At 37.3% G+C, this 108,124-nt stretch overlaps 12 protein-coding genes and 1 pseudogene across 24 annotated transcripts; 6 read left to right on the forward strand and 7 right to left on the reverse strand.

Moving 5' to 3' along the window:
• Positions 1–1,803: 1,803 nt before the first annotated feature.
• LOC140004172 (uncharacterized) lies at positions 1,804–6,523 on the reverse strand. Of its 2 annotated transcripts, none has more exons than XM_072061560.1 (7): positions 6,385–6,523; positions 5,845–6,068; positions 5,253–5,317; positions 3,418–5,035; positions 3,175–3,335; positions 2,835–3,021; positions 1,804–2,756 (listed from the first exon to the last, which is right to left on the reverse strand). In XM_072061560.1, exons 2-7 carry the CDS (start codon positions 5,990–5,992, stop codon positions 2,167–2,169), a joined length of 2,769 nt encoding a protein of 922 aa, XP_071917661.1. In that variant the 5' UTR covers positions 5,993–6,068; positions 6,385–6,523; the 3' UTR covers positions 1,804–2,166. The 2 variants fall into 2 exon arrangements, with proteins under 2 accessions (XP_071917661.1, XP_071917660.1); XM_072061559.1 differs by having other exon boundaries at positions 5,839–6,068.
• Positions 6,524–11,984: 5,461 nt separating this feature from the next.
• Positions 11,985–17,612, forward strand: LOC140012973 (UDP-N-acetylmuramoyl-L-alanyl-D-glutamate--2,6-diaminopimelate ligase MurE homolog, chloroplastic-like). 3 transcript variants are annotated; one of them, XM_072061769.1, is made up of 6 exons: positions 11,994–14,124; positions 15,193–15,309; positions 15,564–15,739; positions 16,184–16,329; positions 16,623–16,868; positions 17,329–17,612. In XM_072061769.1, exons 1-5 carry the CDS (start codon positions 12,204–12,206, stop codon positions 16,639–16,641), a joined length of 2,379 nt encoding a protein of 792 aa, XP_071917870.1. In that variant the 5' UTR covers positions 11,994–12,203; the 3' UTR covers positions 16,642–16,868; positions 17,329–17,612. The 3 variants fall into 3 exon arrangements, with proteins under 3 accessions (XP_071917871.1, XP_071917872.1, XP_071917870.1); XM_072061770.1 differs by lacking the exon at positions 15,564–15,739 and having other exon boundaries at positions 11,985–14,124; XM_072061771.1 differs by lacking the exons at positions 15,564–15,739; positions 16,184–16,329; positions 16,623–16,868; positions 17,329–17,612 and having other exon boundaries at positions 11,985–14,124; positions 15,000–15,244.
• Positions 17,613–19,600: 1,988 nt separating this feature from the next.
• LOC113702832 (uncharacterized) lies at positions 19,601–21,752 on the forward strand. The gene is made up of 3 exons (XM_027223986.2): positions 19,601–19,731; positions 19,973–20,112; positions 20,293–21,752. The coding sequence occupies exon 3, from the start codon at positions 20,324–20,326 to the stop codon at positions 21,620–21,622; it is 1,299 nt and encodes a 432-aa protein (XP_027079787.1). The 5' UTR covers positions 19,601–19,731; positions 19,973–20,112; positions 20,293–20,323; the 3' UTR covers positions 21,623–21,752.
• A 2,016-nt stretch (positions 21,753–23,768) lies between these two features.
• LOC113703488 (signal peptide peptidase-like 2) lies at positions 23,769–31,895 on the forward strand. Of its 5 annotated transcripts, none has more exons than XM_027224866.2 (14): positions 23,769–24,139; positions 24,981–25,139; positions 25,223–25,334; positions 25,634–25,753; positions 26,385–26,536; positions 26,639–26,821; positions 27,321–27,355; positions 28,208–28,364; positions 29,010–29,063; positions 30,370–30,462; positions 30,561–30,703; positions 31,124–31,194; positions 31,343–31,426; positions 31,556–31,895. In XM_027224866.2, the coding sequence occupies exons 1-14, from the start codon at positions 23,954–23,956 to the stop codon at positions 31,663–31,665; spliced, it is 1,659 nt and encodes a 552-aa protein (XP_027080667.2). In that variant the 5' UTR covers positions 23,769–23,953; the 3' UTR covers positions 31,666–31,895. The 5 variants fall into 5 exon arrangements, with proteins under 5 accessions (XP_027080667.2, XP_027080668.2, XP_071917546.1 ...); XM_027224867.2 differs by having other exon boundaries at positions 23,811–24,139; positions 28,208–28,346; XM_072061445.1 differs by lacking the exon at positions 30,370–30,462 and having other exon boundaries at positions 23,811–24,139.
• Positions 31,896–37,075: 5,180 nt separating this feature from the next.
• On the forward strand, positions 37,076–40,152 carry LOC140012581 (aquaporin PIP1-3-like). Its single transcript, XM_072060821.1, has 4 exons — positions 37,076–37,528; positions 38,247–38,542; positions 39,543–39,683; positions 39,812–40,152. The coding sequence occupies exons 1-4, from the start codon at positions 37,195–37,197 to the stop codon at positions 39,905–39,907; spliced, it is 867 nt and encodes a 288-aa protein (XP_071916922.1). The 5' UTR covers positions 37,076–37,194; the 3' UTR covers positions 39,908–40,152.
• A 1,577-nt stretch (positions 40,153–41,729) lies between these two features.
• Positions 41,730–47,138, forward strand: LOC113703516 (short-chain dehydrogenase TIC 32, chloroplastic). 4 transcript variants are annotated; one of them, XM_027224910.2, is made up of 9 exons: positions 41,731–41,994; positions 42,089–42,221; positions 43,164–43,395; positions 43,576–43,655; positions 44,388–44,541; positions 45,042–45,120; positions 45,817–45,901; positions 46,604–46,650; positions 46,763–47,138. In XM_027224910.2, the coding sequence occupies exons 2-9, from the start codon at positions 42,116–42,118 to the stop codon at positions 46,928–46,930; spliced, it is 951 nt and encodes a 316-aa protein (XP_027080711.1). In that variant the 5' UTR covers positions 41,731–41,994; positions 42,089–42,115; the 3' UTR covers positions 46,931–47,138. The 4 variants fall into 4 exon arrangements, with proteins under 4 accessions (XP_027080712.1, XP_027080713.1, XP_027080711.1 ...); XM_027224911.2 differs by having other exon boundaries at positions 41,730–42,221; positions 45,048–45,120; XM_027224909.2 differs by having other exon boundaries at positions 41,732–42,221.
• A 1,745-nt stretch (positions 47,139–48,883) lies between these two features.
• Positions 48,884–51,508, reverse strand: LOC113705013 (short-chain dehydrogenase TIC 32, chloroplastic-like; annotated as a pseudogene).
• Positions 51,509–51,543: 35 nt separating this feature from the next.
• LOC113704301 (short-chain dehydrogenase TIC 32, chloroplastic-like) lies at positions 51,544–54,217 on the reverse strand. Its single transcript, XM_072061181.1, has 9 exons — positions 54,211–54,217; positions 53,491–53,532; positions 52,953–53,184; positions 52,713–52,792; positions 52,448–52,590; positions 52,255–52,356; positions 52,073–52,157; positions 51,812–51,858; positions 51,544–51,717 (listed from the first exon to the last, which is right to left on the reverse strand). The coding sequence occupies exons 1-9, from the start codon at positions 54,215–54,217 to the stop codon at positions 51,544–51,546; spliced, it is 912 nt and encodes a 303-aa protein (XP_071917282.1).
• A 1,157-nt stretch (positions 54,218–55,374) lies between these two features.
• On the reverse strand, positions 55,375–57,992 carry LOC113703864 (cytochrome P450 86A22). The gene is made up of 2 exons (XM_027225346.2): positions 57,728–57,992; positions 55,375–57,407 (listed from the first exon to the last, which is right to left on the reverse strand). Exon 2 carries the CDS (start codon positions 57,343–57,345, stop codon positions 55,684–55,686), a length of 1,662 nt encoding a protein of 553 aa, XP_027081147.1. The 5' UTR covers positions 57,346–57,407; positions 57,728–57,992; the 3' UTR covers positions 55,375–55,683.
• A 7,714-nt stretch (positions 57,993–65,706) lies between these two features.
• Positions 65,707–67,740, reverse strand: LOC113704370 (BTB/POZ domain-containing protein At5g41330-like). Its single transcript, XM_027226236.2, has one exon. It carries the CDS (start codon positions 67,244–67,246, stop codon positions 65,834–65,836), a length of 1,413 nt encoding a protein of 470 aa, XP_027082037.2. The 5' UTR covers positions 67,247–67,740; the 3' UTR covers positions 65,707–65,833.
• A 1,627-nt stretch (positions 67,741–69,367) lies between these two features.
• Positions 69,368–75,087, reverse strand: LOC113704408 (uncharacterized). Of its 3 annotated transcripts, none has more exons than XR_011819775.1 (3): positions 74,584–74,928; positions 69,802–71,266; positions 69,368–69,585 (listed from the first exon to the last, which is right to left on the reverse strand). XR_011819775.1 is itself a non-coding variant. In XM_027226315.2 (3 exons), the coding sequence occupies exons 2-3, from the start codon at positions 74,710–74,712 to the stop codon at positions 69,995–69,997; spliced, it is 1,401 nt and encodes a 466-aa protein (XP_027082116.2). In that variant the 5' UTR covers positions 74,713–74,714; positions 74,945–75,087; the 3' UTR covers positions 69,598–69,994. The 3 variants fall into 3 exon arrangements, 2 of the variants coding, with proteins under 2 accessions (XP_027082116.2, XP_027082115.2); XM_027226315.2 differs by lacking the exon at positions 69,368–69,585 and adding an exon at positions 74,945–75,087 and having other exon boundaries at positions 69,598–71,266; positions 74,584–74,714; XM_027226314.2 differs by lacking the exon at positions 69,368–69,585 and adding an exon at positions 74,935–75,056 and having other exon boundaries at positions 69,598–71,266; positions 74,584–74,714.
• Positions 75,088–79,866: 4,779 nt separating this feature from the next.
• On the reverse strand, positions 79,867–89,057 carry LOC113705080 (puromycin-sensitive aminopeptidase). Its single transcript, XM_072062257.1, has 34 exons — positions 88,917–89,057; positions 88,459–88,577; positions 87,955–88,032; positions 87,802–87,846; positions 87,556–87,696; positions 87,408–87,483; positions 87,123–87,199; positions 86,769–86,882; positions 86,566–86,640; positions 86,377–86,484; positions 85,974–86,186; positions 85,821–85,882; positions 85,704–85,731; positions 85,507–85,593; positions 85,395–85,420; positions 85,144–85,207; positions 84,975–85,055; positions 84,758–84,805; positions 84,624–84,642; positions 84,466–84,470; positions 84,353–84,364; positions 84,181–84,237; positions 83,973–84,082; positions 83,790–83,870; positions 83,492–83,675; positions 82,725–82,873; positions 82,479–82,617; positions 82,241–82,387; positions 82,068–82,149; positions 81,786–81,961; positions 80,689–80,799; positions 80,497–80,613; positions 80,329–80,400; positions 79,867–80,126 (listed from the first exon to the last, which is right to left on the reverse strand). Exons 2-34 carry the CDS (start codon positions 88,534–88,536, stop codon positions 80,046–80,048), a joined length of 2,943 nt encoding a protein of 980 aa, XP_071918358.1. The 5' UTR covers positions 88,537–88,577; positions 88,917–89,057; the 3' UTR covers positions 79,867–80,045.
• Positions 89,058–95,186: 6,129 nt separating this feature from the next.
• LOC113703274 (uncharacterized) lies at positions 95,187–99,664 on the forward strand. Its single transcript, XM_027224581.2, has 4 exons — positions 95,187–95,549; positions 95,683–95,844; positions 96,426–96,657; positions 96,739–99,664. Exons 3-4 carry the CDS (start codon positions 96,486–96,488, stop codon positions 99,492–99,494), a joined length of 2,928 nt encoding a protein of 975 aa, XP_027080382.1. The 5' UTR covers positions 95,187–95,549; positions 95,683–95,844; positions 96,426–96,485; the 3' UTR covers positions 99,495–99,664.
• Positions 99,665–108,124: the final 8,460 nt, after the last annotated feature.

A 108,124-nucleotide genomic window follows, 5' to 3' on the forward strand; every position in this document is an offset into this window, starting at 1 on the left:
ATTTTATATAATCGATGATCAGTGCATGAATCATTTCTGAAGTGTACTCTTGGTTAGAATTTCCCTAAGTATTTCTGTCAATTAATTATTTTTCGCATTTGATTTATTTAGTTCATTAGCATTTAATTCTAAAATCCCCCATTTATCTTGACTCAAAAGGAAACAAATTTTTCTCCAATCCCTGAGAAGACGACCCTGCTTGTCACTGTCTACTAGTTAGTGAATTTAGTCAGATAATTAATTCTGGTATATCGATTAAGCAAACTCTTCGAGAATAGGGTGAATCAAGTAATCTATTGCACACTTAGAGTCCCTGTTTCAGTACTTAGAATTGATTATTGATTACTTTTGGTAGTAGTTAGGTTTCATTATTATTATTACACAAGTTCGGCACCTGTCAGTGTTTTTGAAAAATTTTACTGTAGCAGAGTTTTTAAAGTATATTTTGAGATATTTTTAGAAAATATATTTGAAATATTTAAGAGTAGTAGAGTTTTTAAAATATATTTTGGGATTTTTTTAAATATTAAAAAAATTTTAGACTACTTTTTAGGTTACATTTTAAAGTACTTTTTAAAAATTTTTACAGTATTTGAAAAACTAATTTTTGAAAAACTCCTATATCCAAACAGAGCAATTATGAGAAGAAAATAAAACTTGCCTCTGATTACACTGGCTAAAGCATGAGCTTTAGCTATTGTCTTCCTACAAACCCTGACTATTCGAACAAAAGACAAACAACTACATATAAACATAAAACATAAGATGTCTTCCACAATAGCCCGCACCACTTGGGCCGGATCCTCAATATATTGCAATAACCAAAGGGAGTGAGTTTTAATATCAACAGAATTGCAGGGAATAATAGTTAGAAAGGTATCTGAGAGCATGTAAGCAGGCCAGCGCCTCAGTTTGCAAAGGTGTCAATGCTTGAACTTTTCTAGAGTTTGAGGTCTTTGCATGTTTTCAGGATGTTGAGCGAAGGAACCATCTATAAAGGCTTTCACTTGGATAGGTTGATAAATTGCATCCCCTTCATGGAATGATAGCTCCCAAGTAATGACTTGCTTCTCTGATGATGCGGTTCTAGAGAACATTGATAGTTGTTTTCCTCTTGCCACGGTAGCTTCACTTGATACATTGCATCAATTGCATTCAGTAATTTTTCCAAGTTAAAATCTCTGCCCTCCCACATGAATTTATTTCGTGCTAGCCATATATTCCACAAAATATATAGATAGACAACATAATGTCATTGTCGTCAGGAGCATCTTTGATCCATCCTTGCAGCCAGCCCATACAGCTAAGGAAACTGGTGTACCAGCTTCAAAGTCAAAACATAGCCGGGAAGCTCTCCAAATTCTAACTGATAATTGACACTCCAGAAACAAGTGTGTAGCAGATTCATTTTGCTTACCACATCGAAGAAGACAGATAGGGGAAGGACAGCAATTCCTTAAATGAAATTACTGAATTTAAGTGCTGAATTGGATTATCAAACAACTTGGTGAAATTAAGCCAAGCACTACTGTAAATCCTTTTTTTTTTTCTTTAATTTTTTACTTTGTGCTAAGCAAGAGCACGTATATCTTATGAAATGTAATTAGAAGAATGGAGGGAAAAGGAAATTGCAGGTGCTCCATTTTAAATTTTAGGCTTCTAGCATTTATTCTCCTTGCATGGTTGTAGTAACATTTGAAAAGTGAATCTAATAATAGCTCACTCAAAAAAAAAAAAAAAAAGGAAGATGTTTATACTGACAAAGACTTGGAATCAATGAATTAACAAACCACAGAGATACTGTTAGCCCTACTTTTATATGCGCCTTTTATTTTATGTAAAGCAAAATAAGTGTAGTATGCACTTCATACAATCAGCAAAATGGAAGAAGAACTATGCTCCTCTTTTATACAGAATTAGCAACATTGAAATAAAGAAAAGGTTTACCGGGCTTGAGTATCTATTAGTACCTTCCACCCCTTTTAGGTTTAATCAGTTATGATATTCGTCACCTGCACATTGCATTCTGCCAGCCTAACTATGAGTGCGAGCTACCTTCTGAGCACTGGTAGCTGACTGAGCCTAAAACAAGAAACTTTAACCTGTTCAAACTACTATAGGAGCCAAAGAAGATGCAGCAGTAAAGAAGAAAAAGCAACATGGACTTCAAATTTGCAGTTCAAGAATTGTATCCATCATTGATTCTTGTAGAACATCTTCTGCAATCTGGATCGCAATATCTTCTGCATCAGGACGAAGTTCAAACCATAACCCAAACTTCGCCATATCCATTCCTACAAGCTGATCCAGTGTTGGTTGTCCCAGCTTTGGAGATATGTAGCAATTGACTTCTTTCACTACTTCTTCAATCACGTTTGCTTCAAGCGGAGCAGGCCTGATATTTGGTTTGAGAAGTGATAACCAAGGGGAGCATCCAAAGTAGCAGGAATATATACCTAAGAGGACTTCGTGAATGCAGTCAAGTAGGAGATTGAGTTCACAGTTTGCCTCGACTCGAAATAATCCCACACTATCGGCTGAGTATAGATTGTTTAGAACATGTGGAAGACAAGGACTAAATGCTGATAGCTCTTCAAAATCGAAATTTGAAGCTTGCATAACAGCCCTTACACAGGCTGACATATATTCCTCTTCATCCGTGCTTGCAGGAATATCGACCTTAGGGTCGTCTTCAAGGGATTCGACTTGCAAATGATCATCAAAATCAATACGACGTGGTTGCAATGGTGATTCATCTGCAGATGGTCATGATAATATTTAGCTGATAGTTTCTCGCTAAAAAAAATGCAAAATTTGGTTTGACTGAGACCTACCTTGCTTAGCTGTAGTGCTTGTAGGACTATTGGCATCTTCAGGGGAAAATGGGTCTAGGACAGAAACTGGACTCGGATGACCTTCTCTGTATTTACAAGCGTCCACAATTTCGAGTGCAGATATGTCTAAAGGACTGGAAGCAGGTCTTAATAAAGATCTGTGGTGATGATCCTCTGAAGAATCAGCCTGAAAAGGGGAAAAAAATGATCGTGTATGTCAAACAAAATCTGCGGTAATAAGCAGCAGAAACGAGAAAAAGAAGAAGAGAGAAAATATCTAACTATTTAAGGAGATTAGAAATCAAACGGCTTACACAAATAAGAAGAAATGGAAACTCACCAAACTTGAGGACTTGTAGCCATTGTCGTATAACAATTTGGTTGATTCAGTGCTTGGTCCACAGCAGGTACGATCAACCTTGTCTCGTTCACATGGCACTTCCAAAATGTTCATATTCCCAGGTAGCAGGCTTTCATTTTCCTCAGTATCGTTCATGTAACCTGCAAAACCATTTCAACTGTTTAAAACAGCACTACACTAAACGGAAAGCATGTGGGAGGCTGGAAGCATCAGTTTAATTACCAGTAGGTTTAAGGTCATCTCCAGTAGCACAGATGTTTTCCCGACCTTCAATGTCATCACTAATCTTTTCTGGGATATTAGGCCTAATTTCAAAAGTTTTCATCTGATCATCTGATCCAGAATCAGCAGATAGTTGAACTTCTTCATTATGCTTCTGAGGGCTTGGCCAGCTCACTCCCTTTCCTTTCTCAATGTCACTGTAAGGAAAAAATCTCATCAGCATTGAAGCAGAAGCACTTGTGTCCCTCTTGGGACTACGAGTGAACAAGCGGTCATGATCAGGCAAAGAGAGAATCATCTGCAACGTTCTGGGGGTCTGTTTTCTGGGTAGGGTCTCAGCCAAATTCAAATTTCTGAACCTTTCAGAAAGGTGTCGTTTTGCTTCTATGAATATATCTGACTGTTGGTTGGAGCAGCTTGTGGTTGAGGAGTTGCACTCAGAGACATTCTTGAAATCAATTTCAGGTCCCTTGTGTGATATCAAACCCTTTGGTTTTGGTTGCTTGCCCATCCTCTTGGCATCATTGACAGATCTAGATTCTCCTTTTGAAATAATGGGACTGATCCCATTTTCAACATATTTCAAGGAATTTTTGTTTCTATAAAGTTGATTTAGACCATCTCCCAATGATATTGAACGCTGCTCTCTCTCGCTTTCTCCTCCTACTCGTTTCAATTTTCTCTTAATCTCTTTGAGGGAAAAGTATGTGGATTTGCTATTTTCCCGTTTATTTTTCAAACTGTGATGAGACTGCAGAGATGAGCAATGACAAGACACATTCTCAGGCATCTTCCTGCAATTTGATCCTGGCTTCAGAACTACAATCGCATTTGAAGCAGAACTGGTACTTCTCTTCGATGAAAATCCATATCGTTGCTTAAGTTTTTGCCACGGAAGTTTGTTCGCATTCCTCTTTTGTATACTCATGGTAGAAAGGGAATCTTCATAATCGCTTGTTCCACTACTCTGACATTCTGAAGACTGGGAACTAGGAGATGAGTTGATTCCTTTTTTCTCCCTTGGTGGAAACTGCAATTTCTGGATATGCTTCACCAACAGAGAATTAGGATCTTGGAGAAGTTTCAGGAATAAATCCCTGTTTACGTGCAAAATTTCTGAAGCATCTGAGAATGGTTCAGATTTACTGCTGACGCCATCTTTACTCGTATATCTCCGCTTTATATAAATCTGATCGATGAATGCCTTTGCGCTCATCTGAAGAAGCTGCACATTGATCTCATCAAGCTGCTTGAACCTTGAAGGAATAAGACTTCTGTGGATATCTCCGTTAAATCTTCCATCTTGATGAATCTGACTGAAGATTTCTTCTAACATTGCTGCAAATTTGTGATTGTCCAAAGATAGTTCATCTGAACATGAACACGGATGATGCCCCTCGTGGTCTTTCTCTTTCCTGTGATTTGCCAGCATCTGGGAAGCTTTCTTTAAGGTTTTGCTTGCCTTGTGATTATCTGCTAAATCTGATTTTCTCTGGTGCTGTTTCATAGCTTTTAGTAGTTTCTGTATTTGCTTTTCGGTTGGAAATTCTTCTTGCACGATATCCTTTACCTTGGTCTTATAGGCATCAACAGCATGGTTTCCCAAGCCTGCTCCATCCTGAAGCGAATTGAACGTTTTCAAAAATTATGAGTTTCAGCCTACAGACAAATTGACATATGTTGAACAATGAGAAGATCTCAAGTGCAAAACTTTTCTGCATAATCTTCTCATAAACGCTTCAACTGCTCCAAAGAATCCAAACCATTTTCCCCAAGAGAACAGAAACACCAAAATAAAATTTTGTGTATTCTGACATAAAATTATATGTACTTACTTCAATGCCTTGGCACTTTTCACAGAAGTCAGCTAGGGTATCAACCTTCCTCGAATGCCGTGCATCTGCAGCAAGCAAAGACAGATAACTTTCAATGATTGGAAACATATGTCTGCTCTAATCCCGTAAATATAGTGCCAGGCCTCGGTGCTCAATTTGAGTCAAACTTCAGTATCCAATTCTCGAAACCAGGTATCCTCCAATCCAATTTACAGCCTTATGGAGAGTCTGTGCGGGGTGGGGAGGAGGGGCTTCACTTGACTAGGTTCTTTCACACTGGCATATGTTTCAAAGCTAGAATAAAGCATTTTAACTGGGAAAATTCATTAACTGATCCCATTGTTAAAGAAAAGCATCAGTTCACATATTGTAACTGCAATACTTGAAATGAGGATGCTTGAAAGTGAAAGAACTCTCTATATGACAAACATGTTGCTAAAGAGCTTCTTTTAGGCCGTGAAGATAACACCAAAGTCTGCAATATTTTGCATTCCAATTGAAATGTCATGAACCCCAGGTTGAATAGTTTACATGGTAACTACATTTCCCTCATAAAATTAGTGAACAACAACAGAAGAATTGTTACCAATACCATGTTTGTGCCTTGTCTTCCCGTTTGACAGCCGCTTCTGATGGGTCCGTCCGGTCCGAAAATCAAACATATCAACCAAACCCCATATGCAGCTCCATTGGTACTTCCCTTTTGGCAGAGGCAGTCTTGGTGATCCAATTTCCATCATTAATCACTAGCAGCTTCAACAAAGAATCCTACTTTGTTCAAAACCATCCACGTATCCAGAGAGTCGAGGCAGCAACCTGGAAATTGCAATAAAAAATCATTAAGGAAAAATGTACTAATCACTACTGCTTTTCCCACAAACATGCAGCATTTTAAACCAATTGCTGCTACTCCATAACACTCTGATCCACTATGAGGTAGCTATTGTAAGTAAATATGCTAAGCTTAATATCCAATCAAGATGATTTGGCTTGTAAGATTTTCATCAAATTTCTTTTTCTTGAAGAATTTAACAATAAGTAAGAAGCTAACTTGTAAGATATAGTAAAAATAAGCCTTAAGCATTCAGTATTTGACTGTTGCTTGTGGGAAAAAAGTTCTCGAAATAGATACCAGAAACTTAGCAGGAAAGCCTGGAGAAAAATGGGGTGTCTGCAGGAACTGCTGTCTTCTTCTTCCTCGGCAGGTATTGAGGTCCAGACGAATGTAAACGTAAGAAAAGTAAGAAAAAGAGAGCGGCGGGGAAGAAGGCCACGGAAGAAGGGGAGAAGTGTTTCATGGATTCATATATTAATAATTAGTCATATATTGACAAACAATAATAATATTATTGTTTGTCATGACATTGACCGCTGAGGCCTGACACAAATCCAATATTTGATTTTCTTAGGTCTCCATTCTCAACCACCAGCCCCTGACAGGCATTGAAAACTAGGAAGATTTGGTCACTGGTTTTCTCATAATCATTTATGCTCCTTCTCCATCAACAATTAATAGGACAACTGAAAAGAAAAGGAGCATTCATGCAACATGTTTTTTAGTAATTTTTATACGTCTAGTTCCACCCATCTTGACCCAAAATACGATTTTATAATTTCTAGATGAAGAGGGAAGGGGAAAAAAAAGAAAAGAAATAGAAGTGGCATTTGCTGTGACTTGAATACAACACACGAAGTCATGAACCATGCTGACCGGAAAAACACTACAACAAAATAATTGTGTATTAGTGTACGCAAACAATGACATCATGCACATTAAAGTACCTAACGCGGTTTTTAGAAAGACCAAAATTAGTAAGCGTGAAGAATAAAAAAGGCGATTTGAAAAAAAAAAGTAATTGAAAAATATATTTATAGGATTTTTTTTTTTTTTTTTTTGCAAAAATAATAGCTATCCAGACGTACTCTTAAATACTTCCTGTGTCCATTTCAAAATTAGATGCTTTTAGAAGTGATTAGTAGTAGAATTTATGATATTGAAATTGTGATTAATAAATCTAAACTAGAAAGACAGAAAATGACAAGAAGGTATTATTGTATTTATTACCAGTAGGACCTCAACCAAATCTAGAAATGGTATCTTAGATGGTACTTGGCTCCTCTTTGCTTGCAGACAAACCAGTCATCATTGCCAGTAAAGTACCAACTGGTCCGTGACTTGCATCATTTCATACTTCTCTTCCTGTAAAACTGACACATTCCTTCAAGTTACTGCCAAATTGCTGAATGACATGTTACTGTCTTTTTAACTTTTGTGCCTCTCTGAAAACAGTAGAAATATTTGGCACGATTTTTTTCTTTCTTTTTTTTTTTTTTTACCCTCCTGATTTCAAGTCTTCACCAACCATCACTGTACACAAGTGCCGTGTTTCTTACTGTAAATAGCATAATTATCAAACGAAACCTAATTGTCAGAACTTGTCGTCCGTTAATTAACTCATTCTACAACTACTACTATCAATTACTTAATATATTACCACTACAATTGGTCAACTTTTCATCAGCCCATTGATTCTAATTTCTATCACTCGTTGCCCGTTCTTCCTAACGCTACGAGTGAACGCAGTGGGCTCATCATCTGTTAGGGACAAATGCAGTTTTTAGAATTATTTCTTTGCGATTAGGCACTTGCCGGCCAATAAGAAGTCCAAATCATTTTGTTAGTTTCAACTCCAGTAATGACTTTTCGTTGAATTAATTAAATCGAATTTCAGATTGAACTCCAAAAATCGACAACGTTTGAAACCAACTCAGGGACCTAACTCCTGGTGGCCACGAGCCATTAGCCCAGTGGTTGATTCAACACTAGTAGCTCAAGGCATTGATGCACAATAGATCCAAAGCAAGTAATAACGTGCAAGTTTTAGCCAATCCTTGCTATCCAACAGAACACTCACCATCTGCCTAAACCTTGTGGTCCGGAAAACATAATAATTGCATTCTTTCTAGTACCAAAACAAGGATAAAAAGTCATAGGATTCCCCTCAACTCAACACCACCTATTGCTGCTTCACTTGCATACGTTGCCGCCCAGCCATGCACGGCTGCCGGGGCCGCCGGCCGCTGTGGACTACGAAACCAAATCCAACAAATTTTCACCAGGGACCACAGCTCACCAACCCGTGTACATTTATTACTGTTGGATTCTCTTGTCGAGCGTTTGAAACCGCTTATGTTTTATCCGACTCATCTAACCTTTTTTTTTTTTTTTTGGGCTCTCGTCTTTCCTTTTGTCTTTGTTTTGACTGAGTATTTCACTATTTTTGCCTGTGGATTATGTTTTTCGTCTGCAAATGGGATACTGATAACGGACACTTGGGGGGTGACAAATGTTGTACCATCATATGATTCATTAGATGAAAATTAAACATCAGAACATGTATGAATGTAGTAATGTTTTAGTACGCAAATGAATAATTTAATATATCCAAGACGACACCAAAAATAGGCGGTCAAATTCAAATGGAAAAATAATTAATCATTATTAGGAGAAAAAGATGGGTTGAGTAGTAGGGACGAGAACGTGTAAGTGAGAGATTCAGGGTCTGACACCTTCTACTTACACTTGAACAAAATCTAAAAAAAAAAAAAAAAATCATTACTAGTAATTGTAGAGGCTCCTTCTCCCTCAAATAAAAGGATAATGGAGTAAATTTTTAGATGTAACTGGATAAACTTTTTTTTTTTTTTTTTTAGAAAAAGAAAGATTGAATGCTAGTACGACGAAATGATGATGATTCTACGTCGAAATTTCTAATTTTTCAGAGAAAACTAAATATGAATTATTTGATTTTTTTTTTTTTTTAATGCTTTGCTTGATTTGGATTTGACGTATAACTTACAGGACTAGCTAGTTGGCCATTACAATTAATTTAGTTACCTGCTACACTTGTCGGCAACCACTGCCATTATATTGTAACTCCAAATCAGAAGAAAACAAAAAAAACACCCACCTTCCCAAAGGGAAAAAAAATGAAAATTAATTGCGCAAATTTTACGTAATATATCGATTTTATTCCATGCATCTTAATTCCAAACTCATGTCAGAAGTCGTATTTAATTATTGTTAGCAAGCAACCATTGCAGAGTCTGTTCAAATGTTGACAAAGAAAATGAGCAAAACTTATGAGACTACCTAATTACTTTCTGTCTGCCATTACATTCAACCACTAGGAATCAGGAGTATAAGTTTGTTTTGGAAGCTGGAAACCGCGTTGTATTGGGTTTATGATGGATACAAGCTAGCATTAGCAAAGCATGAGGTTTTTTTTTTTCTTTCTTTTATCCTTCCTGTTTTCTTCCTCACTACAGCTGTTTGAGCATGCAGGAAAATGGTGTAGATTTACCTGTTTAACATGTAGTTTATCACCGCTGTTCTGGTGCTCGTAATATGTAGCTTAAGAAAGCCCTTCTTATTTCCGAAAACTTTCTTTCTTTAGCAATCAACTTGAGACCACGAAGTTTTGGATTGACAAAAGAAAAAGCCTAGATTTCCATAGCAAGATGGTACTGACTTTTGGATACCAATATTATTCTAAATAATATTTCGCTTGCATCATAAACACATTTCCCAACTCATCTTTTTATATTCCCAACCAACTTTTTATCTCACATAAATCACATCACAAAAAGTGCTACAGTAATTATTCCAAATAATATTTTAAATAACACTCTATCCAAACCAAGTGAGTGTTCGAAAAGAAAATCACTTGCATCCTTGCTTGTCAAATTATTGGAAGCAGAACGCAATTTAATTTTATCTTGTTTGGTTACTTGTAATTAAGTATAAAGTAAAAAAAAAACTATATATATATATATATATATATATAGATAATGTAATAAATATCGAGACCTCTCATTTACGCTTAAAAAAAGTATAAGGTAATAAATATCGGATCATGTCATTCTTATGGGGTAATATTTTGGGCCTAATGGGCTGTAAGCATTCTCAAGCCAATGGTGAGATTGACACATTGGGCTCATCTGATCTAAGAAAATGATGGGTTCAATCAACCAGCAAAGCATCTCTCACCAGGGCGTTTTGGACTTTGGATACAGAGAAAGCAATGGAAGAAGAAAGGATTTGGTAGGAAAGACTTGGAAATCATTTGTTTGGGAGATTTCAAGTGAAAGGAAAGAGAGGAAATCAAGGAAATGGAAAGATTCTGTCTCATTTGTAATTTTGTGGTGAATCGGAATCCTATAGCTTTCTTCGCGTCCATGTTGATCTTAGTCTACTTTTTACATGTTTTTGCAGCTTGGTTTATGCAAAGTTGAGAACCTGGAGTCAACAATTTGACAATTTCAACCAATTTAGGCCACAAATTTAAAATTCTAAGCAACACTTCAAATGTAAATTCACTTATTATAGTATATACACTATCGCCTGTCGAATGCATGGTAATTAATCTAAATTTGAATTTAAAATCTAAATTTTGTATATGTCATGCAACCAATTGTAATAGTATATATTACGAGTTAGTCTTTTGAATAAAGAAGTATGGTTAATTTGAAAAAAATGTAGCAATATAGAAGTACAATATAAGTAAGTATATGTATTTATATAGTAACTTAGATATGATTTAGATATCTTAATGAATATCCACTTGAGAAACAATGAATGAGTTGAGCGGTTTGAACTCTATGACTCTTCTCCAGCGAACGATCGGAGGTCTAATTCCTAAGACAGTAGATAGGTGCAACTTAGGAGCAGTAGGCGTCCCCCCTTGTAATAAAATAGAGTTTTTCCTTGCTACGATCCTCCTTGTAATAGAATAGGATTTCAAAAAAAAAAAAAAAAGAGTATCCACTTGACACCATTAGAAAAATTGATAGACTTTTTTTGGTTGGTTAATTAATGTTTTTCCTTTATCAAGTGAAGTTTTGGGTTTGGCATTATGCATGCTCTAATCCGTGTCAATATAATTAGTAATGACCCGCGCTTGATTGAAACCATGCAGTAACAGCCAAACATGCAACCGATAGAATTTGCCCTCCTAATTTCTTTGATGTTACTGCGAAACAAAAGAAGGCCAAAATTAAGAAACTAATGAAGCAAAAAGCAAGAGTACATGGAGGTTTATGCACGAATATGCATATGTGCTGCCCACACACTCCATGTAAATACCAGCTGAATTGAGAAATCAATCATTGATTGCTGATATAAAAGCTTGGTTGAACCCAAAGTTGGCGGAGCGACCTTGCTATCAAAATAGCATTCCGTGGTTCCGTCCGAAAGGCTATAGATGCCCATGTCCATGGCTCCTGCTCGCCTGTACAAATAGCATTCGAAGTTATCGTCGCTGAAGTGCATGCAATTAGGCTTGTATATCCTCATCTGCGGAAGGGTCAACAAAGATGGAGGAATTATGACCCAAGAACAAAGCTTTATCCCGCAGGTTTGTGACTTGTGCGCATGCACCGTCTTTCGAGTTGGCCTCAGAAGCCTCAAATTTGGTGGTGATATTGGAAACAAACTCATAGCTGTTATCTTCCCATTTCTCCTTGTTCTTCTACCATCCAATTCCATACCTGATAAATAACCAAGAGCCTCCCCAGCAACTCCACCTAACATAAAGCGATCAGAATTAGTAGTTAGATGGTACGGAAAGAGGGAGTGTGAATTAGAAATTCAAGTTCGAGATCTTTTATTTATATTTTTTTTTGATAAAAAAAGAAAGGTAGTTATAAATAATTAACATCACAGAGCAGATCATATTTGCTGTTTTCCCTGAATTGGCAAAACGAAACAATTAAGAAGAGTATTTTCTGACTTGCCAACGTATTTTCCTTGAATTTGCCTTTATAGCCCAATCATTTCTTCTCCCTGTAGCAATAGCAAATAGTATAAAGTATAAACCTCAGGGTTCTGCTTCCTCTCTTCTACAAAGTACACAGTACACACTCAAAAAACAACCGGATAGAATCATAGAAATGCCCCTTACCTTCCATTCCCTCCCATCCTTCCTTCCTCCCTTTCATATTTCTTCTTCCCCAATCCCCGAACACAACTCACTCCCCTTCCCCCTCTGCCTGAAACAATCCTTCCCCACCACTACCACCACCAGCAGAAGCTCCGCCGTTTCCGCCATTGGCCCAGATGGAAAGTTCTATCCAAACCCATCAGATGATGACCCGCCAGTAGCCCCAGAAGACTCAATGCACGGAGTCAGCAAGTTCCAGCAGATTCAACGTCAAGCTGCCCGAGCGAGAAAGCTCCAAGAAGAAGAATTCAAGAAAAACCAGTCCATTTTCGTTGACGCCCTTGCTGAAATTGAGGACCCACCTGAAAGCTCCATTTCTGCCAATGATGAAACTTCGGGGGATGATTTGTTCGGAGAGATTGATAAAGCTCTTGCCTTGAAAAGAAAAGAGTTTGTTAAACAGGGCCTTTTAAAGCCTAATCCCAAAAAGAACGAATCCCAGGTTGTTAGTGGTGCCCAGACTGAGGCTGACATTGATGAGCTGGAGCCTGAAGAAGAAGTTGATTTAGAGGAAATTAAGGAGCTTTCAGGCCTAACTGAGATTTCAGAGGCTGATGATGCTGGTGGAAGTGAAGAGGAAAAGGAGGAGGAGAGGTCAGAAAGGTCTGATTTTGAGGCGAGTAATGAACTGAATAATGCTGAGTTTTCTGATTTATCCTCGTTTGATATTGATTTTGATGAATTTGGTAAGAGTAAGGCTAGAATTTTTGAACCTAAGTTTAGAATGAGTTTAGCTGAGCTTTTAGATGAGAGTAAAGTTGTGCCTGTTTCGGTGTATGGGAATTTAGAGTTGGAGATTAGTGGGATTCAGCATGATTCACGGTTGGTGGAGAGTGGTGATTTGTTTGTGTGTTGCGTTGGGAGGAACACCGATGGACATTTGTACTTATCCGAGGCTGATAAGAGAGGAGCTGTTGCAGTTGTGGCAAGTAAAGAGATTGACATTGAGGAGACGTTGGGCTGTAAGGCTTTGGTTATAGTGGAGGATACCAGTGCGGTTCTTGCTTCATTGGCTGCTTCATTTTATAGGTATCCGTCTAAGAATATGTCTGTGATTGGGATAACGGGGACTAATGGGAAGACTACTACTGCATATTTGATAAAGGGGATGTATGAGGCTATGGGATTGAGGACAGGGTTGTTGAGTACTGTGGCGTATTATGTTCATGGGGATAACAAATTGGACTCTTCAAGTACGACCCCTGATGCCGTTTTAATACAGAAGTTGATGGCAAAAATGGTGCACAATGGGACGGAAGCTATGGTTATGGAGGCTTCATCTCATGGATTGGCGTTAGGGAGGTGTGATGAGGTCGATTTTGATATTGCAGTTTTGACAAATATGACAAGGGATCATTTGGATTTTCATGGGACTGAGGAGGAGTATAGGAATTCCAAGGCTAAGTTGTTTTCAAGGATGGTGGATCCTGAACGCCATCGGAAAATTGTAAATATTGATGATCCTAATGCAACGTTCTTCATTGCACAAGGAAGTCCTGATGTGCCTATTGTAACTTTTGCAATGGATAATAAGAATGCTGATGTCCATCCCTTAAAATTTGAGTTGTCTCTGTTTGAGACCCAGATATTGGTTAATACGCCTCAAGGAATATTGGAGATTTCGTCTGGATTGCTTGGAAGGCATAACATTTATAACATTCTTGCGGCTGTTGCTGTTGGGATCGCAGTTGGTGCACCTTTGGAAGACATAGTGAGAGGGGTTGAAGAGGTTGACACCGTCCCAGGTAGATGTGAGTTGATAGATGAGGAACAGGCATTTGGGGTGATTGTGGACTATGCTCACACTCCTGATGCATTGTCTAGACTCCTTGATTATGTAAGGGAGCTCAACCCTAGGAGGATTATCACAGGTACATGAATATTTGCTTTCTTTTGTAGCTGATACAAATCTAGAAGGAGCACCATTTTCTTCTGCATGCAGTATACTCAAACTTGTAGTCTTTCTAATATAAGTATCATATTTATTTTTAGTTTGGCTCTTCTTGACTTTTATTTTGAGTATCTAACTTTTGCACTTTCAAACTTTTATTGGAATTTTCTCTCAAACCAGATACAGACGTATCTGCTTATGTTTTATCGTGGTTTACTGTAGACTTGGTATATGAAAGAAAGTATCATCTCTGTATGTTATTAAAATGCCCCTTCTGGCTGTTTTTCCATCTTGACTGAGCTCTTTCATTAGAGTTGGTTATATATAGCTTGTTCAACTTGGAGATCAAGATCAGATTAAAACATTTACACTAATGCTGGACTGACTCACAAAATTTGCCAAATATATATGGTGGAAGTCAGGTGTACATTTACACTAATTAGCGTGGCTTTGCCATTAAGGCCACACCAATTAGTTAAATTTTCATATAACTTTTAATCAGTTAAACACTTCCCAATTCTCTTACTGAACTAGTAAACAGCATGTTGAAGGTAATGTGAGAGGGGGGAAAAAGCCTGAGCAAATGAAAATCATTTGATGCTGAGAGACGTTTTAAAGTTGTGCTGCTGTTGTAATCTAGAACTTGAATAAGTTGAGTGTATATAACATTTTAAATGTCCTTGGCTACATACTTATGTGTTCAACTTTCTTCCTTCTAGAAACACATGTTTGACCATTATCTAGACCATCTGTTGTGGTCACTTGCGGCGTTATGTTTCCCTTGCTTCTTGTGATCATGTAGATATACAGATATGTTCCTAATTGCTTATCGGCATTGTAACATGTGGTGTTCAGTTGTTGGTTGTGCTGGTGAAAGCGATAGAGGGAAGAGGCCGATTATGATCCTTCTAGAAACACATGTTTGACCATTATCTAGACTATCTGTTGTGGTCACTTGCGGCGTTATGTTTCCCTTGCTTCTTGTGATAATGTAGATATACAGATATGTTCCTAATTGCTTATCGGCATTGTAACATGTGGTGTTCAGTTGTTGGTTGTGCTGGTGAAAGCGATAGAGGGAAGAGGCCGATTATGACAAAGATAGCAACAGACAAAAGTGACGTGACTATTTTGACATCTGATAATCCAAAGAATGAAGATCCATGTAAGTATTCCAGCAGGAAATGTATTTACACCACTATGGAATCTATCAATCTACAAGCAAAGTTATCTACCATAGCCATTTTTATTAAGATCCTTTTTTTATTTGGGAAGGAAGGGTGTTAGGGGGAGATGGGGGTCTTCTGCAGTTCTTACATACGGTAATATCAAGTACAAGTAACAAATCCTACAGTTTTTTTTTTTTTAAAAGGCGTATGGGTGCATGATAATGATACATGATTATCTTACTTTTACCAGTGGATATATTGGATGACATGTTGGTTGGAGTAGGATGGACTATGCAAGATTATCTGAAACATGGAGAGAATGACTATTATCCTCCTCTTCCTAATGGCCATAGACTTTTCTTGCATGATATAAGGCGGGTAGCTGTACGTTGTGCGGTTGCTATGGGTGAGGAAGGTGATATGGTTGTAAGTTACTAAGCTCCTTGCTTCCTTTGTCTATATACAGTTAACTACAAATATCATTGTGCATGTAGAACTCATGTATGTATGTATCTAAAGCAGAATGTTTGCAGCGATGATAAAACTGGTTTACTGATTTCAATATTGGTTATTAGAATCAGAAAGAGTACACTGTTTCTTTTTTTTTTTTTTTATACACTGTTTCTATTTTAAGATAGATAGACCTTAATGTCCAAAACGGATAATGCTATATGCGATTAGCGCCTTTGAAGTTTTAGTGGATTAATTCTCACTCTGTGTGGGTATGATGTAATCTTGTGTCTTGTGCCAAATGATGAACAAAAGGTTTGTATGGTTAAATTACTCTTCACTGGGTTCTTGTTTTGTTCCTGTCAATATGTTTTCATTTAACTTATGGATTTTTCTTACTTTGCTGTCTGCTTGCTGCAGGTTGTTGCCGGAAAAGGCCATGAAACATACCAGATAGAAGGTGACAAGAACGAATTTTTTGATGACCGAGAGGAGTGCCGTGAGGCATTGCATTATGTTGATGAGCTTCATCAGGCTGGAATTGATACAAGTGAATTCCCATGGAGGTATGCTGATTACAGTTATGCTGGAATGCAGCTTATTTAGCATCTCATAAGCATCAAATCTTATACTCCCCAGACTTGCAATTGTCAATTGCAAATGGAAATATTTATAATACTGAGTGTCTATCTGCAGCGCTTCTTTTATTCTATATTGAAATGTGAGGGCTGTGGAAAACATCTTTTTACTTCTAATCATTCGCTTCTATCTTCTTCTCTTTCATTATTCCTCTGTTCCATTGAAAAATTAGAGATATTGACAAGTATTTTAAATTTGATTTCTTCCTGGAATGCTACAGGCTGCCAGAGAGTCATTGATATGGTAGCAGAAAATGTTTATAGAAAAGCTTTATGAGGATACGCAAGGAGCGCAAGTCATTTTGTGGGAGCTTGGTGCCATCACACTGGAATTGAGAAGCAGGCTGTTTGACTTGCCTTGAGATATATGGATATGAAGAAGAGCAACTGTTGCATGTTGAATGGTGTTCTTCAGCTTCAATTGCAGGAATGGTTAAACATATCAGAACCTGCTTTTATAGAGAAAGGTATGTGATTGTTTATTGAGGACATTATCAGATATTGTTGCTTAATTATCCCATCGCCATCTTCATATGTGGGGTTGCTCATATATGGAGCTGTAAATGAGCATCCCTATTTTTCAGTAAAATGCTTGGACATTATCTGTATTAACATTTAGCCCAGCCCTTTTGGTCTTCGTTATGGAAGTCAGTTCCATTTTAAGTTAGTCCAAAGGGCTGTAACTCTTTTCCGTATAGGATCCCTTGGATTTCTTGATACTCATATTTGACCATAGATCCTTTGTAGCGGGGGAAGAGGGAATTTGATGTTCTTACCAGCTTTTGTGAGATTGAAATGAAGACAGCTTTATTCGACAGCATAGACGAGCCATTCATAGTCTTCTCTTTTTACAGTTCTGCTGTCCCCTGCATTTCACTTCGTCTGTGAACATTAAAGTTGGATTCATTTCATCTTTTCCTTTCGCAGGTTGTTACTGGGTTTAGTTACCTTGCAAGGACAGCCAGTCGATCATACTGACGTCGCAATTTTGTAAGCATTTGCATTAACTGGTATCTCTCCATACATGTTGTAATTTTGTAAGCATGTGCAGTTAGGATTATCGGAAGGGCCGCCCCCCCCCCCAGGGGGGGTTCTGGTTTTTTCTTCTTTCAATTGATGTTTATGTAGTGAAGGAAGGACAGAGACATGGAGATATGCTAAATGAGATTGAGATATCATATTGATAGCCATTTCGAATTCTTGACTCTTAATCAGATTTTAGAGTGCAGAACTTTGAAATGAAGGTGCACTGGTGCGGTAGGTGTTGCCTTGAGCAATCACTGTAGTGTAGTGATTACCCAAAAAAAATCCCCACGGTGACAGTATATGCAAGAAATCAGATGTGCGTAAGCATTTATGTTGTGTAAAAGTTATTCCTCGCTAAACTACTAAAATTCATTCCTCCCCAAATTTTCATCAAACTTGACGAGCATTATTCTTCAGTGTCTAGAGCATTTTCTCGACGCCTTGCAAGTACCTTATATTTGCTCCGATTGACAATTAAAACATTATATGATCTGATTTTCTTTTGCGAAGAACCTTGCTAGTAATAGATAGTTTAATATACGAATATAGGTCGGATCAATACGCAAAGACTACTCTTTTATTTAACAACATTACAACCTTAAAATGAGATTCTTGCTAGTGATAGTTAAAGAACACTACTCATACATTAAAGGAGTATCCCGCGATTGTGATTTGAGTCTTTTAACTTGAGATCAGTGATTGACATTCACCAGGAAGTCACAATGAATCTGGGATGAATAGTAAAATGTAGCAGCAGCGGTTTTCCTTGAGATTGGGGCTATTTCGAGAGAGTTTTTTTTGGGTGCTTGGTTTGGGGGGGGGGGGGGTGTGGTTTGCACTACATTACAATATCCTACACCACTGCAAAACTTCAGCCTTTTTCTGTATTTCTTCTGAATCTCAAACGACGATGGTAAAAGGTATGAACCCATATATGACCACGGGATGAATGCTGATACAACAGTGTCAGCTTAGAAACCCACCAACTTTTACAACTTAACAGTGTGTTTGCAAAGAGAACTGCCAAGGCAACTGTAAAGATTGCATTAACCAAACTTTAATGCATGATTCTATAACCAAAACTGTCTTTTTCCTCGTGAAATGCATTATGCCATCACCACCAAACGCAGAGGTGTTCGGTGCAAATTGATGTCAGCGTAAGGGGGGAAAAACTTTTAAGAAAATGAAGCAAATAGAGTCCCCATCAAAGGAAAGCCAAGAAAGAACGGCCGAACAGCAGACTTATTTGGTGAGCAAATCTTTGCTTTCCTTCTTTCCAGACACTAGAAAAGTTGGTATTGGTGTTTAGCGGATAAAGGGCCAACTGGCATACGATTTGCCAAATATCTAAGGTTATAAGATGGCCTGACGAAAGGTGGAGTTAGACGGCCTTTAATTTGATATGGATTTAAATGCTATCTAAGATGGCTTACTAAAGAAGTTAACAAAATCCAAAAGTTTTGTTGATACTACAAAAACTTGCTGCAAAGCATTAATCACAATATAGAATCGGAAGATCCCATCATTTATTCAGATTCATGCCAATGGACAAATTTTATACTCAGAAGGGCTAATGACACCATAACTCTTTAGGCTTTACAACTGTTTACATCCTCTCCTGCCAACTTTACAATACGGAACTAATTATATCGCACACAGCCCGTATGCATTTAGATAGAAACTTCACCAACAGGCATAAAAATCGCATATTTTTCTTCCTCTTAGTGATAAGAAAGCAATGAAACATATGCAGAAGAAGAGCATCATTCTTTCACATAGAGAGCATCGGTGTTCGGGAGAGGGCTTCGCTGATTGAGTTATATATATATATATATATATATATATTTTTTTTTTTCATCTGGTGAATAAAAGATGGTAAGAGTGTATTCAACCTCCGAAGACACGATATAATTGTACATGCTTTTATAATTCTGCTTTTCATTGATTAGTCTATGCTATTATTCTTTTTATTATGACACATTATTTGGTTTGGCCTTCTTGTTCGATCGTAACATCATGCCTTGGTTGGATTTGAAATTGCAAATTGAACTGTTTCTTTCTTTCTTTTTTGTCTAGCTTAATCTAAGTTTATTAGTATGATTGAGGAATTAGTAAATTGAACGCCTATGGTCGTTCTTTGCAATTTAGGACAGTTAAGAGTACAGAGTTAAGACTTGGTGTTTGTTTATAAATTTGCACTGCCTGCCAAGTGACTTGATTGTGCAATGATCCTTTTGCATGCAAACACTTTGGGTTTACCATCCAAATTCTTCTGATTATATGCTCCGGAAGAAGAATTAACTGGTAAAGTAGTAATACTGAAACGGTACTGACTTTGCTAAGTTGAAGGATTCAATCCTGAATCCCTGTCTATCTAGCAACTATCTGATGCTGGATCTTTCTAGTTTGTCTAAGTTTTTCAACCATTTTATTTCTGCTCTATCCTGTTCTTTTTTTCCTTTTTTGTGTCATTTGTTGCTGTAATATTGATCCTTGTTGCCTATATTTCTTCTTATACTGAAGCAATTATTTTGTTGACCTGTAGATGAGTATCTTCAACGCAGACTACTTGTATTTTGTGTAAGGTAGAAATAGGAGAGAGACCAAGAATTGCTGAATGTGCTCGAATCAGATGCGAAATGTGAGAACTTAGCTCGCCGTGAGGATGGTCTACCATATTTTCAGGTTTAACTTTGGCAATTAATTTGAATCTGAGTTATCTCCTTGTCCAAAACCTCTCTACTTCAGCACCTGGTAGAATCAATTAGGCGGAGGTGTAGTTTATTTACACGTACGCTGGTTCTTCCGGATGTTGAGCCTTTATGTAGTGTCAATTGAGGTCTGATCACTATCCTCTGATTTCAGAACATGAAGGTAATCACAACCGTGCTTTAATATGGATCTGGACCAAAAGTTCCAGCAGCGATGGGAGTATAGGAGGAAAGATGATGAGGTTGATTCCTCAACTGATGACTCTAAATCAAGTTTAGGTGATGAGCCAGTTCAAAAGAAGCATAAACTTTATGTTCCAAGTTTGAGTTTGTCCCAGGATGATGACGCTATTGAAACCCCAAGTTCTCGAGAAAACTATCAGGAAGATGCCACAAAGAGTGTCCCTTTTCGAGCAGCTGAAGTTACTAAAAAGCATTGTGAACCAGGAATGGAGAAAACTGCCGTTGATTTTAAATCCAAAAGAAACTCTGGGAAAAGGAGAAATACGAAGGTCAGGAACCACATCCAAGACCGAGAGCCTGTGCTATTGAATGACCTCAAAATCTTCAGTGAGTCCCTATTAAAGGATCTCAAAGTTGCAAGAGAGAAGATGTTTGTGCAAATGAAGAAACAGATGACAAAGTTGGTGGCTGTGAAGCAGGTTTCAAGACCGAGAAGCAACAGTTGTTTGAAGAAGTCTGATGGAGCAATGCATCAGGCTGGAAAGAAATCAGGCAAAAGAATTCAAAGTTCTGATGGTAGGTTGAGAAAAGGGTCTAAGAAAGACAATCTGGGATTTGAATCAAGCAAATCTTCTATAGCTAATTCAGAGAGAACAAATCTTGAAAAGGCAGCACTTCATTCCAATTGGATGGACAAGAGAGAAACACTAAGTTTACCTAGAAACAATTCAGTACATTTAGTTGAAGAGTCTGATCAAATAGGTTCTTCCTCTTATGTGACATTGCCTAGTGTCTTGCCAAAACCTCAAACTGAGAGCCTGAGTATTGATTCTTCTTTACGTAATCACAATGAGTCTGGATCTCCAGTAAATATTGCTCAAAATGCAGAAAAGGAAAATCCCGTGACTGATGCAAATAATTATGGCTACCTCTTTGGGATCCAGCCAGATGAACAATTTGGAAGTTTAGCTCAGATTACTTCAAAAGGCATGGGTTTGTTGGACTATCAAAACAGTCAAACATCAAGCATGGTTTCTGGTTTACCAGTGCCACTTAATCATTGGAAGAATAATGGTTTCACTATCACAAGCCAAAGTGCTAAAGATCCAGCTCAGCAGAATAATGCAGCAAGGATGGATGGTGGAGCTATTAGAGTTCCTGGGAGAAGCCATGCCCTGTCAGAGTGCTTTGTTGGTAACACCATAAGCTGCAGCATGCATTATGATACTAATAATGCTGATGGAGGACTTGCATCATTTAGATGTGGAGAAGTTAAAAGAGACCATCTTGTGCTGAAATAGTTGTCAAAAGAATAAGTAGGATGTGTATCGATTTCTCTGACCTGTTGATGTGCTATTTCCTTTGATCCTTCGACAAAGGGATGGCATTCATATCCTTAAGCTAATGATATATTCATCTATGTTAAACAGACATCCACTCTGAATTTCTTTTTCTGTTTTTTTTCCCTGAATTTGGTGTTCTTGTCCAGTTAAAGTTCCCCTTCTTTCTAACTCGAAGCAGCATAGCCATTTCCCTGTTCTATGTTATTAGATAAACCTGAGCACCAAGACTTTCGAATTGCATCGCATAATCTAGTACTGGAATAGTTAAAGCACTATTTTTCTTCCATCAAATGACTGCTCATCAATTGCAGTTTTGCGAAATTTGTTTGTCTACTCCTTTACATTTACACATAAAGGGCTTATTTTCTTGGAAATGATCTGAATGCAAACACGTCAGGTTTGAACTCTGTTCCTTCTTAGTGTTACAAAAAAGTCTAGTGTAATGGTGTGCATCCTGGTTAGCCTTGTTCCTAATTAGAGATGTAATCGAGTTGAGTCGAGCACGAGTATCGCTATACTTCAGCTTGACTCAACAGTAGAGATGTATTGATCGAACTCGAGCTTGAGCAGCAGAAATGGAGTTTGGACTCGAATTCGAAAAATAGTTTGAAAACTCGAGATCGACTCGATTATACTTGATTTTCTTGCGAGTATGATCGAGTTCGAGTACTTGACTCAACTAAAAAAGTAATTCTGATAATTTATACAACTTCCAAATCTGAAAGAGTAAAATTGTAATAACTAAACATATAATTTTTAATTAATTACTTTGTGTTCGATAAGGCTCGATGAGCCATCAAACTTGAAAAATCAATACTTGAATTCAATTTGAATAATTATCGAGGTACTCGCACTAGATCAAAATCTAGTGCGAGTCAAGTTTTGACGGAGCTGCTCGCAAGTAGTTCGATGTTGGATTATATCCCTATTCCTGACAATATAACTCATTCTATGATGTCTGCAATCATAGTGCTATGCTGTGTGGTACATATAACCCTGTTAGTTAATGTTTACGGACAACGTTAGTCAGAAGGGTCCTAGTTGAAGGAAAAGTGCTATGCTGTGTGCTGTGTCGATCAATCCCCATGGTTTTCAATCTTCATCACTGCTATCCTAAGCCCTCATTGTCATCTATCATCATTGACTCGATGCTCTTTCTATTCTGGCCCTCATGCAAGTTACTTTGGATTTTATAACCAGATGCACTAAAACGGTTCTCCAAGAATTTCAGTCCGGCAAACACCAGATACTACAATAAGAAAGCGAGGAACTCCATTATTTGCTTTGCAAACGCTACTATATGTTGCCAAATTTATCTTTCAAGAAGCCACATGAATCAGATACCAACTCTGACAGAACGAAGAGCAATAAGGAAATTCCTTCTTTAATCTCAAGATTTAGCTAACAAAAACGAAGTTTGCTTATTTTGGTTCAAACAAAAACAAAGAGTAAATGAAGATCGCCTTATTAAGTTCTATCCGTTTATTTCCAATCGAATCCTAACAGATGTAATGAATGGTACAACAAACGTAGAAATTAAGACAAAATCTTAGAGAATATAGCGGATTTTGTTACTCATCGAATCAATCCATTTATTTCACATCAAAGCAAAATTTGGACCAGTAACTATATATGTTTTACAATTGCTCTGACAATTTTAGAGAATTGCAACCCCTTTTCATGCCCTCTAGCGCTCCAAGAAGGCATCATAATTCGTAATTTTTTTTTTGTAATTAGACTTTGGTGATTTGCCTCAATTGGTGAAAAGGTGTAACATCAATGTGTTGCACCCAAATTGTAAGTCATCGATATCATAGTAATCAGGTCACAAGTACTTTAAGTGTGACCGAGTGTTGGTGAAATAGTACGAATTTCTCTAAATAAATGCCTAAACACCTGAAAAACGGAGAGATTTACACGCTTTTAAGGTGACAACTTACAGCATAAAAAACTGGTCCGCGTACGTTTTCACCAGATTGGTTGACATTTGTGAAGACCTCCACTTCTCACAAGTCCCCGAAACGATGACGCCCACTTTCCACAGCAACTGTTTTAAGTATTTGAATTTTTTATTTCATCCCTTGATTTTTCCCAACTTTATTCGTCACATTCTCAAGTTATACTTATAACCGATCCCAAAAAGATTTTAAAAGAAAGATAAAAACAGACCAAATTTTTTATCGAAAAAGGGATCTGCTTTTGGACCCTCTATCTCTATGCATTAAATGATTGATATAGTTCAGCTCAGACTTCAGAGGCTGTGATGCATCGAACTAAATACATAAAAAAATGAAGAAAAATAGCATCAAAGCTTCTGCATTTCTCATGGGTTTTGACAGAATTTGCAGTTTAATCTGCGTGTATGCAATTGTAGTGGTGGTCTTCAGTAGTCCAGCTGAAGTGACGGCCGGTGACATAGTTCATGAAGACGATTTAGCCCCTAAAAAGCCCGGTTGCGAGAATGATTTCGTTTTGGTACTTCATCTACTCCTCTACTTCTCCTCGACCCTTTTAAGATTTTCTGTGACTTCTAAACAGGATTCTAGTTATTCTTTTTTTCATGTTCTACTACTAAAATTTTCAGTCAGTTGCTTGATTTTATTTAAATGGTCTCGCCACTTCCTTTTCTCATTTTTGTTTTAAATGATGCTGTGACGGAGTTGTGGTGATTATGTGTTAAGGAACTGGATTCCGAAACGAACCTAACCTCTTAGCTTTCCCACCTGTTTTATGTGTTGAATTTTGGGATGGTTGGAGTGGGTTGAGGTCAATTGGACTTTTCTTGTTAAAGATTAGATTTTTAATGCTTCTAATTGTGTTTGGATTTTATTGAGTAGTATATGATGAGGTTTCATGATGAACTTCAGTGCATTTTGGTTTTGGGCGTTTTAATGATCACTAAAAGCAGCTTCTACTCTTCTGAATCAGGTTGCATTTCGCACCCCAGCCTTCACCCAACTCGAAAATTAAGAACTGACGGAAAAGAAAAAGTTAAGAACATGAAAAAATCTCGAGCTTTACTTCGTGATAATTAAGAACATGAAAAAAATCTTGAGCTTTACTTCGTGATAACTATTGAATTCTTTGCCCTAGTATAATGGAGCATGGCAAATGAAATTTCATGGCATAGTACCACTTGAGGTAGCCTACTTTGAATTTGGCATTTGTAGGTTGTAGTGTTACTGTTATTGGAGCTGAAAGCTTCAGTTGGCTGCCTATCATTTGGTAGACAAGAGATGAATTTCTGTCATTTGGTATATATTCAATCCTATCTGTTAACATTACTCGTCATTAATGTTATTGCTGCATCCGATAGGTAAAAATTCAGACTTGGGTTGATGGCATAGAGAACGCTGAGTTTGTTGGTGTTGGTGCTAGGTTTGGCACTACAATTGTTTCGAAGGAGAAAAATGCACAACAAACTCACCTTACTCGTTCAAACCCTAGGGATTGTTGTAGTCCTTCAATTAACAAGGTTTGTGTTGACTACTGTTTTAAATATCCCTATTAGTGTTTAGTATCTCCATGCTAAAAGCAGACTTTTGTTGTTTGTATTAGCTTGCTGGAGATGTCATCATGGTTGATCGTGGCAAGTGTAAATTTACAACTAAGGCTAATATTGCAGAGGCTGCTGGTGCTTCAGCTGTCCTTATTATCAATAATCAAAAAGGTAATGATATTTTACTTAATGTATTTGATGCCCATATTTTGGCATGGGTGGCTGAAAAGGGTGCTGAGCTAAATCTATTTGCTTGTTGCCTTGTGATGTTCCTTGATCATCTGTGGTTCAGTTCTTTTTTTAGTGTCTCCTTGCTGTTTTGTTTGGTATTACCTTTGCTCTGCCATTGATGTCTTCAATGAAAGGACTGTTCTGGTTATCTGATCTATGAATAATCAAGATGCTGTTCATTTTATATTACTGTTTTCTGTAACACTTCCTGTGTCATATGGGACTCATAACCTTTGCAGAACTCTACAAGATGGTCTGTGAGCCTAATGAAACTGATCTGGACATAAAGATTCCAGCCGTGATGCTTCCGCAAGATGCTGGTGCAAGCTTGGAGAAGATGCTGTCAAATAGTTCATCAGGCAAGCTTCCCTCCTCATGAAGATGTGCAACTTAAATAATAGAATATTCTTGTTAGTCTTATGCTGCTTTGAAAGAAATTCTAAGCACCTAACTTCTGCGCTATTAAGATGACAGAACATCGTCTTTTTCTTTTTTTCTTTTTTTTTTGGTGCTATTATTATTATACTTAAGCAATTTAGCATAGCAATTGTCTTCCCATGGCTTGAAATTTTGCTGTACCTTGCATTCTTTTTATTTGCCGTGGATAAACAACTGTGAGCTATAGCATAAAGGCTTTGATTTCTTCAAGAATCAATAGCCAAAAAGCAATCATGTCTACAAGAAACCTTTTAACTGATGATTGATGACTATATGTGCTTTTTGTGCATGTGAAAAGTAAGGGAAGAAAGCTGCAATGCATTTTCTGATTCTTGCAGATGCTTAAGAAATAAACAAACTAAAATTTGGTGCAGAATAAACTAGTATGCTAGTTTAAGACTTCAGACAGTTTGACTAAGTTTAGCATTACTTTTTTGTTGAACTAATGTGTCCATCATTAGTATTTGTGCTATTACTTCCAATTGTTTTTTATCCTATTCCAGATATATTTCTATAAATTCCCTTCTTGATGGCATTTGTATCTTTCTCTAGTTTCTGTGCAGCTGTACTCTCCACGAAGACCAGTAGTTGACATAGCAGAAGTGTTTTTGTGGCTAATGGCAGTTGGTACGATCTTATGTGCCTCTTATTGGTCTGCTTGGAGTGCTAGAGAAGTGGCTGTTGAACAGGACCAGTTGTTAAAGGTTGAATATGAGTTTTTATTTTATTGGGTTTTGCTTGTTCATGCAGCTTTGTTTTTTAGTTCACAGCCTGTGTTCAAAACAAATCTTATCTTCTTCTTCTAGGATGCGTCAGACGAAGTTCCAAGCCCAAAAGGTCTTGGTGTAAGCAATGTGGTGGATATAAGCACTGCATCGGCAGTCTTCTTTGTAGTCATTGCTTCATGCTTCTTGATTTTACTGTACAAGCTAATGTCATCCTGGTTCCTTGATCTCTTGGTGGTTCTTTTTTGCATTGGTGGTGTAGAGGTGTGATTTTCCCTTTGAAATGCAAGCCTTATATGTTTCAATTCATCAATAAATATAGATATTTGTCTCATATAAATAATGTCTCATCAATATATATAGATTTTTCTCTCTTATAAATTATTTCTGATGTGTAGACAATGGTCCATTTTTTTTGTTCACTGACAACCCCCCCTGATTTCTGGAGCCGTTGTTATTTCCCGTTGCACTGGTTTTGTGGGGATTTGCACTCTTTCTTTTGACATTCAGCATGCACTATAAAGTTGGAAACATGTCTCAGTATGTTTGCCCTCGGATATTATAAAGTTGCTACAATAAATAATAACCACTTTTAAATGCTATACTTGCAAATCTGCATCACTGGGAATCTAAACATACGTACTTTTTTATCTAAATTTTGGCTTCTAAGTGTGCCTGTTTATATCCTTCTTTGTTCCCGTTCAATGAAGCTCTTTATAGTAATTTTAATTTCTAGTGTGTTGGCTTGTATTTTAATTTGCAGGGCTTGCAAACTTGCTTGGTTGCTTTGTTATCTAGGTACATTGCTTTCTTAGCTTCTTTTTCTTCTTTTTTTTTCCCCTTTTCTTTTCCTTCTTTTTGCACTTGCTATTCAGCTCTTCATTTACTTGTCATCTCCAACTCAGAGGTGCTATGTTGGTGTAAAGAGCTCATGATTTGTGTTGAATCTTTTTCTGGGGTTAATTGTCTGGCGGAAATTAATCTTAAAATAATATAGAAGAAGCCACTATGAATTTTCTATTTGGAAGAACAAGAGTAGTTGTGGTGGTGTTAGAGAGGGGTTTAGAAAGGAAAAGTTGAAGAGAGCACTCTAGGGTAATTAAATTCCCACACACCCATTTTAGCTTCTTGCACAAAAGGTACCCTGTCTATATGGCCTTATAATTCTTCTCAACAACCTACATTTAAGCTTCAAGGAGAAACAGCAAGGTTTGGACTAAATCCATCCTGAAATTATATTTGCGTCAGAATAGAAACTCTTAAGAGTTCATTATGTACTCTATTAAGGCTACATATGTCACTTGAAGTGTAAGGTAAAAAAGAGATTTATACTGTAGATGGCTACTTCTAATTGTTTTGGAAGTTGTAATGATTTATATATGCTCTTTGGTTTTCTGTTGAAATATTTGCCTAGTTGAATTTCTTATCACGATGATCTGCAGCTGATAGTAGTGTTCTGTAGAACAGTCAATATGATTGGCTGGACTTCTATTTGATTTTTAGTTTGATGGTCCTATACTTAAATGCTGGAAGTTGTACTTAAGTACTTAAGCATAATATTTGGCAAATTTTATTCAGTTCATGATGCAACAAAAGTTTAGGTTAGATTTTTGCAATCAATTGAAGCTTTGGAATTTGTAAATTTTTCAGGTGGTTCAAACGCACGGGAGAGTCATTCATTAAAGTGCCTTTCTTTGGAGCTGTCTCTTACCTTACTTTGGCTGTATCTCCATTCTGCATAGCTTTTGCTGTTATTTGGGCTGTGTACAGAAATGCCTCTTTTGGCTGGGTAGGCCAAGATATTCTTGTAAGCATAGTTGCTTTTGTCATGTTTCCTTGTGTTGTTTAGCTAGTGTACATGGTGCTTACTGAGCATAAATAAATTATTGGGTCAGTAAGTGAACCTTCATTCTGTTCTGAGTGAGTCAGTGACAATGTTAAGAGTGACAGTAGAGCCATATTTAAGAGAGAGAGGTAAATGAAGGGGAGGGTGAGACCAGAAAAAAACTGTCCTTTTCTTCTCTAGAATGAAATTTCCCAAGTGCTTGTGGATGGTACACCTGTGTCGAGTCTAAGATCTTGTCTTTGAGCATTTACCACTGCTCATTGTGTTTACAATTCCTTCCCTCTCCCCCTCCCCCCTCTATGTTAAATATGGTTACTCATGCCATCTTCGTGAATTAGGGTTTGCTGCATCCTGTTCTACCAGTGAGCTCACAAAATATATTTAAATATAATTATTATCATTATGTTCTCAAGTCTTAAAAATCCTGCCTCTATACCCTTTGTTGTGGTTGGTATACTGATTTTGATTTTTGCTCTCATAGATCTATCTTAATGTCACTTAATCTGAACCAGATGCTTTATGTATAAGTTGCACTTGAGGACCTAAGATATTTAGATTTAATGCAGCTTGATCTTTTGACATATGATTCCTGTTCTTTTGTGTCAGGGGATTGCACTGATAATAACAGTTATTCAGATTGTGCGAGTCCCTAATCTCAAGGTAACAACACCAGCAGTTTGGCATACCTTTAAGTTTTTTTTTTTTTTGTTCTGCTCATTCTATGATGCTTCAATGTTGAATAATGAGATTTACTGAACTTTGAACAAGTATGCTTACATACATGTTTCTTATTTCCCAACATGTGTCACTGTTTGGGTGTTCCACAAAAAGTATTGGTAGGTAGAACAAGTTTTGCTGTGGAAGATGATAGGAGGATAAGAAAGAAATGAATCAAAGGGCATTATATTCCCAATGTCTTGTATCTGTTCACTCCGCTATTTGCACATGCTGGGCTCAGAACCAATTCTTGTGGATTTTGATTCTAAAGTATCAGTCAGAGAATTAATCTATACCCTCCTATATTAATTCTGAGAATCTTTTTTCTAGTGTTCAAGCTTTTGAAATTTTAATATATCAAGGCTCGTGTTAGGGCATTTGAAGTCTGTGATTCTTTATAAAATGGAAGATTGGTTAGGAGTGAAATATTATTCCTTCATTAGCTTTTACTTTTTTGTAAGGAAATATTAAGAACTACAAACATATAGTTAACTTTAGCATTCAGAAGACACAGCTCTGAATGGCAGGGAATTTTATGTTGCTTATCCAAAGAGTTTGAAAGTTAAACTCTTTGTGCTTGTCTAACTGGCTTCTTATGCCTATGACAAGGGCATTTAGCTCCTTGTAGCAGGTGGATGTTGGACTTTGCATGTTAGCTGGCCATGTTCATTCTGGCTGAAAATGTATTTAATAGGATATTCGCGTTGTAGGGATGATGTAATGAGAAGTAACTTAAACCACATTCTACCACAGTGGACCAGTTTGAAAACCGGACTTGAAGTTGGCAAAATTATATGGTGCAATAAAGAACATTATGGAGTTAGACAAAAAGATGAAGCTCTCTGAATCACTGTTTACATAAGAGAGCCTGTCTAGTTTCACCTTGCTCTGAAATGTCCAGAGAAGGATTTTTCCAGAAAATAAATGCTCCAGTACAATGTCTGAGTTTGAGCTGAAACCTAGTGTAGGGAGCAGGGATAGAGAAACAATTTTAGTAAAACTTAGCTACTTAAAGTCTGGCTAACCACTGCATTGTGTTGCTCCTGGTGGTCAAATTACTCACTCAGCACCAACTATTTTACTGGTTCAATCTAATTTTCCTCCAATGAGGCTACGAGACATGAAGTGGTTAAGGTTTACTTTTTATCTACTGCTATTTATAAGAAAAAAGGATTTTTTTTTTGAATAAAAGATATGCTTTATAGCACATATTTCTTCCATGTAATTAGGAATCTGTACTATCTTTCAGGTGGGCACAGTTCTTCTTAGTTGTGCCTTCTTGTACGACATATTCTGGGTCTTTGTTTCAAAGACGCTGTTCCATGAAAGCGTGATGATTGTGGTGGGTAATTTTTTTTAATAGACAATGAATATTCTAGAATTCAGTAATTTATTTGGCAAAAAGGTTCGCTTTCAAATGAGTAATTTATGGGTTTTTAGGTTGCTCGAGGTGATAGAAGTGGAGAGGATGGTATTCCAATGCTTCTGAAAATTCCACGCTTGTTTGATCCTTGGGGTGGTTTTAGCATCATAGGCTTTGGTGACATCCTTTTACCTGGGCTGCTGATAGCATTTTCGCTCAGGTTTGATTTGTTTAGCTTTGTATTATCTGCGGATCTGCTATGCATAGAGATCTGTAGTACTTTTGACCAAAAAAAAAATTTTCTAGCTTTATGGTACAGTTGCTCAGTATTCTTTGGAACTTTATTATTGTCTTGTGGCAAGGAAAAGTTGAAAAATTTCATGATCTGGGTAAATTGCTTGGCTCCATAAAATCATGAGGATAGATTTTCAGTCATAAAATATATCTTGGGTTAGTTTAACAACTGAAGCAACGATCATACCATCTAATCACTGGCATATGTAATGTCCTTTTGTTTCCCTTTTCGCTGACTTATAGTGGGTACATGGTATTCAATTGCTGTAACAAATGAAAATTTTCTTTATGAGGCCTGTGTTGTTTGTCACTTGGTTCATTTGGGAAAACTTGGTGTACATTGCAGATATGATTGTCTTGCAAAGAAGAATCTTCGAGCTGGTTATTTTTTATGGGCAATGTTTGCTTATGGACTAGGTAACCACTAGGATGTCAAGATTTTCCTCTAATACAAGTGTTTTTGAGATATCTTGGTACTTCAAATTTTTGGCACACTCATCTTTCTTCTGATGTGTTGCTTACTACTCGTATCAGTAGATGAAACAGTTTATTTAATACATTGTAGGTCTGCTTATTACATATGTGGCGTTGAACCTGATGGATGGCCATGGCCAACCTGCTCTTCTTTACATCGTCCCATTTACTCTTGGTAATCTATCATGGGAATCTTTGTACTTGTATATGCCTTCTGTAATGCAAACTGTGTGTGTGTGTGCGGGCGCGTTCGTGCGCGCGTGTTTAATGATTTTCTGAATACAAAATTTGATGACTGGTGCAGGAACCTTTATAGCACTGGGAAAAATGAGAGGCGATCTAAAGATTCTGTGGACAAAAGGAGAACCCGAAAGGGTCTGCCCGCATGTCGGCCTTGAATCTAACAAGGAATGATTCACACTTTAGAAATACTTAAACGTGTAATTATGTTGTAATGGCTAGTTTTGTGCATTATCAAGCAGCCCTAGTGCCCTGCTGTTTTCGTTGAAACCCTCTCTTTAATTTTTATTTTTTTTCCATCCAAGAATTGCTTGTGCTTGATGCGAAATGTTGTAATCTATCTGTAATTTATTGCTAGTCCGATGGGTCCACAAAGCTGTGGATTGAGGCGCTGGTTGATGAAATCAAGTTTGGGTTTGAGATGGACCCTCATCCATCATTCCATTTCCCTTTCCCTTTCCAAACAGAGAGGGCTATTGTAACTATCATTGCCCATAAAGCCTGTTGCAGCTACTGAAAACTGGTCCTGAATACTTTATATGTTTGGCAAAAGGGTTGGAATTAACAGAAAATTGTGAAGCATGGCAGTGCAGCTGCTTTCTATATGGATAGGAAGGAATTGCAATTTGCACATTTAGAAATATTACCAAATGGGGATGTCGGAAGGACGCTCCAGTGTTCCAGACTGAAAGGGATATCGGGTTTTAACCAGTAAAGTTGAAGTAAATCTTCTAGATTAAAGAGGATTAATGAGCGGTGTAGATAATCCTTGATAGCTTAAACTCGAGATCTATCTCCGTTAAACTCACAATCCTTGATAGTTTAAACTCGAGATCCATCGGTTACACTTTGAGATAAAGTTTGACGTACCAACCGATTGTCAAACTCATCGTCTTTGTTCATAATTATAATTCTCTAATCCTTTTAACTAGGTGTCCAATGCTTAGGAATAGGGATGATCAATAACATGTTGACGATGGTACAATCATTCATCAGAGAGAGTTGAGCTGCTTCCACGTGGACAGCCTATTGAGGTTGGGGCGGTTGACGTGAGGTATTTGAATATTGTAAGTAGAATTTATGAGTATTAAGAACGACAAATTCCACAAAATGTTAGGTGATGTAGCTTTTGGTTGTGCCTAGGATTATTGATTATTCTACACAACTCTAGTAGCTAGCTTGGGGGTAGAGGATAGAAAAGAAAAGAAGAGAAAGGTTAAGTTATGAGAGAAAATAAAGGATGAAAAAAAGAAGAGAAGAGAAGAGATTTTAATGTTATTTGAGAATTTATGAGTTAAGTTTTTTTTTTTTTAATTGTAGCGGATCTCTTCCTCCTCCCAAATCAGTCGGATTCTTTTTCTTTCTAATTCACTAGAACTTTCAAAAGTGAGAAATGTCTACCTTTCTCTTCCCTTCTTTTCTTTTATGCTCTAATCACATCTCCCAAACTAGGCATAAGTGTCACATTTTCTTATTTTTCTCTTTCTTTCTCCGATAGTTCGTGGGCTATAAACTTTTCTTTCACAGGATTTAATTCTTGAGTAAATCTTACGTATCACTATTATTATGGTTAGATATATGATGCATATGAAAATTTTATATTTTAAATTTAATCAGTAGACATCTTAAAAATGAAAATATATACACTATTAGTGTATAAAAAATTATGTAAATATCACTTTTATGTTAAAATAAGAGTATTTATTTGGTGATACATGTTTTATAAATTCATGCAAAGTTGCATTCTACCTCGACCTTTAGCATAATCTCCAAAAGCTAAATTTGATACTAATACTAAATCAAACTTTTTTCTTCCAACCGTCTAAATAGAAAAACATAAAATATTTGAAGAACTACAATCCAAAAATTTGTAGCAAATAATTTACGAGGAATCAATAGTTGACAAATTTATGAAGGTCTTTTTCATCATTTATGAAACACACCGAGGAGGAGAAGTAAAGCAGCAGGCGTGGGCCTGAAAGAAGCACGTGATGCGAGGAGAGGGCTCAATTTTGGACAATGGCTCGACATAGAGGCCAATTGAGAATTGCATCATTATGACTGGTGAGTTGTCCGGCGTGATGGCATGATTGCCTTGGCTGCCCCTGTTTCTTCGGATACTATGGAAAAAAAAAAAAGAAAAGATAAACTACACCACGATATTTGTCCTAATCCCATTATTTCTTCCCAATGTTTTTTCTACTTAAATGGTCCATATACAAATTTTTCCCATTATTCTTTTTTATTATTTAAATTTGTAGCACTAAAAAAGTGGGATTTAAAAATCAAGAAAAATGAAAGAAAATTTGAATTCAGTACCTCTGAATCTTGACACCTCTATGCTTCAAATAGTTACTATCGCAAAAAGAATAAATAGAGAAATTATACAATGAGGACGCTTTTATTAAATTATGGCTCTATGCTGCTTAAACTTTAGATCGATCAGCAATGGTAATGAAAGATATGTAACCGTGAAATTTTTGTTTTCACTTTCATCGAATCCCTCTTTCTCCTTCTAGGGTTTGGAGTCATCTCTTAAACAAAAAAAAAAATTGCATAGGAACAATAATCCTGAAAGCTTTAATTAACTCTCTTTTTTCCTCAAACAAAGACATTTTACTTTTTTGAACCCAAAAAAAGAAAAAGGCATTGTGCTTTCTTTTTCTTCTTCTGGAATTTTTTGAGGGATAGTTATGTGAAGCATATATATATATATATAACAAGTGTGGATTAGTGATGATAGCCACTTTTTCAGGAAATTATACATGTCTTTGGTTTTGGCCTACTTCTGTTTATACTCAAGTGCACTAACAAAATATACACTGAGTGAGTAAAGACTCTTCCTTTTTGCTTTTGGCTCGTGACACTAGACCTGCTAGAGATAGAGCGGGACTTGAACCAAAAAAAAAAAAAAAGACGTAGAATGAGAGGAGAACAACCATTGGGCCACGGGAATGAATAACTATTGCCGCTATTACTACTGCTCATCTGTCTTTCTTGTACAGTATACTTAACGACAAATGTCCGGATAGTAAAGCGGGTGATGATATGTTTGCCCAATGTTGGCTGCTCTCTTAATCATGACAAGGAAATTCGCTGATTTAAACGAATGATGATGCACGACGCAATAAAATTCAAGAGTAGTCAGTCATATGTACCTGTTATGGGAGTGTTTGGATACCTCAATTATCCTAAATAATATTTCGCTTGTATCAGAGACACATTTTTCAATCATCTTTTTATATTTTCAATCACTTTTTTATCTCACATACATCATATCACAAAAAATATTATAGTAATTATTCCAAATAAGATTTCAAATAATACACTATCCAAACACTCAATGTTGCATGATAACTTCTGTTTTTTTTTTTGTTTCTCTCTCTCTCTATCTATATATATATATATATATATGAAGGAAAATTTTGGTTCAGTGACATGTAATTTTGAGTTGGAGTTAGCTCATTTTTGTAGTTTTCTCAAGGGGTGCCATTATATGCATCGAAATTGACAAGCATTGGCAAATTACGTAACATAGAAGGTGATAAAAGTTATAGATTTACGTCATATAATGAAACATTTGTTCTTTAAGAGTTTTCTTTGTAAATTCTATTAATATTAACTCGCTTGCATCGTTAGGTGTTAGTATAAAGATTTTTTTTTTTTTTTGGTTCAAAAAGATTTAAATCGATGATGTAGGAAATATTTCGTTCCACTAACCTTAAGAAATCAAACATTCAAACTTTGGGGGGAGGGGCAATAGCACTTGAAATTTGAATTGGATCAAAGATTTTTTTTTTTTTCGCCGTAATTCAAGCTATTTCCTTCTTTATTTTATTGTGCCAACTCTAGTATGAAATGAAGTAATTGCGAAGTACCCGTTTCAAAGCTGGGCACAAATTGACCCGACCAGAGATCATTCATTTATCAAGTGGAAGTGCCAAAATCTGAAGATCACGAGTGTCCTTTTCCTTTTCCACCTCTGATCCTTTATTCTCTCTTCTCTGATTGGTGGAGTGGCTAACAACTCGGGGGAAAGTGGGCCAACCGGCCGGGGTTGATGTCAGTGCGATGTGATTTGGACCATAATCTAATCTCTGTGTTTGGGTTCATTCAATTCAATCTCACCCGTTGGCCGTGGGCCTTCCGCACATGTAAATTCAAAGCCTGTCACTTTCTGCAACGGTCGCGCAAATAAACGGCTCTTTTTTTCGGTCCGTCTATCGATCAGCTTCGTATGCACCTTACACCTGTGCTGCATGCTTCTATTAATTTGTGGTTGTTATTTTTTCTCTTTAATTAAATTAAATAAAAGAAAGAAGATGCTCGTAACTTTGACCCTAATTAATTAGTTGCTTAATCCCCCCTTCTTCCCCCTCCCTTTTACTACATTTTTTTCCATCGCGATTCTATCTATAATACTTTACTCTAATCTAATTTAAGACGGAGGCCCAATTGGACTTAAAGGAGATTGAACAATTATTAGAGTAAACGGATGCACTATATACTCGTATGTATTTATCTTCTTACTCTTTGTTGGTTATTTTTTTTTGGCATTAATAATGACCCAAAGTCCGAGCATGAATGAAACTCCTAGAAAATGATGAATTTTGGAACCCTTGTTTAATTAGGAATTGGGACAATGAATTTCTAAATAGTGCCCACTACATCATTCATTCTGGAGGTTGCCTAATGATCAGCCACTCAATAATCAAATACAAAGAAACAACGCATTAGAGGTGACCCAAATTAAAAAACAAAAAAAAGTGATATGGATTACTTAAAATATATACATGATTCCATCACCCTTCTTAGACTTTACCTCCAGAATATATTTGCCTGGCTGCCCGCATTTGTTCTTATCAATCTGATTAGGTGAATCAAATGGCCCCAGACCAGCTAATCAGAAGCATGTATGTCTAGGAAAAACCATGGTGACGCTCTGCAGCAGATAAGCACAACAAAATAATTCCATTCAAAAGCCTGTCAACATCCCTCTGCCATTTCCAGAACCCTCTCTCTCTCTCTCTTTTTCCCTTAATTCCATTACTCTAATACACTGACTCAGCGCAGTGTAATGCTTTACTAACAAACAATTAGTTCAAAACAAGTATTGCTAAATTACACTCTAACATCCAAGACTTTGTCATAATGACCACGCCAACCTTCCTCACTCGCTTACTTTTCCTAAAATTACAATTTTATCTTCTTTATAATAATGTTTAACAACTCCTATAATTGTCAGCAACACTCACCAAAACAAATGCATTTTACGAAAATAATTCTTGATGACAGCAACATTTATTGGATATTCGACTCGGAGTTTGATTCTTTCTAAACTATTTATTTTTAAACAATATCAAGCTCGATCTGAAGTTCAATTATTTCTTAAGTGTTTATTTTTCATACAAATTCAAACTCGAACAAAAGTCGAATATAATTAGGGTAAACTTTGAGGGATGTTAATGCAATTTAGCCTGCATAATAATTAGCATACCGAGCTAAAGTAAAATAAAATGAACACAATAATTACTTCATTTTTTTTTAATTATATGACTTCTAAGTAGTATAAAATAGCTCACACCCTATCCAAAGCTTCACAACTTGACTGCTTTTCCTCCTCCAGTACTCTCCAAAAGAAGAGAGAGAAAAAAAGCAGTGGGTGCTCAGTTGAGTGTGTAGAAGAAAATCAAGAAGAGAGAAATGGCAGAGGGCAAGGAAGAAGATGTTAAGCTTGGAGCGAACAAGTTCACAGAGAGGCAACCATTGGGGACAGCAGCTCAAACAGACAAGGACTACAAGGAGCCACCACCAGCACCCCTCTTCGAGCCAGGGGAATTGAGTTCATGGTCCTTCTACAGGGCTGGTATTGCTGAGTTCATGGCCACCCTGCTGTTCTTGTACATCACTATCTTGACTATTATGGGGGTTAACAGAAGCACGCCAAACAAGTGTGCTTCTGTTGGTATTCAGGGGATCGCCTGGGCTTTTGGTGGTATGATCTTTGCACTTGTCTACTGCACTGCTGGTATCTCAGGTTTGTCTCAGCACTACTCTTTCTCTTCATTTTCCATCTGCTTTTTAATTTGTTTTGCTTTGTCTAGTAGATTCCTCACAGATGATTCCTGGGCTTTTTTTCCTTCTTTTTGTTGCCTTTTCCTCTCCTTAAACATGTCCACTACTGGATAGTAGATTCTATTCTGCATAATTTTAGAGCAAGTTACCATTTTGCTAGGGGTGCCATGTTTACCTTCTATTATCAGTTGCTTCATGCACGGCACTGCCTATTCTGCCTCTGTATTTTACCAGATTCTTTAGTGGATCTCATAACTACTTGTCTACCTATTTTGTTTATGGTACTTGACTGAGCTATTTTTTGGGGTATGCACCAGTTTTTAGTCATTTTATTGTAGGAACAAGGTATAGTTTTGGATTTTCTTATTAGAAAATGCTACCGGTCAACTATTTTTCGTGTACACTGGTTTCACTGAATTTTTCTAGGAAAAAGGTATGATCTTGGGTTTTCTTTTCAAGAAATGTTACACCTGTGTTATATAACTGCTGATGGAAAACTTGTTCTTTTATCCCCTCGATATGTTGTTCTACAATTGGATCATTCTGGGATATTTTTCACAATCTTCTTGAAGCTGCAAGTTCTCCCTTTTTTTTCTGATGTTTTGATGTGGATCTGTACCAGTCTCTTTCTCTCTCTCTCTTGTAGTGTCTGCTAATTCTTGTGTTGTTTGCTGAAACAGGAGGACACATTAACCCAGCGGTGACTTTTGGACTGTTCCTAGCAAGGAAGCTCTCCTTGACAAGGGCTGTGTTCTACATAGTCATGCAGTGCTTGGGAGCCATCTGTGGTGCTGGTATTGTCAAGGGATTTGAGAAGGGACCATATGAGAGATCAAAGGGTGGGGTCAACTATGTACAACATGGCTACACCAAAGGAGACGGCCTTGGTGCTGAGATTGTTGGGACCTTCGTCCTTGTTTACACTGTTTTCTCTGCCACTGATGCCAAGAGAAATGCCAGAGACTCACATGTTCCCGTATGTGCTCTTAAACCTGCCGTCTAGACTTACATTTCATTTAATGCTTCCCTGTTTTGCCTGCTAACCCTTTGTGATGCACTAAAATGGTAGTGATAGTTTGCCATTCCCTTTTGTGGCTCAAATTTTAACTGAATCGGTTACTATATATGCGAGTAGTTTTCTTTGTGGAACTAGTTCTTAAGAATGCCTAACTTGCCAGTAGGCCCAGTACCTGATGGCTTTTTCTTCCTTCCCTCTGTATTGTAATTAACCCTTGTGGTTCCTTGGGAGTAGGGATGGGTAGTTTTTAACTTTTGGCTCCAGCCAGCAAAGTGATGCAACACATGCTTGCATGTGAAGTGTTTCTCATGATGCATTTGCTTTTCTGCTTTTGTTGTTTTGTCATGTGGAACCCACAAAAGAACTGGTCTATGTTGATCCATCATTGTGCCAATTTACGAAATGCTAATGCTTGCCGAATCTTTTTGTGGCTTCCATTTGCCATATGACTAGCACTTTCCTTTTGGTTCGTGCAGTTAAAATGTTGTTTTAGTTGCCTTCACTCGTATTCATTTCTTGGCTTCGCTCCAGCATCTCTTTTTACTTATCAACAACAAATGTTTATCTCGTTTATTAAACTAAATATTTTAAATTGCAGTAGCGCCTAGACTACCACTATTTGTTTATTTTCTTGCCCCTACTTGGAAAGATACTCCTCTTGTCATTTGGATTCTAAAGGTCTAGAGCATCCATCCATCATTGGCTTGGACTGTTTAAGAGAGATTTTGTACGTGGACTTGAAAATCAGAGCTTGGAGTTTTGGAACACGCAACTTAATCCCAAAGATGGGACTGTTCTAACCATGATCAATTCTGTACTTGGTTGCTCCATTATGGTGTCTTGTTCTATTATTGCTAGATTCTGATAATCAAACATGTTGGCGAAAGATCATTGAGTAAAGTTGATCGAAATCAAACAATTTTGGACACCCTTTACTAATCTCTCTTTTATGTTCCAGATTTTGGCTCCTCTTCCAATTGGATTTGCAGTTTTCTTGGTTCACTTGGCTACTATCCCCATTACTGGCACAAGCATCAACCCTGCAAGAAGTCTTGGTGCAGCCATCATCTACAACAGAGACCTTGGATGGGATGATCACGTAAGATATAATGATTATGTCTGCATGTTATCAGTGTCTATTCTTCGTTTTTTTTTTTTTTGGTAATTACCAGTCAGTGTCCGTCCATACTCTTAGCTAGATAATAACTATTTGTCTCTGGTTTTCAGTGGATCTTCTGGGTTGGACCCTTCATTGGAGCTGCTCTTGCTGCAGTGTACCACCAGATTGTGATCAGAGCCATTCCTTTCAAGAGCAGGGCTTAAGAGGGGATCAAGTTTTTTAACCTTTCGAGTCATCATCATCTTGAATCTCTACCTTTTTTAAAGGGACAAGGATATCATCTCCCCATTTTTCTTCTCCTGTTATTGTTGTTTGTTCCCGGTGTTCCCTTGCCTCTATCTCTCTCTCTCTCTCTCAAATGTGTGTGTAAATTATCAGTGTATGCTGTACTTAAAGTTTGCTTCAGTTTCCAACCTTTGAATGAAGGATTCTTCTTTTGTCTTTTCAATAGGAGTATATTTTTAACATTGTGGTGTAATCTTTCTTGAGCCCACAAAGTTGGTATTTTTTGTTATCTGGGCTCGGCTGTATTTGCTTGTGGAAGTTTTATCGCTTGGTCTTGGCAAATGATGATTTTAGTACTGCAAAAGGCATCGAGGGGAATATGCTCGTGTCATGGTCCATACTAACTAATGATGTTGGAGGATTAAAACAATTGAAAAGGTGGGTAGAATTTCTGTGGGTGATAATTGGCACTTGGCATCAAGATATGTTAGCTAACTGCTAGTTTAGCTGACATATCGACCGGTTTGTTCCTGCTAATACAGACTGGAAGTACATAGAAAATCAAATCTGATACATGTTACCGTGCACATACTAGCATCATGCTACATATGTAAGAAAAGGAACTTCAAATTCAAATTAAGTAACATTCATTCAAGGGTTATATATATATATATATATATCATTATTAGTTGTGAATTTATGCAAGTATGAATAATTAAAAAAATAAAATAATATTCTTACATATTCATGACTATTTATTATATTAAATTAATGGATCCATGCGTAATATTAATCTTTGAATTAATTATTAAATTTTTATACAATTATAAACATAAAACTATTTCAACTAAATATATTTTTCAAAAACACCCAAAAAAACAGTTAATTCAGTGTCTGTATTCAACTAAATATCAAAGATGCAAAAATATATTTTCTCGATGAACAAATATTAAGTTTCTTGCCACTTTAATGAAGTAACATCTAAAATAACACTAAACAAAGTTAATACACATGACATGGATTAAAATAAATTAAGTGAATTTAGAAACCTATTACCTGATTTGGGCCTTGGACTCCTCCCTGAGCCCAAGTACTCGAGGCTGGCTCGGAGGCACCACTGTTTATTATGGAGTAGCCTGCTTGGGCTTAATGTAATTGACTGGCACCTTTAACTCATTAAAATCTAAGCAACTCCATATCGAAATAAGCCTCCGTTATAAGCAGATTTAATCCTCCATTTGACTGAAAAATTAAGTCGTAAAAAAAAAGGTTAGTAAAAGATATAGCTAAAAAACGATAAAGGAAAAGGTAAATAGGTTAGTAACGAATCCAAACCAGAAAAACACACAAATTCTGCGTAAAATGAATGGGAAGCAAATGATTATTGAGTCTACTTAGTTAAAGAAAATATTCATTCCGATCGAAAATCATCACAAAGTCCCTTTTTTTTTTTTTTGTTGGGGGTTTTACAAAGGAAGGGACAGACCCTTAAGACGCAATAAGAAGGGGGATAGGCAGCCCTGGCTACATCTTTTAAGGAAGGGTCCCAAAGTCTTTAATGAGAGCCAGAATGCCTCGTACTTGGGGACCATTTTTGGTTTAATTTCCATTTACGTGGCTGCTATTAGATCATGAATATTCAGCTTTAATTACATGCACAAATTCAACGCTTGGGCCAAATTGTGGGCAGCTAGAAATAAAATTGGACTCACTAATCTATGTTTCGGGCTTGGTAAGGTAACACGCCTGAGGCTTGGAGGGTAATGGGAAGAGTTTCGATGCTTCTTTTAACCCAACTTCCTGCTCTCATTTCTTTTTTCTCACGAAGAGCGAAACCTTGGCGATTAGGAGAGTAAACAATCTGCTGTATCTTTTTCCTCGTCTCTGACCTCATGCGTGATGTATATGGCTTCTAAACAAACCAGTCGTGTAACATGTTAAGCCATCCATAGTTACTTGTCGAGGAAGACAGGATTACATTCAAGATTCAACGCCAAACAATTGACAGATATGCTGGCCGTACGCTGATAGATGCCTTTCTGTCCCCACATACATATATATATAGGTGGGTGTTTTTCTGAGCTCAATTCCACTTACAGGTGAAAATACCACCTAATAAACATTCAAAAGATTGATTCTTTAATTACTACAATAAAAAGATCAAATTTTGGGAGCAAATCAGAAAGATGTGGTATCCTTGGAAAAAAGGGCCATCTGGGTTCTCTTCTAGCTCTACAGCTGAGGATGTCACTCAAGGGGTTGATGCCACGGGCCTCACTGCCATTGTTACAGGTCTTTTTCCTCTTCTGATGGTTATTTTTTTCCTAATCTTAATTTACATAATTTTCCCCTTTTATCCGTTGAGTGCTGCACGTGGTATATTCATGTATGCAAGTTGTCTACTTTCTTTTTCCTGAGATTTTTGAACTGTTTGATGATTCATGACTCTTCAAATCTCATTAATATGTCAAGGAAAGATTGAATATGAGCCAGATGAACTATTATGACTGGGGGGTGTGCTATGTAAGGATGTGGGCTTTGTATCCTCCCATAGTGAAAAATAAGGAGAAAAGAGGTGGACGTTCTGCTGTTTGCGACTTGGTTCTTGTTAATCTATGTGACCTTCAGCAAAATTTCTTTTGGATGATTAATTATCAACATTCAAGCATGTAGCTACTCTGCCAGACTTGGACCTTGCTTTGGCCTCGTGCAATATAATGAACCATAATCCAGCAGTGGCTTACCTCTTTCCCTGCATAGTAAAACTAAGAATACGTTGTATTTTGCATTTTCTCAATGCAAAGGGAAAACAGGAACTTTTAAGTGGTGGTAGGAGATGATTCTGGTTCTGCCAGTCTATGTGTTACTGTAAATTGATCCAAGAAGGGAAATTGATTAACATCCATAAACTCCGCATTAGAAATTACATTCATTTAGTAGTTTGGGCTCTATAATCTCTATTTTGTGTGGATGATCTCATGTGTGTTATGTTAGGTAATTTTGTGTTCATCATTATCACCTTTGTCTTATGCTCATCCTCGGAAGATGTTTTAGTATATTTCTAATTTACGTAGTTGATCCTTTTTGCTTTTCTGTTGTCATTTGTTGCAATTCTATTGATGGGAATAAATTTTAAAATATTTAAAATTTCTGATTTTTATGATAAATTTTTTTTTTACCCGGGCAAGCTTTGTTGTCTCATATCTGCTGCTCTTCCTTCTTTACAATTTTCAGGAGCATCCAGTGGCATTGGCACAGAGATTACTCGAGTCTTAGTGTTGCGTGGTGCACATGTAATTATGGCAGTGCGAAATGTGGATGTTGGAAGAAAAGTAAAGGAAGCCATACTGAAGGAGATTCCTAATGCTAAAATTGAAGTTATGGAGTTGGACCTCAGCTCTATGGCATCAGTTAGGAAGTTTGCATCAGAATACAACTCCTCTGATCTTCCTCTGAACATTCTGATGTAAGATAATCATATGTCAAATATTCAATTTTCATATCCATGGTGTTTTAATTCTTAAATATTTGCTTCTTCTTGGGATATGTATTTAATGTTAATCATTTACTTTCTTGTGCATTTTCTTCCTTTTTCCTCCTATTTACTTGAATTTTTCTTAAATTTGACATTTTTTGTTTTTTAAAGTAACAATGCCGGGGTTATGGCACCACCATACATGGTTTCACAGGATGGTATGGAGATGCAGTTTGCAACTAATCATATAGGTATGCTTGCTATTTATTTCTTGTAGATATGATGTTTCTTGAGATTGCAAGTCTATGATGTTAGAAAATGTTGGGCATTATTTGCAGTGTTATGGTGCCATGGATATTTCTTCTTCCATCCAAAAACATAAGTAAAATCTGGCATGCAGTTGTATCTTTTGTTGCTGCATGTTAATTCAAAGCATTTTTGTGACTTTGTAGATTGGCAAGTGAAAGTTGATGCTGTAGGTACATTTATGTTTTCTATTATTTAATAAAAGTGGACGTGAAGATTAGACTATTAAATAAGAAAAGGTAGACCATTATGAACTAACCCCAGATGGTGAAGCCTGTCTTGTACCTACTTGCATCGAATTTCTGTACCATGTTTCTTTATAGGTGAAATTTTATGATAGGGATTGGAATTTTTTATCACCACATAACCTACTGATTGTTTGATTAAATTCTTCACTTGTTGGCTTGTTCTTTCTTAGCTTCTCTTAAGCCCTAGAGTTAGACTTCCAGTAGAGTGGAATTGTCTTTTCATTTTCTTAATAACTTTAAAGATGTTCTATTGGTTGAAGGACTTCTGACTGACTAAGAGAAAATCTTCCAATTTGAAGCTGCGGAAATACATTTCTTGTTTGGTTCTACAAGCAGTCTTGTTATAACTCCTTTGTTTCTCTGTTCTTCTTACTTTCAAGCACAGATGATGACTGATGCCAATGCTAATCACTTCACTCTTTTGTGCAGGTCATTTCCTTTTGACAAATCTGTTGCTGCAGAAAATGAAAACCACAGCACGTGACTGCCAAAGAGAAGGGAGAATAGTTAATGTCTCATCAGTTGGACACAATTTCACGTATCAAGAGGGAATCTGTTTTGACAAGATAAATGACCAATCAAGGTGGCATAGACGATGCTCTTTTGTTTCATTAAATTCCTAACTTTTGTGCTTATTTGTTCAGTCAGTTGCTACAAAACAGATGCATACCCTTATTGGAAAATAGAAATCTGTATAGCCAACCAAAAGCAATTGGGGTTACTTGAGACAAGATGTGTTCTTATGAGTTCACTTTTTTTGTGTACATGCAACACTAGATAAAAGAATAGGAGAGAATTTAGGAAATTATAAACTTGAGATCTCCAGGTTATATCAAGAGGTCAGCATATTGATAACATCAACAAAGTAGACCAAAGCATTGGGGCAAATGATCTGTTGAGGTATATGTGACAAAAATCTAAAAGCTGATCGAAATGATAAATTATTTGATACTTGGGCCTATGGGGTAGAGTTCTCAGTTCTCGTACTTAATAAAGTGGATGAACTGATTAGGGTTGTAATGAATGATTGCTGGTCATAATTGTTTATAATAAAATGCCTTCTGTTTCTTCATTTGTTTCCAGCTACAGCCCTTTCCGTGCCTATGGACAATCCAAACTTGCTAATATATTGCATGCTAGTGAACTTTCCAGGCGCTTGAAGGTAATCACCATTAGCAGAAAAGTGACTCTGGAACCATTTTACTGATGAGTTGCATAATGTTTCATATAAAACTAGAGGCCATCTAAATCTCTGTAGCCTATGACTATTTTGATCTCTTGTTGTATCTGGAGGCAGAGTAGTAATTATCAAATCTTGGCATGTTTAAAATATTCTATTATAGTTTGAGATGAACAAATTAGAAAGCAGTAATATAATAAGTGAAATACATTTTCAGTATTTGACAGTGTCCCTGTGAGTTAATAAATCACCCTTAGACAATTATTTTCATGCTTTTCAAATTCTCATTCTGGTCTGGATTTTTAGATGAGGTGTCCTGGAAGCCCTTAGATGCTACCTGCAGCACACTGTCACTCTCCTTTACTGCAAGAACAATGATTGATGTGTATACAACATTGAGTCTCAGAAGCAAGCAAATCTATAAGCATAATATCATTTATCCTTGTAAATATGATCATGTGAAATAATTGCATTTGAGTGCATGAGTTAATATTTGGCCAATAAGCATACATACATACATACATACACATACATATACATATACATGTATATGTGTGTGTGACTAGGGATGTACTAGATTGCTAGTGTCATATTCCACTTCATCTATTAATATCTCAAAGTTTTCCTGCTCAGCATGCTCAATAGAATATGCAGTAACAGCCTTTTATCCTCCCACAGGAAGAAGGCGTGAATGTAACTGCTAATTCTCTTCATCCTGGAGCAATTAACACAAACCTTATGCGTCACCAGAAGTTCGTGGAGGGTAGAACTCTGTGCCTTTTCTGATTGTTCTTTTCTATATTTTAAAGTAAAGGCTTTCCCATAATATACCAGTAATACATGCAAAGACAGACCTTTTGTCAGACCATAGTGAGCTTGATAGTTTGTTGTCCTTTACACACCTGGTCCTCACAGGAAAATGGGAAAACAGATCAATAGAATTCTTGTAGCTACCACAACCCTACCTAATCTCAACACATTGTAAAAACCAGATCATCCAAAATTTTTTCAAACTAAAGCTTTTGAGGGTCCTAGTAATGAAAGTCAACTACAGGACAAAATTTGCTCAGTTTTGATTGTTGTGGTGCGCACAAGTTTTTGTTTATCAGAATATGAGAATCCTGGCTATATTCAAAATCCGAGGGTAAAACATGTGCAACTTTCGTCAAACTAGTTAAAGAGTTCAGGTTGATGCAAAAAATGAAGTCGTCATTGCATATACAATATCTTATACATAAAGCCTATCACAATGCTTCAGAGGAAAAAATTATTGCTTTTTTTTTTTAGTCAATAAGGTTTGTGGCCAAAATATTGGTAGATGAAATGAGAAAATAGCTAATAAAAGTACATTGTATGGCTAGTTATGAGGCTTCCCTTGATATTATTCACTTGACATGATTGATTGATGCTTCTTTAGATTAAATGAGGTATATTGATTGTTTATTTTGGTTGACTTTTGATGCAGTTGTGGGAAGTTTGTTAAATAAACTCTTTTTCAAATCCATTCCACAGGTTCACTTCATCTCGTATTGTTTCTTTAAAGAAAATCTTGCTGGCACCTCAAATTGGAGGTGCTTGGTGAAGTATTTTCCATATGTTTCATTCCTGTTATCGTGCTTTGTAGGGTGCTGCCACTCCATGCTACGTGGCTTTAAATCCGCAAGTTGAAGGAGTACGCGGCGAGTACTTTTCGGACTCTAATATAGCAAAACCAAGTGCTTTAGCTAAGGATGCTGAATTGGCGAAGAAACTGTGGGACTTTAGCTTGAAATTGACAGATCCCAAGGAGTAGATCGGACTCAACCTTGCTCAATCATATATTTCTGGTGCTATTAAATGATGGGATGTAAAATAATGGTTTTTGTCATGGAACATTTTCGATTCTTGCTGGTGTGAGCATCAAATAAATGGATATGTAGTTTGACCATGAATTAAAAGAAAATTATTTACTAGCAGTAATGTTTTTATCAACTCGGATATGAAATTTCTGTTCTGCTCAACTTGAGAGTTTTGAGTTTGTTTCCCCCCTTAAATCAGACCAAGGCATCATAATATCTGTCAGAATTTGAGTAAATATGTTTTGGCTTCTGTTCTATGGATGGTATGAAAACAAATTCATGGGCCGTTACCTTCTGTTAAACAGTCAGACAAGGAAGGTGCAAAGCAGACCATGATCTCATGTAAATCTGTATATTTCATGTTGTACATTGCATCTGCATATTGCTTCTAAACATAAGACAGGAGTACCTTCCTTGCTCAGACTTGTGAACACAGGTGGAATTCAATACGATTAAGTAGTCTTAGCAGCAGGTAGACAAATTTTGCGCCGCCTGTACACGTCTCGTAAGTAATAGTTTGCATTGCATCGACTGTGTTGTGCTTATGTTAGTGTATATTTTGCACGGCATCGTCCAATATTTGTTTAGAGATGAAATATGGTTTGCGGGAACCATAAGTTGTTGGTTTTCACCTACGCCTGTTTTGAAAGCTTTCCATAGCTGCTGTTGTGTGTACGGCATGTTGGCGAGGAAGGACGTTCAGACAAAGAAGTTCTGTTATAGTCCACAGTATCCTAGGAATACAGGGGACATCATTAGAAAATAAACCATGAGGTTGGCGTTGTATCTGTTAGATTGTTGGGAGCTAATTGTCAACTTAATATTTTGCGTTTTTTTAATAGGTTGTGTATATCTGCTTAGTTCACGTAATCACCTAATGAGGATAGGTTAATGTCATTAAAAAAAAAACGGAATTTTGTTTCTTGTAATCTTCATCATACTATTAAAAACCATTAGTCTTATTAATTCCATAAACATTTGTCCGCTTCCTAAAGCATCGATGGAGGCCAGATTATGATAGTTTAAGGAAGATGGAGGCAAATAACTAGGATCTAGGAGTTTTCTTTTTTTTTTTTTGGATAGAATTAATAGTGAATTACACACATCATTAATTTTGAGAAAAGTTTCTTGAAAAAAGCTGCTCCAATTCTTGACGAGCCAAGAAAGATACATCCGTGAATTTCAACGCTTATTCTAACGTTTCTCGAGCTGATTGTATTATGGTTCTTGGATCATTTCTAATATTTCTTTTAAATCTTCTTGCAGGTCTTGGAATTTCGCTTGGTAAATCTTTTCTCAAAAGCATTGCACAGGTTCATCTCATCTGTCATTGCTTCTTTAAAAGCATATAGTTTTACACTCATTTGTCATATATTATGTGTCATCTCCAATTTCCTGCAGGGTGCAGCCCCTCCATGCTATTTGGCTTTAAACCCACAAGATGGAGGAGTGAGTGGCGAGTATTTTTCAAACTGTGACATAGGTAAAACAAGTGGTCTAGCTAAAGATGCAGGGTTGGCAAAGAAACTGCGGGACTTTAGCTTGAGTTTGACGGATCCCGAGTAGTTGGGAAGGCAACCTCGCTTGTAATGGAAATTATGGGATGCTGTTGCATGGATGCTCGATGAACTTTTTACTGGTAGGCTCTGTTCAGGCGAAGTAAAAGAGGTGCTCTTCATGATTCATGGGTTGAATTTCGATGGAAATTGAACAATGTAACTGCCCCAATAGTTCTTTTTTTAAAAAAAAAAAAGTTAGAGGACAACAAGAAGGAAAGTTAAAATGTGTTTCTTTGTTTTTGTTTTCATTTTTTTTCTTGCTAGATGGTTAAATGGTTCAGGTCTTCATATTGGAACTAGTTCTCGACTCACATTATCTTATGCACGGCTTCGATTTTTTCTTTTTTTGGCAATCGATGGAGAAATGTTTAATTGGTATAGTATCTGTATATATCAACTGTACTGAACTGACATGAGCATAGCAGATTGTTTTGTTTGAAGTGTCGATTCTGAAAGATTGCAACCACCGTAGACTCGTTCTTCTTCACTACATATATTTTAGGCATCAAAGGTATGTTTAATCGTGATAAACCTGATTTCTTGTACAATTTGCTACAAATTTAGTGAATGTAAGGGTGAAGACTCCCTCAGCAGTGATAGACATCAGTTGGGGGAGCTGTCAAGTTCAAGCTGAAATCCCACAGTTTTTTTGGCTAATTCTGGATCTCTGGCCAGAGAACTCGGTTGGGATAAGTTACAATCTGCAAAGTACTTTCCGCTAACTCCCTCAACTTGTGGATGCAATGCCACATAGCATGTAGTTGCAGCTCCCTGAGACCACCACATTGAATCAAAGTTAACAATATTAATTGTTAGATCAGCTTTAATTAGATGGGCTGTGGTGAAATCAAGATACTGACTCTCATTTAATGGACAGTGCCATATGATTTTATCGCATTAAGAAGAAAAAAAAAAAAAGCGAACCTGTTGAACACTCTTGCAGGCAAATTTTGCCAATCTTGTTAAATAAACCTGAATTCCCAGAAGGGGAATGAATCAAAAGTACAACAAACTAAATTAGGATCTCAGGATAAAAGTTTCAAAAACCCCAGGTGCAGTTTTGTTCACGGAAGTGTACTAGCAAACAGAATAATCTTCAGTTCCAAAACAAACAAAAGAATAAAATGTTCGAGAACCCCAACAAAATGTGCAGAGCGCCTTTCTACCGTGTAAAAAATTTACCAGAGAGGAACTTTGAGTGGCGAAAATTTTTTGTAACAATAATTCCAGGATGAAGTGAGTTAGCAGTTATTAGCACCCCTTCTTCCTGTTAACATTCAAAAGACAATTGTGAGTTTAAATGGACCAAAAGATTCTCGAGAGGTAAAAAGAATAGAAACAATATGGGTACATATGCAAATACGTACCTTCAAGCGCCTCGAGAGCTCAGTACCATGCAATATATTAGCAAGTTTTGATTGGCCATATTTGAACCTGTAATTTGTTAGCAATATTGATTAAGGGTTACGTTCACAGAAGGCTAATGAGATCAAGTTCTCGTCGCCATAAAAATTTGGAGCTGTGATGATTACTTGTTATCCACATTGATTTTATCGAATCGTATCCCTTCATGGCACACAATGCCATGAGCCAGTGATGAAACATTCATAATTCTTCCTTCTATATGGGTTTCTGCTGATGCTTTTTTCATCGTCTCTAGTAATAGGTTTGTCAGAAGAAAATGGCCTGGAAAATGAGGAAACGCATAAACAGGGAGAAACTTACCCTAACCATGGTTCGAAGTCTCGGCCGAGACCGAGACGACTCGGCCCCTACCGATACGATACCGTGACGAAACGATACCAAGATACTTGACTCGCCGAGAAATCGGCCGAGACGTCACCGCGACGGATTGACTCGGCCGAGTCACTCCGATTTATCCCGAGTCAAGACGAGAAATCGGCCGAGTTACACCGTGACGGATTGACTTGGCCATTTCTTTTGCTATTTTTTATTATTTTTGTTTAGCATACTTTTTTTATATTATTAATAATTTTTAGAATATTAAATACTTTAAAATTTGCGTCTCATCGAGACCGCGACCGATATGCCGAAACCGATGTGAAACATTCCGGGCCGCGACCGTGACCGCGACCGCGACCACGACTTTGAACCATGACCCTAACACACAAGGATCACACTTATAATTAAACAGGTCTAGGTAGGTATACCCAAGTGATTAGTCGCGAAATGGAGTTCGATGTTGTCTTCACAGAGCAGAAAGTCAAGAGTCGCGACACCTGCATTGTTTCTGTCAAGAAATAGAGACAGACAAATCGTCAATTTGTCAAGTTAATTGGAAGTATTACAATTTTTGGAACGAAATACTCTCACATGAGAATGTTCAGTGGAAGACCCGTGGCCTTGTATTCTGCAGCGAATTTCCTCACTGATGCCATTGCGCTGAGGTCTATCTCCATGACTTCAATTTTAGCAGCAGGAATTTCTTCAGGAATTGCAACTTTGACAGCTCTGCCAGCATCTGTATTTCTCACTGCCATGATCGCATGAACCCCGCGAAAAGCAAGCACCCTTGCTGTCTCCAGGCCTATACCACTTGATGCCCCTGGAAATTACATCATTTCTTAGCATTTGTACAAATAAAGTCTGATTCATAGTGGAAAATTCGAAGTTCCGAATTATGCGTGCAGGCTTGGTCTTCAAGATTTGAATCTTAAAAAGCTTCTCTCTCTCTCTCTCTCTCTATATATATATATATACTTCAAATGGCATATTCGAAGAATTCAACAAAATTTGAGGACTCACTCAAAAAAAAAAAGAAAAAAAAACATAAATTTGCACGTTTATTCGTACAACTTTGATTTACTTCTTGTATTAGTTGACGTTTATAAGAATAACATAACTAAACAAAATTGGATAAACATTCGACTGGAGAGGCTCGGGATCCCACATTGTACAGCTGCGGCCCGTTATTACAGTAAGATATAGAAACGATGAGCCCCAAAATACCATTGTTGACTAAAAAAACTCCCTTAGAAGTCATGATATTATATTACTTGGGGGGGGGCTATCAAGCTCAAGCTGAAATCCCACAGCTTTTTGGCCAATTCCGCATCATTAGCTAAAGGGCTGGCTTGGGACAAGTTACAATCTGCAAAATACTCTCCGCTGACTCCCTTGACTTGTGGATGCAATGCAGCGTAGCAAGTAGTTGCAGCTCCCTGAAACCACCATCAATCAATTCTTAAATCCAATGTCATAAAAAAAAAAAAAAAAATCAGCAGTTGACGGTGCAATAAAGAAGTTGAAGCCAACCTGTTGAACATTTTTAAAGAAATATTTGCCAATCAGGTTAACAATACCTGCATTGCCAGAAGCCAAGGTCAAATTATATTATAAATGTAACGAGGGACAGGACCGTGCTCGAGCGCCCCTAAACAATTACTGGATATTCTGGTTCTGTATATTATGTAAGAATGATCCTAGTTTCGATGAAATGAAATGTTTGACAACACCTACGATAAGAAGTGTGTTGGTTGGTTAAGTACTGTTTATAGTTGACAGAGAAAGAAATACCAGAGAGAATGCTGCTATTGCGCAGAAGATCAGTAACAACGGATCCTGGATGAACTGAATTAACAATTACTGGAATCCCTTCTTCCTGATTGAAATGGGAAAAAATAAAATTTGGAGGGCAAAGTGAATAAGAAAACGAAGTAGAGCTGGGATGTCTTCTGGAACCACAGATAATAGAGTACCTTCAAGCGTCTTGAGAGCTCAACAGCATGCAGTATATTGGCAAGCTTTGATTGCCCATATTTGAACCTGAAATTAGAAAGATCAAGAAAAAAATTTCTGTTCTAGTAAGTATTAACGAAAGTATCTTTGAACGGCTAACTACATGGATAGAAATATGGGGGTGCATGCCGCGATTACCTACCGGGTATCAACGTTGATTTTATCAAATTGTATCCCTTCTTTGTACACGAACCGATGACCTAATGACGAAACAACCACAATCCTTCCTTCTACATTGCTCTCTGCTGCTGTACTTTTCATTACATCTAGCAACAAGTTTGTTAAGAGAAAATGGCCTGCAAAAAAGTGATTAATAATTAGTTCTGAGACAGTATTTAACCTATATGCAACTAAGAAATTCATTCTCCTCCAAATAATAGTCAATGAGAATCAAGCAGTTGGTGAATGACAGGCTTACCCAAATAATTAGTTGCAAAATGGAGTTCAATGTCATCCTTAGAAAGATTAAATTTAGAAACCATAACTCCTGCATTATTGCTGTCAGAAATGGATGGACATTTTCAATCAGTTAAGTTCCGAGTATAAAATAGTTTCTAAAAGTACAGGGCTATAATCGATTTTGAACAAGATATATCCAAAAAAAATGCTTGTACGGAAACTTCTAAGGTTATATTGATTGTGACTAAGACGCTCTCACATGAGAATGTTCAGTGGAAGACCCGTAGCATTGTATTGTGCAGCAAATTTCCTGACTGATGCCATTGAGCTGAGATCTAACTCCATGACCTCAACTATAGCAGCAGGGATCTCTTTAACAATTGCATCTTTAACTGCTGAGCCAGCTTTTGTATTTCTCACAGCCATGATCACGCGAACCCCACGTAAGGCAAGCACCCTTGTTGCCTCCTTGCCAATGCCACTTGACGCCCCTGAAATTACAATTAAGCATCTTTAATCAAATACAGAATGAATCTAATCCCAATTGTATCATCGCATTCTCGTTTTGTAGAGAACATGGATGTGTCTTCACAATTTCTAACTTCATCAATGTTAAGTACAAAGCAAAATTGCCTTAAAGAAAAGGTACAAAGCAAAATTGGAGCAGAAATAACTGGGGGCAAAAGAAGGTGGTATTCAAATTTGGCAATTCAACAAATGCAACCAAGTTTAATCAGGTTGACGTGGAATTGAGCCTGGAGCTGTTTTGGGGAACAGAAAGGAAGAGGAAATTATACCTGTAACAATGGCAGTCAGGCCTGTTCCATCAAGGGCATGACCTAGTAAAAGACTTTAAATTTGATGGACAAACCAAAAGCTACCGTACAAATTTTGGATTCTCATTCAAGTTTTGTCTTCATTTTTCCTGGCTGTGTGCATGGCAGGGTAAATCTGAAAAGGCACCTGAGAAAAAAATCATAAATGGCTCTAATGTTTGTATTTATAATAAAAAAGTTATTAGTTTTTTCTTTTTAATCATAAATGACTTTAATAACGTTTGTCTTTATAATCAAAAAGTTCCAAAAATTTTAAATGGATTCGATTCCGGTCACTACCACAAGTCAGGACATATCCTCGGAACAATAGGCCGTTTACAGGAATTCTTATAAGTCGTGCATTAACACAATTTTCGCATTAACGACGACGAGATTCAAATATACGATTCTTTGTAAGAAAAAAAAAAGTGATCCATCCTTGGCAAACTGATCCGACCTATGTTGGCAAGCAGATTACAGCTAGCGGTCCGTCCTTGCCTTTCCTTAACGTTTGTCAAAAAGCTAAGCAGATCACTTGCACGAAATAGGAAAAGAAAAGGTAAGGAAAATAGCATGGAATATCGATTGTTCAAGTAGATATCTATTACAATCTTTGTCTAGCTCACGAAAAGAAAGTGCTCGGGGAAAAGTACATAATTAACCTCCCTGATGATTGCTATAACTATCGAATTTTCCCTGTACTCGTCATATTGGATTAAATTGACTTATCCTTTCTCAAGCATATATTAGATCAGAGAAGATTCCGGGAACTTGAATACATAATCCCAAAACTGAATCAAGAACATTGGAAATTTGTCAAGCATTAGAAGATTTTTTTTTTTTTTAAATTTACAGTAGTTTTGAATTGGCATTTGAGCCATTATTGTTGTTATTATTGACCTATAAATACATTTCTTGGAAGGTGTTTTAAGTGGTGAGGGGTCAGTATAAATTTATTTTAGGTGGGTACCGTTTTCGTGGCATTACGACTTGTGTCATGAGCAGTGCTACAAAACAAAAAGTCTATGAAAGTATGAAACCACTAAATATGTGAGAGATGAAACGAACAAATCAAAAACGAAGGGCTGCTGGCCTTCCTTGCCAATTTTGCAAGGACAAATGCTATTTAATAACCGGAAATGTAGGTCAAAGAATTTCCCTGCGAAATTATATATTGGTTCATCATCATAAATGCCAGCTGATCTTTGGGTATGATTAAAAACGGTTAACTGTGGAGTGTGGACCACTCTCCTCATCTGAATATATAAAAAAAAAAAGAAAATAAATAAAAGGCATAATTCGGCAAAAGAACAAAAAAAATAGCCCACTTATAGCCATGGGAATCGGATGGATGAAGTGCATAGCTGAAATTTTCTGTTAAGAGTTTTGAGAATTCAATGCTCAAGAACTTCAAATCTGCTGGAGTTTTAATTTCTCAAAAATTTGAAGCCCTCCATTCGTTAATTAACGTATTAAGAATTTAAGAGCGAATTTTCTTTTTTTTTTTTTTAAAAAAATATTTGCTAAAAGTCTTTACTTCAAGGGATACTAGCATGAGAATAATATGAGTGATGTGTTTGAGTTTTATCCCACCAATCGTTTATTTTGCTGGATTTGAATTTTATCACACCAATCTTTAAATAGTTAGTGGGATAGAACCCAAACCCAACAAAGAGCATTCATTATATAAAAATGCTTATAATTCATTAAGCAAGAGAGGTTCAGCAATGCCTACCATCCATATACTTTTTTTTACTTCGAGATATAACCTACACCAAAATTGAGATTTTATTCATATATATATATATATTAGAATGCAATGCAATATATTGAACTCTTGGAAACAAGAAAAACCGAAAGATGAAATGAAGGGATAAAAAAAGGAGTTAGACAATCACCTCCCTTTAGGTAAAGGATATATATATTAGAGTTACTGACTCTCGATTCCAGGACTTTTATGAACTGGAAAATGTAAAAAAAAAAAAAAAAAAGACTGAGAGACACTTGTGATAAATAATCCGTTGTGAGAGGCACCCCTAAGTCGGTCGGTCTTGATTACCATGAGATTGAAATGTGGGTCCTATTTGAAGTGATCGAATGACCATCAATTGATTGATTGTGGCCGTCCGTCACAAAGAATTATCTTTGGACCGTCGTATCATACCCTAATATTAATTATATATTAACAAATGCTCCGTCACCATAATCAACCCCATTAAGCATTGGAGCCTCTGCATGACAGAATCCATTACCTAGATTCAACCCACTGTGATCGACCTTGGCAACTTTGGCCAATATAGGACTCAAATCCCTTTCATGCACATTGACCTTGAGGCCATTTTTCATGAACAACGTCAATGACATCTTTTGCTCTACCCTGTGCCCGGGAGCCACCGTGAGCCGGTGGCGCAACAACACAGCCGCCGCTATTGATTTCATTTGCAAGTATGCCAAATCTTTACCCAAACAAATCCTTGGTCCAGCATTAAACGCGACGAATTTAAATTGGTCATGGGGTTCGAACTTTTGTCCATCTTCTGATATCCATCTTTCCGGTCTAAATTCAAGGCTGTCTTCGCCCCAAACATACTTCAGTCGCCCGGCGGCGTATATTGAATACGTAACGCTTGAGCCGGCCGGAACAAATGTACCATCCGGCAATATGTCATCGGAAATTACATGCTTGGAGTCTTGGGGCACGGATGGATAGAGCCTGAGCGTCTCGGACAATGCTGCCTTAAGGTAAGTCAACCGCTCAACCTCTTCAAACACCAGGGGCTCTTCGAGCCACTTTGAAGTGTCACTGCCACGTGTCCCTATCAGAACGGTGCAGAGCTCAACCAAGATTTTCTCCTCCACCCTAGGGTTCTGGCAGACCAGCCAGAAGAACCAGCTCAGGGCCACTGATGACGTGTCGCGTCCAGCTAGGATGAAATTGAGTGCCACGTGTTGGAGGAACTTATCCGTGTAAGATTCCTTTTTCTTCATGAACCTGGAGAGTAAATCGTCGTGCAGGGGGCCACCATTCTGCTGACTCAGCAATTCCAGCTTGCGCGTGTTGATCACGTTGGTCATGTAGTCGTCCACGTGTTTCAAGCTATGGGTCAAACTCACTTCCATTCCGAGCCGAAGCCACTTCTTGAGCTTCCAGATGGACTCAGGCAAAATAAACCTTTGCAAAGTGGCTTCTGTGGCTCGATCGAAAGCCGTAGCGAAGCCGTTCTCCGGTAGCCCAGGAGACAGAGTCTGTGGGTCCTTCCCGAAAGCCAAGCCGCATATGTTATCAAAAGTGAGCCGGAGGAGGAGGTCCTGAAGGTCAACGGGCTTGCCCTGAACTTGAGCCGCTTTAAGAATCGGGCAAAACCTCAGCTTGATCGCCCGGCTCACCCACCTAGCCATGGCTTGCCTGAGCGTCCTGGTGGTGAATTCCAGTGCAGCAGTCTTGCGCTGGAACAGCCACGTGTCTCCATCGGAGTTGAAGATCCCCTCACCGAGTAGATCATGGAACACGGCTTGCCAGGTGGGACCCTTGGGGTAATTGTCGAACCTAACCTTCAAAATATGCTCTAAATTCCTGGGGTCGCACGTGACGGTCACGAGGCCTTGCTTCCGGGCTAAAAATGGAACTGCAAAGATGCAAGTCTGGTACGTGCCGCCACATGACCGGAGGTTGTCGGCGATCCAGTCGTGCATGCGCTGAGAATTCTGAATCAATCCGGGCAGGCTGCCCAAGATGGGCCACAATCGTGGGCCCCGCCAGGACCTGGCTATGAATCTGAACCATACAAAATAAGCAGCTGCAAGTGACAAAACCATCATGACCGTCGATGCATCCATCTCGGCTCTTTTTTTTTTTTTTCCCAATTCAATTGCTTCACCAATTCCAAAATGTAATCCCGCTGTAATAAAGAGAACAAGAAAACCACTTTTAGACAAAAATAATAATGAACATAATTGTCACGTATGGACATTTATTTAGTCACATAATTATAAGATCGTGATTTTTATTTATCGCTTTTCCTTGCAAGGCTTAAGTTTCGTTTAATTCGAGTAAAAGGACAATTAATTAATTAATTAAAATTCGAAAAATGAATAATCATAATGCAAAAACTTGGCATAGGCCTTCATTGAATTTTTTTTGAAAAAAATGGCAACGACAGTTGGTCAATTAAAACTTGAAAAACCAACATCCAGAATGCAAAAACAGTTCTGAACTTACCAAAGAGTATAGCTGAGGATCAGTAATTGTAGACTCTGAAAATGACCCCAAACATGAAATCCCTTGTCAGAATGATTGCTGAATTGGACGTCCTATATGTACTTCTTTAAAAAATTCTCCGAGGATTAGAGGAGAAAAAAAAAAGAAAGAAAAGAACGTAACAAAAGAAAAGAAAAACAAGAAAATGAGACTTGAGAGAGAAGAAGAGGTGGTGGGGTGGAGAGAAGAAGGAAGGAAATATTGAAGTAGAGGTCTGTCTGTGAATGGCAGAGGAGAAAGAAGATAAAGTGATTTATAGGAAAGCAGGGAAAGGAGAGGCAATAAATGAGGGGGCCGGACTGTTGTTGAAACTGGAGGAGGGATATAGAGGCATCATGCAGCTGCAGAGAAGAAGAGATTTATTATTTTCTTATGTAGTAATATTTGTACAATCATAAGCATAATATATATATATGGTAGTAGTATATTACGCTCATCTCTGTCCCTCTGTTTTTTTGTGCTGTGTAAAACGACCTTAAAAGCTTTTGCTATCTCAACTGTATAGTTCCACAGCTAAACTAAACAAAACCAGCTTTAAAGCGCAAACATTAAATGCCATCAGGGGTCGTTGGAGGGAGGGGGGAGCCAAAACTTTAAACAGAGCCACAACTCACAAGCCCAAGCGGACACTCATGTTGATGATGCTGATGCACCTCCCCCTTCTTCTTCTTCTTTTTTTTTTTTTTTTTTTTGTTGTTGTTGCAACTTATATGGTGTAGTGCAAGTCTATTTCAAAGACTTGGCCAAATGCCACATGTATTTATCACAAAAGAGATATCACTCTCACCGCCGCAGCCCCATTGGAAGCAATCAGTCGTGCCAATGCAAAAGTAACTACATGTAGTAGTAGGGGGGATTAATTGATGTTTTAGCGTCCTAAGTTTTGGACTAGTTTCAATTTGTCCCTTATCTTTCAATGTTAACGTATTTAGGCACCCTGTACTTTATATATGCTTGTTCAGTTAGGTCTCTCATCTTTCAATAGTTATGCGTGCGCGTGTGTATTTTTTGCTTCTTTTTTTTTAAAATAGTCTTAACTCTTAAGACATATAAACAAAGAAAAAGAAAGAAGAAGAAGAGGCGGGATGGCGTGCTTTTATTAAAATAACGATAAAAAAAATAAAATCTTGACTGCTTGACTGTATTTCGTTTGCAATCCTTTTATAATTTCACGTTTCAATAATTTTTACACTTTAGCAGTCATTAATTGTCCTCAAATAGCACTAATTAAATTTAAAATATTGAAATGAGCATTACAAAAGCACGATCTATCCCCATTGTGAGAGAATAACAATCGTATGAGTGAAGTATACACAAGGGACTGAAATGATGCTAGCACTAAAATTCAGGGGCCAAACATGAAATTTGCCCCATGGAGTATGTTACACGATAATACTCCTAGAATGCTTGGTTTTTTTTTTTTTATTATTATATTCCTCTATCTTAAAAATGCCGTGCTCACCTAATTTGGCTGGAAGAGCCCCCTTAAATTCCAGCATTAAATGTAGGAGAAAAGGTTAAATGGGATTAGTTGAGAAAGTGTATGAAGACCTAGGCAAAACACGTAGAGAGGAAAAACACAACAAAGAGAAATAGTTTCTCTTTTTTCTGGAGCTGATGATGTAAACAGTTAATTTCTTTGACTTTGATTTCCTTCACTTTCGGGGTCGGCAAAAAAAAAAAAAGTCATAGATAATAATAACGTTTCCATATTTAATATATGTATATATATATATTTTTACAAAGTTAATGAATTGGCCCCCAAATCTGGTTTTAGGTTTCATTCTTGCTTACGGTTCAGAAACTTAACATGTGATGTGAGAAGGACTTAAAGGTCTGGTGACCGTCTCACCTACGTTTTAAGGCTATTAAACCCTCGTCTTCTACTTGCAAGGCTTTTAAGGATTTGCATAAGTTGAGCCTAAGGTTCGGTTCACTTTTGGAAGGTTATAATTTGCCTTTTCTCCCTTATTAATCTCATCATGTATTCTCTTCCTCATATTTATTTGTTGTTTTTCAACTTCTTAAAGCCTTTTATTGTCACCTTTTAATGAGTGAGTAGTTGTAACTTACAAAACTGTCAAGTCTTAATTTGTTCAGTCACTGTTTTTCTTGTTCTTCGTCTGACGCGGTCTTAATCAGTAATAATTACTATGGTAAATAAACAAACAATAATGACCCGTAATTTCTGTTCTGTAGTACTTAAATTTTTTTTAACATTCCAAAACGGATGGCTTAAGCAATTTCAAAAAGAAGACCGCTTACTAGTTGTCCTGGAAATCCAATTAAAGTTTGATAGACGTTATATTGCACTTCAATTTTCTCCTTTTTGACTGTATTAATTATGAAGAATCCAAAAATTTTGTCATTCAAATACCAGGTTGGGTGGCATCATATTATATGGGGCTGTTATGTTAGTGCTTCAAAGCTAGAGCTGCCAAATTTGGTTTCAAATTAAGAGTTTTCGTGTGATTAATCAAGGAACAATAATAAGTTATGAATAGGTGTTAAAAAAATTTTTCAATAAAACCCTCCTCTCATATATTCTTGGTAGACACAATTTCACATACCATACTAGAGTTGATGCGCTGCTCTAATTTCACATACCACACAATTTCACATTTGTGACAGTTACCAACTTCACATCCTAATTAATTTACCCCTACTTCTAATCAGTAGAGTTGGCTAACGATATTGGAACAATCAGTAGAGCAGTCCCATCGTCAAGATGCATAGCTGATGACAAACCAATCATTGGAGTACGACACCCACACCACATGCATTGGTTAAATTTTTCTTGTGTATATATGTTAAAGAGTTGGAAATTGAGGCCATGCAGCAGCAGCCTTGAATCTTGATTTGCACTTAAGAGCACCAATTCACAAAGGGGTCCGTCCGTCTGAAGCAACTTCTTGATTAAAATCGCGTCTGTTGATGATACTTACAGGTTTTTTTTTCTTGATTTTCAATGAAATTTTCTTCCAGTCCAATGTTTGGTAATCAATGCAAGAGTCGGCCCCAGGAATTCAGATTATTGGCTTTCTTCCATCAATTGATTATGAATGTTTAATGACCTCTACAATCTTACATTCTTGCCAAACCAGCACACAAATCTATAATTATGCTCAACACCTAAAGTTAGTCCCTTTGGATCAATACTTATAGACTAGGGTCTTCCTAAGTAAACAACGTGTGGAAGTAACTGATAAACAATCACCTCCCTGTAAATCTATCATTTTTCTTTCGGTTCTTGTTAAACTTATATTTAAGGTGGGTATTACTTGTTAACTAGGCGTTTAGGATCAAGTCAATCATGTTATTTGGTTACTTTTTTCTACTGTTAAGCTTTACTTTTAACCTTCAATGTTAATCCCTTTATATATATATATATAATACATTGAGGGATTTTCTCTTTGTTCTAGTGAAATTACAATAATTAGTGGATTTTCTTTCTGATCATTATCACTTAACCCTAGGGGGGTTTAGGTGCATTTAACGCTAAATAAAAAAAAAAAAAAAAGGATAGAAACAAAACACTACAAAACAGTTCAATTTTGGTGTTAGTTTGATGAACTAAAGCATTACTTTTACATCCCGGTTGAGCTTCAGGTGAAGGGGTCCCTTCAATTAATAAAATCAAAATTTCTCAATGCATAGGTAGGGCAGGATGATGAGTAATCAAATTGAGGGGGCTACGAATGTGGGATATGAAGAAAATATTCCATCTAACTTCTAAGCTTTCTTCAATGATGTTTCATATTTTGGGACCAAATTGGCATTTATCTATTATTGATTGTGTAATCGCTTGCCCATTTCTGAGGCTATAAATGAATCTTGAATTTGGTTGTAGACCATGTACTATATCGATGGCAAAATCAAATTATTATCCAGCACATATATATATATATATGTATATTAAATATACTTCAATCATTTCAGTGTCGATAAGTAAGTATATTACACAGTTCAGTTTTACTTTACACTCGATCATATATTTTCTTACCAGCAAAATAAAAGCATTGGAAAAAAGTTCTAGGTGAAAAACAGCACTTAAAAAAGTGTCTAAGTACACTATCGATTGCTTGGCTGGCTCTTCTACATATAACTAGTGGGACGGCCTGCGCGATGCGCAGGAGAGCTAATATTTCCCGTGTTAAATTGCACAATTTTTAGTTATTGTGTATTTGTTGTAGTGTAGAGAATTATATGATTAATATAAATTATGTGGTGTGGGTTAAGTGATTATAAAGGTGGGAAAAAGTATAGTTGAAATTACAAAGCGAAGGAAGTGTTGTTACATTTATGGAAGTCATTCCACAAGATAGTTACATGCATAGTTGGACTGATAGTTACATGAAAGTAGAACAAAAAGATGGTTACAAAGTGAAGGAAGTGCAGTTACATGGATGGAAGTCAGTCCATAAGATATTACATGCATAGTTGGGTTGATAGTTACATGATAGTGGAACAAAAGTGCATCCGGAATTGATTTCATTAGAATAGCAATGTTAAATAATTGCGTTGAGTTTGTGAACAATGTTATTCAGTGGATTTCATTGGACTATGTTTATTAGAGTAACAATGTTAAATAACTGCGTTGAGTTTGTGAACATTTTAATTGTATTTAGATTATATTGGATACACTTGAAAAAGTTCATCGTCAAATATCTGAAGTGCATATTTGTTCAATCCTAAGTGAGTAAATACGATAGTATAATCTACTTTAATTAAATGAAATTTTGTCAACTTTTTCCATCCATTTGTTAAATAATTTTCCTCAACTTTTATGTCCCAAGTCTTTTGTTGACAATAGAGCACAATTATGCTATCTTTATTTGGTAGAATATGGAAGGCATCATCTGGATGTAATTCCTGTCATAAAAAGATGTGAAATTTTTGTAAGAATATTGATACACTGATATGCTAAATATTTTGTGTAATATGAAAATTACCAAGTAGTCTATATCATATGGTTGTATTGTCACATAGAATTGAAACTTTGTTAGTAGTCCTTCTATTGGGCAGAATGTTCCTGCAGTTTTTTTGGATAACAATTAGGTTGATAAATTGTGTTTAATTAGAGAGTAATAATTTTGTACCATACCGTATTCGTTTGGCCATAGTTTTGGGCTGGTAAAATGTTCCATTCATAGAAAGTTGAGCAACGATTTGGAGCAAATATCTGCACTCGAAAGGCCATTACACCTACGTGAAAAAATTGGATCATGAAATTTTCTTGTATTTGGTGATCGCATAGAAATTCTTTCTAGCTAGAATTTGCGGGACTTTCATGTAATCTAATAAACCAAAATTTGTTTCCATTTTTTAGTATTGATGTTCTTCGCATATGGCGTCCTATATGCGGCAAAAATTTGGCTGGTATGACCTGAAAATTAATAGCAAAAGTAAGAAAAAATTAAAGTGGATTTTGATTTGCAATATATTTTGTTGAAAATATTGATCTTACCATATGCTCTGTTTCTTCTCTACTAAAGTACATCAAAAAGTTTTTGATTGGTGGTGTTGTATGGTAGGCAAAAATAAGTGAATAATATTTAGTGATTTAGTTGTTGACAGAATTTATATAGATGGGGTTTATAATAGTGGCAATTTGTGTATCTGACTCGTCGCTTATTTGCACAAAGAATTTTGGATACCGTTGCAGTAAAAATCTAGTTGGATATACTGACAAAAAATGTTGAGCTCAGCACTTGAGTAATTTGCCGGATATCTTACTGCCATTTTCATTGGTGCAACATGTAGCAGTAGTAAAAGATGCATATAAAAGATCCAAAAGACCAAAGCGCCCCTCAAAGTCACAAAAATCACGGCATAACCGCTTGACCAAAAAGTTACTGTTCATTCTCCAACTCTCTCTTTTATATATTTAGATTAGATATAAAACAGTAGACTAGATAATCTCTCTATAAGTTCCAATTTCCATAGTCTTCATTGACTCAACTTACATGAATTTATGTAATTGAAATGGCAAACGTATTTCAGAAAACAAAATTCAGATCAAACAGCGGTGGGCAAGGGCTGTTCGTGGCACAGCCTGCCTCCCTTAGCTATCAATCACAAAACAAAAGGGGCCGGCATACCATAACGTGGCTTGGTAGACTTGTTGCCAAAGGAACAAAAATTTTTGTTCTTGGGGGCGGGGCAGACCTATCTGGGATGGATGTTGAGCTTTCTGTTTGCATCACATCTGTCCATCGACCATTGTCCAAGCATTTACTCAAAGAAGTTAGCAAGTCCTCAGATTTGGTGCTGGGCTGAGCCCACGATTCATCTGATCAACCTTTTGTAGAAATCAATAGGTTCTCTGAGAGTGTATGATCTGGAATTTGACGGCAATGAGCAAATTTTTTTAAGACACCCAAATGAGCGAGTGGCTTCTGAATTTTGTCCATTAGAATGCACACTGGTTATTCATGAGGAGGGTCCACCCAAAAAAAAGAGATACATGTACTCTTGTTTGGTATACTTTAGCCTAGCCCATATATCACTTGCCAATTGCAGATTTCCCCCTTTCGAAAGACGCTACTGCATCATACTGCTGTATATCTATGTTTCAGACTCGGACCGGGTATCGACTCAGTCGAGCTCAGGAATCAGGGATTAATAGGTTCGACCGGATTCGATCAGGGTTGAATCGGATGATGTCATAAATAAAAATTATTTAAAAATTAAAATATTGTATGTAAAATACCTAAGAGCATGTTAATATTAATAAAGGTATATTCATATATATTTTATGTTTCAAATATATTTAACAAGAAATACAAAGAAATTAGAACGATTAAGTAGCAATTTATATTATTTAATGAACATTAACAAGTTTAGAATTAAAATTATGGACTTGATTGAAAAATAACATCAAAACTTAGGATAACATTTATAAAGTATGAAATATTTGAGGTATATTAATAATTTTTAACAACTTAGGGGTCAAAACATAATATTGAAAAAGGTTTTGACTGAACCGTTCTTTCAATTTTTTCCTCTTAAGCTCGATTTTTGATCGAGTTTTTACTCATACGGTTTTTTTGAATAACTCGAACCGAACACTTAGCCGATTTTCGATTCGACCGGCAGTCCGATCCGAGTTTAAAGACACAGATGTACATAATGAATGAGTCACGTCTCTTTATTTAATTAGACTTTGGGGAGCTGATTGGCGTGTGAACAATGATGTTTTTGAATTCAAAGACGAACATGGAGTCTCGATAAACGCTGAATTCGTGCTTATTATTAAATAAATAATTGATCACCTCCAACTTTTGTCAAACATATGATCAATATGACGTTTTGCCAACAAAACTTGTAAACTGCTAATTGGTTTCTGAAAGGTCTTGACTTTTAAACCGCACGTTTCCACGAAAGAAAATTAAGAGTCTACTTTCATAAGAAACAAAATTGCGTATGCATTAGGACCCAAAAAAACAAAGGAATCAGCAGACACTTTGATTGGGTCAAGTACCAAACAACATGCTGGTCTGTAATGGACAACAATGGATATGTGATGCAGACAAATTCATCGCTAAATGCTTCCAATGTTGTTATGAGTCTTATGACACATGCTACGGAATTAGTCCCCAACCCAGCTTCACGTTACTGTTACTCAAGTGATCGTAAATTTCTGATTCGACTTTCAAATCCAGTCCCTTAATTCCTTTTTATTTGAAACACACAAAAAAAAAAAAAAAAAGGAAAGAAAAATGTTATGGATTTGCAGAAGATGAATATCAAAAACTTTAACCTTAGATATACTACTGATAAACAACGCAAAGAAGTTGTTGATTTAAAATCTGCAATAGATAGTCTTATTTCCGGAGGATAAACATAAGACTTTTTGTCCTAAAGGAACACAGTCCAATGGCATCTGAAAGAAGCAGCAAAGTAATGACCAACAATGCAGTGTCCATAGAGGTACAACAGAGAAGGAATCACAGCTGCTGTATTGACATAATTTCAGATACATCAACTTGTAAATACAGGGCTTAATTAAGTGCAAACAGTATTTACAAACGAATATGCTAAGTAAGAACTATTTTACATTTGATACTAAAATCCCCTAACCGAACTCTGCCAAACCTCAACAAATTGCTGGTCCTTCCTGGTGACGAACATTTTGTTACCCCCGAAAGCCAAGTTTGTTATCCTGCTACCACCCATATCTTTTGCTCTTCCCATGGAGTTCTTCCTAAAGACTCTGTCCTCTACTCTTCCATTTTCACCCTTTATAGAAGAACCAGTCAGAACTTCAGACCACAGCTCAATGTTTCCTCCTTTGCTACAGAACACTTGATTTCCATGGCTTTCAATTTTACACCCTGAACCTTCCTTCTTTCCATTGATCACCTTTCTCACATCTCCTAGACAAACCCATGAATCCTCAGCAGCGCCAATACTCCTGAAATCAGTGAAGAAAACTTCACCAGAATTCACACCAACCTTAAACAGGGCTGAGAGATTATCTGACGCTGTGACATCAGAAAAGCAATCAACCTTTTCCTTGACTTCCCAAACAACATTTCCAGACCTCATATCCCAAAACCTAATATTCCCTACCACACCAGCAGGACCACTGTGGGAGCCAGAAGCCATCAGCAAATTATGACTAGAAATCCATTGCAGCTTTGTTGCTGGAATAGCAGAATCCAGCTCAGCACCAAAAATTTCATAATGACCAATGGTGGTAACAGGCCTAAAACCATCGTTAATATCATAAACCATAACGCAATTGGAATTTCTCCTACCAGACTCGAAACTTGTAAATAAGTATTCCGGTGATGAACCAATTGCCTGCACAGTCGAAGAAGACCTTGTCACATTTTCCCAGTTCAAAGTTTCCTTCACAATACCCTTATCAAGGTCAATGATCTGCAACCCTGAAAAGTCCGTGGCACCCGCCGCTACTGTTTTGGGGGACAATGCCAATAGCGAATCGATGGCTGTAAATTGAGTCAAAATGGTTGATTTTCTCTGCAATGACCAATCAAAAGAAGTGATTTTACAACCATTTGCCACATGAACTGATCCAAATTGGGTTGTTGAGATAGTTGAAGGCGAGTCCCTGCCACTCAAGGGTAAAATCGTGGATTTATCAACATTAAAGGCTTCAAACAGAGAAGGATTTGATTGAGAATTGATGAGAAGATTCTCAATACCGTAGAATCTGGACTCAAAGATTAGGTCTTGAACATCAAAGGCTTTAGCTTTTGATGGAAGATTTCCCGTTCTTAGAAGGGAAAGGAGAATAGAGAAAAGCTCTGGATCTCTGTCAATAAAAGGGATTGTACCCTGCAAATTGGACAATTTCGAGAAAAGAGATTTGGAACCAGCTAAAGCTAGGGTTTGTCGTGTGGTTTGGAAAATCTGACCACCCACATCAATTGTGATCACATTAGAGATTGAATCTCTGGAGTTCTGGTAGAAGCCATCCAAATGAGGCTTGGGTCCTGCAAAAGGCGGCATTTTTGGAGCTTCCACCCTCTGAGTTATACTTTCTTCTACAGAAGTTTCAAGAAATCTCAAATTCAAGGAAGATTAACAACAAAACTTGAAAACACTCAACCCCCGAATCTGCAAAAAGATTCAATCTTGGGACAATTAGAGATGATTGAATGACGGGAAAAGCAAAGAATCTCAAGAAAAATGGAATAAGGAGGAAAATTTTTTTGTAAAAGCAATTGAAGAATAACTGCTTTCTCCAAGCTTCGATTATTAAGCTAGATAGTTTAGCAAAGAGGCACTGCAGGAGAAAGAGGGGCGGAACCAGTATAGCGAGATGTAAAGAGGTTGGACAGAGATTGATTATGGATGGCCGAAGAAAAGGCAGGTGTTGATTTTTGTAGGGGTGGCAGCGGTCTACCATTCTAGAGGGTCAAATAGGTGATGGTTGTCAAGAAAGGGGAGAAATTGAATATTTGACCGTAGAAATATAGAATGCTGGTCATAGCAGTCCAAGATGGACCATACCTGGTTCCGGAAGACTTTGAAGTTTGAATGGAAGAGTACTCTGATATCTATTTGTCAGAGTGAGTTAGCAGTTAGAACCTTCTAAAGGGGGCAAAAGAGGATGCTTCTTATTTTTATTTTCTTTTGTCCTTTCATTTTTGGAAACTTTTCAACTGGGGTCGATAAACATGAAGAAAACTTACATGTATGAAAAGCTACTGAGTGTGCTTTTACCCCTCGGGGTTGGCTCGGCTGGTGCTGGGGCTCCTCCTCAAGTCCTGACATTGGGTGGTCGCGGTTCGACCCCTTCTAACGTCTTGTGTCTTCTGGAGGGTGGGGCACAAGCGGAGTGGGAATAGTCGGGCCCGGGATTATAATCCATGAATCCCACATACCCACTTTTGTCAGAAAAAAAAAAAAAAAAAAAGCTATTGAGAACGAAAAATTGAAGGTACCACCTGAATCTAGTCCATCTATGAAACACATTTTTCTCATTTTATGAAAGCATATTATTTTTTTCTCATTTTTCTTTTTTTGTTATATAATCCACCTGTTGTAAGATTCTGCTCCCAACAAACAAATATGAGAGGTCAAAAGTATTATCGTCTAAATAGGCAAAGTCAACCTCAATTTTAGTTTGTGAATACCTACAAGAGCGGTAAAAATATGTTGAAAAATTTTAGATTAGTATGCTTTAAGGCTTTTCCTCTTAGAGCATATAGGAAAGTAATAGAATCTTGGATTTGAGGATCTTTAATTTATTATCATCCTACCGGTCACTACGTTTCAGTTTCTCCTTCAATTAGTATTTCCATTTCTTTTTTTCTTTTCTCTAAATCAGTCAATGAGTTTGTGAGAGTCAATTGTGACTGCGAAGAGCTGTTTTGTACTTGAACAATTATTTTATTTGGCTTCGTTTTGAATCCCCACAAACAGAAAGCCCTGTTTGGGTTCTGCCCAGATTATTTCAAGAAGAGTGAAATTTCTTGTTATTTAAACTGGAATTCATATCGGTCTGAGTTTTCCTTGACTGTCATAAGACGACTTGCACTGGATTTGCGAGACATTTTTATCAGTCAGTTCTGTACGAGGCGTAAATTTTTAACCTTTCTATGTCTCTTTCCCACAAAAGAAAATTTACAGACTTTACACCTACACTGGCTTCTTAGAGCATAATTGCACTAAAGTCACACACTCTTGCTACTTAATTATCCGGAGCCAACTTTGTGTCTGCCCTTGCAAATATTACTGTCAATAGTTCACATATGCTGGCCATGGTGCCGGCTTTAACTCATCTCTCCTATATGGTCAAGCACAGTAAGATTCATTTACAAAGAGAACATTATTGTCAATTTGTTGACACGCAAAAAAAAAAAAAAAAAAAAAAAAATTGACAGTGTCAAATTGCAGCAACTATAACATGATTTAAAATTTGGATCTTGCAACGTGACAAGCCAATTAATTCTAGGGTCAATGATGTTATTCAGGGTAAAATACAAACCCCAAGAGTCGAAACAGTTGGCATGAGCGCTTGGAACTAAGCAACTCACCTAATGTCGGCACAAGTCCAGGCAACTGAGGAACTCGATTATCCATCGAGACTGTCTTCGGTAACTGATGAGCTAGGACAAGAATTGGCAGCCTCACTTCCATTCTGCAAATAAAATGAAACATGAAACTGGAGTGACGTTGCAATTTAGTGCAGAGTCCGTTGCAACTCACGCAGTTTATGCAACCATGTATTGGACGCTAACAAAACTGAAGTCTAAACCTGACAGGATATTGAGCTTGACGAACATATTCAGGTAAGCACAGTAGTATCCTCCAAAGTTTCCAGATGAAATAAGATTAGAACACTACGCCAAACGAAGAGAGAAACAAAAGATTAAACTGAAGCTGTTATGTCGTCATCATCATGGGCTGCATTAAAACAACTGTTCTATCTATAGCTTATATTACATATCAAAAAGGAAAAGCCAAATATCTAGATCATGTTAATTACTATTATGAATCTGCTTTAGGTAGAGGATAAGGAGATGCAATATCCTCACTAAATCTTAATATTACCTCACCTTCACTCATTTCTACGGTCAGAAATGTGCAAAAAACAGCCTCCATTTTTTGGTCAGTGCTGCCATGTATCATCAACATCAGAACCTTGTAAAGCTCAACCATTTGTTCCGCTCCTTGCTGGCTGGGTTCAGACTTCAGAGAATCAAGCCATGCAACAAGCTTGTTGCACAGGTGTAAAAGCCAATGCAGCCATTAGCTGACTCCTGGCTGCATCACAGGGAAAAAAGTCCAGCTTTTGCCTGCCACACCATCCTTCCCCATAACTTTCTCATTGGCCCACCAGTCAGATCCAATATTAGGTGTATCAGAATTCCCTTCATCAACACTGTCAAAGTTGAATTCTTTTGCAGAGCCAAGGGTTATTGTTCGCTGCTTCTGATGCCACTGGCCACCATCGCCATCTACAGAAGCTCTACCAGAACCAATTCTTGAGGCTTCGCTAGCACAGCCTTCATGTCCATTTGCCATTTCCTTTGGATTATCCTCTGTTTTAACCACACATTCAGTATTCGATGGAGTAGTTGCTAATACGGCCTTGGGAAAGACTGCTGGCGTCTTTTCAACACATCTAACAACTTCTTCTGCAGTTATCTCAAAGGAAACTCGGTGATCAACAGCAGTTTCATCAACTCTCGTGACGTTATATGAATTTGAAACTGTAGAAGCATCAGATTTCTGATTATCCAGAAGAAACCCATTGCGATATCTAGGTGCCACAGTATCGGGCGTTATAGTACCAGATCCTTGCCGAGAACCCCATTCATGAGGTGCAATCTTTTCAAGGTTCAAAAGCTTGGGAGGATCACCACTTCTGAACTCTAGGAAGTGGGGCCGTCCATAAACAAACTCACCATCAGGGAAAGGAGATGAAGTACCTGAACCAGAGATGCCTGAGCTGGGCGAGATTAGATGGCTGACAGGGCTTCCAGGTTGAAGCTGATACGATTGAAATTCATATTGAGGCAAAGGATATCTCTGACCATCTTCACAATTTTGGTCTATTGGGTCAAGTAGCCGAGCAAATGGCACCTCAGGTGAAGATGGAGTAGTCATTTGGACAGACTCTGGTGGTGGAGTAAAGGAAGCAGTAGATGGTTCGGTTGTAAAGGTTGAGAAAACAGGGGGAGTAACTAATTGTGTCTCATGGGCGTAGGGGCCAATAGCAAACATTGAGGCAGGCCCACCAGGGGAATACATGCTTGCAGACATAGATGTGAGGGACAGTAGGCCAGGTGGTGATTGAGTTGCAGATGGAGGTTCTGACTGAAGGAAAGAAGCAGGAGAGGAGGGAGGTGCGATGAAAGGGAGTGCCACAGAAGGTGCTTGAGTTTGATTTTCAACCGTAGGAGGATCGGCCCTTGGAGCTATAGGTTCAGGAACAAGAACAGCGTGTCCAATGCGCGTGGTGTGTTTATGAGATCCAAAACACCAATATAAGCTCCAGCAGCTAGCCCATCTTCTTTTCTGCACATGACAGGAGATTGCAATGATATAATAGTAATTTTTGCCCAAAGCGTAATAAAATGTCTTTTGCATGTACCCAAAGAAAAATGCGCAATTCTGAATTTGACACAGAAATAGGATTTTGTAAAGTGAAACAAATTGAATATTCAGTAATTAACCATCAAACTTGGTCCAGGAGACCCAGGCACAGAATCAAACAGCTAACTGAAAAAAAATTCAATATTCAGCAATAACCATCAAATGAGATTCTGGGGACTCAGGCACAAAAACGAATAGATACAAATACCAATGTTTCGCACTCAAATTTTGGGCCAAATAAATCTAAAACCCTGTAGTATTGTAGACTAATCTAAAGGGCGCAATGAGAAAAGGCGGAATGGGCAATAAAAACTTAATAATGACAAACAAATTTGAACTCAAAATTTGTTCCAAGGAACTGAATGATCAAAAATCTGAAGCTACATCAAAACTGCCCAGGAGGTCCTGTAATCCACCAGCTTCTTCTCTGGGAAAAACATAGTTCCTTTCCACCCCACAAGCCTTAGGAGGTCCTTTGCTAGACCCAAAAAAGCAAGTGAAAGGAACTATGTTTTTTTTTTCATGTGAAAATCTGATATCAACAATTTAGCAGACACTTTAATTTTCATGTTGCTAGCTAAATAGGGTGGTGAGGCAATGTTCAACAAAGAACCTCTATCCATAATAAAGTGAAAAATAATACTCACTGAAACAACAATTGAAAAAATCAACTTGGCAAAATGGAACATCAAGAGCAGTCTAATTTTTGCTTCAAATTCTAAAATCAAACAGTCACAGTAGCAACAATTTTCAAGGCCATCAACAAAAGAAGATGACGCAATTGTCAAGAATATCCCCAAACATGAGAGCGAACAATCAACTTTAATAATCAAAATCCATCCCTAACTGGCACTCTTAGTCAAATATTGCCGGAGTTGGCAACAATCACAAAATCAGGTTGCTACTTGCTATAGACAATTCTTCACACTTAATTATTAATTATTCTACTAAGTCCATGTGCTATTGCTGCCACACTGAATTGATGCTCTCAATAGCACATAAGTCTGCACGTTCAGATGGATGGACGTCAATCCCATATAACCCAAATGCTACCATTTTAGAATAACGTGCATTATCCAGCTAAAGTTTTATAGGGAAAATGCTCATCAGAACAACTTTATAGCACCACTTGACTATGTCTACATTCAAAATATACCTCAAAATATGCCCATAAATGGAAAGAAAAGAGATCCCACACAATGCACTAATTTGCACAAATTAAAAATTCATCAAATTAGTCAAATACAAGATTTTGTCTCAGCAGGAGTAAAGGCAATCGGGATGCTTGAAGGCCCCATTGACCCCAAAGTTTAAATTCTAATTATAGTTACTGCCAAGAAAGGGATTGCAATTAATGACCGTGCACTAGAACACAATTTGTACGCCTCTTTTCTTCCTCTCACCGTTGACACCATGCACTAGAACACAATTCGTACGCCTCTTTTCTTCCTCTCCAACAGGAGTTAATATCTACACATGGCTGACAATATGGCACAGCCAAGCGCAATGGTTCTCTCCTCCTGCTATACATGAGAAGCATCATAAGGGCATAATGGCAAAGCCAAGGGCATGTTTAAACCATCAATCAATAAGGATTCATCGATACAATCCACTGAGGATCTATCGTACTATCTCATAACATACAGTCATCAAACATCATCCTACTGGATTGAGACTGGAGAGCCAAGATTGTACCTCCTCTGGTCTTCTCGGTCATTCAGTTATAGTTTTGGAGCATCGAAGTGAAATTCCCAGCCAAGCACCACCACATGCAAACCTAGTACTTACTGTCCCATCAGAGATTAGCATCCCTCAAATACCCAACGTCATTTTCCACGTCATGACTCTCAAAATATCACTCACGCGGAATGCGTTCTTCACCATTCCTAAACCATCAGTCTTAACATAGATTAGTCACGTTTCCCAAGAAAAAGTTCACTTCATTCTTATAGTCTCTTAACTGTCCCAATATACCTCTGCTGTATATACAAGCAACTATACATTTTTCTCTCAGGTGGGTTGCTTTGTCTCTTTTCCCACAGATAGAACAACTGTCATAACTCCTCTAATGCCTACAGAACGCACAATCACACGTACACTTGATGACGCAACAGAAAATATATCGTGAAATAAAGCAAAATAATTAATTTGTGAAGTTGGCAAAACAAGTAGGTGACAAAAAGATCAGCAAAAAGTTAAGCCTTTTAACTTCTCTGACAAGTACAGCTGCAGGGTGGACAGCAATGCTCTTCTACTTCAAAGCTAACCTTTGTTAGTTGCAGAGTCTTTCACATTCAGTTGGTAAATCCAAGTCAAGAACTCCAATTCAACAGGGAGGAAATTTAAAAAGCTATAGTAAATTCTACGCTGACACTAAACGCCATAAAGTGCAATAAAACAACCATAACAACAACACGAATTTATCAATTTAGAAGTTTGTTTCTCCACAGCAGAGTAAACAATATCTAACTAGTGTTCGGTAATGGTAAGTTTATACAGTTAACTTCTAAAGTCAAAAGCCATAAGTTAAGATTACACAATCTACCTCACTTTCACTTACCGACAGGATAATCCACTCGATTCCCATATCTTCTCATTCCCTCAATATCCGGAAGACACCAAACTGATCAAAATTCCTTCTAAGCTCTTAGAAACTCAAGAACGAATTGGCTCCCAAAATACTGGACTTGTGGAATATTAAAGCATTATTACCTCAAAATCAGTTGATGTAAGGCATTATAGTATATAACTACTCTTAGAAATAGCATCAGAACTGAAATTTTCCAGCAAAAACAGAACATGTTATTAACTTTCTCCAACAATTATAATAAATCGCTGTCAACCACACAAAAAAGCTTCAGTTTTTTACATATCAAACTCAGAAAAACTGTTCGCTACGAGTAAAATTTCCACATCCAAAATTCAAACATGAAATTGGCTATCAGAAAATACTGAGACATTTAAGCATGAAGCTGAATAAAAAGCAGAATCAACTTTAAATCAGATATAAAATATCAATCAAAGATTCACAAAAATAATACTCAAAATTCAATCATTCACTAAAATTCAAAATTAAACCTCTTAATCACTAGATCTTAACTCTAAACCATCAACGAACAACCAAAAAAAAAAAAAAAGCTCCATTAACTAATATTCAACCACAGAATGACACAGTATCCAATAAAATATCAAAACACTGAAACCAAAAGAAATAAAACTTTGCTTTCTTTTCAGTTTACCTGAACACCAACTTGAGGCACACGATTCTCCGCCGCCGCGATCGCATTTGCAGCTGCGTTTATTGTCTCGAGAGTATTATTAACTCCTCCGGCCCTCCTCTCGCCTCCTATTCCGTTCACTCGTCGCATTTCTTCACCCCAATTTAGTCAGAAGAAATATCAGCTCAAATTCACTGATCAAATCTAATCGAACGTTCTCTCCAAATATTAAAAATACATAAAAAGATGGGAAATTTTCAAAAAACTAGACAAGATTAAACAGCCATAAATTGATGATAGCAGAAGAATGCAACAGATCACATATACATATACATATTTATGCAATTAAATATTTTGTGTTTCTCTTTCTACCTATACGTACACTTCTGTGTGTGTATGGATTGTAACTGACGAAGCTCTGGAGGTCAAACACGGCAATGACTTGGTAATTGATTTCTTCGTAATTATGCTTTTGTTATTGTTGGAGGGGGCCTAGGTATGTCCTTTTAATGGGGGGGTTAATTTTTTAATTGAGGGGAGGAGCTGAAATGACGAGAATGGCCTTAGAGGCAGGGAATGCTGGATGCTGGGGTTTTAATGGGGTGCACCTGAATTTTACACGAGGCATTCAATGGCTTTGCCATTTTGGTTTCAAGGTTCACACAGTCACACCAAATTGGATTTTCTCTTTTATTGCAATACATGAGGATTTAGGCATATGAATTTATTGGGATTGGAGTACATTACTTTGTGTGTGTAAATTCATGTGACAAGTATGGAAAGGGTGTTTGGTTGAATTTGAAATGGTAAATCCAAATAAATTATACTAGAGGTAAAATGGTAAATCTTGATTTCATAGACATTGTAAATTTGCCAAACTTCCTAGTTTTAGAAAATTGAGTAAATGTTGTTGTTATTTGGGTGCAAAAAAACTCTAAATTAATTATTGAGTTTACTAACTACTCGACTAATTTGATAGATCAGAATAATTATCATCCTATTCCATGAAGAGTTAGACAGTTTTGCACGATAATCCCTATAAATGTGATGACGTACAACTCTTAAATTTTACCAATTTTTGAAAAAATATAATCATAATTTAATTTACTTGTTGCTCACCTAACCTAACCATTTTTTGCCCTTGTCATTTTTTCGCCATGTTTTTCTCCGACCATAATACTAGACAAACAAGATAAACTTGCCAATTAATCTCATGCTCAAGGAAAAAGATTGAAGTGGGTTAGGACCCATTTTTCAGAGATTTGGGATATATTTTTTGATAATCTATAAAAAGAAGAAAGAGGTGGATGAAGAAGGGGTAGTTTGGTCCATGGGCATAATTTGTGGACCATTACAAAAGCATTTGTTTATTGGCAGTAAAAGTAATAAGTAGTAATTACTACTCTATTAGTTTAGTAGTAGATGCGGGCTGCGGGCCTTTTACCGAGAAAGCTTCGCAGGTTGCTTTGTCAAATGCAAGCGCACGTGTGGGCATCCACTTCGAAATGGGTTTCGTGCTCTAGTCTAATTCCCACCCTGGCCCCCTTTAATTTTTTTTTCTCTGGGGACCCACCCGGAAAATTCTCCCCCTTTACCCGCCACTTTAAACTAACTTGCACGGTTGGCTCTCCTTCCAATATTCACCCCCATTTCTCTGGCTTTCTGTTTTGTTCTTTTTCTACTTAGAAAAGTAGCGGATTTTCATCATTACTACTTTTTTTTTTCTTTGCTAAATTTCATGGTATTGATTTTATGGATTAATCTTCTATACATTGACACTATGTACATTTTTATCATTAGATGTATGATACATAATTTAAATTTTAAATTTTATATATGTGCCTTATATCCAATCATAATAGTGTATACACCGTCAATGTATATAAGATTTACTCTAATTTTATTATGAGATTGGAAAAAAACTTTTTTAAAATTTCTATCCTAACAAGAGAGTGGTAAGATTTAAAACATGGAGATTTAAAACTTTTTTTTTAAAAAAAAACTTTTTTAAAATTTCTATCCTAACAAGAGACTTTATTAGACTAATTCCTGAAATATCAACTTTATTAGACTATTAGTACAAATGTGCACTATATTGTGCTTTTATTGTACTAAAAGTCTAAAATACGTGACTTTTCTTTCTATTGTTGTCGCAGGACAAAAACTATTTAAAAGATTTTTTTTGATATGATTATAAGGTTTGTTTGAATTTTCTTTCATAATTGGATTGTTTGGATTGTGTTTTATTTGGAATATTTTTACTGTAGCACTTTTTGTGATGTGATGTGTGTGAGATAAAAAGGTAATTGGAAAGATAAAAAGGTGTATTGGAAATTGTAATGATGATATAAGTAGATAAAATTGGAGAAATAAAACACAATCCAAACAAACCGACGTCTCATACAATAACACATTAGGGGCATATTGTAGCTCATATACTATCTTAAACTTGTTAACACGTGGCAACCTGTTGCATAATAGACTTTACAATTCCAAAACATTAAAATTGTAATAACCTAAACCTATTTTGCATTAGTTACGATAAAAATTCATAAAACGTAACTGTGAATTTTGTAAACTTTCACGAAAGTCCCACTTAATAAAATTTATGTGACAATTAAGCCTCTTTTGTTTTTTATCGATACGATAGCATCCTATACTATGAAGAGGGGGAGGGCCTGAAGAGGTTTTGGGGTAATTCGGAGAGGATTGAACCACCACCGGACTAGACTGGTGCACTACGCACCTGTCTGGATTTTTTTAAACAAGGTCACATTTAAATTGTGGCAAATTGGTGGGAGGCAAGGTTAGGTTTAAACCTTGTCTCTCACCCCACCAAGTTTTAATGCATTGGTGGTTCCTCACCAACCCAAAGGCGGGTGATTGTGAAAATTAAGCCTCAAAAAGTGTGTTTTTGCCATCTTCAACTGCACTCCAATGCTAAACTCGCCTCCTACCCCACCAAACTTTAATACATTGGTGGTGGCCACCGGCCTTTGGACTGGTAATTGTGAAAATTAAGCCTCAAAAAGTGTGTTTTTGCCATCTTTTAACTGCACTCCAGCGCTAAACTCGCACGATAAAACAGAGCGGTGTTGGATAACTTCATGGATTTGCTTACGACCGAAATCACTATAATAACAGGACGCAGGGCTGGAGCGGTTGTTCTGACAACCGCTCCGGAAGGTGTAACACCATTTGTACATGGTGTAACATCATCTGTACAAGGTGTAACAATAGAACAACAGCGAATAACAATAGAACAACATTTTTGTGGGTCCCACACGGCGTGAAAATCGAGTTACAAGACGTGATCTGAGCCGCACAAATTTTTGAAGGCTCATCCAGACCGTGAACTGCCTGGGACGGTTGTCAGACAACCGTCCAGGCCCCTCGTCCATAATAACATATCCGTTCGTGTCATTGGACAGAAAGAAATGAGAGAGAAACATATATTCCGTTGTGTCTTTTATGAAAAGAAGGGACCTTTTTTCTAAGCTATTGCGGTAAACTTTTCTATCTTTTGCACTTTAACGCATGTTTTTCACTTCAGTCCCGCAGTCCATACCAGGTCTAATAAAGATTTGCTCTATGATTAAACTTTCACATGAAGTTAAAAAGGCTAATGATACTACTAGTACGAGGGAAAGTGAATAAAGCAGCAACTCCGACGTTTGGGTCCACCGAAACATATGATGGTCCAAGTGCATATTTAGAAAAACATAAGACTTTTTCGGTGCACATTATTTACCCCCGTCTGGTAGGCTCTATAGTACGAGCTAGCTATATGTGTCTTTATTTATTTTAATCTATCTATACAAAAAATTCTAAATCACGATATTTCTAAAAATATATATATATTTCCAAAATCAAAAGGTGAGTTATCTATTGCGATTACAAAAGTAATTAATTAGAAGGTACAATTAACGGCTCGAATCAAATCAAATCCCGTTGTCAAGAAGTAATTATGTTATCAAAACTAAAGAGAATCAATAGGTTTAGGTTTAGGCCTTTTTGTCAACTACGCCTGCGGTGGCCTTGAGGTAATAATGACGGAAAAGATACGGTGAAGCAAATGATAAAACGGAAAAGTTGGCCGTGTGTCTGACGTACTTATCCCAGATCTAATGGATTGGATCTGATATAGACAAGATTCTGCGGCTGCCTTGTGCGAGTACACGTCAATAATTATTTAAAGATTTAAAAAGACAGCTGAAAATTTGGGGATCCGATCAACAAAAAGAATATGAAAACGCCATCAATCATCTGGTCCGGTTAACTCAATAATGTGTGGTTAAACCCAATGTAAATAGCAACATAATAACCCAAAATCATCAATGTCCTAAAGAAACAAGGAGGTTGGTAAATTGCTCTATATTTTTTCGGATTGCTATTTTCTGGAATTTATAGAAAAAAAAAATATTATAACGATTTAATACTGCATGTGAGATAAGAAGATGACCAGAAAATGAATTCACAAAACATGTAAAAAATTTTTGGAGAAAAATTGCAATCCATATAAAGAAATCTCTTATCTTTTTTGGTTTTTTTTTTTTTGTGGCGTGGAAAGTGTAGAGATATAATGTAGATATATAAACTAATAAGATCAATCAAAACAAGGATGAGAAGGAGTCCTCTTTGTTGACTGGGCCAACCCACAAGCAGAAGGTATGGTACGGTGCGTTTTCATTCTGCATCTCTTTCCAGCCTTCCACAGCGGGATGGAATTTGAGTCGGTGAATTGGGGGATTTGCTGTCATTCAATAAACTGTCTTCTAGACCAAACGGAAAACGGAGAAGAAAAAGACGCGTTGGATTGGTACGAGCAGCTTTCTGCATTCCTGATTGATATCTCAACTTAACTTTAGATTACGACTGAATTAAATTATCGATATCTGCTGTCAAATTACTTGAATTCCTTGATTTGATAGGAACGTATAATTCGTTCTCCATGATGAAGAATTTATGTTCATCAGATTCCCTGCAAGATCCTTGGGACAAAATTAAAAATCCAAGAAAGTAAAGAAACAGGGGAACGAGATCGGTCGCATTTTTATTGCAAGTCATTCTTGACTTGTGAATGTCATGACCAATAGACTAAGCAAAGATTTCACAGGAATCCTGTGAAAGAAAGGTTCTTGCTTTGATGCTTTTGAACCTTTGTCACGACGTCTGCCCCACGCATTACATTACACAACCAGATGAGCTGTGTTTCATGTGAAGAACTGATGATATAGGGAGTTAGTTGCCATAGAAAATTTTCACTCCAAAGGTGGAAGAAGAAAACAAATCTAAAACTGGATCTGCAAAATAACACTTAAACTTTAGTATAGTAAACAATTTTCACTGTTGTAATTTTTATTTTTATTTTTCCCCTTTCTGAAACAGGTTTCTCTGGACATGCTAAGGCAGTTGTCTTTAGTGAAACAAGCAAGCTCTCTCTTATGGGAATCTCGACCACCCGGCTGGTAAGCAGGATCAACTTATGCTGCTAAGCTCTTTGATGCGATCTCATACACATTCTCTGAAAGCCCATTGGAGGACAAGATCATCTCGAGCTGTGCCTGCAAGAATCCACAAGGGTTTTCTCAATGCTTTGACTAGCCAAGAAGAAAGCTGATGATGATGATGTTAACTATTTCATTAAAAAAGTAACCGCTTTTCACAGAGAAAAGGATATTTTCAGCAGCAGCAGCAGCATTGAGTAACTGACAGTAAAAAATGCCATATGCCATCATGTCCAGACAAATTTGAGTGTGTAGTTACCTTGGCAAGATTTTGCCGAGTTTCATCATAACGCTTCCACCTTGAGAAGGCTGACACCATTCGAGAAGCCACCTGCAATTCAATTCACGAGGAAATGTTCGTATGAGATTAAAATGACCAAATTCATAATATAGTATAGTTTTGAAGAAAATTCTTGAATGAACGAACCTGAGGATTCAATTTGTCAAGCTGCACTACGATCTCCCCCAAGAATTTGTACCCTGATCCATCTTTTGCATGGAAGTTGACTCGTGATCCACAAAACCCTCCAATTAATGAATATACCTGCAGAACATATCAAGACTGAGCACTAACATGATGGGAATTACCAAGTGAAATTAGACATTAAGCGTAATAAACCTTGTTTGGATTGCGCAAATCAAAGGCAGGATGTGCTAGAAGCTTCTTGACATTTTCAACATTCCCAGGAATATCTGATGCGGCTTGAAGTGCAAACCACTTGTTTACAACCTGGAGAAAAATAGATTAGAGCAATCTTCCAAAGAACCTGAAGAGGTTTTCATTCTCCCTATTCTTCTTACAGAGTAGTAATACTCAAAAACTTAATTAATCACATGGCGAGTGTGAAGTGATTTAATCACAAAGATACAAGATCAATTTAGGACAATATCCCAAATTTCGCCTTTCAAAACCTTACCTCAGAGTAAGAGTCAGCTGTGCAAGACCAATTTCTCCAGTTAACTTGGATACCAGAATATTACTGGTTAACTAAATTGGTTATTGGGTTAATTACGCTTTGCCCCTGAACTTTGGAGGTAGCAAAGTTAGAAACCTTAACTCCGGCAAAAAACTGTGAGTGCAATGACATTATTGCCCTTTTATTTATGATATAAAATTTTCCATTTTATTGCTAAAAGATAACATTTTCCCTTTCATTGCTAAAAGACAACATTTTCTCTATAGCATCTACAATACAAAAATATCAAATTGATAAAAGCAAGAAAAAGTTGACATTTAATTTATTATCCTTAAAATTTATCCTACAAAAGCAATGTTCATTTTCGTACATATTTTGTTCAATTTATTAGACTTTAAGTCAAACAATAAGGATAAATAACACAGTACTAACAATAAATACAGTTTCAGCAACAAAAGGGTAATGGTGTCATAATATCAGTTTTTGTTTTTTGACAAAGTCAAGAATTCCACAGTTGACTAATCTTCATGGGGAATTTATATTTTTAAGGTTGGGGGTGGTAAAGTGGAGGTAAAGTAATTAACCCATTGCTATTTCTTCTTTTAATAATTCATCCAAATTTAGCGTTCACATTTCCTATTTCCCCACCATGATAATATGCAAAATACAAACTTCCTTTGTCCAAAATGATACATGGCACAATTAAAAAGCTGAAACCAACAAGATTTTTAATCGGAGACGTGAAGAAACTCCTACAAAAAGCAGAACACCTATTAAAGAAGAAACAGTGAAGGCATACCAAAAAGTCATGCTGCCATTTGTTGTAGAAATCAGCCAAAACTTGATCACGAATTTCGCCAGGCTTCTGTTCAATGGCAACAAGAGCTGCAAACTGCTCCGTCATATTGGTAGCAGTCCTATATTCATTTAGTAAAAGCTCTGTAACTTCTGGATCAGAAAGAGACCCAAGATATGCTGTCAAAGAAGGAAACAAATGAGATTAGCTACACAAAGTTCTGGAAACAATATAATCCAGATGAAACATGGGGAACGAAAGGAAATAAAAGGCTAACTAACACACCAAGGGCAGTATTTTTGAGGGCACGCCTAGCCATATTGGGATGGTTAAACTCATATGGTTCTGAGCTGCAGTTACTTTTCACCTGAAAAAGAGCCCAAGCCAAATGAGAAATGAATCAAAAACCGCAATCGAAAAAAGACTTGACACTTTTCGACTAGCTTAGAAATCCATACTGTGTTGAGGAACTCTTCTTTTAATGCAGAAGCAAGCTCCTTTCTGATGAAATTTCGAACAGCATGAACAGCATCTGGGTCAGCAACTTCCATCATGTCCATAATCTCTCCCTCTCCAGGCAGGGTTATTGCCTTTGAGATAAACTCCTGAATATTACGGGCATTAAAAGTTAAAACAATGAAATCCATTCTCATTTATTATTCCTTCAAATGAATGGAGATGCACCAAACCCCACACCTTGTCCAGGCTTGAATCACAAAGTATGCTTCTGAGTCCTTGTACAAATTGTGGGTTCAGAACCAAGGTCTTACTCTCCTGGAAATCACCCACCAGGCTAAGCATAAGCTTCCTAGCCAAGATCTGCCCGGCTTCCCAACTAATGTACAGAAACATAATATCTTTTAGAGATGTATCTCAATTCTTTACTTAATCGGCTAATAGACTGGTTTGGAATAAATGCTCATGAGTTTCATGTCTACATACCGGTTGAACTCATCAGAATCATGAGCAAGGAGGAAGAATAGATCACTATCGGTTAGATCAGAGTGAAGCCTCACAGGAGCGCTAAAACCTCGTAACAAGGATGGAATCGGCCGCTCAGATATATCATTGAAAATGAATTCTTCTTCTTTCTGCTCAGTAGGAACAAAGACTATACATCATGAACACCTTTTATTTCAACCATCTTAAAATGCATTAAAAGCTGAACTATTTATGCCTAGATAATGGACAGTTCTCTCTAGCCCTAGGTTAATAAATTAAATTCAGCCATGAGCATAAGTATTAATCTTCCTTGTGCAAGTTCTTTATGCAAGTTAGGCTTATGTATTACACTTCACAAACAGATCTAAAATTTGTGTCACATGTATAAAGAAAAAAATATTTACTATGTATAAAGAAAAAATATAAATATTTTTTTCTTGTATAAATAGCAGACATCTTTACTATGGGCACTAATATGAATTTTTATGGCAGTATTCAGCGGCAATTTGGTTCTCGAAAAAGGATGAACGTTAAGAACCTAGTTTATATTTGAGTAAATTTGGTGCTGTCCATGGAAGTGGCTTATATATTATGTTCTTCAAGAAAATCAAGCATCTTTATTTCTCATTTCCACCACACAATGACAAGATCCAACTGAATCCTGTAAATTTGAGCTTTCAAACTGAATCTTTACATAACAAAGATAAGGCAGTTCAAAGAAGATGACTCAGAACACAAGTGAATCAACATTAGGATTTCAATCTGACCTTTGTTACTCTGAGAATGGTAGTATAGACTGGTTGACTATTGCTACCAAGTTGCTCCAACTTTCCATCATGATACACAGAAGACAGAGCTATGTCCTTGCCAGTTGAATCAAGCAGACCTATGGCAACAGGAATAAACATAGGCTCTTTCACTGGCTGCCCTGGGGTTTGGGGAACCTCCTGGCTGGAAAATACAAAACGCATCCATGTTATTATGACAAGTTAGATAATTTTGCAGAAATTTTCACTAAGACTTGATGGCTATAACTCTATAAACCAGCAACTCTAGGAGTTGTACCTAAACTTCAAAGAATAAGTACGAGCTTCAGGATTGTATGCAGAGGCAACCTTCAAAGAAGGAGTTCCAGCTTGAGAGTACCTGCATTTTTCTTCTTTGTAAGGGCTCAAGCACCCAAAAGCATAACAAAATGCAGATAATTTTTTTGGTTAAATTTTTGGATAAGGCAACTCCACAACTTACCACAGCAAAAAGTTGGAAAAATCAGCACCATTTGCATCTCTCATGGCTGCAAAAAATTCTTCACAAGTAACAGCTTGACCATCATGCCTCTTGAAATAGAGATCCATTCCCTGTGTGAAGAGTAACAAATTTTCTAAGCATATGTTGAACTGTAGTAAGCATCTCAAGTTAATTAAATGTAGGTAGTCAAGCTCAAATGCATTCTTACTTTTCTAAATCCTTCCTTCCCCAAAAGGGTTTTGTACATCCTCACAACTTCAGCTCCCTGATCAACAGGATTGCAAATGAACCAAAGCCGAGACAAGTAACATCCAGCAGAGAGAGATGAAGAAAGAAAGGGAGAGAGAGAGTGAGAGAAGAAGAGAGACAGAGAGAGATACCTTTTCATACACCTGCAGAGGATTTAAACAAAAATGAACAGATGAAAAATCAGTTGCAGAAGTTCACACACGGCAGAGAAGAAAAATAACACGATGCAAATGCTATGCCTTACCGTTACTGCAAGTTGAAAATCAACCATCATATCCACCATATCAGGAGATGTGATAGCCAAAACATTGTATATTCAAGTCAGAGGCAAGTTTCAATGTTCAAATTGCTAAAACATGTATGAAGCCATCATTCACTAAATTCAATGAACCAAGAGCTTGCCTGTATAGAAGTTGTCCATCTGTCAAGGAGGAAAAAAGAACTCTGAGCAAAGACAGATGAAACTATTGATACAAAAGCTTTGAAAGAAGTCTATCCATGAGAGTGACTATCAGAAGAAAGAGGAGAATCAAGACCTTGATATAAGAGTGAGGTCGAACGGGATGAGCCATGGGACCAGCATCCTAGATGATTATGACAAATAATAGTTAGTCACAACAAGCTGAACCATGATCTATTTGGAATAACATGATTTTCTTCTATCAAATTGATGGTTCATCATGAACTAAGCCAAGATTTAGAAAATTAAGATCTGCAACTGATGTCATAGGCAACATAGACAACTTCATAAACCTGAGGATATTGATAAATTCGAAGCTTCGAAACATCAGCTATTCTCTTCACAGTACGGCTGCCCATATCAGATGAAAATTCCTGTCCATTGGCATCCACGATTAGGAGCTAAGCCAAAAGTAAATTTTATGATAACCACAGCCTCTAGGAAAAAGAAGTATGCACCAACCTGATCACGGAAGACAGTGAGCCCTTCTTTCAAACTAAGCTGGAACCAGTCACGACATGTCACTCTGCAATTAGCATAGTAGCGAACCTCCCTCTTAGTGTTTTTTGAAAATTTAAGTTCAAGTTGCATAAAATTTTAGTACAAGCCTAATCAATTAAATAACAAGTCCTGACATGCAAGAATATGAATAAAAGTGCTTATACAACAGCCAGTAAAAAATTGTCAAGTGCAATGTGGAGGAATAGGCTTACCTATTGCCTGTCCAGTTGTGAAAATACTGCACCAAGGATGACACCAATCAGAAGTCTAGTACTTTGAAACTATGAAGAATTTACCAACTTCAAAGGACTAATGATCAAATACCTCATGCCCAATCACACCCAAAATTGCAGCATAGTCTCCATCACTTGCAGTTTCCGGAGATGCCAAGACAAGCTTGGAATTGAAAATCTGCAAGGGCAGGGGAAAAAATTTCAGAGCCCATTTCCAGAAAATAGAACTCATAAAATTTTAGCAAAGAATCCCCCATTCAAAAAGTGGCAAAATTTCAGGAAGCTTACATTCAAACTCTTATTTTCCATGGCACCCCTGAGAGTAAAAGTCGAAAAAAGTTGTTAGTGAATTTGAAGGCAGATGTATAATAACAATTCTGCAAAATCAAAGGAAGAGCAACTAACATGTTAAAATCTGGAACAGCAACAATATTGAAGAGATCCAGGTCATACTCAAGCCCAAAGACCTTTAAAAAGCAAAGATGGAAGAGTTAGTAGAGCTTGAACCATTTAGGCCAAATGAAAACATCAGAAAAGCCGTCCAAAAGGAAATCTTACATCTTCATCCCATTTCATAGCAGCTTTCAGAGAATACATGGCATGGGCTGTCTTGGGCAGATCCTGTGCTGGGGTCCAGATTTTAAGTAAGACCTTACGCCCTGATCGAGTAATAAAAGTATCATCTCTGCTCTCCAACTGTCCAGCAACTAGTGCGAACAGATAACATGGTTTCTTAAAGGGATCCTCCCATACAGCATAATGCCTGCCCCCCTGCAGCAGCAACAATGATGCTTAACCTTCGAACAACTCCATTTGGTAGAAAATTTGCTTCCGTTGCATCATAAACACATTTTCCAGTCATCTTTTTATCTCAAATACATTACATCACAAAAGTGTTACAGTATTATTCTGAAAACCTTTTAAAATAATATTCTATCCAAACACATTCGAAGAACTATACCTGTAGGTCTCCTTGCTCAATGAGATTTCCATTAGACAACAAAACAGGGTATAAGGACTTGTCAGCTTCAATACGACAAGTGTACTTTGCCATTATGTCAGGACGATCCTAAAACAGAGAGCAAAATCATCAGTAGGTGTCGAAAGATAGCAAATGCAAAGTTAAAGTGATGCTAAAAAAATACATTACCTGATAGAATGTAATTTTTCGGAAACCTTCAGCTTCACATTGTGTGCAAAAGTTACTAGATGACTTATACAGCCCCTACATACATATCACCAGGATCAGACATGATGAGATGAATGACAAGTGCACATAAGAATACACTAGGTATGCACAGCAATGCCAGAATCCCATTCTACCAAAGTAATATAAGAGAGAATTGTTTTGACCTCAAGGGAAGTGTTCTTCTGAGGCAGTATTTCAGTAACGATTTCCAATGTGAATCTGCCACTGGGAGGTGATACAAGAGTCAGGTGGCGTGGGTTCAAGCAATATTCTTCCTCCTGAAACTCTTTAATTGCTTGATCAGAAAGCAAGTTCAAAAACATTATTACACAATTCAAAGTCCAACATTCATCTTATTCTAAGAGATCTGTTTCAGACTTTATGGATCAAAAAGAGAATGCACTCAAAACATACAAAAATTCCATAAACAGAAAAAACAACTAACTGTCAACCAGCAAAATATGCCAGCTTCAGCAACAAACATGTCAATCAGTAAAGTCTTGGATGCCAATGCAGACCTTCAAAGCCTTGCCATCTATAGTTACTGAAATCAACTTGAGATCTTGTCCGTCTAAGACCAATGGGGAAGAACCACCTGCTTATAGAATTCACCAGTCAACAAAAACCATATCTACAAGAGCTTCGTAATTAAAATTCCAGACAGAACTCTGAGAAAACAGATGCTTTTGCTCTACATGATATATTTACCACCAAAATAAAAAGCCAATTCTTCTGTGTTCTGGGAAAAAAAAACAACCATAGACAGATGCATTTGCTGTTGTCCAACAAGTGAAAATGATTACCTTCAACTCTGGGGTAGACACTTATTTTGGAAGATACGATTGTTTTCTCCTCTCCCAGGGAAAATTTCAAATCCACCTGAGAATTAATTCCATTAGTTCAAAGTTTCAGAGTATCTATGATCTAGGCTTCACAAATCTATAAATTTACCGTATCAAAATAGAAGTCAGGCTGCTTGTAATCTTTGAGGAAAATTTCTTTTGGTGTTTTCATACTAGGCTCCTCAACTTGCTTCGGCACTGGTTCTGTTGCGACTGAGCAAATTAACCTCTGGTTGAATTTCTTAGCACCCTATAGGGAGATTAAAAGCCCATAATTATTAAATATAGAGGACCACAAAAGGTAACTATCATCATTAGTGTTCGGATAAATCAGATACAGACTGTAACTGCTTACAGATAACGTATAAGATGGAACCCTATAATTCCTCCGCTGAGTAGCCTAGTGTATCACAAATTAAGAGTATCAGAGAACTCGTATCAAGATTCCCATGACTTTAGTGAAGGATACGTGTAAGAGCTAGCAAAAACCAGAAGTAAACAAACATACCTCAAAACCTACAATCCACCTATGCTTTAAGATATCATTGAAAGAATGCCGACAAGCAACACGACGAGTCACCTGGAACTGCAATAAGTTATAGCAAAGAAGTTCATTACGCGATGGATACAGCAAATCTATGCATATAACTTCCAAAACGCAAAAAGAAACATTGTGAGAAGCAATTGCAATGCAAAGCAGGAGATTTACTTCGAGTAAGCAACACATCCATTTACTCCACGAGAATAAAGCTCAAGAATTGCAAAGGCAATAAATTTGTGAAAGCCAATAACATACACACACAGTTATGAAACTTGAAAGGCAAAAAAAAAAAAAACAGCAACATCCCAATTTAGATAAGGCAACAATAAAATCGATTTAAAAGCAATGCAGAAATGAAATTTTTACGCTCAAAGTTCTTCATTTTTTACCAGATTGCCTTGAAAATGAGCCCAAAAAGGTCATAAGAACAAAAGCAAAAGTATACTGAGCCAAAAGGGATTGAGTAATCACAGGAGTAGAGGATACCAAACCCAAGAAACAAGTCTTTGACAAAGTTGGAGTCTTGCAAGGCAGAATCAATCGAGCCATCACCCAATTACCCAACTCCTACAGTCCTATTTCGTTTTCTACTGAGAAATGTAACAGTAACAGTAACAGTCAGTAAAAATCAGTTTAATCCTGAAAGTCGTTAAGCCCTTTTCAAAAGATTCAGTTCTCGACCAAAACAAAGCAAGCTCAGAAGCCAAAAACACCCAAAACCTCCCAGATCAGAAAGTATAGAAACCCAGACGAGAGAAAGCAGAGGGAAAACATAAGAGGCAGAGCAAAGGGTTGTTATATAAGGTTTGTAAGGGTACATATACGGATAATTCAAGGACAAGGACGCGAAAAATCAGAAAAGACAGATATTCAAAATATGAAAATAAGCAAGAAATTCCCCAGAAAATATCAATCTTAAATTGTATAACCTTTTTGCTGATGATCAGAGAATGATTGAAGACAGAGGAGGGAACAGACGATCTTTCAGAAGCCTAGGAAGGTGAAACAGATGTAACCTTCTCCGGGACTCTAATAGTTTGTTTACGCTAATAAGTGATGATGTTTACGGATGGATAAGTTTATTTTTTCAATTTAAATATTAGAGGAAGATAATTTTGGACTAATATTTCAATATTATAAACAGAATTAGCTAAATTGTGGGCCAATCTTTGATGGGGCTGGTCGATTTGGCGGTTACTGCGTGTTTAACAGAAATCAGAATTAATACCATTGGGCCTAGCTGTAGCTAATATTGGGCATTCTAGGGTTCAGAGAAAATATGGGCAAGAGTTTTCGCTTTGTTTGGATTGTATTTTTCTGAAATTTTTTTAGAAAAATTACTGTAATAATTTAATATATGTGAAATAAAAAGGTGATTGAAAATGTGTTTACGAAAACCTACTAATTTTTCTTTCCAAACATAGCAATTTTTCGTTTGGAAAATTGCCTGAAGTTAAGATTGATTTCCAAAGTGAAGGGAGTCACATTCGGTTGAATTATTGGGCCTATAGTCTGGTTTGGGCTAGGAAACAAGCCCTGCAAGTGATAACTACCCAACGAAAAGTTCGACCCTACACATTTGTAACAATGTAGAAATAAATTATTTTTATAGAACTTTTTACAATTTAAAAACATTTTGATCTTTTACTATTTTTTCTATGATATTACAGTTATCTTGATAGCTACAATGGTCATGGATAATTGTATTGGTAGTAAGTTTAAAACTAATTCGGTAGGAAATTAGTTATAGTTATTTTTACAGAATATCATTGTGAGAGAAAAGGTTAAGAGAAAAAGAAGGGATTTGGTTAAATTTGGATTAATATTTTATATACTGACAGTGCATACACCATCACCATTAGATGCATAACAATTCATCTTAATTTAAATTTGAATTTCAAAATTTTTTCATATGTCATGCATCCAACTATGCATGATAGTATATACACTGTCAGTATATACAAGATTTACTCATTAAATTCATCATTATTTTTTTCAAAAAAAAGTTCTAGTTATATTGAGGGATTTTACATATGGAAGGTGCTTGTTTATTAGCAGTACGCACATATATGGTATACATATAATTCTGGATTTAATGAACTGTTTTTTTTTAAAAAAAAAATCTATCAGATACGTTTACTTGAATAAAATCTTTTGGTAATTCGTTTTTACTTCAGAGTGATTAGATAGGATTAGGTTCCGTTGGCACTTTTCAGGTTCTTAACAGTATGAATCAGTCGTAATTTCTAGAGTCACTTTCAGGGAAAGCGCCTAAAATATAAGACTAATGGAATTAAAAACAGCAGTGCTACTGTATGCTGGCATGTTCATCTGCTTAAAATATATGCTTACCCACATGTACTTAAGAGTTGAAAGAAGCAAAAAAAAATGAGCATGTTATTAATTAAAGGGAGCCCTTTTGGATTTTACGACCAAAGTCCCTCAGTGATGAGGGATCATCTTTTCTTTAGACAAGATGAGATGGCCATCATCTACTCAGCTGCATGCATTTGCACATAGTTAAGCGAGCTCAATTAGCCACCTAACCCTGATTTTGTTTAAAAGAAACTAAAGGTATTTAATTCCTGATTTTATATATATATATATATATATATATATATATATATATATATGTATAGACGCAATGGATGCTTTAACCATTTTTCTTTCTTGGACAAAAAATAAAAATGTGCTTCGGCCGCTGTTCTCTTGGGATATATATTATTATAGTCTCCATCAAAGCTGTTTTTTCAGTTGAATGCATGTGTCCAAATTGATCTTGGATTGCATGAATAGAATTTTAGGTTATGATTAGATGGACTAAGTCGTTCCTTGAAAGTGAAAGTTTTGTCCGCCAAATTTGCGGCAGTTTTTGGTGCAAAATATAAGGGAAGAGAGTATGTGTAATCGTTGCTTGCGGGGCCATGAAAAGAAATAAATTAATTTTTTTAATTAAAAAAAAAACATATGTATAGAGACCCAGGATGAACCAATCTTTGTCTGTCTTTTGAGCAACTAACAAGACTAAAAAGCTAAAAAGTTTTGGCATTTGTTCATGATTCATACACTTGTACTCTTTTAATTTGCCTACCAGCTTTGTTTGTAGGCCAACAGACTTCCATTATATTCTAAGAAGACCAGACCAGACTAGAATATTGCCCTTATAGAGATCGAAAAACATAAAAATAAAATAATTTTTTTAAAATTTTTTTCTTTTACACTTGTTAATACTAAAAAACGAAAAAGAGATAAGAAAGAAAATTAGATTTTATAAAGAAAGAAAATAAAAAAAAGTCTAACATTATCGTATTATTTGAAGGTTGTTGAGATTAGGATTGAAATTTGGTGATAAACATAAAAGTGATATAATTTTAAAATAATAAAAATATCAAAACCCAAGACACACACACACTACTATGTGCCAAGTAGAGAGAGTGCAGGATATATGAGGATGAATCCCGTACGTAGACAGCGATTTTATCTAAGCCCGGTCTTCTCACATGCAAGCATGTGCTTGCTTACGGGTCTTAGCTTGCACAAAAAGAAAAGAGTAGTGTTTTGGACTGGTGTTGAAGCTGGAAAGAGCCAAATTGAAGGTATGACTCAAAAGTCAACTTAACAGTCTCTTGAGGGGTCGTGTACATATGGACATGGATGCCTGGAAAAAAGTCTTTACCAGTAATTGATTTTTTCTGGACCGGATGGGATACTTTTGATAATCTCTCAATTTCATATGGACAATAATTGCTTTGATGGTTCAGTAGGATGCAATTGCACTCAGATCGAGTCGAGCCTCCGCCGCGTTTGAATTTTTTGAACAATATGTCTTATTTCCACTTGTTTTGTTTTATCTGAATAGAATAGAATTCCGATTTTTCTCTTTTTTTTTTGTTTTATTTCCTTCCTTCAACAAAAAGCTTTGTCAGAGAGGATGACTAGCGTCGGTATACATTGACATAAGCAAATCATCAACACAGCTGCCACTGGCCATTTGGTCCAGTGGTCATCACCGTTAAAGGTGATGCTGGAGGTCAGGGGTTTGTGGCGGTCTTAATCGACCTTCATCGATAGAGTCTGTACTCACATCGAACCCCCTCTCCTTCCCTTTAGGCTAGCTAGATTAGGTTACAGGACATCTATCGTTTCGACCAAAAAAAAAAAAAAATCATCAACACAGCTATTTTATCATTATTTGTATATACACATATACTGTGCTAACTTGTTTGGAATTATTCGAACGATGGTTCGTAGCAAAATTTCTGTCTAAATGTCGTGTTTTGACATTACAATTACGATACTTGTAAATTTTGATTTTGTTAACCTTCGACTATCATATAATTAACTCTATCCGAGTTTTTTTCTCTTGGTATCATATCTCTACTTCACACACTCTAACATCATTATTAATTTCTCCAAAACACCCCTTTTTGTCCCTCTCTTTTGTTTGATGTGATATCCCCTTCTTTTTCCCTTAAAAATTTAAAAGGAAAAAAAATCTTCATTGGCAATATTCACTAAAGAAAAACATTTTTTTTTAACGTTATCTACTTTTCAATTATATATACTTGATCCGATAAAAAAACATAAAGGAGATGAGAAAACTTTACATCCTTAATTAATTATTCAATATAACCACGAAATTCAACGCCCCTCAACATGGAAACAATAATGGATTGTGCTGTACGTGTCAGCACGCGAAATCCTCAGCCAGAACTAAAACAATGATGAACGATATACAATATACCAAAATCTTGGCAAAACTGTGGAAATAGACCACAGGCCATACTCACTGTTACATATAATAAGTCATCATGCTTGAATTTATGCAGATATTCAAAAACTATTTGTCAATTTTGCTCATTGACAACGTAATTTCTAAAATTTCTTGATACTTAAATCCAACCAAAATTTAATTGTTTATAATCATCTCCTACTGGATTATTTACCTTTATATTAGTTGACAGAGTATGTGTGAATTAGCATTTTGACCCGTACTATGCATGGATTTGCATTTCAAATAAAAAATAATAATATTGTATAGATAAAATTATATGATAAAAGTCAAAATGATTTGGAGTGTATACTCCCATCTTATTGGGTTGATATCCTATCATAATTTGAATAAAATAATTTAATTCATAATGCGTTATATGTTAGAGTAACTATAAACTTATTTATGATTAACCAACAAAAGATATTCTTGTCCCATATTTCACAATTTATAATATAAAAACAAAATAGAACTAACTCATTTAAAATAATAAATAAATGAATTTGGTGGTTTTTTCTTTTTTTTATCCTTTCAAAATATACTTAACTTTGCATTTTCAAAACAAAAGCACTGGGTTTTAGTTATTTTAAATAAATTTAAATTGAGTAGTGTCAAATTTTCAAATGACATTTTATAGTTAAATCCGTATTCAATTTCAAAATTGAAGAGATAAACTTTGAAGTCAACTAGAAAAATCACATAAAACTAAAAAATTGATCACAATAGTTACAAGCGTGGGCGTCTAGAAATGTAAATAAAAAATTGATAATATTATATAAAACCCTTAACAACCACAACAAATTTAAAAAATAACATAGCAGTGTTACATATTTACATATGCAGAAAAGAATAAGGTTAAGAATATACAAAATAATGAAGAAAACTCTAAGATATTTTTAGTTGTTGGGTTTTAGGCTTTTCTTAAAGCCTTTTTTTGATAGATATATACAAATTAAGTAGATCTAATTTACTGTCAAATGTTTTATATCTTTTCTTGAACTATATTATTACTTCCTTTTCATTTTGGCAGGACTAATGTTGTTTCACTTAATTTTTCATCAAAAATAAAGATTTTTAATAAAAATTTTCACATTGAAGGGCCAATAAAGTTTATTTTTAATTTAGTGATTTTAAATTTAGGCTTTATTAATGTTACCATTATTTATTCAACTTGGTCAATGGGTACATGTTAAGACGGTTTCAAGTATTAATTTTTTTCAAAAAAATATAATTAATTTGGAAGAGTATTTAAATACTTGGGGATAAGTTACATAAATCCTTTTTTTTAATCCATAAAGATCTCAGGTTCAAGTCTTCTCACTTACAAAAAAAAAAAAAAAACTATTATTTCCTTTTTGTTTTCTCTATAACTTGACCTTTTCGCTTTTAGTTAGGATTTTAAAATTGAAGGGTAAATTATTATTATTTCCTTTTTTACATTTAGCGAGAATAGTGATGTTTCCCTAGTGTTGTTTTTTAGTCATTAAATGGCCAAACTTATTTTTGTTAAGATTAATAAAAGACTAAAAGAAGTTTGGTGAGGTTGAGAAAAATTGATATTGAGATTGCAAAATCATATGCACTCTTTCCTATTTATGATATACCACGTTTGGAAAATTTTGCTTTTAGGGAGTAAACTTAACTAATAAAAGGATATGTTTAGGATGAATCCAAACAAGAGATAATAATGATAGTATAAATGGCAATCCTCGATTCATTAACCTAAAATAGTGGGAGAGTTTGAAATTTTGAAATTTTGAATTTGAGACAATGATAAGATTAGATAAAACCCATTATTTCAAAGTTTTTAATTGGATTTTATGCGTTAAAATAATTGAAAAATCAAGAAAAAACAATGGGGTTTAAAAGCTACAATATATATATATATATATATATATAAAGAAAATAAGCTACAATAATGGGGTTTAAAAGCTAGATGCGTCCCAATCGATTTTTTTGATTGTATATATTTACTCCCTTTCTATATAAAGAAAACAAAGTACGATTTCTCGACATACTGTACTAAGAAAAAGAAAATAATAGTAACAAAATATTTATAAAAAAAAAAAAGAAGGGGAGAGGAGCGGTACTATTGCAATTAGTTACGGACTGCAGAAGACCATTCCCAGTCAGACTGTCCTTTTGTTCTGGTCCCATTTACATGAATATCCCGGCTCCCCTCAAACGTACCTCCTCCTTCGAGTTTTGATTGTGTCATTTCATTTGTCAATTTGTTATAATTGTCAGCCTAAATTCTCAATTTCTCAGACAGAAGAACAGCACATAATAGTACAGCACATAATAGTAGAGAGATTCTGGACTAGATTTTAACTTTTTATGAATGTTTTGTTAGGACATAAAAGGGAAATGATGTGTGCTTTATTTTGAGTTGGACACATTTTAAACACTCTGTTAGGTATCATTGGAGAGTGAAGTGGACTTGAACAAATGAATGCACTCAAGTACTTCGTACTTCTTCGTTGACGGGTGCATGCTTCTATAACAAACAGCTTCTTGGGCAGTTGGGCTGAATTCATGCTGATTTCCGAACTTTGAAACTCTCTTTTTAATAGTAGTAGTGTATTTTCTTGAATAAAGGCAAAAGAAACCCCCTTTTGTTTTTCTTTTCCTTTTTTCGCTCATTTACTGACTTTCCAAAGTAAAATCTACTCCTCCTCTTTCGTCTTACTTTCGGAAAATAGGTCTTTTCACTGGTGAAAACTTGAATACTTCGATAGCCTCCAGGAAGAACAGTTCCAACATCCAACCCAGTGTCAACTTTCGTTTGTCTGTGAGTAATACACTAGCTATCCAAATAATAACTCAGGAAAACAGAAGTTGATAAATGAACGTGTTCTTTTCTATTGAAGGGTATTTTGTGTTGAATGTAATAAAGTTTGTATTTTTATGACTTCATTTGACAGGTTAAAAGAAAAGGTTGCTTGTGGAGGCTAATAAGACTGTTGGGTTGCTCTCAGTTGGAGATTTTATTGGGCTTTATTATTGGATTTTGGAAGCTCGAGTCTTCTGGGATTTGCAGAGGAAAAAGGTCTATCGTTGAGCAGAAAATCTGCGGTTCGAGAAATGTAAGTTTTTAGATCTGAATTCGAATTTATTAATTGTGATAAAAAAAATGGGACTTTGGACTAGAATTCCTGCTAGTAATCTCTAACTAAGATCCAATATCCTTCAAGTTTCAATCTTTGTTGATATTTCCACTACCGCAGGGATATGTAACTAAGGAGAGTAGTAACTTTGATGGCATGCGTGGGCATTATGTTTGTATTGAGTTTTGGCATATTTCTTGGAGGATTAAACGTATTCAGTTCTTGTGTCATGAGCCTGTATTAATTGAATTGGATATCTCATTGTTTGTAAGTTGTAACAACTTCATTCTTGCATTTTCTGCCTTTATAAGCTTTACGGTGGCTCTGTTGTATTAATTCCGAGCTGGTCATGATTGACGGTTGTGCCTTGGCCTTTCGCATTGTTTGGTTTTGTATTTGCCTTCCCAGTAGCACGATAAATGTCGTGCTTAGTAATCCTTCTAACATAATTATATTTGTTATTGGATGCACTCTCTCTCCTCCTCTGTAGCTTTGTGCTAGTTGCATTGCTTAATTTATTCATAGGCTGAAAGTTCTCAAGTTTTATCTTCTTGTCATAGGTGCTGCCTTTGGTAGAGTTTGTTGCTATTTTTGGTACATGGGAACAAGTTATCAGAAATATGGATGCTGGGGAAGATAGTTCTAGATTTGCACCAAGACCAAGTACAGCTTCGAGGAATTTGTCATCCTCATCTTCAGCGTTCTTTTCAGCAAATCAATCACCTTTTTTCTCTCCAAGATCACCAACATGTCAGTTACCAGCACGTTCAGACAATTCAAGTCATGCTACCAGTATGTTCATTGATCCCCTAAATGCCTTTTCGAGAATTGCTTACTTAGAATCCTTAAGAAATGTGACTTTTGCTTTGCCAGATGCTTATCCTAGTGCTGCAGCTTCTTGTCCTCCAATTGATCTTCAGAAGTTGGAACAAGTTTCTTCTTCAACATGCATTTCTGACTGCAGACTGTCAAGCTTTGTACGTGGTCAACAGTATCGTGAAAATGATTATATGAGGCCCATAGTGAAGCAGAAAAAGCTGGGGAAGATGAATGAAACTTCAGTAAATTCGACTTCTACTTCTTCTTGCTCAAATAGATTGAGGAGTTGTGACGTGTACATAGGCTTCCATGGTCGCAAACCATTATTACAACGCTTTACTAATTGGCTTCGTGCTGAGTTGGAGGCTCAAGGGTTGAGTTGCTTTGTAACAGATAGAGCTCGTTGTCGAAATTCCAGGAAACATGCTATTGTTGAAAGGGTGATGGATGCTTGTACATTTGGGGTTGTGATCTTAACAAGGAAGTCCTTCAGAAATCCATATACAATTGAAGAGCTGCGGTTTTTCTCAAGCAAGAAAAATTTGGTTCCGATATACTTTGATCTGGCTCCAGAGGACTGCTTAGTCAGGGATATAATAGAGAAACAAGGGGAGCTATGGGAAAAACATGGTGGAGAGCTCTGGGTACTCTATGGAGGACTGGAGAAGGAATGGAGAGATGCTGTTTGTGCCCTTTCTCGTGTGGACGAGTGGAAACTTGAGGCTCATGATGGGAAGTGGAGAGATTGCATACTCAGGGCTGTTACTCTTTTGGCATTGAGATTGGGAAGGAGAAGTGTCGTCGATAGATTAACAAAGTGGAGAGAGCAGGCAGAGAAGGAAGAATTCCCTTTCCCACGAAATGAAAATTTTGTTGGCAGGAAGAAGGAATTATCAGAGCTGGAATTTATGCTTTTTGGCGATGTTAGTGGAGATGCAGAAAAGGACTATTTTGAGCTAAAGGCCAGACCTAGGAGAAAGAATCTGACCATTGGCTGGGGTAGGAGCAATTCAGTAGATGAGAAGAGAAAGGGGCGACAAAGCGAAAACAGCAAGAGAAAGGGGAAAGAACCTGTTGTCTGGAAGGAATCTGAGAAGGAGATTGAAATGCAGAACAATGATTTTCCAGAATCACAGCAGCATACCCCAAAACTTAAGAGTAATGCAAAGCATGGTAGGAGAAGGAGATCCATGAAGGTTGTCTATGGAAAGGGTATTGCTTGCGTCTCAGGAGATTGGGGAATGGGCAAGACAGAGCTCCTTCTTGAGTTTGCATACAGATTTCATCAGAGATACAAAATGGTTCTCTGGATAGGAGGCGAAAGTAGGTATATCAGGCAAAATTATTTGAACTTGTGGCCGTTTTTAGAGGTTGATGTAGGAGTGGAAAATTGTCTGGGAAAAAGCCGGATAAAGAGCTTTGAAGAGCAGGAAGATGCTGCCATAGCCAGAGTTCGGAAGGAACTCATGCGAAACATACCTTTTCTGGTTGTAATTGATAACTTAGAGAGTGAAAAGGACTGGTGGGATCACAAACTTGTAATGGATCTTCTTCCTCGTTTTGGGGGAGAAACCCATGTCATCATATCCACACGCCTTTCTCGTGTGATGAATTTAGAACCTTTAAGACTTTCTTACCTATCAGGAATTGAGGCAATGTCTTTAATGCAAGGGAATGTCAAGGATCTTCCATTACCAGAGCTTGATGCTCTACGGGCAATTGAGGAAAAACTTGGAAGGATAACTTTGGGCCTTGCTATTGTGGGAGCAATTTTGTCTGAACTTCCTATAAATCCAAGTAGGCTTTTGGATACCATTAATAGAATGCCTTCCAGGGACATGATGTGGAGTGGTAGAGAAAGTCATTCATTGAGGCGAAATCATTTCCTTCTACAACTTTTTGAGGTTTGTTTTTCAATATTCGACCATGCAGATGGACCAAGGTGTTTGGCGACAAGAATGGTTCTAGCTAGTGGTTGGTTTGCACCAGCACCAATTCCCATTTCTCTTTTAGCTCTGGCAGCTAACAAGATCCCTGAGAAACACCCGCGCCAGCAGCTCTGGAAGAAAGTATTGAGCTCATTAACTTGTGGCTTCACATCCTCATATTCTAGAAGATCTGAAGCAGAAGCATCTTCATTACTCTTGAGGTTTAATTTTGCTAGAGCATGTATGAAGGAAGGTTGTATCCATTTCAACCCACTTCTGAAGCTTTATGCCCACAAGAGAGGAGTCATTGGAGTTGCACAAGCCATGGTACAAGCTGTAATAAGTCGAGGATCTATTAACCAGCATTCTGAGCACATATGGGCAGCATGTTTTCTGCTCTTCAGATTTGGAAATGACCCTATAGTTGTTGAGCTTAAGGTGACCGATTTATTATTTCTTGTTAAAGAAGTTATCTTACCGCTTGCAATCAGGGCATTCATCACATTCTCACGATGCAGTGCTGCCCTAGAACTTCTTAGGCTTTGTACCGATGCATTAGAAGCTGCAGATCAAGCATTTGTCACCCCAGTTGACAAGTGGTTGGATAAGTCCCTCTGCTGGAAACCTATCCAAACTAATGCCCAGTTGAATCCTTGCCTTTGGCAGGAGCTTGCATTGTCAAGAGCTACAGTGCTAGAAATCAGATCGAAGCTAATGATGAGAGGGGGACAATTTGATATAGGGGACGATCTAATTAGGAAGGCTGTGTTTATTCGAACTTCCATCTGCGGTGACGACCATCCTGACACCATTTCTGCAAGGGAAACCCTTGCCAAACTTACAAGACTCCTTGTTAATGTTCAAAGCCATACTTCACCATAAATAACTTTTTTCCTTGTAAGCATAGTTCATGGCAGCCACACACAATTTTGAATAAATAACGTTTCAGTTCAGAAGAAAAGTTCAGTGCCATTTCTACATGAATTAGATAGCCATTCTTTCCAAAAATTCTTTATATTGCTCTATGAAATGTAAATCATTATTGTCATTCATTCACTCTGTGTTAGCTGTTGTTTCTGAACCGTTTAACGTGCTGTTTACAGCTATCCTTGTTGACTGAGTTTCTTGTGAACAGAGCCTTGAAGGTAAAAAAAAATAGTGTTGCATCAAGTAATATGTGCCTAATATAGCCTCTATCGTTTTAACCTTTGATGCACCTGCCTACTGCTTACTCTCCCACTATAGATGTAGTGGAGCTAACTGCTGCCAATTGATATAGCCACCATGGAGCTAACTCCTTATTCTCCAAAATATGTTCCTGCTTCTCTGTTGAAAAACGGTTCCCATTCTGGTTTTCCTTCGGCTAAGGATAGGAAGAAGTCCGATGAATGAAAAAAACGAGACGTTTTTGGTCACGCCAAGTATTTTGTGCTAAATTTGTTTAATGCAACATAAAGGATTGGGACTGGTTATGCATGTAGTGCATGTGGTTCTGAAATGTACGTGGTTGTATTTGTTGCCTGTATTTAAACTATTCTAGATAAGCTAGGAGATTTGCTGTAGTTAGTCATCTCAGTTTCTTAATTGGCTGTACCATTGCATGACACTTGAAAAGTGCCTCTTGCTAACAGTTCTGAAGGGTAAAAGATAAGAGAAAGGAAGCAGAGATCAGGGCTTCTGATCTATTTAAATCATATGCTCTGAGCCTCCGAATAATGTTAGCAAGCAGACTATTCTGTATTTAGCTTTGCTTCTTTTGGCATTCTTAAACTGGCAAGCAGCTGAATTAGTATGTTGCTTATTGTCTTTTAGTCTGTTGACCTGATTGAGGTGATTGACAGCAAACATAAGAAGTAAATCAAACATTTTTTGTGTGGCATAGAAGGGATACACTCAAGTGCAAGCCACCAGTTTAGGCAAGGAAGGCGAGTATCTCATGTTATGAGATTATGAAATAGCTTTTTAACAGCTCTAATTCAATTTATGCTGTAATTGCTCAAGGGAAATAGAAACAGCGCTGCATGCCCTAATAGACTGCCAATGGATAACAGAAATATGGAAAAAATTGGTACACCCAAATCATTGGAAGGATTTCTGGGAGGAGGACCTCACCTAACTGAATGGATTGACTGGAATTTAACCAGAAGACTTAAGTTGGGGGATCATAATCCAGTTGATTGTCTACCATTCGTGGGCAGCAAGGAATGAGTTCCAAGCATCGCGAGAGAAACATAAGATGGAAACCACCATAGCAGCCTTGCTAAAGCAGGCTTCACTAGCACAGAGGGCAATGCAGAACCAAGCAATCAGCTTTGACAAAGAAATAAAAATGATCAACTGGAGTAAACCTCCAACAGGCTGGAGTGGATGGGGCAGCTGCAGGGAATCCAGGGAAGGCAGGTGCAGGTGGACTACTGAGGGATGAGATGGCATGGTGGGAGGGGGGATTCCTAGCAAATATAGGAACAGCAAGCAACATCATAGCATAGCTGCGGGCACTTTTGAAGGGAGAGAGGCTATAGTAAGATTATAATCGAAATGGATTCACTTGCATGTTTAAAAATCTAGTGGAGCAAAATCCTACTGCAAGCCCCCATACAAATTTGATCAAGAGGGAAATGAAGGCACGAAACTGGGAATGCAAGATGATCCACACTTGGCGAGAGGGCAATGTTTGTGCAGACTATCTAGCGAAGGAAAGTTTAAAGACAAGTGCTGGAGTCACTTGGATCGAAAGTCCCTGGCAGAACTTGGCAACATTCCTAGCAGCAGACATCATGGGAGTCAGTACCTCCAGACTACTTTCCATGTAATAGGCCACGGCCTTCCAAAGTACCCAAAAAAAAAAAAAATGAAATAGCTTTTCAACCAGCTAATTAGGATGGCCATTCGGTTTTCTTCTGATTGATAGTCTATGATTTGCAGAAATTTACTCTGGGTCAACAGGGATTATGCACTAATAAACTGTACTACCAGTAATACCTACTACTTTGTTGCGTATTGTCTGGCTTTGATTTTGTTGAGATGTGCAGCATGCTTTGGAGCTGATACTCTTATCGCCAGTTGCAGTATGATGTAAGGAAAGAGTAGATAGCTCTTATGTAGAGATTCCCAAGATTCTACCCTCCCGAGTTGCAGGTGTTCTTGGATCCTTTCATATTAATAGACTTTTCCGGATTATTGTCAACACAATCGGCAGGTCGTGGACGCCAGATCCTGCATGCTTTTTATAGAGTTCGCTAGAGTCATATCAGCAGAATTTTTTCTTGTTCATATGAACAGATTTACTAGTGAAATTTTAGTAGTATTCGCTGAGAAATCTAGGAGGACTCCACCTCTCTTTTGCACCGTGTATTAGAAGATCATTTTCTTATGGATTATTTGCAGAGACGTTTCCAGAACATGCAATCATTTCCGGTATTTTTATGAGCTTCTATAAGCTGTACTTGTGGATAAAACAAGAAATCGAGTATAATTGCTGTGCTTAATGTTTAAGAATTTACTTTTCTTTCATTGTTGATTATGAACTTCACCCTACAATAGGAGTTAGAAATCCAGGCCATGGTGCTTCATAATCATCATTCAATTTCAACAAATTGGACAAAATGAGGGTTCACGTAGGGCTGTAAACTAACTGAGCCCTTAACAAATAGTTCTAGCTCGATTCATTAAGAGCTCGATTCATGAAGCGCTCGATTCGAGTTCGATTTTCATTTATAGAAATTAGGATTCATTTATAGTATCGAATCAGGTTCGAACTTGTAGATATTTGGTTGATTAAGGCTCAATTTGATTCAAATAATTTTTAACATTTTTATTTAAAGTGTTTGTTAGTATTTCATATAAACTTATATATTTATTATTTTTATTATATAGATATTATATATGCATTGGTGATGACTTAATATTAAAAATGAAAAGTTAAATAAATTTTCAAACTCGATTCATCGAATATTAAATCGAATCGAGCTCAAGCTTAAATTTTGAATTCGTATAGAATTCGAGTTCATATTTGAATTGAGTCAAAAATTTCGAATCAAGCTGGAATCGTGAAAAGTTAGATTCAATTCGTTCACGCCATAGTTCCATGCTACTGTCAGGATCTGAGGTTCCTTGGCCAGAATTCTTCACCGGAATCCAAGTGGATGAGGGGTTTTGAGACGAGAAGAAGACAAGGAGAGGGAATGAAACAGGGAGAGAGAGAGAGAGAATATCCGGACAGGAATGAGAAAGAGAAACAGATTAACTGATTCTGATCTTAATTGCCATTTATGTTACAATCCAGGGTTTTATGCAAAAATATCTCAACTAACTACAATTAATGACTAACAGACCGTTTCAAGTAGGACGACACCGTTTTGATTAAACGCATGCCTTATTGAATAAAACGCATACCACTACAAATAACAGTTCCTGACAATCCCTCCCTCTTAAGGCAAAGCTTGTCCTCAAGCTGGAAAATTTGGAAATTGCCTGTCAATGAAGCTCTTATCCTCCCATGACGATTCTGATTCAGGTAGATGATCCCACTTAACCAGATATTGAATAACCGGCTCCGAATTCCTCATAGTGACCCTACTCCTAAGGATTTTCTCAGGTTTCAGCAAGCATTGGTCAGCTGAATCTAAAGCAGGTAATGTAGGTTCAATAGCTTGTGTGCTTCCCACCCTTTTCTTTAATAACGAAACATGGAAGACTGGATGGATTCGGGCTCTATCCGGTAGCAACAACTTGTAAGCCACGGCTCCGACTTTGGCCACCACCTGGAAAGGTCCATAATATTTAGCAGTGAGCTTCAGACTTTTGCGAATGGCCACTGTCTGTTGTCTATGCGGCTGCAACTTGAGGAATACCCAATCTCCCACCTGTAAAGTCCTCTCTGTCCTGTGCTTATCCGCAAAGAACTTCATACGATTCTGGGCTTTGGCTAGGTTCTCCTTGATGAGAGACAGCACTTGGAGTCTAGCCTGTACCAGACTAGCTGCAGCAGGAATGATACTGTCATGAAATGGTCCCAGAGGAATGTGATTTGGCTTGTACCCGTACAGTGCTTCAAAAGGGGAAATTTGCAGACTGGTATGGAAGTTGGTATTGTACCAGAGTTCAGCCGTGGGTAGCCAATTACTCCAGTGAGTAGGGTGGTCACTGCACATACACCTGAGGTAATTCTCTAAACATTGATTAACCCTCTCACTCTGCCCATCAGACTGGGGGTGATAGGAAGAACTATAGTGTAGGCTAATCCCCAACATGTGGAATAACTCTTGCCAGAATCTACTAATAAAAATCTTGTCCCTATCAGAAATTATGGAATCTGGTAAACCATGTAGTTTGTAGACATTGTCAAGGAAAACCTGGGCTATGTGCTGAGCTATGTAAGGATGTGTGAGTCTTATGAAGTGACTGAATTTAGTTAGGCGATCCACCACTACCAAAATGGTATCGTATCCCTGAGATGAAGGTAACTGCTCGATGAAATCCATGGAAATATGTGACCAAGCCTGTTGAGGTATGGGAATAGGCTGCAATAGTCCCGGATAGGGAACATTTTCATGCTTATTGCGCTGACAGATATCACAAGATTGCACAAACTGAATGACGTCCCTCTTAATCCCAGGCCAGTGAAATATAGCTTGTATTCTCTGTAAGCATCCCCTCTGGCCCGAATGTCCCCCCACGACTGAATCGTGTAAAGCTTTGATTAGGTTGTTTCTGATATTGTTGGCAGATCCCACATATAATTTCCCTTTGAATCTTAGCAGCCCCTGATCCATATGGTAATCCGGGTCAGCAGTAGAATCCAGGAGCAGTTGAGCTATCTTCTGCTGAGCTTCTGGATCCCCATCATAACTCTCAACCAGCTCCTGCATCCAAGCTGGCTGTACGGAGGAAATGGCACACAAGTGGTGTGCAGAGGCTTGGTAGTCTGCGGTTTCGTCTCCCTTCCTTCTGGATAGAGCATCCGCTGCGCCATTGTCCGAACCCTTCTTGTACTGAATCTCGTAGTCTAATCCCAGCAATTTGGTGAGCCACTTGTGCTGCAAGGGATGTGTAAGCCGTTGCTCCAACAAGTGCTTAAGAGCCTGGTGATCAGTTTTTATAACGAAATGATGGCCGACCAAGTAATGCTTCCATTTGGTGACTGCCAGCACCAAAGCATATAGTTCCTTTTCATACACAGACAGTCCCAAGTTTTGAGGAGATAAAGCTTTACTGATGAAGGCTATGGGATGACCCTGCTGCATTAGGATTGCCCCAATACCCACATCGCAGGCATCAGTTTCAATTACAAAAGGCAACTCGAAGTTGGGCATGCTTAGAACTGGTGCAGTGGTCATAGCCTTCTTGAGATCTTCAAAGGCTATCTGAGCTTTATGGTCCCAGGCAAAGCCTTCTTTCTTCAGTAACTGTGTGAGAGGCTTACAAATTAACCCATACCCCTTGATAAATCTTCTATAGTACCCCGTTAATCCTAGGAATCCTCTCAACTCCTTGACGGTGTTAGGCGTAGGCCAGGCCTTGATGCAATCAACTTTGGCTGAATCCATACTCACCCCTTCACCAGAAATCACATGTCCCAAGTATTCTACAGATGTCTGAGCAAAATAGCACTTAGACTTCTTACAATAGAGCTGGTTGTCAGCCAAGACCTGGAGGACAGTTTGCAAGTGTTGTACATGTAACTCTAAAGTTGGGCTATAGATTAGGATATCGTCGAAAAATACCAACACGAACTTCCTCAAAAAAGGTTGAAATACCCTATTCATCAAAGATTGAAACGTCGCTGGAGCATTGGTTAGCCCAAATGGCATCACCAGAAATTCAAAGTGTCCATGGTGTGTTTGGAAAGCAGTCTTGTAAGTATCTACTGCCTTAACTCTCAGTTGGTGGTAACCAGCTCTGAGATCCAATTTAGTCATGTATTTGGTGCCATGCAGTTCGTCCAGTAACTCATCAATGTTAGGAATGGGAAATCTATCCTTAACGGTCAGGTCATTCAGCTTTCTGTAGTCTATGCATAGCCTCCAGGAGTTATCTTTTTTCTTAACTAGCAATACAGGTGAAGCAAATGGACTTGTGCTATGTACAATGATTCCATTGGTAAGCATTTCAGCTACTTGTTTCTCAATTTCAGTTTTATGGGAATGAGGATACCTGTAAGGTTTGAGTTTAAAGGGTTCAGCCCCTGGTTTGAGGTTAATCTGATGGTCCAGCTCCCTTTCTGGGGGTAAGCCTGTTGGCGTCGCAAACACCTGGGGATATTGCCGTAGGACCCTCTCTACTGGTTCTGGAACATCTCCCAACCGGTCCCCTTTTAGTTCCATATGGAGTGCTGCACTTTCCCTTCGTTTCTCCTGAATGAATGTCCTGAGGTCTTTCCCCCTCACTAGCTCCAATGTAGGCTGGTTGATGAATCCTTGGAGATGGAGTAGCTCCCCTCTGTCGCTGAGGGCAATGCTGAGAGTGTGAAAAGCAAAGGTGATAGGACTGAATTGGCACATCCAGTCAACCCCAAGGATGATGTCCCATCCTCTCAGTTCCATTACCTTAAGGTCAAATTGGAATTGATAATCTTGTATCAGCCATGCTACTTTGGGGCAGATGGCTCCACTTGTAATATCCGTTCCATCTGCTAGTGTTACGATGAAAGGATTCACGGTCTGGTAAGGCAGGTGCAGTAGACTGGCTAGCTTGTGGTGTATGAAGCTATCAGAGCTCCCTGTGTCCACCAAAACCTTAACTGGTAGGCCACCCATATTGCCCATCAACATAATAGATTTCCTTCTGAGAGCACCTGATAATGCATTCAAGGACACTTCTGCAAGCTCTCCCACCCTGCCCGTTTGTTCATCTTGCTCCCCCATTGCATCCTCAAAGACTGCTTCCTCCTCTTCCTCCACACCTATGCAGTTCACGTTGCCAGGTTTGCACTGATGTCCTACCCCAAACCTCTCCCCACATCTGTAACACAAATTGTGTTTTCTTCTGTACTGCATTTCCTCCGCCGAAATTCTGCCAACCTCCCTGTGTAATGACTCCGGCTTCCTGATATTAGGGGTAACTGCAGGTAATTTGTATGCATTAGACTGGTTATGACTACCTGCCTGATTCCTGTACATACCAAACTTGGATTCCAGAGCGACCTTGGCAGGAGGTTTAGACTGTTTAGATTGGATTTCCAGAGCATATTCCTGCAACTCAGCTACTTCAAATGCCTTCGGCAAGGAGTGAGGTTTAAACATCCTAACCATGGTCTTGATCTCATCCTTGAGGCCACTAATGAAACTGGAAATGAAATAAGACTCATCTAATCTGGGATTTCGGATCAGCATTAACGTTTTTAATTCTTCAAACTTTTCCTCATACTCTTCAACTGTCCCCTTCTGCTGCAATTTGTTGAATTCTCCCACTACATCCAGGGACCCCTTCCCCGAGAACCGTTCACACAACAATTCCCCAAACTCCTCCCAGGTTAACTCAGGTCTAGCAAGTTTCACCCCCTGAAACCAATTGTCAGCTTTTCCTTCTAAGAACATCTCAACCAAATCTACCTTCTGTTTCGCAGGAACCTGGTAATTCAGGAAGTACTTCTGGCATTTCCTCAACCACTCCCTAGGATTGCCAGAAGAGAATACTGGTATCTCCATCCTAGGCAAGTTAGGCAGATGCATTCGCGCTCCATATTCTGGCTGATGATTCGGCAGTTTCGTGGGAGATGTCAGCCTCAAATGCGGAGGAGGAGTCGGTAGGAGTGGCTCCGACGTTCCGCCGTCACTATCCGTTGCTCCTTTCTCCTTCATCATCACCTTCAGCAGCGTACTAAGCTTTTGCTCCATTTTACTGAATTTCTGATCCAAGGTCCCTACGACAGCTTCCAACCTTGAATTGCTTTGTTCGATTTCAACATGCAGCTTCCGTTGTAATTCATCGTGGCCGGAGGTCTGAAGGACGGCCATGGTTTCTGCCAGCTCCTGAAGCTTGCTTTCTTGTTTCTTAAGTTGCTCCTCCAACGATCGGTACCTAGTGTTTTCAGCCATGGAAGTGTCACAGCAGCCAAGGATCGGCTGCTCTGATACCAACTGTCAGGATCTGAGGTTCCTTGGCCAGAATTCTTCACCGGAATCCAAGTGGATGAGGGGTTTTGAGACGAGAAGAAGACAAGGAGAGGGAATGAAACAGGGAGAGAGAGAGAGAGAATATCCGGACAGGAATGAGAAAGAGAAACAGATTAACTGATTCTGATCTTAATTGCCATTTCTGTTACAATCCAGGGTTTTATGCAAAAATATCTCAACTAACTACAATTAATGACTAACAGACCGTTTCAAGTAGGACGACACCGTTTTGATTAAACGCATGCCTTATTGAATAAAACGCATACCACTACAAATAACAGTTCCTGACAGCTACCATTCTGGGTTACCAAGCCATATTCTGCGTCATGGCAGTAGTAGTTGAAATTTACGATAATTTGACATTTCTCCTCGTCATTATCATCTTAAGTTGCCAAT

The sequence above is a fragment of the Coffea arabica genome, chromosome 8e, assembly GCF_036785885.1.
Source record: "Coffea arabica cultivar ET-39 chromosome 8e, Coffea Arabica ET-39 HiFi, whole genome shotgun sequence".
NCBI lineage: Eukaryota > Viridiplantae > Streptophyta > Magnoliopsida > Gentianales > Rubiaceae > Coffea > Coffea arabica.

Bases quoted from the DNA above. Each gene is read 5' to 3' on its own strand.
- LOC140004172 (XM_072061559.1), bottom strand. From the start codon at position 5,992: ATGATGGAAATTGGATCACCAAGACTGCCTCTGCCAAAAGGGAAGTAC. The intron at 5,036-5,252 runs GTAAGTACATAT...AATTCGCTTCAG, and splicing joins AAAAGTGCCAAGGCATTGAA to GATGGAGCAGGCTTGGGAAA. The intron at 3,022-3,174 runs GTGAGTTTCCAT...TCCCCTTTTCAG, and splicing joins GCTACAAGTCCTCAAGTTTG to GCTGATTCTTCAGAGGATCA.
- LOC140012973 (XM_072061769.1), top strand. From the start codon at position 12,204: ATGCCCCTTACCTTCCATTCCCTCCCATCCTTCCTTCCTCCCTTTCAT. The intron at 14,125-15,192 runs GTACATGAATAT...TGTGGTGTTCAG, and splicing joins CCCTAGGAGGATTATCACAG to TTGTTGGTTGTGCTGGTGAA. The intron at 15,740-16,183 runs GTAAGTTACTAA...TGCTTGCTGCAG, and splicing joins GTGAGGAAGGTGATATGGTT to GTTGTTGCCGGAAAAGGCCA.
- LOC113702832 (XM_027223986.2), top strand. From the start codon at position 20,324: ATGGATCTGGACCAAAAGTTCCAGCAGCGATGGGAGTATAGGAGGAAA.
- LOC113703488 (XM_027224866.2), top strand. From the start codon at position 23,954: ATGAAGAAAAATAGCATCAAAGCTTCTGCATTTCTCATGGGTTTTGAC. The intron at 25,335-25,633 runs GTAATGATATTT...TAACCTTTGCAG, and splicing joins TATTATCAATAATCAAAAAG to AACTCTACAAGATGGTCTGT. The intron at 30,463-30,560 runs GTGGGTAATTTT...ATGGGTTTTTAG, and splicing joins ATGAAAGCGTGATGATTGTG to GTTGCTCGAGGTGATAGAAG.
- LOC140012581 (XM_072060821.1), top strand. From the start codon at position 37,195: ATGGCAGAGGGCAAGGAAGAAGATGTTAAGCTTGGAGCGAACAAGTTC. The intron at 38,543-39,542 runs GTATGTGCTCTT...TTTATGTTCCAG, and splicing joins CCAGAGACTCACATGTTCCC to ATTTTGGCTCCTCTTCCAAT. The intron at 39,684-39,811 runs GTAAGATATAAT...TCTGGTTTTCAG, and splicing joins ACCTTGGATGGGATGATCAC to TGGATCTTCTGGGTTGGACC.
- LOC113703516 (XM_027224910.2), top strand. From the start codon at position 42,116: ATGTGGTATCCTTGGAAAAAAGGGCCATCTGGGTTCTCTTCTAGCTCT. The intron at 43,656-44,387 runs GTATGCTTGCTA...TCTTTTGTGCAG, and splicing joins GTTTGCAACTAATCATATAG to GTCATTTCCTTTTGACAAAT. The intron at 45,902-46,603 runs GTAGAACTCTGT...CTTTTGATGCAG, and splicing joins TCACCAGAAGTTCGTGGAGG to TTGTGGGAAGTTTGTTAAAT.
- LOC113704301 (XM_072061181.1), bottom strand. The intron at 53,185-53,490 runs GTATAATTTCCT...TTGTAATTTCAG, and splicing joins CCTGACTGCCATTGTTACAG to GGGCGTCAAGTGGCATTGGC. The intron at 52,158-52,254 runs GTACTCTATTAT...CATTTCAATCAG, and splicing joins AGCTCTCAAGACGCTTGAAG to GAAGAAGGGATTCCAGTAAT.
- LOC113703864 (XM_027225346.2), bottom strand. From the start codon at position 57,345: ATGGATGCATCGACGGTCATGATGGTTTTGTCACTTGCAGCTGCTTAT.
- LOC113704370 (XM_027226236.2), bottom strand. From the start codon at position 67,246: ATGCCGCCTTTTGCAGGACCCAAGCCTCATTTGGATGGCTTCTACCAG.
- LOC113704408 (XM_027226315.2), bottom strand. From the start codon at position 74,712: ATGCGACGAGTGAACGGAATAGGAGGCGAGAGGAGGGCCGGAGGAGTT. The intron at 71,267-74,583 runs GTAAACTGAAAA...TGTCATGTGCAG, and splicing joins TGCCTCAAGTTGGTGTTCAG to AAAAGAAGATGGGCTAGCTG.
- LOC113705080 (XM_072062257.1), bottom strand. From the start codon at position 88,536: ATGGCTCGATTGATTCTGCCTTGCAAGACTCCAACTTTGTCAAAGACT. The intron at 85,732-85,820 runs GTTAGTTGCTCT...TTTTACTCTCAG, and splicing joins GCTGTTCCAGATTTTAACAT to GGGTGCCATGGAAAATAAGA. The intron at 85,208-85,394 runs GTAAGCCTATTC...TGCTAATTGCAG, and splicing joins CACAACTGGACAGGCAATAG to AGTGACATGTCGTGACTGGT.
- LOC113703274 (XM_027224581.2), top strand. From the start codon at position 96,486: ATGGATGCTGGGGAAGATAGTTCTAGATTTGCACCAAGACCAAGTACA. The intron at 96,658-96,738 runs GTATGTTCATTG...TTGCTTTGCCAG, and splicing joins CAATTCAAGTCATGCTACCA to ATGCTTATCCTAGTGCTGCA.